General features: G+C 47.9%; 1 pseudogene; it reads left to right on the top strand.

Annotated features, from left to right (window-relative positions):
* The first annotated feature begins 16,727 nt into the window (after nucleotides 1-16,727).
* On the top strand, nucleotides 16,728-113,300 carry LOC138246704 (oocyte zinc finger protein XlCOF6-like; annotated as a pseudogene).
* Nucleotides 113,301-144,179: the final 30,879 nt, after the last annotated feature.

Consider the following 144,179-nt stretch of genomic DNA (forward strand, 5'->3'; position numbering starts at 1 on the left):
GCAGGTGCAACAAGACCTTTAATTCTGAGTGCATCTGATTTAATTGCAAAACACCCGCTTAAACAAATGCTCTTGTTTGCATGATTTTCTTTGTAAATGCATACCTAAATAAACTATTTCCATTGCAGTGATGGAAGCACGATTTAAGTGTGTGTTTTGAGTGCAGTCACAATTAAAAATGTTTCACAGGCAAATCGAGGTACAAATGTACACAATGATCTGTTAGTGCTTTCAAAACACCCACTTACACCGTCTTACGTCTCTGGTTTCAGACGTGCACTCACACAGAGCCTCCTACATGCTCCCACTTCAGATCGGAGATGACCCTACTGTAAGCATAAGAAGAAGGCGCATCACACCGAAGAACCCCTAAACCCTCCAAAGGTGCTTACCTTTGAGCCTGAAGACATAATCAATCCCAGGTCCACCCTTTGGACCACACAAGCCGAAGTGGCAGATTATATTGAATCCCATATTTGCCATGGGTTCAAGAAGGAGGTAACATTTCATCTGAGATCTGAATGCCCCAGGTCAGATTTTCCATCTTAGGTAACTGAGACCCCGGAAATTGACCATACCCTGGTCTTGTATTTGAAGACATTTTCCAAGGACCCTAGTAAGAGCATTGATCGTGCTTGGCACAGATGCCAGGACAAACTCCTAGATATTGCTGGACCCATAACAAAAATCCTGGAGCTGAGTTTTCAGGCTAAAGAATTCAGTGAATCCCATCGACCCCGAAGTCCTTGTGGGTTGGGCTCAAAGAGCCCTCTGTTTCCTAGGGAATGCCAATTGTGCAATTTCTAGTGAGCACCTTCGCCCCATCCTCAAAAATGGACCCCAAACTTGCGGACCTTGCCTCCTCAGAATCAGGGCCACTGGCTCAAGGTTTACTCTTTGGTTCTCCTTTCCTCAAGGAGCTTTCCAAATATGCGGCTACCTATGCCAATCTGGACAACGCCCAAGGCTCTGTTAAGAAATTACTTTGCCAACTTTTTAGATGGCCCAGACTCTATAGAGGGCGAACCTTAGGCCACAACTGAAGCTAAGGTCCTCAGCAAGGTTTTTATCACTATAGCAGACGGGTTTACCAGGACTCCGGTTCCTTCTCATCTACCTTCTATCCCTCCCATCCATGAGTGGGCTGTTTCAGATTCCGGAGAGGAAAGTCCAGAGGGAGCCAAGCCTCATATCAAGCCTCGGGTCTGCAGGTTAGCCCAATTTCCATTTTAAATGCTGTTTTGGGGGGCAGGACTGTGTCTTTCCTACAGAATTGGCACCAGATAACTCAAGACTCTTGGGTTTTAGAAACTGTACAGGTTTACAAGCTGAAATGTTACAGCTGCCCCTCACAACTCACCCTTCCTTCTGCGATGCATTTTTCCCTTCAAGATCAGGAAGCATCTCCGCAGAGGTTTCCGCTCTCTTACTCAAGGGTGCCATAGTCAAGACTTTTCCCCATCCTCTTGGTTTTCTCAGCCCAATTTTTCTGGTAGACAAAAAGGGCGGCGGCTCTCGCTTAGGCCTGAACCTAAAAAGAAGTCAATGGATGGATCATTTACCACCACTTCAAGATGGAGGGCACTCACTTACTAAGAGACATCTTTCAAGAAAGGGACTGGTTGGTTTGTTTAAACTTGAAAGATGCCTATTTGACCATCCCTGTCTTTCCTCCTCATCATCGATTTCTTTAGTTTCTCCGGAAAGGGCAATGTTATGAGTACAAAGTCCTTCCCTTTGGCCTGTCATCAGCTTCTTGGTGCTTTACAAAAGTGATGCGCCCAGTAGCAGACTGCCTCCGAGCCAGGGATGTTCGTCTGATAATTTACCTCAACGACATCCTCATTATGGCTCAATGTCCCCATCCAGTTCTCACCCACCTGGAGTGGGCGATGCCTCTCCTCGAGGATCTGGGCTCCATTGTGAACAACCAGAAGTTGGTCTTGATTCAAGCTCAACGACTAGAGTTCCTGTGCTTTCAGGTGGACTCCTTACTGTTCAATTAATTCTTCCACCTCAAAAAATGTGCCACATCAAGAGGGAATTGAAGTCAATGTTGTGCAGACAGACTGTATCATTGAGGGTGATTGCCTGTGCGGCGGGCCTGTTGTCTTCCTCAACCCACACTATCTTCCCGGGGCCCCTTCACTACAGGGCTCTGAAGCGTCTGAAGATCTCTCACCTCGAGAAGGGTCTCAGCTACTCCGATCAGATCCCCCTTTGTGGGGAGGCATGGACGGAGATGCAATGGTGGCTGAAACATACGGAAGCCTGGAATGGCATCGCGATATTCAGATCCTCCCAGAAGATTGTTATAGAGTCGTATGCCAGGCTTTCGGGGTGGGGAGCTCATTGTGGCCCAATTTCCACTGGGGGCCGTTGGTCTAAGACAGAGCTGGACCTTCATATCAATTGCTTGGAGCTCCTTGCAGGCTCTTTTGCAATCCAAAGTCTCTCACCGATCAAGACAGATTGTTGCATCCTTCTTCAGATGGACAACGTCTCTGCAGTGAGGTATGTCAACAAGCTGGGTGGGATGAAATCCTGTATTCTGACGGAGATAGTCAAATATTTTTGGCATTTTTGCCTTCAACATTAGATATCGGCGGTGGCAGAGTATCTCCTGGGTCAAAGCAACTCGGTGACAGATTTGCAATCTCACCATATTCGGGACTACATCGTCTGGAGATTGCATTCAAAGGTCTTTCAGGCTCTCCAGGAGCAGTGGGGCCCCCTCTCCATAGATCTCTTTACCTTTCTCCTCAATCACTAACTGGAAAGGTTTTTCAGTTGGCGCCCAGATCCAGAGGCGACGATGACCAATGCTTTCCTCCAGGACTGGTCCTTGTTTTGGGGTTATGCCTTCACTCCCTTTATGCAGATTCCCAGGGTCTTGACTCAGACCCTTCGTCTGCAGGCAGATCTGGTTCTGGTGACCCCCCCTTTGGAGACCCCAAGCTTGGTTCCCGGTGGCACTGGAGATGAGCTTTGCTCCACCAGATCCTGATCCCTCACATGCGAAACCTCCTTCTGGATCCTATGGGCCTACCTCATCCTATGATCTTATCGGAACGCCTCTCCCTTGTGGCATGGAAAATTTCAGGGAAAGATGGAGCCTCCCAGGTCTTTCGCAGGAATCTAACGATTTAATCTCCACAACCTGGTCTTCCTGGCACCCATAAACACTAACGCTTCACCTTGGACTCGCTGGTGCTCTTGGTGTACAGAACACAGATCCCTCTTCAGCAGAGTGTAGTTAGGTCCTGAACTTCTTGTCTTCCTTGGCGTCTTCGGGTTTAGCCATAGGTCAGCCATCTCAGCAGGACATTTACTGGTAGAGGGTAAACCCTTGGGTAAGCTTCCCATTGTTTTTAAGCTGCTGAAGGGCATCTGATTGTCCATTCCCCCATGTCCTCAATATTCTACTCTATGGGATGTAAATGTGGTTTTACGATTCCTTGAATCCTGACCTGTGAACAGATACCTGTCTAGAAAGCAACTTTTAGCTAAACTCACCATGCTTTTGTGTTTGATTTCGTGCAAACGTGTGTCAGACCTTAACGCTCTGGACCTCGTGGGTAGGGTTTTCTCCCCTGAAGGAGTGACATTCTCCATCTCTTGCTACACAAAATGCTACTCCAGGTCTGTTTCTTTTCCTAGTTTTGCTGATAATCCTAAACTTTGTTGGTGCAGTGCTTGGAGGCTTACGAGGTGAGTACAGCAAAGTTTCGTACTGATACGCTCCACCGGGATCCAAGGCCAGGCCCTGGATTGGATCGCCTCCTTCCTCGCAAACCGTTCCCAAAGAGTTTACCTCCCTCCGTTTCGCTCAGAACCCACCGAGATCATCTGCGGCGTACCTCAAGGCTCATCGCTCAGCCCGACACTCTTCAATGTCTACATGAGCCCCCTCGCCGACATCGTACGCAAGCACGACATCATCATCACCTCCTACGCCGACGACACCCAACTTATACTCTCCCTCACCAAGGACCCCGCCAGCGCCAAGACCAACCTACAAGAGGGTATGAAGGATGTCGCAGATTGGATGAGACTCAGCCGCCTAAAGCTGAACTCTGAAAAAACGGAAGTCCTCATCCTCGGCAACACCCCGTCCGCCTGGGACGACTCCTGGTGGCCCACGGCCCTCGGCACCGCACCGACCCCCACAGACCACGCCCGCAACCTCGGCTTCATCTTGGACCCTCTTCTCACCATGACCAAGCAAGTCAACGCCGTGTCCTCCGCCTGCTTCCTCACCCTCCGCATGCTCCGCAAGATCTTCCGTTGGATCCCCGCCGACACCAGAAAAAGCATGACCCACGCCCTCGTCAGGAGCCGCCTGGACTACAGCAACACCCTCTACGCCGGGACCACAGCCAAACTCCAAAATCGCCTGCAACGCATTCAAAACGCCTCGGCCCGCCTCATCCTCGACGTACCCCGCAACAGCCACATCTCCGCACACCTGAGACACCTGCATTGGCTCCCAGTCAGCAAAAGGATCACCTTCCGTCTTCTCACCCACGCACACAAAGCCCTCCACAACAAGGGACCGGAATACCTCAACAGACGCCTCAGCTTCTACGTCCCCACCCGCCTCCTCCGCTCCGCTGGCCTTGCACTCGCTGCCGTCCCTCGCATCCGCCGCTCCACAGCGGGTGGGAGATCTTTCTCCTTCCTGGCGGCCAAGACCTGGAACTCCCTCCCCACCAGCCTCAGGACCACCCAGGACCACTCCGCTTTCCAGAAACTCCTAAAGACTTGGCTGTTCGAGCAGCGATAACCCCCCCTTTCTCCCCTAGCGACTTGAGACCCGCACGGGTGAGTAGCGCGCTTTATAAATGTCAATGATTTGATTTGATTTGATTTGATACTGGGGGCCAGTTGTTAATCTCACTTGTGAGACCGTACCGCCTGGTTACTTCAGCGACTCTGTCTAGATGGGTGCAATGATTCTTGAACGAGGCAAGCATTGACATTTCTAAATTTGGTGCTCACTTTGTTGCTCACTCTACAAGAAGGGCCATGGTGTCTAAGTCCTTTTACTTAGGTTCCCGTTTAGAGGACATATTAAAAGTGGCTGACTGCTCGTCTGAATCTACGTTTAAATCATTTGACTGCAAACCTATTGTTGACATTGCTTCAGTTATGGTGAGTCAGCTTTAAACAACCATAATTAGAGCACCCAGTCCTGACATAGAATAAAACATTTTTTAGCATTTGTGTCAAGAACTTTCAATTCTATTAAGGACACGGAGGCAAGGATTATCCCACCCGCACATTGATTGATGTGTTTTTCCAAAAAGATTTTTTGTTCTTATTTGATTATCATGTGATATTAATGTGTTTGATATTTCCTTCTATGGTGCTTTCCCTCCCTGATGTTTGAGTATGAATATGCTTTAGTGGTTTTGGATCAGTTTTAATGCCTCAACCTTTGTTTCCCTCGCTTAGGAAACGATGATAAATTATCCTGTCCCTCAAAGTGGACTGAGGCATTCAAGAATTTACCTCCTGTGTTCGAGCTCATCAGCACCTTCTGTTCTTCGAGGCTGGGCTGTCCCCATTGGGGGCCATTTTCTGGATTTGTAGTTTTGGGACGTGCAAGCTCATTGTTAATTGGTTATCACCACTCCTTTGGATGGTATCTGTTACTTTTGGCTTCGTGCAAAGAAAGAGGAGTTGATACTGGGCCTAGCATGTTAAATAGGGTATATGCTCTATGGTTGAACACATGGGGGGTTATTACAACTTTGGAGGAGGTGTTAATCCGGCCCAAAAGTGATGGATATACCACCAGCCGTATTACGAGTTCCATAGGATATAATGGACTCGTAATATGGCTGGTGGTATATCTGTCACTTTACCGTCACTTTTGGGCCGGATTAACACCTCCTCCAAAGTTGTAATAACCCCCATGATATGTTGATTCATGGGATTTGTAGTATTTTGTCTATCTTACTTCTAATTGGCTGCTGGAATAAATAAAGTGAAAAAAGATAAGCATAATCCTCGCCTCCGTGTCTCTAATAGAATCTGGGCCACATACACGGTTCACATGATGTGTCTTGCATCCATATTCACTAATGGTTAATGTTTACAAGCTATCACTTTTTGTTGAGTGCTTCTCAGTGCAGTGCTATAATTATGATGAATAAAAAATGTTCTAGCTTTGGCGTCAAGAATTGTCAATTGTATTAAGGACACAGAGGCAAGGATGAGGCTTCTCTTTCTTTACTTCAAAATTTATAGCAGCCAATCAGGTAAATTAAAGTAAAAAACTACATTACCCATGTCCCCCAGTACATCTCATATCACATGCTCCAATAGTATGCAAGCATTCCACATAAATACAGATGCCTCCATTTTGTGTCCTCTTTCTTTATAGGAAAAAAACATAAGTACTGCATACTTCAAGAGAAACAGGGTAATAGCCACCAAGTCTATATTGATCCAAACGTGGATTCCATAACTTGCAAACGATCCAACCGGGATGTTGCACAATCAACAAGGCTGATGACCAACTTCCACACCAGAGTCTCGATTATGAAATAGGCAACAAGCTCCTCAGAACTATGCTCCAATGGAAATCCTGACCCAGATGAGCTGAATCTGTTCAAGCACTCTTTTGTTCATTTCCTTAAATACAAGAAAAATTCACATCCTCCTATAGAATCTTCTTACAGTTTATTGCAATTACAGGGAGGGAAGAAATCATCAACATGTACATTAAATTTGAATATAACATTCTAAATATATACACATAATATCATTGAGTACAACTCTTATAAATAGTGGGTGGGATAATCCTCGTCTCCGTGTCCTTAATAGAATTGAAAATTCTTGACGTGAAAGCTAGAATTCTTTTTATTCTATGACAGGACCGGAGGCTCCGATTATGCTAGTTTAATGCTGCATCACCACCAAAGACGCTACAACTGTAATAGGCTTATAGTAAAACTTTCGAAATGTAGATTCTGATGACCAGTCTGCAGCCCTCATAATGTCCTCAATGTAGGAGCCTAAAACAAATGACTTAGACCCCATAGCTCCTCTGGCTGAATGAGCACCAAAGACAGAGATGTCAATACCGGCTTCAGCCAGCAGCCATCTTACCCACCTGGCTAAAGTCGCTGAAGACACTGGTCTAAATGGTTTTTGCAATGCAATGAGTAACTGTCCACCAGACTCCTGCCTCAGGTCACAAGTAACGGCTTCATAGTCTTTTAGACATTGAACTACACAAGTTGAGAATTATCTGGAAAACTTGGGTATGTTACCAACCTGGAATTAGATTTTATCCATCGAGTGATAGTGAATGAAATCCCTTCTGGGGACAAAACTCTGCCTGCTGTGTTAAGGGCCTGAACATCAGACACCCTTTTACATGATATCAGGCATAGCAAGAGGGTCAGCTTAGAGGAAATTTGTTTACGCAAAAGGTACCTGTTTGTATTCACATCCCAAAAGGATGCATATTTGGGCCTCGGAGGATTGGACATATGAATACCTCTCATCAATTTGCATATTAGTGGATGCTCACCTATTGGTTTACCCTCCACCTGGACATGTCCTGCTGAGATTGCAGATCTTAAGTTATTCACTGTTCTATAGGCTAAACCAGAGGATGCCAAATCCAAAAGGAAATGTATTACTATACAAGATTCTGCCCTCACTGGATCAACAGCCCGTCTGTTGCACCAAGCACACCATCTCCTCAAAGCTGAGGAATAACGCTAATGGGTGCTATCAGACCAAGCTTGTCTGATGAAGTCAGCAGCTTGTTGCGAAATGCCTGGGATATACCATCTTTCCCTGAAACCATCCAGGCCATCAATCTGAGCTGATCTGACAGGACTAGCGGGTGAGGGCATCCCTTTGGGTCCAACAAGAGATCCGGGAGTATAGGAAGTCGTACTGGAAGAGCACTCGCTAGAGACAGGGCTACTGGGAACCAAGGTTGAGCTCTCCAAAGGGAGTCACAAGAATGATCTCTGATTTCTGACATCTGAGCTGAGTCAGGACCCTGGGGATCATTAGGAACGGAGGAAAAGCATACCCCCGTGACTGAGACCAGTCTTGGAGAAAAGCGTCCGTGGCTTGAGCTTCCGGGTTCGGGCACCAACTGAAAAAATGGGGAAGTTGTCGATTGAGCTGACATGCGAACAGGTCCACATTGCAAGGACCCCATCTCTTGTGAAGATGGTTGAATATTAAGGGATTGACAACATCAGGGCAGTGCGCTCCTCGGGCGACTAAAATGCAAAAACCCAGCCTTTATGCAAGAGCATAATTCATGCACTGTGTTTATATGCAGTATGTTAACCTTTTGCATTGCAGACTTTAACCTTGAAAAACACTATTAATGATGTTTGCCATAACTGTTCATTTGCAAGGTATTGCTGCAGGCTTACTGAGTTTGTTAGGGTGTGGTCCCTTTCTAGGACCTTCTAGAAGCTTTCTCTGCAGCATGACTGGGTTTGGTTTGTGGGCTGGGCCAGACTCTATATAAGGGAGCTAGCCCAGCTCCATGTTCTCACTATTCAGAGGTCCCGGTGCAGAGCAGCAGCATTTTCCTGAGCTCCTGTTCCGGAGGCCTACCTTGGCGTTCCAGGCCTGCCCCGCATTCTTTTGGTGATCCTTGATCAGGGTGGTAAAGCGGAGGTCGGGCTGGGCCCCCGACCCCGTTCTAAGAGACTCTTGAGTTTTGGGGCTTACTTGTGAAACTTTCAGAGTACGCAAATCAGTACTCTGATTCAGATCTTGGTGTTTGGATCGGCAAGGGCTTGCGCAATCATTTCATGGCATTTGCATATTCCTGTTGAGATCAGCAGTGTGCGCGATTCATTCCCGCATTTAAAACCTTGATGTTCAGGCCGCTTACAGAGTGCGTGATCATTTCATGGTGTTTGCATATTCTTGTTGAGATTGGCAGTGTGCGCGATTCATTCCTGCATTTAAACCTTGATGTTCAGATCGCTTACAGAGTGTGCGATCATTTCATGGTGTTTGCATATTCTTGTTGAGATTGGCAGTGTGCGCAATTCATTCCTGCATTTAAACCTTGATGTTCAGATCGCTTACAGAGTGCGCGATCATTTCATGGTGTTTGCATATTCTTGTTGAGATCGGCAGTGTGCGTGATTCATTCCCGCATTTAAACCTTGATGTTCAGATCGCTTACAGAGTGCGCAATCATTTTTTGGCATTTGCATATACTTGTTAGAATCGGCAGTGTGCGCAATTAATTTCCCGCATTTAAATCTTTGTGTTCAGATCGCTTACAGTGTGCACGATCATTTCATGCCATTTGCATGTACTTGTTGGAATCGGCAGTGTGCGCGATTCATTTCCCGCATTTAAACCTTGATGTTCAGATCGCTTACAGTGTGCGCAATCATTTCATGGCAATTAAAACTTTGATGTGTAGTGTTTCCTGAAGTGCACACGATTATCCAGGGCCTTTTGAATTTTCTGCAAAGGTGTTAAATTGAAGATGTTACATTCCTATGTGCATGTTAAGTCCTTAGTACAATTCCTATTGTTTTCCAGGGAATGTTCAGATTACTTTTTGTCCTCATGTAAAGAGGCAATGTTTGTGCTGAAACATAATTCTAGAAGGTTCTTATATTCCTAGACAGTATGTGACATTTCATGAAAAGTTTCATTGAGAAGTTGTATTAATCATTCTTGATTCCTTCCCAGGTTCCCAGACGTCTTGAGGCCTAGTTATTAGTCCTTTCTTAAGTTATCCATGGTTACAGTATGGCAATGCTTAGAATCATAGTCTAGTGAAAAATCAATGTGATATAATCTTGATATTGTGTGGTTTAACTGTTTGCTTCCTAAAGGTCTCCTTCCCAGTTGTTCCCCATCCTAATCCCCTTTTCCCCCGCTTGGACTCTCTCAGGCTATGTGATATTTCTATCAGAGTTTTGGAGCTGTCTAGTGGTGGACATGTTAGGAGCGTACGCAGGCCCCGAGGTTCTAGTCTCCCTGACAGGGATTCAATTTCCAGTCACTGAAGTCCCGTAGATGTCGGGATTGCCAATCTGCTCTCAGATTGTTCTTGCCTGGGAAATATTCTGCTGTGAGGGAAATACGGTGATTGAAGCAATAATGCCAGAAATCCTTGGCAATCTCCACCAAGAGCCTGGATTTCGTAACCCCCAACTTGTTGACATAGCGTAACGCTGAGATATTGTCCATCTTCAGCAAAATACAACAATCTGTCTTGACAGGGGGGAGACTCTTGATGGCGAAAGAGCCTGCCAGGAGTTTGAGGCAGTTGATATGGAGACCCCTCTCCTTCTCCGACCAACGACGCCTTGTTGTCAGTGTTCCTCATCTCGCCCCCCAGCCCCAAAGGCTGGCATCCGATTTGACCACTACTGCTGGGGCTGTGGCGAAAATGGCTCTGCCATTCCAAGACTCCATGTGGTCCAACCACCATTTCAGTTCCAACCTGGCTTCTTCTGAAAGGAGGACTTGATCCGAGTAGGTCTGGCCCTTCCGAAGATGTTGGATTTTCAATCTCTGAAGAACCCTGTAATGAAGGGGCCCAGGAAATATGGCTTGGTTCGAGGAAGCCAAGAGACCCACAATCCTGTCTTTCAATCTCAATGACACAGTCTGTCTGCACAGTGCAAACCTCAATTCCTTCTTGATATTGCAAATCTTCTGCAGGGGCAAGACCAATTGTGTTTGGATCAAATCTATCTAGACTTCCAAAAATTCCATCTGTTTGGTCGGTGTTAAGATTGACTTCTGCAAGGTGATTAAAAACCCTAGACTCTGCAAGAGTTGAATGGTCCAAAATAAATGAGTCCTGATTGTCAAAGGATCTAGGGCCATCAACAGGAGATTATCCAGATATACAATTAGATGGACCACCCGAGCTCTCAGAGACTCCACCACCGGTCTCATCAGCTTGGAGAAGCACCAAGGAGCTGATGATAGGCCGAAGGGAAGGGACATGAATTCTAGCCATTGCCCTCGCCAGAGGAATTGAAGGAATTGTCTGTGAGGCGGAAAAATGGGGACTAACAGATTGGCGTCCTTCAACTCTAAGTGGACCATCCAGTCGCCTTCCTGGAGAATAGCTCTTAGTAAATGACAGCTTTCCATTTTGAAATGTCTGTATAAAATCCAGACGTTGAACTCCTTGAGATTTAACACCAGTAGTAAACCCCCTCCTTTCTTTTCAACCAGAAATATGGAGCTTATGAACCTCCTGGGATGGGGAGTTGTTGCGGTATTGCTCCCTTGTCCAATAGTGTTTGAATTTCGGAGCCTATAAAAGACTGCTCTATTTGGGAAAATACATTTGTTTTGGATGGGCCGACTGGACTGGTGAGTGTTGTAAAACTCTAGTTTGAATCCCAAGATGGTGTCTAAGACTCATGGGTCCCTGGAGATTTGTCCCCACTTGTCTGGGAACAAGCCCACTCCTCCCCCAAGAGTACCTTGGCAAAAGGAATGATGCTTACAAGAATATCCTGTGTTCTGGGATGTTCCCTGTTGTCCGCGTCGCCCGCCGCAACGGTATCGGAACCGACCACCTCTGTCATGTGTAGGGTAGAACGTGGGCTCCGAATGTTCTCCATACCAACCCCCTCTGCCCCAGGGGGAATATCCATATTGAGAGACTTGGGTATTTCCTCGGCCTGACGTCCGCCCTCCATGGCGTCTGGCCCTGCCAAAAAGGCCCATCTGCAACACTTTTATGAGTGACATTTGGGCCTTGTTGATTGTGGCATAAGTGGAGCAGAACATGGAGAGTCCCTTAACAAAGGGACCTCTGAAAAGCGAGCCTCCCGCCCCTGGGCCGGCCTCCAGGTGGTTAAGTCATTAAGTTAAGGGTCTATCCTCATCAGAATAGACCTCCGACATTCCATCGAAATGGCACAGTTGGTGTTGCCCAACCAACAAATGTCTCTCTGTGCCCAATCAATTAGGTCCTCTAGGTCTACTGGAGAGTTGGACTCTTTGGCATGGAATGTTAGCTCCAGTATTTTAGTCAGTGGTCCTGCCATGTCCAGGAGCTTGTCCTGGCAGTTTCGCCATGCTCTGTCAAGGCCCATTCTTGGCATATTTCTTCATAAAGATGACAATAGTCGGGTCTACCTCTGGCGTATCTGCCACTTTGCCTGCCAAATCTGGTCTAGGGCATTCATTGCGCATACGCGCACGCACGTCTTTATCAAAGTTCTGTCAGAGATGGGATTGAACATACTCTGCCACCTCAGTAGGAGGTGTCCAATTGGATGATCTGGGGTGGATGACATCCACCGGGTCAAAAGTTAGTACCTGAGGGGTTTTGGACTGTTCCCTTATCTTTTTGCTAGGGCCTGGGATATTCTGTTCATTGCTATCCTCACCATGTGAGGAGGAGTCCGACTCCTGAGAGTCCACAACTGTTGAAGTGCGTGAAGGAGGAGGTCCTCCCTGGGAGGGCCGACTATAATCATGCTCCGAGTCAACTGTGCAAGTGCATCAGCATGTATGTTAGGCTGGGCCTTAGATTTTGCTTTTCCCTTTTTTGAAGGGATAGTATTGTTGCCAATTGGAGGGAGCATAGATTGCCAGCCTTGTTGGCATGCAAAATCATGTAAATGCCCTGTAAAAGGGCCCAAAGCTCCAGCCAGTGCCTTATTTACAGATTGCTGAACACTACAATGCAGACACCCCCCCCCAAGCCCAGTTCATACTGGTTTCCAACTTCTTCTGGGTAGTATTCTACCTCTGCCCTGTAAAGCTCCTGTTGCACCTGGCCCTTTTTGCAGCATCATCCCAAATCTTTTTGCCTCCTCCCTCCCAGTTTTTGTTGGCTTTAGGACTCTGGGCACCTTCCACTGCTAATCAGTACTAAAGTGCAAATGCTTTCTGTGTAAATTGTATTGTTGATTGTTTTATTCCTTATTGGTATATCTGATTTACTAGTAAGTCCCTAGTAAATTGCACTAGAGGTGCCCAGGGCCTGTAAATCAAATGCTACTAGTGGGCCTGCAGCACTGGTTGTGCCAGCCACATTAGTAGCCCTGTAAACACGGCTCAGACCTGCCACTGCAGTGTCTGTGTGTGCAGTTTTAAACTGCCAATTCGACCTAGCAAGCGTATCCACTTGCCAGGCCCAAACCTTCCCTTTTGGTACATGTAAGGCACCCCTAAGGTAGGCCCTAGGTAGCCCCATGGGCAGGGTGCAGTGTATTTAAAATATAGGACATGTACTATTGTGTGTTACATGTCCTAGCAGTGAAATACTGCCAAATTCGTGTTTCACTGTTGCAAGGCCTTTCTCTCTCATAGGTTAACATGGGGGCTGCCTTTAAATAACTTTAAAGGGCAGATTCCCTTTGAGGGCAGATAGAAATATGGAGTTTGGGGACTCAGAACTCACAATTTAAAAATACATCTTTTAGTGAAGTTTTTCAGATTGTGAGTTTGACAATGTCACTTTTAGAAAGTAGGCATTTTTTTGCTTAAACAATTCTGTGACTGACTGTTTGTGGATTCCTCGTCTGGGTCAGTTTGACAGTTGGGCTATTCACACCTCTCCTCTAGACAGTGACACCAAGGGAGCTGGGGTGTAGCCTGCATATCCTGATAAGCCAACTGGGCTAGAGAGGAGGGAGGAGTGGTCACTTACACCTGAAAGGACTGTGCCTGCCCTCACACAATGCAGTCTCCAACCCCCTGGTGTGCGTCTGGGGCCTGGCCTGGACAAGGAAGGATCTTGCAAACATGTGAGACTTTTCTTTGAAGTTTGCCAACTTCAAAGGCAGAACAGTGTATAAGAAGAAGACTCGAAACCCCAGACTTTTAGAATCTTTCTGGAATCAAGAGGAACCTCTGCCAAGAAGAAGAGCTGAAGAGCTGGAGGGGGAGTATTGTCCCTTTGCTGTGTTGCTTGCTGGACTGGACTGCAGTTACTGCTTCTGCCTGAAAAAAGTGCACAGGGTGAATTTTGCTGTGTGTCCTGCTTGAGAAAGTTCTCCAGGGGCTTGGAGTAGAGCTTGCCTCCTGTTGAAAGTCTCAGGGACACCAAAGTCTCCAGTTTCCTCGACCTGCAGCACTGGGAACTGCGTGTTATGTGCTGTTCAAGAGGAAAAATCACTGTGACACCTCCAATGAAGCCATTGGCCTGCACCGTGACCAGCCGACGCCGCATGGAGTCACATTGCCCCGCTTCGCACCGTGACCCTGGTCTCACAGACGCCATCAACGGACGACTTCACCGAGCTGCTGCTCGCACCGCGACCTGTGGGCCCTGCACTCTGGCATCGCCTGCTCACACCGCAGCCTGGGCAGCCCCGCCACTCCTGCTGACACCAGCGCCGCTGCCCGCACCGTGGCAAGTGGACACCACTTGTGAGGAGCACTAAGCACTGTCCCGTCCCGCACCGCAGCCCCGGTCCACCGACGCCAGCATCATCGACTTCAGTGTCATCCCCAGGCATCCTGCCCGCACCGTGGCCTGTGGACACCACTTGTGAGGGTCACAAAGCACCGTCTCGTACCGCTGGCTTGGGCCTACCGGCGACAGCAATTCAGCAACAATGACGACGCTGCCTGCACCTTGACCTGATGACACCGCACGTCTCACCCCCCCACTTCACACTGCAGCCCTGGTCTCACTGACGCAGCTGGACGCCATCACCGAGCCATTGCCTGCATGGTGGCCTGTGGGCAGTGCATGTCGCATCGTCCCGCTTCGCACCGCAGCCCTGACGTCATCCACACCAGCGCTCCTGACTTCATCAGCCCGGAGTTCGATTCGTAACGCGTGTGACATCAAGGGCCTGACGACCCACGCACCGACTCTGGAACCGGCACTGCGATGCCAGCGACGCCGCTCCCTGGAGCTCACTGCGAGGATCATGACGCCATGCAAATCCAAGGTTCTGTTTGCGGGTCTTCCAGACACCGTAACTTGCCCGAGACCGGCCTGAATAGTTGGTTTTGTTGATCACGATATCGTGATAGCCCCAGGTGGAGCTATTGACTTCAAGGAACTGTATTTTTGAGTAAATCTTGCAGAATTCATATATCTATTACTGTATGGTGGATTTTTATCGTATTTGGTCTTGTCTTATATAGATAAATATTGGCTATTTTTCTAAAACTGGTGTGGTGTCCTTTTGTAGTGTTTTCATTTATTTCTGTGTGCTAAGTGCAAATGCTTTACTCATTGCTACTGAGATAAGCCTGACTGCTTGTGCCAAGCTACCAAGGGGGTGAGCAGGGGTTATCTGAGTGGGTATCTCCCTTATCCTTACTAGAGTAAGGGTCCCTACTAGAACAGGGTGCAAACCGACTGCCAACTAGAGACCCCATTTCTAACAGCTCCCATTTTGTCATTTTCTTATTGTTAATATCTTTGATAGTCCAATCAAGAGAAAAAAGGGGGAGTGGGATGCCTGCCAGGCTATTATATACTGCCTCAATTAAAACGTGGAGGGAGCTGCCTGGAAACACTCTAGGCCAAGCCTTTTGTCAATTTTAAAACCCTGTAATCATCGGACAGGGTGTGAGGGGAGTAATACTTGAATGACTTGTCACCATGGCAAAAGTAGGGGCTGAGCCGTGTGCAGACAAATTGCTGTGCGGTTCTTTAGTCAATTTCAGTGCTCGTCAGTAACTCTGCACCTGCGATGAGTGGTGCTTTCAATTGTCCTAGAAATAGGACTGCATGCGTCAGGAAGACGTGCATAATCTGCTCCCTGCACCCGCTCCACAGGGGCCAGAACGTCGTAACCCGACCGCCCTAATTACCGGCATTAGCGTAGTCTTGTGTGTCAATTACGACATTGTGGCAAGCGCCAATCAGATTACTTAATCCCCGTGATCATAAGGGGAAGAGAAAACAATAATACCTGTACAATATAACAATGCCTTAAATAAGGGAAAAAAGTACTCATCTGGCTGCGAAGCAGCAAAGAAAGAGGACACAAAATGGAGGCATCTATATTTATGTGGAATGCTTACATACTATTGGAGCATGTGATATGAGGTGCTGGGAACATGGGTAATGTAGTTTTTTACTTTACTTAATGTGATTGGCTTCTATACATTTGGTATTAAAGAAAGAGAAGCATAGTCGGAGCCTCCGGTCCTGACAAAGAATTAATGCCAAAGGTTGCACTTGTAAAGAAATGCACTTTATTGGATCTCTAAGAATCTTTATCACATTTTACGTGATGTTGGGTATTGAGTTTTACTAACATTTCCAGGTCTGGGCTCGTTCCGCGGCTCTTAAGGTGAGCCTCACCCTTGGCTCGGTTCTGGCTCATCTCTTTCTCTGCCTATGGCAAGGAGATGCCATCTTTGAACAGCTTAAGTGTGGTCAGTATTTGCACATCTGCGCATGCTCCAGGGGAGCCGCTCTTCCACGCATGCGCAGTACATGGGTACCGGTTATTCTGCGCATGCTTACTATCTGGAGCACTTGTCTTCCCTGGCTGATCAAGAGCCTTTCCCAGTGCTATGGGGAATGTTTTTTGTGCGCATACTCAGTACAGTAGAAAGCGTGTCTCGAGCTTCCACGCATGCCTAGTACGGTGGCGAGAATAAAACATTTCTGCGCATGCTCAAGATGTCGCAAGATAGTGCCATTCTTGTACACACGCTCAGGGCGGCGGAGGATGGGTCTGTTGCGCACTCTCAGTTCGTCGGGTCGGGTACGCACGCATACTCTGTTGTCCCGCGCGTTGTCCCTCGTGCGCATGCTCAGTGCGTCTGCTGTTCCGCGCGTCGGTTCTCGTACGCATGCTCAGTGCGTCTGTCCTTCCCGTCCGTTGGTTCTCCTGCGCATGCTCAGTGCGTCTGTTCTTCCTGGCCGTTGGTTCTCGTGCGCATGCTCAGTACGTCTGGTCTTCCGTGCGCATGCTCAGTCGCAGGGTCGCGTCCGTCCTGAGCCCGGGGCAGGCTCCGCCGCTGAAGGTCCCCTTCTGTCGGTCCCCTTCTGTCGGTCCCGGTGTCCTCCCGCGGGGCCTCTGACTGACCCACTCCGACCCGAGGACTGCAGCGGGGGCGGAGAGATGTCCGGCCCGGAGCCTGGCGGGGTGAGTGGGCGGGGACGGGGGCGCCCTCACCGGCCTGTGGCCGAGGCACAGAGGGAGTTTGTTTTACCGTTTGTATAGTTTGGAGTCCACCCAGGGGTATTGGAGCGGTTTACGTGAGCAGCAATTACTGTACCGAGGGTCACAGGCACCGGGGGGCTGAGTGATGTACGCAGGGTCTCAGTCCCTGAGTGATGTGCCCAGGGTCTCAGTCGGTGAGTGATGTGATCAGCTCACAGTCTTTGTTCACAGGCACCGGGAGGTTGAGTGGTGTGCCCAGGGTCCCAGTTGGTGAGTGATGTGATCAGGGTCTCAGTTGGTGAGTGATGTGATCAGGGTCACAGTCGGTGAGTGGTGTGCCCAGGGTCTCAGTCGTTGAGTGGTGTGCCCAGGGTCCCAGTCGGTGAGTGATGTACCTAGGGTCTCAGTTGGTGAGTGATGTGATCAGGGTCACAGTCGGTGAGTGATGTGCCCAGGGTCACAGTCGGTGAGTGGTGTGCCCAGGGTCTCAGTCGTTGAGTGGTGTGCCCAGGGTCTCAGTCGTTGAGTGATGTGCCCAGGGTCTCAGTTGGTGAGTGATGTGCCCAGGGTCACAGTCGGTGAGTGATGTGCCCAGGGTCTCAGTCGTGTTACATCTGTAAGAACAAAGGCCACAGGGCAGGTGACAGCACCTGTCTAAGAAAGGCACCAAGGCCCCTAGCACTTCTATTAACGCTCCTGCCTCTAGTGCCCCTAGCAATAGCAGTGATAGTGGTGACACTAATAGTAGTAGTCAGTCCAAAAGTGTAGCTAGGCCCACCTTGGGGACTGTAGTGGACTTTGGGCTAGCAAGGGAGAGCCCTGAGGCTGTGTTGGTCTCTGATGGGGGGCATGGACTTTGCCACCCTAGCTGCCTGTCCTGTTAATAGGACAAGTACAGAAAGCATCCCAGTGGTGTTGAGGCGGATGCCTCCAGAGACACAGGTGCCAATGTCACTATGGGGACATAAAAACTGGTGTCACCCGAGCAACACCTACTTGGTCATACGCACCAAGTGACTGATGCTTACAGTAACACTTTGTGCCACCCCATGGCAGTTATTAACTTCAGCTGCGGGGGAGGGAGAGGTTAGTGGCCCTAAAAAGGTTGTAGTGTCCTCTGATCCTCCTGTAGAATGTCTGCTAGGTAATGGCTTGGAGACTTCAGCTTGGGCTGAAGTAGAGTTGTAGGCCTATGCAGCACTGCTGGGCAGCCCTTGGCATATCTTTGCCCTAAACAGAGCACAGGCCAAAGAGAATAGGAAGCCCAGGAGTCTGGAAGGCTGGAGAGCCCAGGAGGCTCCTCAAAAGAAGAGCAAACGGGATAAAAAGTTACCCCTTGCTCTAGCTTCCAGTGATGATTCTACTCCTGAGGAAGAGGAATCTACTCCTTGGGTGAAACCTACACCAGAGGAGCTCCAAGCTGGCACTGCTGAGCTCCTGTGTGCAGGGGGGCCCACCAGGGAGGAGCTCAGTACGGAACAGAAAACCTGTCTCACACTGGAAATCTTAAAGTAGCAAGCTGCAGCACAAGAGGCAGGGGATGTCAGTGGCACCCAGAAAGTGTACTGGGATAACAGCCTCTTTTACTCAGAAGCAAGGGACCCTAAACCTGGTGCCACCAGGAGATGGTCATTCCTCTGAGGTTCAGGGAGTTTCTGTTAACTCTGGCACATGACATTTCCCTTGAAGGTCACTTGGGGCAAAGCAAGACTGTGGTGTAACTTATAAGTTTACCACCCGTTACCATCCACAAACAATGGGTTAGTTGAAAGGGTTAACAAAACACTCAAAGGCATGATCATGGGACTCTCAGAAACTCAAAGGGAGGTGGGATATCCTTTTACCATGCCTCATCTTTGCCTATAGAGAGATTCCTCTAAAGGGAATGGGCCATAGCCACTTTTTAACTTTCTTTTGGACACCCTGTTAGGGGTCCCCTTGCTCTTGTGAAAGAAGGTTGGGCGCAACCTCTCAAGCCTCCAAAACAGGACATTGTGGACTAAGTATTAGGCCTTAGATCCAGGATGGCTGAATACATGAAGAAGGCTTCCAAAAATCTTCAGGCCAGCCAAGAATTGCAAAATCAGTGACATCAGAAGGCTGTGCTGACTGTGTATCAGCCAGGACAAAAGTTGTGGGCCATGAAGCCTGTGGCTCCCAGGGCACTCCAAGACAAATGGAGTGTGGTCCACACACCAGTGTGGAGAGAAAGGGTGAGGTCACCTATGTGGTTGACCTAGGCACTCCTAGAAGCCCCCACAGGGTGCTTCATGTGAACTGCCTGAAGCCCCATTATGTTAGAGCTGACATGACCTTGCTCATGGCAACTGATGAAGGACAGTAAGAAGAGGGACCCTCTCCCTGACCTCTTCTCCCACAGTACAAGGGATGGCTCAATAGAATGGATTGTACTTGCAGACTGCCCCTCTGAGTCACAAAAAAATGATTGCAGAAATCTCCTAGGCCAGTTTCCTGAACTGTTCTCTCACCCCTGGTCAAACTGCATTGTGTGAACACACCATTGACAGGTGTTAGACTGCTTGTCAAAAGTAAAATTTACAGGCAGTCAGATCATGACAGAAAGTGCATCAACACTGAGGTGCAAAAGATGCTAGACCTGGGAGTTATTGAGTCGTCAGAAAGCCCTTGGGCTAATCATGTAGCCCTGGTCCCAAAACCTCACTCTCAGAATGGTAAAAGAGAGGTGGGGTTCTGCATGGACTATAGAGGCCTCAAAACTGTAACTAAAACAAATGTTCATCCTATCCATAGGGTAGATGAGCTAATAGATACACTGGCTTCTGCCAAGTATCTGAGCACCTTTGACCTGACTGCTGGCCACTGGCAGATGAAGTAGTTAGAGGATGCCAAACCAAAAACAGCATTCTCCACTGCTAGTGGGCACTATCACTTTACAGTGATGCCCTTTGAAATGAAGAATGCCCCTGCAACATTCCAAAGGCTGGTGAATAAAGTTCTCCAAGGCCTAGAAAGCTTCAGTGCAGCTTATCTTGACGCTATAGCTGTCTTTAGCTCAACCTGGGATGATCACCTGGTCCACCTTGGGAGTTTACTGGAGGCCCTGCAAAAGGCAGGTCTCACTCTCAAGGCCTAAATGTGCCAAATAAAGCAGGGAAAGGTGGTTTATCTGGGCCACCTGGTAGGTGGAGGCCACATTCAACCACTACAGGGCAAAATCCAGACCATTCTGGATTGGAATTCCCCTACCTCTCAGATCCAAGTCAGAGCCTTCCTAGGCCTGACAGGGTACTATAGAAGGTACATTAAAAACTAGGGATCCACTGTAGCCCCTTTTAAATGACCTCACATCCAAAACGATGCCCAAGAAAGTTTTATGGACAGCTAGAGGCCAAAAAGCTTTTGATGACCTCAAACAGGCCATGTGCTCTGCTCCTATACTAAGAAGCCCTGATTACTTCAAGCAGTTTATTGTGCAGACAGATGCTTCTAAAGTAGGATAGGGGCAGTACTGTCTCAACTGAATTAAGAGAGCCAGGACCAACCTGTAGCTTTCATTAGCAGAAGGGTGACCCCCAGGAAAAAGCCATAGAGAGGGAGGCCTTTGCCCTTTGGTCTGGGCCTTGAAGAAGCTGAGACCATACTTGTTTGGCACCCACTTCCTTGTTCAAACAGACCACAAGCCCCTCCTATGGTTGAAGAAGAAAGTTGAAAATCCCAAACATTTGATGAGGTCCATACCCCTAAAGGGAATGGACTATACAGTGGAACATAGATCTGGGAGTAGCCACTCCAATGTAACACCCTCTCACTTGGAAATAGGTATTACATAGCTCGGGACGGGTAGCCTCCCCAAAGCACCGGTATGCTTTGAAGGGCACATTGGTGCCCTCCTTGCATAAACCGGTTTGCACCAGTCCAGGGACCCCCACTCCCTGCTCTGGTATGAAACTGGACAAAGGAAAGGGGAGTGACCACTCCCTATCCATCACCACCCAAGGGGTGGTGCACAGAGCTCCTCCAGGTGGCCACTTGATTCTGCCATCTTGAATCCAAGGCTAGCAGAGGCCTGGAAGCACCTGAGTGGCCAGGTCAGGTAGGTGACGTCACAGCCCTCTTCTGATATGTGGTTACCCTGCTAGGTGACCAATCCCCCCTTCCTGGGCTATTAGGGTCTCCCTCTCATCTTCAGATTCGATGTGCAAGATTCCAGCAGGGCTCTTCTGCATCATTTACTTCATCTTCCGGCTACTGGGACTGCAACTGGATGCTCCAAGAACCGACAATCTGCAACTTCAGCGACGACTCCACTCTGTAAAATTGTTTCCCCTGCTCCTTCCAGCAGCTGCAACATTTCCCTGGCTGTGCATCCTCTGAGGGTGGGGCATCTTCAGCCTGCACAAAAAGTAAGAAGGAATCTCCCTTGGAGTGAAGGAGTCACCCCCTTGCATCTGCAGGCACCAGCTGCAATGGCGTCTCCTCTGGAACTGCGTTGATCCTGCATCAAAGGTGCTGGTCTGGAGTGGTCCCCTTTGCTCTTTTATTTTGTTTTTTATATGTATTTAAGTAATCAAGGGGAACTGTGATTTCCATGATTCTGTTATATATTTTATTCTTGCTTCACTGTTCTCAAAATAGTATATTTTACACTAATTGCAATTAAACTTACCCTATCTTAGCTGCCTGCCTATTAAGGGAGAGTGTCTTAAGCTGTTGGTTTGTGGTTACCTGCAAACGACCCACTTCGGCAAAGTCAAACTTATTTGTGTGTTTAGGCAATGTAGAAAATACAAGCTATGATGGATTTTTAATAGTGTTTACAATTTTTCTTTCGTCAGATCAAATGTGGCTAACACAGAAGGTAATGGGAAGTATATGTCCAACTTTCCAAAATGTCTTCATTGTGTATTTTCTTTCTCTGCAGTGCAGCTTATGAACACGCCATTAATCAATGTTATTTACAACCTGTTCTTCCAGGCTCCAGTTACGTTCCAGGATTTTGCTGCTGGTTTCTCTGTTGAGGAGTGGACGCTTTTACACACGTGGCAGAATGAGCTGTACAGAAACCTAATGAAGGAAATACAGCAGGCCTTCACCTTGCTGGGTTAAGTGACACTGATTTTCATTCTTAAAACTTACTTTATATGTAAAATCCCCTTCCTGTTTCCATGTTTTTGGTGCTCGGATTTAGTTTTGATTTGTGTCTTTAAACTCTAATGAATTCTGTTACTGGATCACTCTCAAGAGGCAGCTTACTGTTATGCAGGTGAAACCTTGCAGACCTACAAAAAGAGAAGCGAAATAAGACAGGGCCCTTGTGGAAATCCATGCATCTAGACTCACTTGTTTGCATTGGTGAGTAGTGACAATCTAAGACCAGTGCACCAAGCTGGAATACTTGCATCCTTGAGTTTGTGTTCTTACAGTTCTGCTTAGTTACCGGTGCATCACAAAGTTGTAACCAGTGTCTACGGCTCACCTGCAGAGGTTTGTTAAAGCCATATCAGGATGTTGGTCTTGTGGCCTGGAGATCATGTTGGTCTTAGAGTAGGGGATGCTACAGCTGATGGGGATGCTCCCTCCATAACTTATCTGCATCCTTTAGCCATCTGATCCATGGATTTTTGGCCCAGTCTTAGTCTGCCTGCTGAGGTCTTGCTGTGGACCCAGTGTAGCACCCTGCTGGAAGAATCCCTGCTGTGAATAACGCTATGTTCTCAAAATGTACTATGGTTTGATAGTGTTGTGATTCCAATTTAACCAGTTGGCAGATAGCTCCTTCCTTGGTTAGTACCCCTTTTGTTTCAACCTGCTCCATTTCATTGGTGATGAGCAGTTACCTAAGGATTAAAGGCCTCGTAGATTGACAGAACGATCTGTGGAAAGGTCCGCAACCATTTTGGAGAAATAAGGTTTGTGTGGGACTGCTCCTTTAACTGAAGAAATATATGTTGTAGGTGAGGGACAAAGGTACTCAGGCGCCTACAATATTTAGAGATTTCTTGTGTAATGCTTTCTAAAAGTAAGTCTGCGACATAGGCACAAGCTGACCAGTGGGGTAAGGACCTCATAAAGCGTCTGTGGATCACGCAGTTGAAGAGGTGTGGCCTTACTTGCCACTGCTGGGATTGCTCCCCCACTTGGTGACTACTAGTATGTGTCATCGTATGCATGTGCGCTGCCTTTAGATCTGAATGGGGCAAAAGACAACATAGTTCCCATTATTATAGATACTGTTAGAAATGGGGTCTCTACCTGGCAGTCGGTTTGCACCCTGTTCAAGTAGGGACCCTCACTATAGTCAGGATAAGGGAGCTACCCGCTCAGATAACCCCTGCTCACCCCCTTGATAGCTTGGCATGAGCAGTCAGCATTTGACAGAACACACAGTAACTCAGTGAAAACACTACATAAGGGCACCACCCCAGTTTTAGAAAAATATCCAATATTTATCTATTTAAAACAAGACCAAAAACGATAAAAGTCCAACATACAGTAATAAAAATATTAATTCTGCAAGGTTTACTCAGGAAATACAGTTCCTTGAAGTCAGTAGCCCCACCTAGGTCTATCACGGCGTTGTGATCAACAAAACCAACAGTTCAAGCCGGCCCCAGTGTCGCCGGCCAGCTATGGTGTTGGGAAGACCAGCGAACAGTGGATTTGTAGGGCATCGTGATCCTTGAAGTGAGCTCCGGAGAGTGACGTCGCAGTGTCGGTTCCAGAGTCAGTGCAGGGGTCGTCGGGCCCTTGAAGTCACACGCATTGCAAATAGAACTGTGGGCTGATGAAGTCAGGAGCGCTGGTCTTGATGGCGTCGGGGCTGCGGTGCGAAGCAGGATGATGCGACGTGCGGTGCCCACAGGTCACGGTGCAGGTAGCGGCTCAGTGATGGCGTCCAATGGCGTCAGTGAGACTAGGGCTGCAGTGTGAAGCATGGCGGGGCAATATGCGGTGTCCACAGGTCACAGTGCAGGCATCACGGTGCAGTCGTCATTGCGGAAGCGCTGTCGTTGGTAGGCCCAAGCCAGCGGTGCAGGATGGGATGGTGCTTTGTGACCCTCATAAGCGATGTCCATAGGCCACGGTGCAGGCAGGGATGCCTGGTGACGACACTGGAGTTGATGGTGCTGGCATCGGTAGACCGGGGCTGCAGTGCGGGACGGTGCTTTGCGCTCCTCACAAGCGGTGTCCACAGGCCATGGTGGAGGCAGGGATGCCTGGTGACGACACTGGAGTCGATGATGCTGGTGTCGACGGGCCGGGATGCGGTGCGGGACAGGACGGTGCTTCGTGCTCCACACAAGCGGTGTCCACAGGCCACTGTGCAGGCAGCAGTGCTGGTGTCAGCAGGAGCGTCGTCGTCGGGGAGGCCCGGGCTGCGGTGTGAGCAGGCGGTGTCGGAGTGCGGGGCCCACAGGTCGCGGTGCGACAAGCGGCTCAGTGAAGTCGTCTTCTGACGGTGTCAGTGAGACCAGGGTCGCGGTGCGAAGCGGAGCAATGTGACTCTGTGCAGCGTCAGCGGGTCACAGTGCGGCCAGCAGCTTCGTTAGCGGCGTCGCAGAGGCTTCTCCACTTGAGCAGCTAAAAACACACAGTTCCCAGTGCTGCAGGTCGAGGAAACTGAAGTCTTTGGTGTCCCTGAGACTTCCAACAGGAGGCAAGCTCTACTCCAAGCCCTTGGAGAACTCTCTCAAGCAGGACACACAGCAAAGTTCACCCTTTGCACTCTTTATTATATTAGTACCGGAATATAGTGCGCAGTCAGTTTCCATTGAAATGTGAGTTTTTAAATGCCAGTGAAATAAGCCGCATTAAGCCTTCTGTTTATAACCTGTAAGACAGTGGGTTGTTTGATGGAGAAGCACGGTACTCCAAGACCACGTGACGCCTGCTGAAGGCTGTGACTTGAGAGAGAAAGTATGTAAAACAAGAATATGCAAATGTGTTAGGTTTCACCTTGTCTAATCTTATCCCCAGAGGTCGAGGAGTGAGGGGTGAAGACATCTGTATCTGATAGAGACTTCTAGCTGCAGCTTCCTTACCTTAGAATTCCCTGGCGCCAGCTTCGAACCCGGAGTTTTTTCTGAGCAGTACCCTGCGCGCACGCCGTCAGGCGTCGTCGTTCGGATCCTCGTGCGTCGACCAGCTCCGCGTGCGTCGTCAGCGTCGTTGGAGCCGTCTATGACGTCATGGTTGTCTATAGAGATGCCGTCTCGGCATGCGTACGTCAGTTCTTCTCCTTCCGTGCCGGTTAAGCGCAGTTTTGGAAAGAGCTACCCTGCTTCGACGGTTTCTCAACGCTTTTGTGACTGTTTGGAGTCATGTCTTCAAGAAAGACAGGATTCAAGCCGTGTGGTGCGTGTCATTGCACCATGTCGGTGACGGATCCGCACCGAGTTTGTCTTTGGTGCCTAGAGAAGGACCACGTTTCCACCTCGTGCTCCGACTGTCGGCCATGGCGCCGAAGGCCTTGAGGGAGAGATCCCTTAAGCTTCTTGTGGCCCGACGTTCGTCTTCAGTCGGCGCGACTCAGCAGAGGTCACGGTCCCGCAGTAGGAGGAGGTCGCAGCACCGCTCCCGGAGCCCCAAGTCCTCTTCCTCGCATTCGAGGTCTTTCGAAGGTAAGAGGAACAAGAAGAAGAAGAAGTCCAAGTGGACTTCGTCTTCGCCACGCCCGTTGGCCGACGAGGCATCTAGGGAATGTCGACGTTCCGAGCACGGTTCTGCGGAGCCGTTGCCAGGGTCGACTCTGCGTCTTCCCCCCTTTCCGGGGACCGGATCGACCCCCGCTCAGATAAAAGAATTCTACGAGGCCATGCGTCACGTTTTTGAGCGGGATGCACCGTCGGGTGGGTCTTCGGGGCCCGCGGGGGTCAGCAGGGGCCCCTTCAGATTTGACACCGGCGGCTTCGGCCTCGGCGCCGTTGGGGACCCCAGGATCCGATACCGGATCCGGACCGGCGCAGGTCTCTCACAGTCGGCCTCCTTCGGCGCTGGGTCCGACGTCGACGATTCCACCGCCGGCACCCACCGGTGGCAGCCCCATCCTTATTACGGATGATCCAGAGCTGGAGCGACGTCGACTCCGACTTAGATGGAGCCAATTTGGCCCAGATCATTGTCTGAGCATTATTTGGAACAGCCAGACGCAGGAGAGGAATGGGAGGGGTCTGAGGACCCTTTAGAATCTGGATTGCAACCGGACTGGTATGAGGATCTAGGGGAGGCCAGAAGATCTAGGGGAGGCAAGTGGACTGGACACGTCTCCAGGTACTGGTATGCTCTCTCCTCCTAATGTGGCTACTGAGGAGGGTGCTTCTTTCGCTATGGTGGTGCGTAGGGCAGCTGAGGTCTTGGACCTAGATTTGCCTTCAGTGCCAGTCAGGACGAATATCCTGACAGAAGTGCTTCAGCTGGGGGTGTCAACACCGGAGCCGTTGTTGCCCTTCAATGAGGCTCTTACAGACGTCCTTCTGGGTACGTGGTCCAAACCCAGCACAGGGGCTCCTTTGAATAGGACGGTGGGCCGCCATAGACCTGCTCCCAGCGACCCTAGTTTCCTGACTCAACACCCCACTCCTGAGAGCTTGGTTGTAGGAAGTTGGCTCTGTATGTACTATTTCAAAGTAAGAAATAGCATGCACAGAGTCCAAGGGTTCCCCTTAGAGGTAAGATAGTGGCAAAAAGAGATAATTCTAATGCTCTATTTTGTGGTAGTGTGGTCGAGCAGAAGGCTTATCAGAGGGTAGTGTTTGCATTTGTTGTACACACAGGCAATAAATGGGGAACACACACTCAAAGACAATTCCAGGCCAATAGGTTTTTATTATATAGAAAAATATCTTTTCTTAGTTTATTTTAACAACCACAGATTCAAGATTTACAAACAATATTTTAAATGAAAGGTACGTCACTTAGGAACTTTAGGAACTTTGAAATAGCATAAACAGTTTTCACACAAATGGCAATAAGCTATTTTAAATCTGGACACAGTGCAATTTTCAACAGTTCCTGGGGAGGTGAGTGTTTGTTAGTTTTGCAGGTAAGTAAACCACCTACGGGGTTCAAAGTTGGGTCCAAGGTAGCCGACCGTTGGGGGTTCAGGGCAACCCCAAAGTTACCACACCAGCAGCTCAGGGCTGGTCAGGTGCAGAGGTCAAAGTCGTGCCCAAAACGTATAGGCTTCAATGGAGAAGGCGGTGCCCCGGTTCCAGTCTGCCAGCAGGTAGGTACCCGCGTCTTCGGAGGGCAGACCAGGGGGATTTTGTAGGGCACCGGGGGAGACACAAGTCCACACAGAAAGTACACCCTCAGCGGCACGGGGGGCGGCCGGGTGCAGTGTGCAAACAAGCGTTGGGTTCGCAATAGAAATCAATGGGAGACCAAGGGTTCTCTTCAGCGAGGCAGGCAAGAGGGGGGGGCTCCTCGGGGTAGCCACCACCTTGGCAAGGGAGAGGGCCGCCTGGGGGTCGCTCCTGCACTGGAGGTCGGATCCTTCAGTTCCTGGGGGCTGCGGGTGCAGTGTCCTTATCAGGCGTTGGGTCTTTGAAGCAGACAGTTGCGGTCAGGGGGAGCCTCTGGATTCCCTCTGCAGGCGTCGCTGTGGGGGATCAGGGGGGTCAACTCTGGCTACTCACGGGCTCACAGTCGCCGGGGAGTCCTCCATGTAGTGTTTGTTCTCCACAAGTCGAGCCGGGGGCGTCGGTTGCAGAGTGCAAAGTCTCACGCTTCCGGTGGGAAACGTGTGTTCTTTCAAAGTTGCTTCTTTGTTGCAAAGATGCTTCTTTCTTGGAGCAGAGCCGCTGTCCTCGGGAGTTCTTGGTCCTTTTAGATGCAGGGTAGTCCTCTGAGGCTTCAGAGGTTGCTGGACCCTGTGGAACGCGTCGCTGGAGCAGTTCTTTTGAAGTGGGGAGACAGGCCGGTAGAGCTGGGGCCAAAGCAGTTGGTGTCTCCGTCTTCTCTGCAGGTTTTTCAGCTCAGCAGTCCTTCTTCGTCTTAGGTTGCAGGAATCTATCTTGCTGGTTTCTGGGAGCCCCTAAATACTCGATTTAGGGGTGTGTTTAGGTCTGGGGTGTTAGTAGCCAGTGGCTACTAGCCCTGAGGGTGTCAGTCACCTCAGCTCAGGACACCTTAGGGGCTGTCCTGACTGGCCAGTGACTCCTCCTTGTTTTTCTCATCTCCTCCGGCCTTGCCGCCAAAAGTGGGGCCGTGACTAGAGGGGGCGGGCAACTCCGCTAGCTGGAGTGCCCTGGGGTGCTGTAACAAAGGGGGTGAGCCTTTGAGGCTCACCGCCAGGTGTTACAGTTCCTGCAGGGGGAGGTGAGAAGCACCTCCACCCAGCACAGGCTTTGTTACTAGCCACAGAGTGACAAAGGCACTCTCCCCATGTGGCCAGCAACATGTCTGGTGTGTGGCAGGCTGCTAAAACTAGTCAGCCCACACTGGAAGTCCATAAGATTTCAGGGGGCATCTCTAAGATGCCCTCTGGGGTGTATTTTACAATAACATGTACACTGGCATCAGTGTGCATTTATTGTGCTGAGAAGTTTGATACCAAACTTCCCAGTTTTCAGTGTAGCCATTATGGTGCTGTGGAGTTCGTGCATGACAGACTCCCAGACCATATACTCTTATGGCTACCCTGCACTTACAATGTCTAAGGTTTTGCTTAGACACTGTAGGGGCATAGTGCTCATGCACTTACACCCTCACCTATGGTATAGTGCACCCTGCCTTAGGGCTGTAAGACCTGCTAGAAGGGTGACTTATCTATACCTATAGGCAGTGTGAGGTTGGCATGGCACCCTGAGAGGAGTGCCATGTCAACTTAGTCATTTTATCCCCACTAACACACACAAGCTGGCAAGCAGTATGTCTGTGCTGAGTGAGGGGTCCCCAGGGTGGCATAAGATATGCTGCAGCCCTTAGAGACCTTCCCTGGCATCAGGGCCCTTGGTACCAGGGGTACCAGTTACAAGGGACTTACCTGGATGCCAGGGCGTGCCAATTGTGGAAACAAAAGTACAGGTTAGGGAAAGAACACTGGTGCTGGGGCCTGGTTAGCAGGCCTCAGCACACTTTCAAATCATAACTTGGCATCAGCAAAGGCAAAAATTCAGGGGGGTAACTATGCCAAGGAGGCATTTCCTTACATTGGTTGTCCAAGCCTCTACTTCCCGTGGTGCCTTCCCTTCCGCTCCCCGGGATAGGGAATCCAAGAGGTTGGATCAGCTTGGGAAGAAGATGTTTTCTTCCACCAGTCTGGCATTGAGCTCCGTAAACATCTCTTGCCTATTGGGCCAGTATTCCCATACTTTGTGGAATACGGTGGCGCAAGTGCTGCCCCAGGTCCCAGAGGGCGTATGAGACACTCTCACCCAGGCTGTCAAGGATGGGAGAGATGCAGCCAAGTTTACGATCCGGTGCGGCTTGGACACAACCGACTCGCTGGGCAGAGCGATTTCATCGTCAGTGGCCCTACGTGGGCACGCCTGGCTACGTCCTACTGGTTTTTCAGGGGATGTCCAGTCTAGCTTGATGGACATACCCTTTGATGACTCTCACCTTTTTGGCGAAAAGGCAGACTCCACGCTTGAGAGGTTCAAGGATTCTCGAGCCACGGCCAGATCCTTGGGTCTTTCAGCGCTGGCACGACAGCAGTCTGCCTTTCGCACCTTACGAGGCTTGGGAAGGGGTGTGGTACCACGCCAGCCACAGTTTAGCCACCGTCCTCAGGCTTCACAGCATCCCGGAAGAGGACGTGTTACCATCAGACCCAGAGGGTCTGGCCAGAGTTCGGACGCCACACAGCCCCCCTCCACTGGATGAGGATTTGTTTTCATCTCCCTCAATGGCTTTCCATCACCGCGGACAAGTGGGTCCTGCAGATCATACGGAAGGGCTACTCCCTTCCAGTCTTTCCCTCCTTCTATCCCTCCGACAAAGGAATGGCTAATGGAGGACCATCTAGCTTTGCTCTGCGAGGAAGTTATAGCTCTCTTGGCCAAGGGAGCCATAGAAAGAGTCTGGATATCAGAAGTAGGCAGTGGTTGTTATTCACGCTACTTTCTGATTCCCAAAAAGAACAAAGGCCTTCGCCCTATCTTGGATTTAAGGGACGTCAATCTCTTCCTCAAGAAGGAGAAATTCAAGATGCTCACTCTTGCTCAGGTTTTGTCTGCCCTAGACCAAGGAGACTGGATGGTAGCGTTGGATTTGCAGGATGCATATTTCCATATTCCTATCCTGCCAGCCCACAGGCGTTACCTGCGGTTCTAGGTGGGCCACGAGCACTTTGTTTACCGTGCTTCCTTTCGGTCTCACCAGTGCCCCTCGGGTGTTCACAAAGGTGACGGCGGTGGTGGCAGCTCATTTGCACAGGTCAGGGATCTCAGTCTTCCCCTACCTAGACGATTGGCTGTTGAAGGCTCCTACGCCCCAGGCTCTCATCACCCACCTCCAGACGACGGGGGACCTCTTGCATTCGCTGAGGTTCACTATAAATGTGCCGAAGTCACACCTGACTCCCTCTCAGAAGCTCACTTGCATTGGAGCTGTTCTGGACACAGTGGAGTATCGGGCTTATCCTCCCGATCAGCGGGTTCAGGATATTCAGGTTATGATTCCGATGTTTCGGCCTCTATCCTGGATCTCGGTGAGACAGACTCTGAGGCTGCTGGGACTCATGGCTTCCTGCATCCTGTTGGTCAAGCATGCCAGATGGCGCATGAGGGCTCTGCAGTAGGACCTGAAGTTCCAGTGGGCACAGCATCAGGGAAATCTTACCGACGTGGTTCAGATCTCGGAGGGGACTGCAAAAGATCTGCAGTGGTGGTTAATGAACTGCGAGTGGGTCAAGGGCAGACCCCTCTCCCTTCCCCAACAAGATCTAATGGTAGTGACAGATGCGTCACTTCTGGGATGAAGCGCCCATCTGGGGGAGGTGGAGATCAGAGGTCACTGGTCTCCGGCGGAATCTGGGCTCCACATCAACTTTTTGGAGCTTCGGGCGATCCGGCTAGCATTAAAAGCATTTCTTCCTGTTGTGAAAGGGAAGGTGGTGCAGGTGTTCACAGACAATACTACTGCAATGTGGTACTGCAACAAGCAGGGCGGTGTGGAGTCGTGGACCCTTTGTCAAGAGGCTGTACGTCGCTGGACATGGCTGGAACAGCAGGGCATGACCCTGGTGGTTCAACACCTGACAGGTTCTCTGAACGCCAGAGAAGACGAACTCAGACGAAAATGCTTAGAGGATCACGAATTGTGTCTCCATCCGGAGGTGGCGCAAGGACTCTTTCAGCAGTGGGATCTTAATTTGGTTCTTACCTTCCTTATGTGTGCTCCCTTCGAGCCCTTGTATAACTGTCCTCTTCGGCTGCTTACTATTAAGACAGCTTTTTTTGGTGCCAATTACATCTGCCAGAAGAGTTAGTGAGCTACAGGCTTTGTCATCAAAACCGCCGTATCTCACAATCTTTCCTGAAAAAGTGGTTCTCAGAACTCGTGCCTCTTTCCTCCCCAAGTTGGTGACCCCTTTCCATCTGGGTCAAAATATCACCCTACCCACCTTCTTTGCACCACCGCATCCCTCTAAGGAAGAGGAGCGTCTCCATCGGCTGGACCCAAAAAGAGCGTTATCGTTCTACCTTGACCGCACTAAATAGTTCAGGGTGGACGACCAACTCTTTGTGGGGTACGTTGGTGCAAAGTAGTGTCGGGCAGTGCAGAAACGATCCATTTCGCACTGGGTCGTTCTCTGTATAAAAATATGCTACTCTTTGGCGAAGAAGCAGCCTCCTGAGGGCTTGAAAGCTCATTCTACTAGGGGGAAAGCTGCTACCACTGCGTTAGCACGTGGCATACCGGTGGTGGACATTTGTCAGGCTGCAACGTGGGCTTCTTTGCACACGTTCGCAAAACACTACTGCCTGGATAGCCAGTTGAGGAGAGAGGGGCATTTTGCCCAGTCTGTTTTGCAAGACTTTCTTGTGTAAAAATCTCCTGCACACCCACCGCCAGTGGTTATAGCTTGGGTATCTAATAGCTTGGGTATCTATTCTAAGGTAAGGAAGCTGCAGCTAGAAGTCTCTATCAGATGAACAAGTTACTTACCTTCGGTAACGAGGTATCTGGTAGAGACTCTATCTAGCTGCAGATTCCTTCCACCCGCCCAAGCCTCCCCGCTCTGGGGAAGTTTTCCTCATGTAGATATGCATATATTTGTATATATGTATTTATGTGTACATACGTATATTTTTGATCTTGGCATCTATTTGCTTTTCTTAAAGGCATGAAAGTATTTTTTACTCCAAACAGTTAAAGAGGTGAAATACATGATAGCTGGTTCTTCCATGACTCTGTGCTTCTGGCGTGGGAAGTTGTGGAAAAGAACTGACGTACGCGACGGCGTCTATATAGACAACCGTGACATAGACGGATCCGAACGACGGCACGCGCATAGTACTGCTCAGAAAAAACTCTGGATTCGAAGCTGACGCCAGGGAATTCTAAGGTAAAGAATCTGCAGCTAGATAGTCTCTACCAGATACCTCGTTACCGAAGGTAAGTAACTTCTTCCTCAGGTCTAGAGTTTAGCTGTACATGTACACTAAGACACCTGTATCCAAAGGGATACCATAAAAGCCTGTTTACCATGGCTACCCACAATATGCCAGGGATTAGCAGCATTTTGCTAGATATTACCCCTGCTGTGCCAGGGCTAACAGGAATTACTGTTAGAAATGTAAAACTCTAGAGGAGCTCATGAACTGGCCTCAGTCTATGTTGAAACATGGAGGTACAATGTGGATCCACCTCTTCCAGTATCTTGTCTGCTCTCTGCTCTGTTGATCCCAGTCTTTGAGATAATTGGTGACAAGGGACTAGATAAATGTTGTCTCCCCTTTATTCAATGTGCTGGTTGAAGGAAATAAACTCCCCATTTAATGTTTTGAACTCTCTCTCAAGAGTAAACCATAGTTCTGCATTACATTGTTAATTGATAGCTTCTTATATATAAGGAACAGACCTTTAAATTGACTGCTTTTAATATGGGGAATTGACATTCTTTCTAATGTAAGCAACTTTATTACACCTGCAAACAAATATACTACAGTGTTCTAAACTTTACTGACTGAATTGATCCCAGTATTACCTCTTACTGAAATCTGTTCCTGGTAAATTGAGAAACCGCTAACACTTTGAGTTGCTACCAGTTACCTTTGCCTTTCTCAGAGCTCCCCTGGCTGTCATTTTTACTATTAAAAGCTTCTTTGCAAATACAGTACCTCATGCCTGAGGTACTGTGCTTCAGTGTGTAACTCACTGTAGAAAGGCGTAGCTGTTACTGTAAACACCATATGCCGACTTCACTTATACGTACCTTTACAGTTCCCCATCGCAGTTACTTCACTCACGATAATACGGCCCTGAAACTGGAGAGGCAGCCATTAACTGCAAACACGCTTGTGAACTGTGAGACTCTGCAGTTTACCAGTACAAGTTACTACACAAATAGTGTGAAAACACACACATTTCATTCCAGAGAACACTAGGCCTCTGTTGCCTGTAAATGTGTTTAACAGAGTACTTCACAGACACACTAAAGGAACCGTGCAAGACCAGAGCCCAGCTTCTTAGGGAACTGCGAGGGTCAGATGTATAGGGGATGGCACGTGACCAGTCCAGGCGCGTGGAGGGGGCTGGTTGTGCATGTTTGGGCATGCAGGGAGGATGAGGTTGCATGTCTTGCGTTTAGAGTGAGTTGGGATGGTGTATGGTGTTTATATGTAGGTTTTCAAGCAGATGTGGTAATTTCCTTGTAGTGTGCCATATGACTTTTGACATGAGAACAAACCTCAGTCAATGAACTGTAGCTCACTTGCGTACCTTTTCTCTTTCACTTCAGGCCCTGCGATCGCAGCCTCTGTGTTTTCATTAAGAGATGAAGTAAAGAGAGGTCTAAGTCAGGGGGATTATCAGGACACGGACAGAAGAAACCCCAACAACCCCCCACAGAGTGAGTGAAAGCTTGGAAGTGTTTCATCTTCGGTCAGGAGGTCACTATATCATGGTGGGAGATGGGTCTTTGGAGGTCATGGTGCCAGTGTTTCCTAACATATTAGACAGTTCTGTACGCACCTTTCTTTTTATACTTCTTTTTGAGTAATGGAAGGTGATATGGCCTTGGTGGTATTTCTCACATATATGCACACATGTGTACAGTTGTAAACGGATGGTTACATAAGTATGATATTTTATCGATTTTTAATAGGAAGTTCTTATTCCTATGTCCTGATGAGGCCAATAAGTTTAAATGGCCGAAAGGCGCCGACCAACACATTGAGGTGTTTGTGGACTAAATGAATGGGACATTTGAAAAGGGATTGAACCATATTGAACAAATATGAATACGGGACATTTCCATCTGCGGTTCCAACTACCTCAGTTCTACGTTGACTGTTATAGCCACTTGCATAAATAACGCAGGAGCATAGGAGTACGGTGGTTACTCCACCAGCTTGTTATGTTGGTTTTGTGTGAAAAATGTAATTTATGTGTATATGGTTAAGGGTGGGATTGTATGAGATAAACATAAATTGCATAGAGTTCTAGGTAGAAGGAATTATCACTTTCCAGTGATTAATTTAGGTTTTCACTGATGTGATAATTTACATATTTTCCATATTATTTGCCACTTCAAATGCAGTTTGTCAGAGGTCCAGGCTTAGTGGGGTTAAGAGGCTTTATCCCGGTATGGTGAAGTCAGTCTGATGGATGTAGGGCAGGGTATGCTATGCACAGACACAAACATGCATCACTGCTGTGCTCTCTGCCCTTCCTGGCAGAGTGAAAATGGGGACATGGTTAAGATCATCATCTTCTCTCGTGCTCTGTGAGCTGTCATTGAGGGAAACATCAGCCATAAATGTGCGAATGCATCAATAGAAGTATGAACAATATATACATATTAATTCTAATCTTGCCTTTAGTGGCAAACAGTCAGCTTTCACAAATCTAGACTGCAGTGCTGTACACTGTCACCTAAAAAGTGTGCACTGTAAGGAGTTGGGTCTGTTGTCCAGTGGCCAAAACAAACAAGAAAATGTGTTGTCCTTGACCACAAACAATATGTCTAGGGCATCGGTTGGTGGTAGTTTCACACCCCTGAGATTGTCCTGCTGCTTCACTTTGTGAAGATCAGAGTGTCCTCCTGTTGTACCATGTGAAGGTCAGTGTGTCCTCCTGTTGTACCATGTGAAGGTCAGTGTGTCCTCCTGCTTCACCATGTGAAGGTCAGTGTGTCCTCCTGTTGTACCATGTGAAGGTCAGTGTGTCCTCCTGCTTCACCATGTGAAGATCAGTGTGTCCTCCTGCTTCACCACTTCACCATGTCAAGATCAGTGTGTCCTCCTGCTTCACCATGTCAAGATCAGTGTGTCTCCCTGCTTCACCATGTAGAGATCAGTGTGTCGTCCTGCTTCACCATGTGAAGTTCAGTGTGTCGTCCTGCTTCACCATGTGAAGGTCAGTGTGTCCTCCTGTTGTACCATGTGAAGGTCAGTGTGTCCTCCTGTTGTACCATGTGAAGGTCAGTGTGTCCTCCTGCTTCACCATGTGAAGGTCAGTGTGTCCTCCTGCTTCACCATGTGAAGGTCAGTGTGTCCTCCTGCTTCACCATGTGAAGGTCAGTGTGTCCTCCTGCTTCACCATGTAAAGGTCAGTGTGTCCTTCTGCTTCACCATGTCAAGATCAGTGTGTCCTTCTGCTTCACCATGTCAAGATCAGTGTGTCCTCCTGCTTCACCATGTCAAGATCAGTGTGTCCTCCTGTTTCACCATGTGACAATCATCAGTGTGTCTTCCTGTTTCACCATGTGAGGATCAGTGTGTCTTCCTGTTTCACCATGTGAAGATCAGTGTGTTTTCCTGTTTCACCATGTGAAGATCAGTGTGCCCTCCTGTTTCACCATGTGAAGATCAGTGTGCCCTCCTGTTTCACCATGTGAAGATCAGTGTGTCCTCCTGTTTTACCATGTGAAGGTCAGTGTGTCCTCCTGCTTCACCATGTGAAGGTCAGTGTGTCCTCCTGCTACACCATGTGAAGGTCAGTGTGTCCTCCTGCTTCACCATGTGAAGGTCAGTGTGTCCTCCTGCTTCACCATGTCAAGATCAGTGTGTCCTTTTGCTTCACCACGTCAAGATCAGTGTGTCCTCCTGCTTCACCATGTCAAGATCAGTGTGTCTTCCTGTTTCACCATGTGAAGATCAGTGTGTTTTCCTGTTTCACCATGTGAAGATCAGTGTGTCCTCCTGTTGTACCATGTGAAGGTCAGTGTGTCCTCTGTTGTACCATGTGAAGGTCAGTGTGTCCTCCTGCTTCACCATGTGAAGATCAGTGTGTCCTCCTGCTTCACCTTGTCAAGATCAGTGTGTCCTCCTGCTTCACCATGTCAAGATCAGTGTGTCCTCCTGCTTCACCATGTCAAGATCAGTGTGTCTCCCTGTTTCACCATGTAGAGATCAGTGTGTCCTCCTGCTTCACCATGTGAAGATCAGTGTGTTTTCCTGTTTCACCATGTGAAGATCAGTGTGCCCTCCTGTTTCACCATGTGAAGATCAGTGTGCCCTCCTGTTTCACCATGTGAAGATCAGTGTGTCCTCCTGTTTTACCATGTGAAGGTCAGTGTGTCCTCCTGCTTCACCATGTGAAGGTCAGTGTGTCCTCCTGCTACACCATGTGAAGGTCAGTGTGTCCTCCTGCTTCACCATGTGAAGGTCAGTGTGTCCTCCTGCTTCACCATGTCAAGATCAGTGTGTCCTTTTGCTTCACCACGTCAAGATCAGTGTGTCCTCCTGCTTCACCATGTCAAGATCAGTGTGTCTTCCTGTTTCACCATGTGAAGATCAGTGTGTTTTCCTGTTTCACCATGTGAAGATCAGTGTGTCCTCCTGTTGTACCATGTGAAGGTCAGTGTGTCCTCTGTTGTACCATGTGAAGGTCAGTGTGTCCTCCTGCTTCACCATGTGAAGATCAGTGTGTCCTCCTGCTTCACCTTGTCAAGATCAGTGTGTCCTCCTGCTTCACCATGTCAAGATCAGTGTGTCCTCCTGCTTCACCATGTCAAGATCAGTGTGTCTCCCTGTTTCACCATGTAGAGATCAGTGTGTCCTCCTGCTTCACCATGTCAAGATCAGTGTGTCCTCCTGTTTCACCATGTCCAGATCAGTGTGCCCTCCTGTTTCATAATGTGACAATCATCAGTGTGTCTTCCTGTTTCACCATGTGAGGATCAGTGTGTCTTCCTGTTTCACCATGTGAAGATCAGTGTGTCTTCCTGTTTCACCATGTGAAGATCAGTGTGTCCTCCTGTTTTACCATGTGAAGATCAGTGTGTCCTCCTGTTTTACCATGTGAAGATCAGTGTCCTCCTGTTTCACCATGAAAATCAGAGTGCCCTCCTGTTTCACATAGTGGAGACCAGCGTGTCCTCTGCTTTACCGTGTGAGGATCGATGTGTCCTCTTGCTCAGACCCTGAGGTTCGGTGTCTCTCCCCTTGCTCACCTCTGCCCAGTCTATGCGTGCTTGAATAAAGGGGCCAGTTATGCTTAATGATTTCCGTAGCTTCTGTAACTTGTCCAGTATATCAAAGGGGTTGTACTAGGCTTACGCTCCTTGTGACATTTTATGTCCTGTTAGATTTGTGTTTTTGTAGCAGCACTCCTTCCATCCAACAACCCTCAGTTCACCCCGCCCTATGCACACTCTGTGTGAACATTTGAATTTGCGAGCTACCAACTTGACGCGCAAATAGGTAACGTTCTGCTCTTTCCCTCCAAGAAGGAAATATTTTTATTGAGTTCTCTGCGTCCCAAAAGTTCATACCCATTTTGCAAGCGTCATAGATTACTATTCTTTAAGAAAATATCGAGCACACAATTATAGTACTTGATGGTATGTTTTTCTCTGCATTTTCTCAGCACTGTCCCCTCTCTTCCGTTTTTGTCCTTTGTTCTTTCCTTACCCTCACACCATCTTGCGCACTTGAAGAAACGTGGCCCTTTCATGCCTTGCATGCAGAGGTGAAAGCTGTTCTAGCTCTGCCCCTGACACCACTGGAAAGAGGGAAGCTGCATGAGCAGACGGAAGTGTCCGCAGTGGGAGATACAGACCCTTTATGTGGCTTTTATTATCCTCCGTCGACTGTGTTACCATTCAACAGCAATTCACTAGCCTTCACCTTGCCTGCTTTCTGTTGAAATATTTGCATTTATAGAAAAATACTTGGAATGTGACATTGAGATTTAAAATGTAAAATAAATCATGCTTTTTTAATTGTAGGTTGGAGTTCTGCGAATCTTGACCTTATTTCAGGGCATGAGTCAGATGAAGGTTTGAAGGCTGACCATTACCAGGTCGGAGGAGAGCGCCCCGCCAGCCCCTCCCCAGGTGAGTGGGGCCTGCCACAGAGTGGACAAGTGTCTGTTACAGCGTGTGTAGCTCTGTTTAATTGTGTGGCAGCATTAAGTATTCCTTGCTTTGACCTCTCTTTATGCACTGCAAACTTTTAAACTCTCCGCGCGCTTGCACTCGGCGGGAACGCGTGATCTGACTCTTAAAAAGGGTCCGAAGCACTGTGAGGTACTGAGTATGGACCTTCCTTCTCGTCTCCCTGTTCTGCACTCCTGGTAACGAGCGGCTGTACATTTTACCTCTCACCCCAGAGGCGTTGGTGTACCTTACCGGCTTCTGCAGAAATGTCTCTCACCCTGTTCACCTGGCCCCTGAATTCCTTGAAAGTTTTTAGTAACAGACAGCTGCAGTTCCCCTGTTTCCTTTACTTATTGGGTGATTTCAACATATGCCGACAGACTGCAGTGAGAATATTTTTTTAATCTCTGTTTAAATTTACAACAAAAGAAGAATCAAGTGCCACTTTCCCCAAGACATCTGACAGGTTACCAGTTCACCTTACAGTGGACTTGATCATCACCTTGCAGTGCTGATCAGTCTTCATCATTCTCTTTTAGTTCTCATCTCGTTCTCTCTCCCCAATCAGTGAATTTTTGTTTCAATAGTTATGCCCCAGCACTTCGGTTTCTATATTGTTACCAGAGTATTCAGACTTTTTCCCATTGCTTTGTACCATCGCTCCACTCTTAGACGTCTTTCTCAGTGGGCATACACCAATCCATGTCTTCCTTCGGGGTTTCAGTGTCCGGAGGGTTCTCTTCCCAACTCCTTGCCATATTTATTTTCGCAACCATCAATCCTAGGGCCATATTTCTTTGTGCAACCATGAATCATAGGACCACCAGCAACCTGACACGTTTTGTCGGACTATCCGTCCCCTGTATTTTGAGCACCATTGTTTTGCCATCAGGCCTGTGCATTGTGGAATTCGAATCTGGTACTCACGCAGTTGGCGAAATCGCCTTTCGAACAAACGCAGGAAGTGTGGCTCAAATATTTAACACTTAAGATGGCCTTTTTCATAACCATCACGTCCTTACAGTGAGTGAGCGAACTACAAGCTCTTAATATACAAGAACCTTACTTATATATACAAAGGACACAAAGTAGATGGCAGTAAACCCACCATTTCTACCCCCTAAAAAATCACATTTCCATGTAAATTAAGCTGTAAAGCTACCAGTGTTTTTCCAATACCCAAAGTTGTGAGCAGAAAGGACCCTGCGCATGCCGGATATCAGCAGAAGCGTGATTAACTACTCAGGGGAAACAAACCCGTGCAGGGATGGCGATCCAGCCTTTGCTTCCTTCGCAGCAGCAAGCAAAGGCCCATCAGGAATGAAAGTTACTATTGCAAGATGGATCGTACTGTGATCACACTCCGCAGGGATGGGAGAAGCGACACCAGCCTTCTTCGCAGTGTTTCACTAAATGACGTTTTCAGGCAGCCACATGGTCGTCCATGCACATACTCACTAAACGCTACAGGGAAGCGCGGATGAGACAACAAGTACTTAAACACCTGTTAACAAGTACACACTCAACATCCGAAAGGAGGTAAAACAAAGCTACAGAAATCTATGGAAAGCATTTGAATCCAAAAACGATTCGCACTGCAAAATTAAATAGTCACTTTACCTGTAGGGGGTAGTTTTCCTCTCAAAGCATTTTCTGGGTCCACATGTGACTCTCCCACATCTGAGAAATGTGTTGATTTCGGACTGGAAGGGAAGGGAGTAGAGAATGATCTAGGGAAGCCAAACAGCACTAAGCAGTCACCAAGAAGAAAACATAATCTGAAGGTGGTGGCCGCACGCAGGGGCTTCCGCAGCATACGGCTGACATTATTGGAAGGACATAGTACCAAATATTGGTCAACGCAGTGCCCACTCTCACAAAACAATTAGAAAGACAAGTTCAGACCCAGCTACTAAATTGGTGGAATAATGCATATCATGTGAATCCATAAATTCTTCAGGGTTCCTACTGGGAAGTAACTATTGTGTTGTTCCACCTTTCCTTGAATAACTTCTGGTCTCCAATCCCTAAAAAGGATAACCTTGTTGAACCAGTGTGTACTGTGTTATTATGTTGGCTTTGTATCATGAACCAAGAACTGTCTCTGGTACTAAAACATTATGGTGCAGTGTTGTGATGTCACACGGTAAGCTGCTTGTAAAGCATTGTAAATCCTCTCTGGTGCGCAACCTAGAACTGTTCAATAAACAAGAGTCTCGACTGAGCCTGACACCCTGTGGGTCAGTCCTCATGGAGTCCCACAGGAAAGAAAGAGTAAATAAGCTGGAAAATGGTTAATTGCACAATAGATATTGCGTAGTGTACCACTTGTGAGGGCGTGCACACCCCAATCTCCAGCTTCCATGGCTGATGTCCTGTCAGATTGAAAAGTTGGTTTGTTTTCTTTGCTTTGCAGAGAGTTTACTTATTTTTGCCTGTATATATTTATTCAGGATGTAGGCCGGACGCAGAAGTGGTAACAGGCATCATTAAAGAAGCGGACGAGTCCTGTCCCATGGTTTATCAGGACCCCGAGGAGACACAATCCCTCCAATGTTCCACAGGTGAATGTTTTTTTTCTACGTGATGCCAGATGGACCCCAATGTTCTGCTCACATCACACATAATGTACTGCTGCTTCCACTAGAACCACTGACCTCCAGCTGTCTCTCTTCTCCGTCACTGGACCATGATGTCGCCCCAATGTTCCAGTTTAGAAATATACCGTCTGTGCTGCCTCCACCTTGGTGTTGCCCCAGTCTTCCACTTTAATAACATCTGCACAGCTCCAGCTGCCTGGCTTTCCCGTCACTGCACATCAGTGCTGTCCCCTCTGCACCACTACAGTTGTCTCTGCCTTTGCTTTCATTGGACCTTGCTGTTCTTCCCAAACTTCCACATAAACATTCTAACCTCTGCACAGCTCCAGGTGGCTGTCTTTGCTCCCGCTGTATGTCTGTGTTGTTTCCGGTCTTCACGTGAACAGTCTAGCTTCTGCACAGTTGTCTTTACCTAGGTGTCGTCCCCAGTCTTCCACTTTTATGATCTAATGTAAGCATCTGCCGACCAGAAGGTGAACCCTTTCATCACAGATTGCTAAAAGTGAGGTTTTGAGCAAGATTGCCAGCTCATCCAAAGACCTAGGTGTTATAGCCTGGCTTCAGCTACCCAATCAGTTTGTCAAAAAAAGGCTGGGCTCTAGCCAGCAGATTAGAAGAGATCTTCCCCGATTTGATCCACCCGGACCAGTCTGGGTTTATTAAAGGCCACCAGACTCATGACAACTTTTGGAGGGTGATCCACTTGATAGAAGAGGTCACCCAGAAAAACATACTGACAGTGTTATTAGCGCTAGATGCTGATTTTCAGTCAGGGGGAATGGCCCTTCTTAGTAGCTACGCTCTGAAAATTTGTCTTTGGAGAACGTTTCATTACAATGGTCATGAGTAATTATTCTTGCCCCTGGTCATGGGTAGTCGTCAGTGGCATGACCTCAGCTCTCTTTGACTTGACGAGAGGGACCAGAGAGGGATAACCCCTCTTCCCTTTACTCTTTGCCCTCAGTATCGAACCCTTAGTGGCAAGGGATAGAAATAATCCTGAAATCAGTGGTATCCCCTTTGGGGCGGTCTAGCACAAAATCTCGCTATTCGCAGATGGCGTCCTGCTGGCACTTGCCCCACACTCCAAACCTTCAGAGATCATATCTGCTCAATTTAACAGTCCCCCCAAAGGGATATAGAGGACATCTATGCCAACTTCCCCTTTCAGTGGGGCAAAAAACAAATAACCTACGTAGGAATAAAACCGACACTCAGAATTCCCAATTTATTCAAGGCAAACTATATCCCTTTCCTCTGACAGATCCGGGCCGTTTTTTATTTTTAAAAACATTTTTAGAACTCTATTTTATTGAGTTTATAATATAGAACAACAAAAAGATAAAAACAGTGCAGTGCACATCATAGCGAGATACCACAATATCTGTTTATCCCCTGAATGGTGGGAGATGACATATACAGACAGAAATGTGGACCCAATCCAATCATTGCAATTGTAGATTCCCCCTGCCTCCCCTACCCAAGGACCTCCCATGTAACCAGTTTGTTCATAAACCATGGTTACCAGCGTTACAACATCACCAGAGTTGGTTGTCACCTTTTATGAACAGCATAACATTCCATTCGTCAACAATCATCATCAGTGCTCCAGTCAGAGCTGCACTCCTCTACCCCTCTGATGCGTTCTAATAGTGTAGCCCAACACATTATGTCCGTCAGTGCCCCCTCCTCCCTACGTGTCATCCTCATGTATTGCTCTTCAGCAACACCCCATTCCAGTAGATCACGGACCCAGTAAGGAATGGATGGGCTTCGTGTACTCATCCAGCCTAAAGCCACCCTACGCTTAGCCAGCACCAGAGCGAGCTGTGCAAATCTATATGGGACGCGCCTTCCCCGTGGTCTCCGTTGTACACCTAAGAAAGTCAAAGGTTTCGCTTCGAGCCCCAAACCGGTGACCCTATCTATCTTTTGAACCATCACCCACCAAAATCGCTGCACCTCCCTACAAGACCAAGCCTGGAAAGGAGGCCCCTATCTCCCACACATCTAAGACACCTGGTGTAGGAAGTTGGCTCTGTATAAACTATTGCAAAGTAAGAAATAGTGTGCACAGAGTCCAAGGGTTCCTCTTAGAGGTAAGATAGTGGCAAAAGTAGATAATTCTAATGCTCTGTTTTGTGGTAGTGTGGTCGAGCAGTAGGCTTATCAGAGGGTAGTGTTAAGCATTTGTTGTACACACACAGGCAATAAATGAGGAACACACACTCAAAGACTTACTCCAGGCCAATAGGTTTTTATATTGAAAAATGAATTTTCTTAGCTACTTTAGGAACTTTGAATGAAAACAATATCATGTACAGTCTTTGTAAAAATGGCAATAAGCTATTTTCAAAGTGGACACAGTGCAAAAATTAACAGTTCCTGGGGGGAGGTAAGTAAAGGTTAGATTAGGAGGTAAGTAAAACACTTACAAGTCTCAGTCCTGGGGCATAGGCAGCCCACCGTTGGGGGTTCAAGGCCACCCCAAAGTTACCACACCAGCAGATCAGGGCCGGTCAGGTGCAGAGGTCAAAGAGGTGCTCAAAACACATAGCCGCCTATGGAGAACAGGGGTGCTCTGGTTCCAGTCTGCCAGCAGGTAAGTACCTGTGTCCTCGGGGGGCAGACCAGGGGGGTTTTGTAGAGCACTGGAGGGGACACAAGTAGGCACACAAAACACACCCTCAGCAGCACAGGGGCGGCCAGGTGCAGTGTGCAAAGCAGGCATCGGGTTTTGTATAGGTTTCAATGGAGGGACCCGGGGGGCACTCTAGCGGTGCAGGGGGGGCTTCTCGTGACAGCCACCACATGGGCAAGGCAGAGGGTCGCCTGGGGGGTCATTCCTGCAGCGAGGTTCGGTTCCTTCAGGTCCTGGGGGCTGCGGGTGCAGTGCTGGTTCCATGTGTCGGGTCCCTTGTTACAGGCAGTCGCGGTCACGGAGAGCCTCTGGATTCTCTCTGCAGGTGTCGCTGTGGGGGCTCAGTGGGGGCGTCTTCTCTGGTTACTCACGGGCTTGCAGTCGCCGGGGAGTCCTCCCTGAGGTGTTGGTTTTCCGCAGGTCGAGCCGGGGGTGTCGGGTGCAGAGTGTAGAGTCTCATGCTTCCGGCGGGAAACGTGAAGTCTTTGGAAGTTGCTTCTTTGTTGCAAAGAAGTAGCTGGTTTTGAGCAGGGCCACTGTTCACAGGAGTTTCTTGGTCCTGTAGTCCAGGGCAGTCCTCTGAGGCTTCAGAGCTCGCTGGTCCCTGTCAGATGTGTCGCTGGAGCAGGTTTTCGAAGTTGGACCCAGGCCGGTAGGGCTGGGGCCAAATCAGTTGTCGTCTTCCTCCTTCTCTGCAGGCTTGTAGGTCAGCAGTCCTTCTTCTTTCTTCAGGTTGCAGGAATCTGATTTCCTGGGATCTGGCGAGCCCCTAAATACTGAATTTAGGGGTGTGTTTAGGTCTGGGAGGGCAGTAGCCAATGGCTACTTGTGAGAAAGTAGCCTCTTTCTAGCCTTGTTACCCCCACTTTTGGCCTGTTTGTGAGTGTATGTCAGGGTGTTTTTCACTGTCTCACTGGGATCCTGCTAGCCAGGCCCCAGTGCTCATAGTGAAAACCCTATGTTTTCAGTATGTTTGTTATGTGTCACTGGGACCCTGCTAGTCAGGACCCCAGTGCTCATAAGTTTGTGGCCTATATGTATGTGTCACTGGGACCCTGCCACACAGGGCCCCAGTGCTCATAAGTGTGCATGTATGTGTTCCCTGTGTAGTGACTAACAGTCTCACTGAGGCTCTGCTAACCAGAACCTCAGTGGTTATGCTCTCTCATTTCTTTCAAATTGTCACTAACAGGCTAGTGACCAATTTTACCAATTTACATTGGCTTACTGGAACACCCTTATAATTCCCTAGTATATGGTACTGAGGTACCCAGGGTATTGGGGTTCCAGGAGATCCCTATGGGCTGCAGCATTTCTTTTGCCACCCATAGGGAGCTCTGACAATTCTTACACAGGCCTGCCACTGCAGCCTGAGTGAAATAATGCCCACATTATTTCACAGCTATTTTCACTGCACTTAAGTAACTTATAAGTCACCTATATGTCTATCCTTTACCTGGTAAAGGTTAGGTGCAAAGTTACTTAGTGTGTGGGCACCCTGGCACTAGCCAAGGTGCCCCCACATTGTTCAGGGCAAATTCCCCGACTTTGTGAGTGCGGGGACACCATTACATGCGTGTACTACACATAGGTCACTACCTATGTGTAGCTTCACAATGGTAACTCCGAATATGGCCATGTAACATGTCTAAGATCATGGAATTGCCCCCTCTATGCCATCCTGGCATAGTTGGCACAATTCCATGCTCCCAGTGGTCTGTAGCACAGACCCTGGAACTGCCAAACTGCCTTTTCAGGGGTTACACTGCAGCTGCTGCTGCTGCCAACCCCACAGACAGGCTTCTGCCCTCCTGGGGTCCAGCCAGGCCTGGCCCAGGATGGCAGAACAAAGGACTTCCTCAGAGAAGGGGTGTTACACCCTCTCCCTTTGGAAAATGGTGTGAAGGCAGGGGAGGAGTAGCCTCCCCCAGCCTCTGGAAATGCTTTCTTGGGCACAGATGTGCCCAATTCTGCATAAGCCAGTTTACACCGGTTCAGGGACCCCTCAGCCCTGCTTAGGCGCGAAACTGGACAAAGGAAAGGGGAGTGACCACTCCCCTGACCTGCACCTCCCCTGGGAGGTGCCCAGAGCTCCTCCAGTGTGCTCCAGACCTCTGCCATCTTGGAAACAGAGGTGCTGCTGGCACACTGGACTGCTCTGAGTGGCCAGTGCCAGCAGCTGACGTCAGAGACTCCTGATAGGCTCCTTCAGGTGTTGCTAGCCTATCCTCTCTCCTAAGTAGCCAAACCCTCTTTTCTGGCTATTTAGAGTCTCTGTCTTTGGGGATTCCTCAGATAACGAATGCAAGAGCTCATCAGAGTTCCTCTGCATCTCTCTCTTCACCTTCTGCCAAGAAATCGACTGCTGACCGAGCTGGAAGCCTGCAAAACTGCAACAAAGTAGCTAAGACGACTACTGCAACCTTGTAACGCCGCTCCTGCTGCCTTCTCGACTGTTTTTCTTGGTGGTGCATCCTGTGGGGGTAGTCTGCCTCCTCTCTGCATCAGAAGCTGCGAAGAAATCTCCCGTGGGTCGACGGAATCTTCCCCCTGCAACCGCAGGCACCAAAAAGCTGCATCACCGGTCCCTTGGGTCTCCTCTCATGACGACGAGCGAGGTCCCTCGAATCCAGCAAGACTGTCCAAGTGACCCCCACGGTCCAGTGACTCTTCAGTCCAAGTTTGGTGGAGGTAAGTCCTTGCCTCCCCACGCCAGACTGCATTGTTGGTAACCGCGACTTTTGCAACTTCTCCGGCTCCCGTGCACTTCCGGCGGAAATCCTTTGTGCACAGCCAAGCCTGGGTCCACGGCACTCTAACCTGCATTGCACGACTTTCTAAGTTGGTCTCCGGCGACGTGGGACTCCTTTGTGTAACTTCAGGCGAGCACCGTTTCACTTTTCTTCGTAGTGCCTGTTCTGGCACTTCTGCGGGTGCTGCCTGCTTCTGAGAGGGCTCCTTGTCTTGCTCGGCGTCCCCTCTGTCCCCTGATGAAATTGGCGACATCCTGGTCCATCCTGGGCCACAGCAGCATCCAAAAACGCTAACCGCACGACTTGCAGCTAGCAAGGCTTGTTGGCGTCCATCCGGCGGGAAAACACTTCTGCACGACTCTCCACGGCATGGGGGATCCATCCTCCAAAGGGGAAGTCTCTAGCCCTTGTCGTTCCTGCAGAATCCTCAGCTTCTTCAGTCCAGTAGAAGCTTCTTTGCACCAACAGCTGGCATTTCTTGGGCATCTGCCCATCTCCGACTTGCTTGTGACTTTTGGACTTGGTCCCCTTGTTCCACAGGTACCCTCGACTGGAAATCCATTGTTGTTGCATTGCTGAGTTGTGTTTTCCTTGCATTATTCCTCTATCACGACTTCTGTGTCTTTGGGGGAACTTTAGTGCACTTTGCACTCACTTTTCAGGGTCTTGGGGTGGGGTATTTTTCTAACCCTTACTATTTTCTAATAGTCCCAGCGACCCTCTACAAGGTCACATAGGTTTGGGGTCCATTCGTGGTTCGCATTCCACTTTTGGAGTATATGGTTTGTGTTGCCCCTATCCCTATGTGCTTCCATTGCATCCTATTGTAATTCTACACTGTTTGCACTGTTTTCTAAGACTATACTGCATATTTTTGGTATTGTGTACATATATCTTGTGTATATTTCTTATCCTCATACTGAGGGTACTCACTGAGATACTTTTGGCATATTGTCATAAAAATAAAGTACCTTTAATTTTAGTATAACTATGTATTGTGTTTTCTTATGATATTGTGCATATGGCATTTGTGGTACTGTAGTAGCTTCACACGTCTCCTAGTTCAGCCTAAGCTGCTCTGCTAAGCTACCATTATCTATCAGCCTAAGCTGCTAGACACCCTATACACTAATAAGGGATGCCTGGTGAAAGGTGTAAGTACCCCTTGGTACTCACTACAAGCCAATCCAGCCTCCTACACTACTGCCCTTGAGGGTGGCTACACACCCTCTTTGTGCCTCCTCCCTGTGCTGAGGGGGGCACATCCCTAATCCTATTGGGGGAATCCTCCAAACTCAAGATGGAGGATTTCTCAAGGCAGGGGTCACCTCAGCTCAGGGCACCTAAAGGGCTGTCCTGACTGGTGGGTGACTCCTCCTTGTTTTTCTCATTATCTCCTCCAGCCTTGCCGCCAAAAGTGGGGGCAGTGGCCAGAGGGGCGGGCATCTCCCCTAGCTGGGATGCCCTGGGGCGCTGTAACAAAAGGGGTGAGCTTTTGAGGCTCACCGCCAGGTGTTACAGTTCCTGCAGGGGGAGGTGAGAAGCACCTCCACCCAGTACAGGCTTTGTTCCTGGCCACAGAGTGACAAAGGCACTCTCCCCATGTGGCCAGCAACATGTCTGGTGTGTGGCAGGCTGGCAGAAACTGGTCAGCCTACACTAGAAGTCGGGTCAGGGGGAATCTCTACGATGCCCTCTGGGTGTATGTTACAATAAATTGCACACTGCCACCAGTTTTCAGTGTAGCCATTATGGAACTGTGATGGAACTGTGGAGTTTGTGTTTAACAGACTCCCAGACCATATACTCTTTATGGCTACCCTGCACTTACAATGTCTAAGGATTTGCTTAGATACTGTAGGAGCATAGTGCTCATGCACATATGCCCTCACCTGTGGTATAGTGCACCCTGCCTTAGGGCTGTAAGGCCTACTAGAGGGGTGACTTACCTATGCCACAGGGAGAGTTTTGTGTGCATGGCATCCTGAGGGGGATGCCATGTCGACTTTGCCTTTTTCTCCCCACCAACACCCACAATTTGCAATGGCAGTGTGCATGTGTTAGGTGAGGGGTCCCTTAGGGTGGCACAACATATGCTGCAGCCCTTAGGGACCTTCCCTGGTCACAGGGCCCTTGGTACCACTGGTACCTTTTACAAGGGACTTATCTGTGTGCCAGGGTTGTAAAGAGAGCAGAGCCAGGTGTCTCCAAAGTTATCCTATTGCCCTGACTGGATATTTTCCTGGTTGCCTTCGTTAATCTATTGTCACAGTGGAAATTCCCCTAAATCCTAGCTTTAATTGTTCACTCTGTACTGCTGAACCATAATCTATTCAGTAGAACTGCTGAAAAATGCGGTCAGGCTCTCACTGCACAGAGGCAGTAACCTGTGAAAGCTCAGCTGGTCAGTGCAGTTATTGCAGGGATCTCTACACTGAGGACTCGTCCATGACAGGCTGTGTCAAGGAACTAAAACATTGATATTCTGTCTTCTATGCCCTACTTGAGATGGCACCACACAGATTTGGTCACTTTAAGTCACGGCCGTCTTGGAGAGTATGTAGTCCATTTGTGATGGGTGAGCACTTTTGTCTTTTACGTGGGAAGCACTCTGAATACTCAGGTGGGGCTGCTGCCCTTAGCTTTCTAATGGGGGGTGCTCTGAACTCGCATCTCAGCCCCCCCCCCACTGCTCCTATGGATTCAGAGGCCTCACAAGTGGTGTGACTACAGTACATGGCTAGTCACCGTTCAGTTTACTGGAAACCATGTGGTATTGGTCGTATGATGAAGGGGTCCTATCCATCACACCCCTTTCTAAGTGGGGGCCTGCAAATGTGGTTTTGATACAGGGACCAGGAGCAGTGGATGAGTGTTACTGCCGAGGCCTGGAGGCTGCTCCTGAATATGTGTGAGAGAGAGTAACTGCACACAGGCCCAGGTCTGGCATGATGGATGGATCAGCCCTTGGCTGAGGGGTGTGCATCGCTGGCATTATGGCACCCCGACAACTTAATAGTGGAGTTTAGAGGCATTTGCAGTTGATCCTTTTTATGTAGAATCGGTGCATGTGTAGAAGTGCGCGGGGGAGAACTTGATAACAACGATACGCTTATGTTTTAGTGACCAAAAAAAAGCAAAAACTGAAATGTACCATCCCACCCTTTTGTTTCTTGAAAGTGATACCTATTTGGGAGAATTTAGTTTATCCAAAATTAAGAACATGTATGTGAAGGCTAAATATGATGTTTGAATGCTTGGGCCTGGTGTATAATTCCCAATTGCAAGCCAGGGATGTGCAGTTTGCACTGTTACTGGTTTGGAAATTGCATAGTTGTCGGAGTCACAAAACGAACTGCCTCATGAGTATCAATCAGTTTGCGACCCCTTGTGATTAGCTGCTCTGGAATGTAAACCTCTGGCTCTCATTCTCTTCCCAGAGGAAAACCTTTTTAAAGTAGTGTAGGAAGGTATCCTCTTTCTAGCCTTGTTACCCCCACTTTTTGCCTGTTTGTGAGCATACGTCCAGGTGTTTTTACTGTCTCACTGGGATCCTGCTAGCCAGGGCCCAGTGCTCATAGTGAAAACCCTATGTTGTCAGTGTGTTTGTTATGTGTCACTGGGATCCTGCTAGGCAGGACCCCAGTGCTCATAGTATGTGCCCTGTATGTGTTCGCTGTGTGGTGCCTAACTGTATCACTGAGGCTCTGCTAACCAGAACCTCAGTGTTTATGCTCTCTCTGCTTTCTAAATTTGTCACTGCAGGCTAGTGACTAAATTTACCCATTCTCATTGGCACACTGGTACACCCATATAATTCCCTTGAAAATGGTACTTAGGTACCCAGGGTATTGGGGTTCCAGGAGATCCCTATGGGCTGCAGCATTTCTTTTGCCACCCATAGGGAGCTCTGACAATTCTTACACAGGCCTGCCACTGCAGCCTGAGTGAAATAACGTCCATGTTATTTCACAGCCATTTTTCACTGCACATAAGTAACTTATAAGTCACCTATATGTCTAACCTTCACCTGGTAAAGGTTGGGTGCCAAGTTACTTAGTGTGCGGGCACCCTGGCACTAGCCAAGGTGCCCCCACACCGTTCAGGGCAAATTCCCCGGACTTTGTGAGTGCTGGGACACCATTACACGTGTGCACTATACATAGGTCACTGACCAGTACCTCCCAGGGGAGGTGCCCAGTGCTCCTCCAGTGTGTCCCAGACCTCTGCCATATTGGATTCAGAGGTGTTTGGGGCACACTGGACTGCTCTGAGTGTGGGTACCCACTATAAACCAGGCCAGCCTCCTACAAGTAGCCCACATCCACTAAAGGAACAAATGCTGCTTTAAAAAAATACAACTTTTGGGAACATATCCTGGGGAGTGCCTTGCCTACTCCTCCGTGGGTACCTGAACAATTGCCTAAAGAGTCTGTCCCATGGGGGTACTGCCCTTCTGCAAATTAGGTTTCAGTGAAGCCATTATGTAACTGGGTAACTCGTAATGACCAGCACATACCTTGAGATGGCTTCCCTGTTTACTTGCAATATCTAGTAATCAAACTTAAATCACAGGGGCATATCTGTTCATGCTGACATGCCCTCACATATATTATAATGCACCCTACCATAGGGCTCTAAGGCCTGCTGTTGCAGTGACTTACATATAATACATCCAATGCCTTTGGAATGGCACGCAGTGTGTATGCCATGTTGTGTTTCGACCCATGGCTTTCACATTGACACTCAGGCCCTCATTCTGACTTTGGCCGGCGGCGGTCGCCGCCGGCCTGTCGGGGGCCGCCAGAATACCGCTGCGCGGTCAAAAGACCGCCGCGGTAATTCTGACTTTCCTGCTGGGCTGGCGGGCGGCCGCCTTCAGGCCGCCCGCCAGCCCAGCGGGAAAGATGCTTCCACGATGAAGCCGGCTCGGAATCGAGCCGGCGGAGTGGAAGCTGTGCGACGGGTGCAGTTGCACCCGTCGCGTATTTCACTGTCTGCGAAGCAGACAGTGAAATACATGTAGGGGCCCTCTTACGGGGGCCCCTGCAATGCCCATGCCAGTGGCATGGGCACTGCAGGGGCCCCCAGGGACCCCGCGACCCCCCCTACCGCCATCCGATTCCCGGCGGTCGTACCGCCGGGGACTGGATGGCGGTAGGGGGGGTCGGAATCCCCTCGGCGGCGCAGCTAGCTGCGCCGCCTTGGAGGATTCAATGGGGCGGCGGTACACTGGCGGGAGACCGCCAGTGGTGCCGGTCCGACCGCGGCTTTACCGCCGCGGTCGGAATCCCCATTGGAGCACCGCCGGCCTGTCGGCGGTGCTCCCGCGGTCCTCCGCCCTGGCGGTCATTGACCGCCAGGGTCAGAATGACCCCCTCAGTCTGCAAAGGTAGGCTGTGTGTAATTTGTGTGTGGGTACCTTAGGGTGGCATAAGATATGCTGCAGCCCGGAGGGAGCCTCTTTAGTACCCAGGCCCTAGGTACCAGGGGTACCATTTACTAGGGACTTGCAGGGATGCTAAAGTCCTCTGCCAAGTGTAAAGCAATCATACCTTGTTTTAAAGGAACGAGCACTGGCACTGAGGTCTGGTTGGCAGGCCTCAGTGCCCTCTGAGCGTCGAAAACCAGCATCTTGTAGGTAACAAGGGGAGAAAAAAAGTGGTGGGGGAGGCATGCAACAAAAACCCAGTTTCCTACATTACAATCCTGTCTCTGCCCCACCCATGCGTGGGAGTGGTCAGGATTCTTTTCAAACTCCTTTTAGTTACAATGGTTTCTTAATGTTCTTCGTAGGAATGTCAGAAGAAGAATCATTTCTTTTATCGAACATCAAACAGGAGGGCGAGGCCTCTTCCGTGGACCATCATGGCCTTGAGATAAAAGGAGGCATTGACGATTGTATGGGTGAGTGAATCACTAGCCTCCTGTTCTTGATCTCTCGTGCAAACATCCTGATAGGAGTCCTAATGTTTACTGACTGTGACCATCTGTGTGTCATTAGCTTCCTCTAGTCTCAGGTTTGCGATTCCACAAACCTCACTGTTTTTATTTGTTGATTCACCTCTGTACTCTATTCATTCTAGTGGATTAATCTCAAGAAACTGTTTGTGGTGTTAACATTCACAATTCCTCTTTTTTTCATGCCTCAGAACATCATTACTCACGCAGCTGTATTCAAATATATATGTTAGACAGGTCCTTTGTGAACTAGCTTGTGGTTCAGATCACAGGACTTTATAAACGCAGTGATGCTAAAGATTAAATGAGGGCCAAAGAACGATTACAGTGGTCTTTGCCAAGTCTTCATTTGTTTCACCTTTTTACTTTTGCACTTAAGTGTTAGCGCCACAAAACTTTATGATATTAGATGAACACTCTGACTTTGAATCATTGTACGCCAACTATTGTTAATAAGGCGTCTTTGGTAAAGTCACCTGGCGCCTGCCCTCTAGCAGACGTGGCGTCTTTGGTAAAGTCACCTGGCCCTTTATCAGACGTGGCTTCTTTGGTAAAGTCACCTGGCACCTGGCCCTCTAGCAGACGTGGCATCTTTGGTAAAGTCACCTGGCGCCTGCCCTCTAGCAGACGTGGCGTCTTTGGTAAAGTCACCTGGCCCTTTATCAGACGTGGCATCTTTGGTAAAGTCACCTGGCGCCTGGCCCTCTAGCAGACGTGGCATCTTTGGTAAAGTCACCTGGCGCCTGGCCCTCTAGCAGACGTGGCATCTTTGGTAAAGTCACCTGGCGCCTGCCCTCTAGCAGACGTGGTGTCTTTGGTAAAGTCACCTGGCACCCGTCTCTCTCGCAAATGTTGTGTCTTTGGTAAAGTCACTTGGCCCTCTAGCACACGTGGTGTCTTTGGTAAAGTCACCTGGTGCCCATCCCTCTCGCAGACGTGGCATCATTGGTAAAGTCACCTGGCACCTAGCCCTCTCGCAGACGTTGCTTCTTTGGTAAAGTCACATGGCGCCTGCCCTCTCGCAGATGTGGGTCTTTGGTAAAGTCATCTGGCAGCCGGCCCTCTCGCAGATGTGGGTCTTTGGTAAAGTCATCTGGCAGCCGGCCCTCTCACAGATGTGGGTCTTTGGTAAAGTCATCTGGCAGCCGGCCCTCTAGCAGACGTGGCATCTTTGGTAAAGTCATCTAGCGCCCGGTCCTCGTGCAGACGTGGCATCTTTGGTAAAGTCACCTGGAGCCCAGCCCTCTAGCAGACGTGGCGTCTTTGGTAAAGTCACCTGGCCCTGTCGCAGACGTGGCATCTTTGGTAAAGTCACCTGGTGCCTGGCCCTCTTGCACACTTGGCGTCTTTGATAAAGTCACCTGGCGCCTGGACCTCTAGCAGATGTGGCCTAGATGTAATATAAAATACACTCTGGTGACAGGAGGATTATCCTCCGGTGGAGCTAGGTTTCACAAGTCCCTTGTATAAGGACATCTTGCAGAAAGCCCTGGTCAAGCCTTGTACCTTGTTCCCCCTCTAATTTCCTTCAGCCTCGGAGCTTTCAAGAATACCACTGCATGTGGGCCATAACCTTTGCCTTTCCCATCTTTGTAGGTTTTGTGGCATAGCTACTGTCACTGTATTCATCACATTAGTTCCTCTTTAATCTTCCTTTAGGGGGTCTCATTGGAGTTTATAGATACATGGCACTCATGATTGTATGGCAGCTGAGAACTGCCCCCTTTTTGGCCTGTTTGCTGTTGCCAGCAATGTGCCAGGGCAGTTCTCAGTTATCCCAGACCTTTTTCACCTGGCTTTTCGGAGGATGAGGATAGCCTGGACAGCTAACAGTTGTGTTGGTACCCAGTGGGTGACTGCGGACAGGGCATGGGGTTGGTGCTGCATTTCCAACGCCCATAATGTGCGCGGCCCCAGGCAGAGTGCAATGGATCTGTTGCCAGCTGTCATAGATATGTTTTGGGAGAGTACAGGTGCTCTGGTGCCAGTCTGTTGTCCATTTTGCATACGCGAACAGACACCTCAGCTTCTGTGTCTGACTTCGTGCATTGCAGCATCTGATCATGTGGATTGGGTGTCCAATGACATACTCTGGAATGTAAGGCTGTGCGTGTGGCATGTGATTGTGTGTTTGCGCCTAGGCATTTGAGAGGAGTGTGGGCTTTTGAAGCTGGGTATCATGTTGGGTACGAGTCGCAACTCAGGGTGATAGGATACACATTCAAAGTAAGATACAGCCCAGAGCTTGTCTTGAGGAAGGGAGTGAAGATAAGAGAAGGCTGAGGTGAAAAAGCAAGTTTCCTGGTAGAAGTAGGTGCTTGAGAAGTAGTCGTAAAGTCAATTGACGGACAGGGCACTTCCAGTGTTGTGATCTTGGGTCCTCAGCTTGCCTCACTGCTGCCTGGCCCGGCTGCTTTTTCAGTCGTCTATGGACCTGCCTGTTTAAGTCTGCACCTGTCTGTCTGTGCGCCTGCTGAACACGCTGACATTTGGTTGTTGTCGTTGTATATCACTATATTGAGGTCAACACTATCAACTGACAAAAATGTTGCATCCCCTGTTTGATGAAGGTATTATGTATTTACCATTTCTAAGTCCACTTTAACTTACTTTGAAGATGTAGAGTTCGTGGTTCCAGGTTAATACTTTCGACACATTCATTACAGGGAGTGCAGAATTATTAGGCAAATTAGTAGTTTGACCACATCATCGTCTTTATGCATGTTGTCTTACTCCAAGCTGTATAGGCTCGAAAGCCTACTACCAATTAAGCATATTAGGTGATGTGCATCTCTGTAATGAGAAGGGGTGTGGTCTAATGACCCTATATCAGGTGTGCATAATTATTAGGCAACTTCCTTTCCTTTGGCAAAATGGGTCAAAAGAAGGACTTGACAGGCTCAGAAAAGTCAAAAATAGTGAGATATCTTGCAGAGGGATGCAGCACTCTTAAAATTGCAAAGCTTCTGAAGCGTGATCATCGAACAATCAAGCGTTTCATTCAAAATAGTCAACAGGGTCGCAAGAAGCGTGTGGAAAAACCAAGGCGCAAAATAACTGCCCATGAACTGAGAAAAGTCAAGCGTGCAGCTGCCATGATGCCACTTGCCACCAGTTTGGCCATATTTCAGAGCTGCAACATCACTGGAGTGCCCAAAAGCACAAGGTGTGCAATACTCAGAGACATGGCCAAGGTAAGAAAGGCTGAAAGACGACCACCACTGAACAAGACACACAAGCTGAAACGTCAAGACTGGGCCAAGAAATATCTCAAGACTGATTTTTCTAAGGTTTTATGGACTGATGAAATGAGAGTGAGTCTTGATGGGCCAGATGGATGGGCCCGTGGCTGGATTGGTAAAGGGCAGAGAGCTCCAGTCCGACTCAGACGCCAGCAAGGTGGAGGTGGAGTACTGGTTTGGGCTGGTATCATCAAAGATGAGCTTGTGGGGCCTTTTTGGGTTGAGGATGGAGTCAAGCTCAACTCCCAGTCCTACTGCCAGTTCCTGGAAGACACCTTCTTCAAGCAGTGGTACAGGAAGAAGTCTGCATCCTTCAAGAAAAACATGATTTTCATGCAGGACAATGATCCATCACACGCGTCCAAGTACTCCACAGCGTGGCTGGCAAGAAAGGGCATAAAAGAAGGAAATCTAATGACATGGCCTCCTTGTTCACCTGATCTGAACCCCATTGAGAACCTTGTGGTCCATCATCAAATGTGAGATTTACAAGGAGGGAAAACAGTACACCTCTCTGAACAGTGTCTGGGAGGCTGTGGTTGCTGCTGCACGCAATGTTGATGGTGAACAGATCAAAACACTGACAGAATCCATGGATGGCAGGCTTTTGAGTGTCCTTGCAAAGAAAGGTGGCTATATTGGTCACTGATTTGTTTTTGTTTTGTTTTTGAATGTCAGAAATGTATATTTGTGAATGTTGAGATGTTATATTGGTTTCACTGGTAATAATAAATAATTGAAATGGGTATGTATTTGTTTTTTGTTAAGTTGCCTAATAATTATGCACACCTGATATAGGGTGTTGATGTCATTAGACCACACCCCTTCTCATTACAGAGATTCACATCACCTAATATGCTTAATTGGTAGTAGGCTTTCGTGCCTATACAGCTTGGAGTAAGACAACATGCATAAAGAGGATGATGTGGTCAAAATACTCATTTGCCTAATAATTCTGCACTCCCTGTATTCTGGCATTTATTTCAGTAGATTAATTACAATATCGCTTTTTCATTCAAAGTATCAAACTATGGCTGCATTTTGGACGCAAGTGGAACTGTCTGAACAGACATTTCAAGCAAAACCTACCTACTATTCTAAAGCCATAAGTCGAATGTCCAACTTCGCTGTGCATTGTTTCAGATTGTAAGAGATCTGACAGTGCCTCTGTGATACCTTGTCCACACTTTTTTCTTAAAAAAGATCAAGCTGATGTAACAGTTTCAAGAGGAACTATTTGTCTGGACACTGTGAAGCTAGGATTTAGAAGATGAGCGACACTTGTGTTGGGAAGGCTGTGTCTGACGTCCTGATATAGCCTCTAGTAAGATCTGTACCTGTTATTACTGTGGAGGAAGCCAGCTCCTCGTCATCGTTAAATGAAGTCGGCTCTCCTAACTCCATTTGCCCTCTAGCTGCCTTGAAGGCATTGGTTTTGAAATGCTGGTCCTGATTGGGATAGCAATTCTGGAGTGGTTTTGCAGGTTTGAAAAGAGGAGCATACTTTCAAACTCCTCCTAAAGAAAGCCTACCTGGATCTCCAGATGGAATCCACCTATTGCCCTGTCACATCATAAGACCGCGTGCAGCCAAAATACCAGAAATGGATCTTATAGGATGACAAATACTTTAGAGAGCAGCACCTTAGCTTACTCATACGAGAGTTTTATCCTGGAACGGGACTTGAAACCACATGATTGATATTATATTGATATGTGTCCTGATTGATATTAGGCTTAGTTTTGACTCTGGCAGGGCTTCTGCCTTGTTTTCCTTCATTTCACTGCTGCTTTTGACACAGTGAACTATTCCATTCCTATCCACCTTTTTAATGGAGTTCACGTGAGCACCTTTCACTGGATTCGTCTCTTTTTTATGTATCTGGGGGGAGCTGCGTCATAGCTTTGCTTTCATCCGAGTCGGAGGCCTATTTCTTGTGATGTTCTCAATCTACGTGTGCGCACTTGTGGGCTGAAGAAGGTCTTGTAGTGCAGACTCCATCCCTTGTGCTCCTAGTTGTGTGTTAGTCCCGCACAACCTGCTGGCATCTCCCCTTGGTACTCTGGGTGAGCCGCGCTGTTGTTCCATGCGACCCTTGCAACATGGAGGAGCTTCAGAGCCACCGTTTCTCCCTTGGGCTCTAAGACCGCGCGATTGTGGACGAGGAACAATCTGTAACCGACTGCAAACTGTTCCGAAGGGAGCAGACTCCACCTCTTCACTGACCTCTCTACAGATGTTGAGTGGCCGACTCTTCAAGGAGTTCTGCATATTTTCTGTTGCTTCCATGTGTGCCTTTCACTGTACTGTGTACCGCATTTTCCTTTCCAGTTCAGTTAATTTTCACTGCATGTTAGTCTGTGTTTCAGTACATTTCATTTGTCTGTGCTGTCTCTTGTGATCTTTTCAGTCATTATACGTGGAATCTAGACCTGTCTTTGTGTTCTGAAACACTCAGCCTGAGGCACCGAGTTCATTGTTATTGATTGGCTTTGTAATTGTAAGTATGTTCATAAAGCACAAATATTTCCCTGCTCAGGGGTATCTTAGCACAGACACTAGTTGTAAACAGAAACCCAAGGTGTGTTACATAAGTGATGCGCCATTGAATGTGAGGAAACAGCCTTAAGTGGCTTCCTGAATTTAAGAAGATGTGGTCACCCCAGAGTTAGTCCGGAGGCTGAACTCAGAGTGCGGAAGAAGGTACTGTATGAAGCGAGAGCTAAGAGGTGAGTAGACCGTCTCATGAACCAAACAGAGAGATTTTAACACAACTCTTTCCTGCACTGATAGCCAGTGATGGACTCCACAGACTAACCTAACGGGGAAGTTCTGAATTAATTGTGGTAACCTCTTATGATGCACAGGAGGTTGTAGCATTCTGTTATGATGCACAGGAGATTGTAGTATTCTGTTATCATGCAGAGGAGGTTGTAGCATTCTGTTATCATGCACAGGAGATTGTAGTATTCTGTTATCATGCACAGGAGGTTGTAGCATTCTGTTATCATGCACAGGAGATTGTAGTATTCTGTTATCATGCACAGGAGATTGTAGTATTCGGTTATCATGCACAGGAGATTGTAGTATTCTGTTATCATGCACAGGAGATTGTAGTATTCTGTTATCATGCACAGGAGATTGTAGTAGTCTCTTATCATGCACAGGAGATTGTAGCATTCTCTTATCATGCACAGGAGATTGTAGCATTCTCTTATCATGCACAGGAGGTTGTAGCATTCTGTTATGCAGAGGAGATTGTAGCATTCTGTTATCATGCACAGGAGATTATAGTATTCTGTTATCATGCACAGGAGATTGCAGTATTCTGTTATCATGCACAGGAGATTGTAGTATTCTGTTATCATGCACAGGAGATTGTAGTATTCTGTTATCATGCACAGGAGATTGTAGCATTCTGTTATCATGCACAGATTGTAGCATTCTGTTATCATGCACAGGAGGTTGTAGTATTCTGTTATCATGCACAGGAGGTTGTAGCATTCTGTTATCATGCACAGGGGATTGTAGTATTCTGTTATCATGCACAGGAGATTGTAGCATTCTGTTATCATGCACAGGAGATTGTAGCATTCTGTTATCATGCACAGATTGTAGCATTCTGTTATCATGCACAGGAGATTGTAGTATTATGTTATCATGCACAGGAGGTTGTAGTATTCTGTTATCATGCACAGGAGGTTGTAGTATTCTGTTATCATGCACAGGAGGTTGTAGTATTCTGTTATCATGCACAGGAGGTTGTAGTATTCTGTTATCATGCACAGGAGATTGTAGCATTCTGTTATCATGCACAGGAGATTGTAGTATTCTGTTATCATGCACAGGAGATTGTAGTATTCTGTTATCATGCACAGGAGATTGTAGTATTATGTTATCATGCACAGGAGGTTGTAGTATTCTGTTATCATGCACAGGAGGTTGTAGTTTTCTGTTATCATGCAGAGGAGAGCCCAAATAGATGGTATTACAGGAGCCTAAACGCAGTGAAATAAATGCAGGAATAAACAGGTGAATAACATGTCTCGGAGTGTAACTGGAATTAGTCAAATTTGACCACCACTGATACTTGGTCGGCCAATGATAAAGACGTCACAATCTTCATTCTGAGATTTTTGACCTCTGGATCCAACATGGAGTTAGGGATAAGGCTTGGAAGGGCTAAGCATCTTGTTTTTGGAATCATTCACTTTGAGATGGGTCGATTCATCAAACATACACGACCTTGTTAACTTTGTCCTTAAGTCTGACAATAATTTCAGTGTTGTATGCATAAAGAATGCAGCTGACTCCAGTGAATTCAAGCAGGTGAACCAGAAGATTTAAATACAGATTAAAAAGAAGCTTTCAGTGAATTGATCCCTCAGGGAGATCTATGAGCCAGGATGAGGTTGCATCTCGAATTCTAAGATTCGCAAGCCTAGTAAGAAGGCTTGTGTAGTTGAATGTGTCAAAAGCCATAGTTAAATCCTAAAGGATCAGTGCTGTTGGAGTATCTGAATCTGTGGATCATCTCAGATCAGATCGTCCAATAGAGGGACAAATGTGAGTTTGGTACTGTGACCTGGGCGAAAGCCCATTCGCAGCCGATGAAAGTGAGGTTGTTATTAGTAGCAGAACAAGGCGGCTGCGGAAACACCACGTTCTGCTACAGTTTGCTGAGGGAGTGACTGGAAGACATCAATAATTGGACAGCACGTCAATCATCCAGGTGTACTTCGTTCTTGCTATCCAGCTTTTGCTGCTCCGGTGCTATGTTGACTTTGACCCAGTATGCACAAAACCACAATGGGCTGCACAACTTGCTCACAGCTGTCTGTATGCCAACCTGTATTTGTAGCAAATGTAGGCTGCAGATACACACGCTGTGCTTACTCCTGCCTTCAAGTGCTGGGTTCAGACCTTACAACTTGTTTTTCTGGAAGAAGTCTTTTTATTGCTGACGTGACATCGGGTCTCCTCCTCTTCAAGAGAATGGTCATGTTTAACTGCTATGGTGTTAGATTGATTCCCCCCCTTGCCAGTCTGGTTTGGACAGATTGCGCCAGAGCTGTGTGCATCTTTAGCGCTTCATAGTCCACGGAAGCACAACAGACTTGATGCAAGTTCTTCTTGAAGAATCCAACTCTGCCTCGTCATCATCAGCCCTCGGATTTAAGTTTACAGCACCCTTTCCATTCAGGTTGGCTTCAACACAAGGGCTACTTTCCAAGTTATGCCGAGAATGTTTGGCTCCGGGTGATGGAAGGTAAAAACAGAGACTCAACAGGAAGCGCCCCCGATGTCGGGCAAAATCTGCACACTGTGACCAGCCTGACGTCCGCAACCTCTGCTTGTCGCCAGAGCACAGTGGGCAGGGCTGTGCTGTGCTGCTTGTAGCCTGTTCACGAATAAGAAAACCCTGTGCTCCATACACAACCGACACCTAGCTTGTACCATGGAGTTGGAGGCAGAAAACTCTGCAGTTGAAGAGTGGCAGCTAGAGATAGGCAAGAAAGAGGAAGAAGATAGTCCTGTAGAGGGTGGTGTCATATTGGGCTGTCCGCACTATATCACTTCTGACTCCAGTCAGCACGAGGAGGGAGATCGCAACATGTCGCGATGCCAGCTATAGAGCCTATGGAAGATCAGACCGCATCAGGGCCTAGGACAAAGACATTTCCAAGGGGCTTGAGTACCCAAGATCCCCAGACCACCATACATAACCAAAGACTACCCCTAGAGACCTTCCACAGTCGCCTTGGTGCCCCACAGTTTTCAGGTTCTAGCTGATACCCAGAGCGTGCTTTGGAGCCGAGACTGCGCTCGATCGGGCACAGGGACAGACATAGAGGGGACACACAGCCCTCGCAGCTGCAGCAGCGCTTGGCACCGACAGAGCCATCGATGCCTGCACAGCCTTTGACACTGACAAAACCTTCCACGCCTTCCATCGGCATCAACAAGCATACCTCCTCGGTGCCAGGCCATACTTCAAAGAAACCATCGGAGCACAAGCATACGTCGACACAGAAGAAAACGTCAGCATCGACATCCCACGCTCTAGTAGAGCACAGGGCGAAAAAAAAAACCTGATAAGGCCTTGGTGCCTAAAAAAACAGTATAACAGCCCTGATGCTATGGAGGGAAATATCTTTGAAAACTTTCAAGAACTAATGGTTACAATAACGTTATTTGGAGGAGGAACATTGATTTAGAGGTCCCACAAATGGAAAAGGATGGACATTGGCTTACCACAGCCTCTCCCAAGAAAGAAGTGAATGGAGCATAAAGTCCCTAGTCCTATGCCACTTGACATTTCACCAGCTCCACAATCAGTGTCACCTTCATCCACACATTCAGACGATGAGGACACAGGGAGCCCTAGTTATTTCAGTCATGTCCCAGACTCACAGTGAGCCCCTCCCCAAAGCCCAGACAGCTGTGATGTTTATGATGTAGTACTAGCGGGCCCAGACATTGAGGTGCCAGTCCCAGCTAAAGCATCACCGTCTGACAATACTTCCGCCTACCTATTAATACAGCATGCCGCTGAATGCCATGCAGTCCAAGTGCAAACTACGGAGGAAGAAACCAACTTCTCAGTCGAGACATTCTGTAAGACAGAATGCTCCATTCAGTACCTTCTAATGATAGTCAATGCTTAAAATTTCCACAGAGATAAAGTCAAGGGTATTAACACCACGCATTGAATAGAAATACAAGCCATCCCCTACTGACCCACTTTGTATCAGGGGACGCTCAACAGCTAACTCCCTGGCTGGAACAACTGCAAGAAAGAGGGCTTCCTCAGAGAGTTCTGGAAATGCACCGCCTACTGATAAGGAAAGCAAACGCATAGATGCAGCAGGGAAACAGGTTGCAGTGGGCCATGCAAATCATTGGCGCATAGCCAATCCAGTGGGTTTGCTATAACGATTTAACAGGGCCACTTGGGATGACATTGAAGCACTGCTACAGCATATCCCAGTACAGTACAAAAAGAGAGGAGAGGAGTTGGACATTGAAGGTAGGCCAAAACTGTCATGCACCTGTACACTGCACAGTAGACAGTGTAGACACTGCAGCAAAGGGGATGAACTCCTCAATCCTTTTGAACAGGCATGTCTGGCTACACATCCGATGGCCTGGAGGCAGACTCCAAGTTCGAGAAAATTAAAAAAAGATATGGAAACTGTGAAATCCATGAGGGTACTCCATGTCAACAGTCCTTTCGCAGACATCTGGGCAGAGGGGCCTCCAAGACCACCCCCTCTGGCAACCAGACAGCAATCGGCAGCAAACATATAATCAGCAAGGTGGTAAAAGTTATTACAGAGGGATTTCAAGGGGGGGGGGTAATCGGAGAGGCAGAGGTAGGGGACCTCTGGGGATGTGACTCACTACACATCCCCCCAAACATAAAACACCTGTTGGCGGAGGCTGCAGCAGTTTTACCATCTGGCCAGAGATAACATTAGTCCAGTGGGGACTGTCCATCGTCCACAACGGATACTGCCTGGAACTAACTTCCTCCCCCGAAACTACCCCACCCACCCAGACAGACCCTCAACTCTCAGCATTTTCACTTCTCAAAGAGGACAAAAGCTCTCCTCTTAGGAGGTGCAGCAGAGCCCATTTCGCACAGACACCATGGCAATATATGGCATTACTTTTTAATGGCCACAAAAGATGGGACGCTCGGGCCGATACTGAACCTACGCCGTCTGTTGTTACATTCTGTAAGAGCACTACGCTACGGCTGATAATGGACCTACCCCCTCTCAGTCGTTACATTGTGTAAGAACACTACGCTCAGGCCAAGACTGAACCTACGCCCTCTTAGTCGTTACATTCTGTCACAGCAGTTCCACATCGTGACGCTACAGGATGTAATACTGCTGCTGCAAGAAGGGGACTTCATGACAGCGCTCAAACTGAAGGCCATATACTTCGATATATGAGTCACCCAGCACGTCACTGGTACCTCAGGTTTGTGGTAAGTGGACTTCATTATCGGTTCAGAGTTCTGCCGTTTCGTGTGATGACAGCCAAAGAGTGCTTACCAAATGGCTAGCAGTAGTGACAGTCTTTTTGAGAAGACACAACATTCATGTCTTCCCGTATCTCAACGACTGGCTGATCAAGAGTGCAGCAAGGCAGAGGTGCCTGCAGGATACACAGGCCACCTTCACTCTAATACACAAATTGTGGTTCACCATAAGTGCCACCAAATGACATTTACAGCCTCTTCATATATGGCCATATCTGGGAGCAATCCTAAATTTGGCCTCAGCCACAGCACACCCCAATGCCGAGAGAGTTCTCAGTGTCCAGAACAAACTGGCTATTTTTGAGCCACATCGTCGTCTGCCAGTCAGAACAGTGATGCGCCGTTTGGACATGATGGTTTCCTGTATAGCAATAGTTCCTCATGCCAGACTACACATGCGACCTTTACAGGAGTTTCAGCATCCCAGTCGTCACAGGTGGGGAGGGCAGTTTAGAGGATCTAGTGTTGGTTCTGCCCAGGGCCATCGGTCGTTGTACTGGTGGGACGCAGAGAATCTCCTCAAGGGGAGACATTTTGTGGACCTGATCCCACAAGTGACTATTACCACAGATTACCATCACTCATAGGGTGGGCTACGCATATGGAGGACATGACTGTTCAGGGTCCTTGGCCTGATCATCAGCAAACCCTACACATCAATGTGCTGTGTGATTCAGATGACTCTAAAAGCCTTCATCCCCAATATTACTGGAAAGACCGTTCTGAAGGAATAAAATGACTGCAATGTATTGTATTCAGAAACAAGGATAACACAGCCATCTCAGCTGGCACAGGGCTATCCACAATCACATCTATCTCTTGGCAGAGTATCTCCTGGGATTGGACAGTTCGATGGATGACCTGCTAAGCAGGGTGCAGCAACAAGTACACAAGTGACAACTGCACCCGACTCCTCCACCGATACGTCCAGCAGTGGGGGACACTGGACGTGGATCTGTCTGCCACCGTACAAAACACTCAACCTGGCAATCTGGCTCCTGAGTTTGGATACTTAAAATCGCCTCCTGAGAGTATGGACGTTCTACAAGAGGCAAGACGACCCACCACAAGAGCTTGTTATGCTGCTGAGTGGAAACACTGTATAACCCAGCACATAAACCCTTTTGCTCCTGCTGTACAACCGATAGAATGCTACTTGTTACAACTACAGAAGTCACATGCTCTTCCATACAACTGCACCTTGCAGCAATTGTGGCTCAAGCCTTAGTCATATTTGCGAATACCTGTCATCAAGGCTTTTATGGAGGATTGAACAAATGAATTCTATCACATGCACCACCAGTACCCTTTTGGAATGTGACCGCAGTTCCTATATGGTTGATGGGCACACCTCTTGAACCGCTGCATAATTGCCCACTACAGTTGCTCTCTTGGAAGGTTACTTTTCTGGGAGCTATCACCGCCCTTGGAGGAGTTATTGAACGTCATGCTCTTAGCATAGAAGAACCTCATTTTCAGGTTTATCAAGATAGAGAATGTTTGCAGACAAATCCCAAACTTCTTCTGAAGGCCATCTCTCCTTTCCTTTTAAACCAATTTCATAACCTGTTAACTTCCCTAGGCCAGAAACCGTGGCAGAGAGAGCACTTCCTCCACTTGGGCCCTCATTATGACCCTTTCGGTCCAAAGACCGCCAGGGCCACGGTGGCGAGCTCACCGTCGACGGTGAAGACCGCCACATTATAAGTGTGGCGGGTTGGCCTCTGCCAACCCGCCACATCTGCGCTTGTACCGCCAGGGTGGTTGGACAGCCGGGCCAGAGATCAGCATCTCCGACTCCGCTGTCCACTGAAGGCTGCTGGCGGTATCACAAGTCGGCTTTCCGCCAGGGTGTCCGCGGCGGTAGCCCGGCCACTTAAACCCTGGCGGAAAGGCTACCGGTGACAGTCTTCTGGTAGTTTGAGATGGGGCTCAGACAGCTGGATATGTCAATGAGGAAATGGCCAGTCCAAGGCATTCTCCCTCTACTCTATATTACAAGGCTAAACATTATTAAATACTGTACACATCTGTAGCTAAAATACATGTATACATAATATACATCTGCACTGTTACTATTCTGTAGTGCTTTCCTACCCCTCGCAGTGGCCTCAGAGTACTCCCAGACTGTCAGGAGAGGTGTTTCAAGTTCTGAAGTGCATGGATGCGAGAAGAGAAGTATTGCACTTAGAGCATCTCATTTCCATTAGTGGAAAATTTAGTGAATTATTGTGCTTGACTTTTAATACCCCAAAAAACTATAGAAGGCCAGGAGATTTGAAATAAGGTGGTGTGAGCAATTGGGTTATTGGTTGTGGTGGCTGTGGGTACTTCACAAGTAATAGGCCCACAGTTGCTTCTTTTCTGGGATCCAAGTACCCCATTCTAGCACGTGACTCCATCAGGGTAGTGAAGTTGAGGAGTCCAAGGCCTACTCGGGGGAGTGGTGTGGGCTAGCAAACTCAATGTGCTGGCACACAACAACACCACTAAATAAGTTAATGCCTGGTACGAGTTTTTTCTTTATAAAAGGAAGAGTACACGTATCACACACACTTCTAAATACTATGCATTTAATTATAAATATGTATATCTGTAGATGGAAATACTGATGGAGGAACCCTTACATCACCTTTCATTCCTAGTGGATCCTGAACCCTATAAGCACCCCCCACCCACTCCCACCCCCTTTCCTCCCAGCACCTTTACCAGATGCAACATCACAATAAGGGGGGGTCATCTTAAATAAGGCAGCCTTTATCAAGGCATCAATATAATAGGCAGACCTATTGTCCTTGCCAGGGTTCCACCTTAACATCAGTAGCCATATGTCAAAGTTAAACATTAAAGCCAATGAAATCAATAATCACATTCAAATCTATTCATAATCATTCTATGCATTTCAGTGTTCATGAATAATCATTGTAATAAAGTACTTTACATTAAGCAGTTCAAGTCAATTTGAGTCTTTGATTAAAGTTTTCAGGCAACATAATGCATCCATAAGACCAACCACAATAGGTCCCCACACTTCAGAGCCTGTGAGCAAAACCTCAAGACCCAAAGAGTGTTTAAAACTAATGAAAGCTGCTGCCCAGGTCAGAGATACAATTCCCCAACCTACATGGTGTTAATTGTACATGAATCATTCTTTGGGGGCTGCTGCAACTCCCCACAGCCCCTCACAATGCGCTGGATGAACCGTGGTACTGCCCCTGCCCCTCCTTGGGCCCCACAAAGAAGTAAAATGTGCAAATAGGTAACTTCCATGACAGTAAGGAATTCCTGCCGCTTTCTTCTGCGATTTTGCGTTGCGTAACAATGCCTTTGGAGGCCCTGGTCCCACTGGCAGCCGTACGTGGGGGCCCTAAGGTCCCTCGCAACCCCAGCCAGCTTCTCACTTGCATGTGCAGTCCTCCTGACTACGTGCAGGAGCTGGCAGCTGTGTGCTCCCCACGGTGTGAGCAACCGTATCCTCCCACTCCTGCGCGTCTGGAGCCGGGCATATTACTCTCCCCACGCGAGGAGTGGGCGAGCAGCAATCAATTTGCCATGGTTAGGCCTGCCCCCCAGACATTGGCTCTGGGACAGGCAGTACAACAGTTTAGCTTTTTGCACGGCCGGGAATGGTCCAATTTTATTCCATCTGAACCTGGGGATTCTGGGGACAAACTAGAGATGGGGGAAAGGGCCCACACATGCCTGCTCCCCAGGCAATTAGTGAATTAATTCTGTGCTGGGCCCTCGCCCACCCCAGGGGTAGTATCTCAGGATATGGCACCGTGCCACACACTTGCTTCTCTGAACTTTAAAGGTCAAGTTTTCATTTTGGCAGAACTCTAGCCCACGTAGGCCGATTTGGAAGATCTTTGGCTCGTTCTGCTACCGGTTGCCAAGGCTGGCCACCAGGGGCAGTTTCAAAAGGCACTCTGGAGGGAGCTGAATTTACTGACTCCCGTGCCAAAGGTCTTCCCTGCCTGGGGGGCTTACGGCATAATGGGGCAGTGCCACTGGCCAAGTAGAAGACCCATCCTGGGGGGAAGCTGGTGCCCACTTCCTTAGTCCACCTTTCAGGGCATCAGGTGGCTCTTTTTTTCCAGTTCGCCATTCTTCTGCTGTCACCACTACCACAGTTCAGGATCTTCTTCCTTGTCTCTGCCTTATACAGGGGGCATAAAGGGGAGATGGAAAGTTATCAATGCCAGGCATTCCTGGCCAATCCTAGGATGCCACATAACCCCTTCTGTTCTGTCCTGACAATCCAAAATGGTGCATTTAAGATTTTTCAGAACAGAGGTGTTCTAAGAACTCCAGCTCCATTCCTAGCTGACATCAGTGCCTCAACCCTTCCCTCCAAAAGTTCAAAGACGAGGGCCTCCTATGCTGTTGGCTCCAGTGCTCTGGGCTTCCTTGTTGCTCAGTTGGCTTGGCCTGTCCCAGCCCAGTTGCAGTGTGACAAGCTAATTATCAGATGCCTCTTTCCCCTCCCAGGAACGGTGCCAATCACAGATAATTGATTCCTTGCATGGGGCATCCTTTGAGGGCACGAAGGCTCCCCCCCCCCTTTACTGGGGAGCAGAGTAATTAACTTGGCCCAGGCTTGGGGAGGGGGGCAGAGGGGGGAGAGATGGGGCAATTGCTTGGAATCTGATTATGAGTTGAGCCAGAGAAATAGGACAGTTGCTGAAGTCCCCAAGGTGTAGATGTATGTTGTTGAAAACAGCAAAATCAAGCTCTGCCTGTATGGCTTACCCCAGTTTAACATTTCACTGGACTGTGTGGGCCGAGGTGGAGTTTAGGGCATATTTCACCTATTCATACAATGCCATGAAGTACTGCAGATTCTCCAGTAAACCCTGTTGACCTGTCTATGAATGGCCACTAAGAGCCATCCTTGTAGAGTCTCTTCTGCACCAGCCTGCATGGGTGCAGTTACCGGGCGGCACACAGTGGTTGTCGCACACACTTGCGCACACCGGTTCACTTGGAACCAGCCTGGTGTCCCTTAAGCTAGCTGCACCCCAACAGCCTTATATGAAAAGGCAGGCACTGGTGGTAAGCACGCTCAGTCCTATTATCGTGAATTTACAGTCCGTGAGACTCATCCACGGTAACGCTCCTAAAACCAAGTCATCAAAAGCAAAAACATGCCAGTGGACTAAGTGGCCAGAACCAGTTTGCAACTGGGGAAAATTCCTTAGACCACTACATTAAAGAGAAAAAAAAGATTCCACGATCTGAAATGTACAGCACATCAGCAGGCCTGGTTTTGCAGATTGTGTTAGAAAATTAGATCTCTAGCATTGGATGTTTCCTATTTTCAAATGCTTACATCAGTCCCCAGTCATTGGGCTGACAGGGACTGATTTAAGCAGGTAAATATATTAAAGTTACCAACGCTGGAGAACTGGAGTTACAGATAAGTAACTCATTTCTCTTCACGGAGGGGCTGGGAAGGACCAATAGTGATAGATGAAGGAGCTGAGCAGGAACATTTCTGCAATCTGAGGACCTCGTTATGGGAGAGGTGGGTGTGTTGCAAATGCTATTAGACTGCTTTGCCGTTAATGTTGTACCTCTAAACACATACAGTCTCTGATAATAGCATGGAACTTGACCACATTTTTCTGATACAGACTCTTACCCCTGATTACTCAGCTTAGAATACTTCCCCGGTGTCACGCCTGATTGGGAAAATCTTGAGCAGTATCTCTGCCTGTAAGTGGTGTTGAGAGGTTCTGCACACATCAGTGTCATTCACATTGTAAGTGACGTGCACTATGTCGGCCACCTCGGACACTTACTTCAGATCCTTTTTTCCGCACTAATAGTATGAATCCGGAGAGTAACTGCAGTCGTTTTCTGACCACTTTTTTGACCTCTTGTTGAGTCTTGAGCTTTTCTCCAACGGTGTAAGGGATATGTCCTTCAGCAAACCGTGTGAGGAATTTTATAGATGGATATCTGTCTCTGACCCACACTTGCTCTAATTGTGGTTGAACCCTGACCCCAAGGCCTGCACCAACTGCAAGTCGATGTATCCGAAGGCAATTCGCAAGTGGGCGATGAAGATCCTGACAGCGTGGCAGAAGAATGCCATGCAAACGATTGTTATCCGACTCCGTTATCGAAGTCTGTTAGGTCAAAGAAGCACATGCAGGAGAAGTCTAAGCACTCTTCAGTTACCCCCAGCAAGCGCTGTGCTTCTACTCCGGCAGTCCACCCGCGAAGACTGCAGCAGGGTCCGCTCTAACCTTCTCAGAGTTCCCAGGAGCTTGAGTGACCCCTGCCTATCTCAAAAGAGTTCTCCATCTTCGGGCCAACTGCTACCTCTGGAACTCCTTTGGGCTCCAAGGATGCAAGAGGTACCCCTGCTGGGTTACTGTCAGCAGGTCCTCAATGCCTGGCAGGCCCTCAGGAGCCGGACTGATGCTGACACTGCACCAATACCTTTGGTTCTCCCACTTCCCTTGACACCGTTGTCATTACTAGAAGAGGAACCTACCCTCCTCTATGACTAAGACTCCCACCCTCACCCCTCCAACTTTCCGCTGCTGACTGATAAACCTTCCGAGAAGGGGGTAATATTGAAAAGGGCCATGGCTTCCTAGAAGATAATCCCTACCAGAAGAAAAACTGATACAAGGAGCTGGGCGCTTCTGTGGTCTGGCCACACTTCCTCAGACTCTGGCTTGGTTTCTTCTTTGGGCCCTACCATGGAGAGAGAAGCATCTGTAAATGTTGTAATATGTGAAGGGGAACGGTGGTCCTTGACCTACAGCTACCCTACGTCAAGGTCAAGCTCAACATCTTGACTATGGTGCTCCATCGGGAGGAGGGGGGGGGCAAGCTCTGCAAAGCCCATGCTCCCCTGTGATGAAGGATTCACTGATTTTCTTCTGGGGGCCTTGGCTTTACACTGCAGGGGGTCTCATGCACAGGATGGTTGCCTCTCTCAGCATCCCTCTCCCGAGAGACTAGTGGTGTAGGCCTTGACGTCCGAACTAACCTGGGTACATTACCTAGCACACCACTGGGGAGGAAATCCAATGCGCTGTACATCTTTGGAAAGAGAATCTTTTCTTACACCAGCATGGCATTGTAGTTGGTGAACACTGCATGTCTCTTGGACTGATACACTCATGTGGGACTCGACTGCGCAGCTTCTGCCCATGCTTCCCAAAGAGGTTCAGGCCATCTCGAACAAGGCATTGTTAGATGGCCAGGACACAGCAAGCTCCACATTCGTGCGGACTGGACCCCACAGATTTAGTATACAGCACCGTGGCCTCAACAGTGACACTCTGTCACAATGCCTAGCTGAGATCGAGGTTTTACGGGGATGTCCAAGCTTCAATGATCAGTGCATTGCTGCTGGGGTGGGGGGCACTTTGAGGAGGTGGAGATTAGAGGACTCTGGCCTTCGGCGGAGAAGATGCTCCACTTAAATCATCTGGAGGTGCAAGCAGTTCACATGGCGTTAAAGGCCTTCCTCCCATCCATCAAGGGAAGGAAGGTTGCACGACCAGGAAGATGTCCTGGTGCTTCAGCCCAGTCCAGAGGAGGAGAACCTCCTGACTCGGGGACCACAACCAGACCCAGTCCTGAATGCAGCAGTTACCCACAGTGGTAGTGTTGTCAATAATACGTGTAGAAGCCTTCCTCCCATCCATCAAGGGAAGGAAGGCTGCACGACCAGGAAGATGTCCTGGTGCATCAGCCCAGTCCAGAGGAGAACCGCCTCCTGACACAGGGACCAGGGATCCATCAGCCTTCCCTTGGGAACGGGAGGAAGGCTGCTACACATATTATTGACAACACTACCACCATGTGGTAACTGCTGCATTCAGGACTGGGTCTGGTCGTGGTCCCCGAGTCAGGAGGTTCTTCTCCTCTGGACTGGGCCGATGGACCAGGACATCTTACTGTGCACCTGGCAGGATCTCTGAGCTCCAGGGAGGAAGAACTCAGTCGTTGATGACTTGTGGCACGTGAATGACACATACCTGCTGAAGTGGCACAAGGTGTTTTCCAAGAGCGCGCAATGTCAGCACTTCTGTGCTTTGTAGTTTCCAAATTGGCTCCAACTCAGAGATGCATTCCACTTATACTGAAACCTGGGTCTCCTGTATGCCTTTCTACCAATACCACTCCTGTCCCGAGTTCTCACGAAGATAAGGACCGACCGGGCCCAAGTCATCCTGGTAGCTTCACAATGGGCACAGACTTTGGTGTTCCAAACTCATGAGCATCTGTCCTCTGATCAGACTACCCCTTCTGGAGGACCTCCTGTCGCAGCAACAGAGCAGGGTTCTGCACACGCTCCACCTTATGTGTGAAGATGTTGCATCAAAGTTAAATGATTTTAATCCTACTCCCATGATTTGTGATGTCATCTTGGCAGCCAGACGCCCCCAACAAAAACTGTTACACCTGCTATTGGGACAAATTTGTGACTTGGTGCTCCTTCTAGCATGTTAATCCACTTTCTGCCTCCTTGTTAAAGGTGCTGTGTTTGTGCTGTCAGCCCGGCACGATTTTGGCTTGGGCACTGTTAAAGGTTATCTTCTGGCCATCTCTGCCATTCTGTGGTTGCCAGAACAGCCCAAGTCACTGGTTGTGACACATTTTCTCAAGGGCTTTCAACATTTGTTCCTTCGTACCCTTTTCGTTATGCCCCAATGGGATCTTAATTTGGTTCTGACCTTATGTGTTCCACATTTGAGCCCCTTCACAGCTGCCCTCTAAGACGTCTGACTCTTAAAACCATATTCTTAGTGGCCATTACATTAACCATGAGGGTCAGTGAGTTTCAAGCTCTTTCAGTTATTCCTCCATATACCAGCTTCTACTCGGGCAAACTGGTTCTTCAGACTTATGCCTCTTCTCCACCAAAGGTGGTGTCCCTTTCCCCACTGATCACAACACCTTGCGGTCCACGTTCTGAGCTCCATCCCTTCCTTCTAAGAAAAAGGAGAGGCTTCATTGTCTGGAACCAAAAAGAGCTTGTTCCTGACTCTGACCAGATAGGTCAAAACGTCTTGCTGTCCATGTATTTAGCTTCACCCCATCCTTCTAAGAAAAAGGAGAGGTTTCATTGTCTGGATCCGAAAAGATTGTGGCCCTTTTACATTGATCTTACCTAGGACAACTGTATGGACGATTCTTTATCCGTTTCAAGGCAGCGTAAAAAGGCAGGGCTGCGCATAGGAGAATCATCTCTCAATTAATTGTACTTTGTATCAAGCTCTGCTATGCACTAGCTAAGAAGTAGCCTCCTGAGGGCTTGTGGGCCCATTCCACCATGGCCTATACTACTACGTTAGCATGAGGGGTGTTTTTCCTGGACATCTGACAAGCTGCTACATGGGTGTCGCTCCACACGCTCACAAAGCACTACTGCTTGGACAATCGGGCCCATCATCACAGCCATTTTGCCCATTTGGTGCTCCAGGATAGGCAGGTTTGAACCAGTTTGCAGACTGCCCCATGGGAGGTATTGCTTGGTTTTGTAGTCTAAGGCTTGAAATCTCTATCAGAAGAACAAGTTCCTTACTTTGGTAACACTTTTTCCGGTAAAGACTTTCTAAACGCAGATTCCTCGCCGACTGTCCCATCTTCCCTGATTTGTAAAAGGGACTCTTCAACCTAACAATAGTGTTAGATTCTGCACAATGGTCACACATCATTCAGTCACGGCTCTGCAGTTTTGACACAGAAATATTCACAAAAGAAACTGATGTTAGCACGCCGGGGTAATGCCTCACCACGCACATCACTTCCGACGTGGATAACATTTATGCAGAGCCGCTTAATAGAATCTACTGACACTGTGATACTGCTCAAAAGTTTCCATATCCACTCTGATGCCCTGGGGGATATTCAAAGTTGAAGAATCTGCAGTTAGAGTCTCTACCAGAAGAAGCGTTACCCGTAAGTAAGTTCTTCCTGTCCAACAATGAAGTCTGGGTAATTTCTCATTAGTGGGCTAAGTGACAGCTCTTCATGTTAGGGGACTGTCGATATTTGTGTATTAACAGAAAGTGTTTTAAAACATCTAACATCTTCATGCAATGAGACCGTGACCCTTTGACATGTATTGTCAGAACTCTATGCTTATTTCTGTTTTAAACCATTTCTAAGGTATACTCTTACATTCCTGTTTCATTCTCTAGCATACCAATCAGAGGTAGGCATAATGAATGAGAAAGAGTCCTGTACATGCCTCGAGCCCAAGAAGAATTCAGCTCACAAGTTCACCTCAAAAAAATGCCAGCAAACCCACAAGTTGAAAGGAACCTTTGCCTGCACTCAGTGTGAGAAGAGATTTATCAGTAAGGCACTTCTGGCAAAGCATCAAAGGATTCACACTGGATTGAGACAGTATCCCTGCACCAAATGTGAGAAGAACTTGAATCAAAAGACCTCTCCTACTGTGCACCAGAAATCGCATGCTGGAGTGAAGCCCTTCCAGTGCACAAAGTGTGAGATGAGTTTCTCTCAGAAGTCCACCCTTCTGATTCATCAAAGAATACACGCAAGAGTGAAAACTTATCACTGCACCGACTGTGAGAAAAGCTTTGGAAAAAATCAAATCTTATATATCACCAAAGAACACACACTGAAGTTAGGCCCTTTCACTGCAGCAAGTGTGAGAAAAGATTTACTCGTAAGCAACATCTTCTGCAGCACCAGAGAATACACATGGAAGAGAGGCCCTTTCACTGCACGGAGTGTGAGAAGAGCTTCATTCGAAAGTCCACTCTTTTGATTCATCAAAGAATACACACAGGAGTGAGGCCTTATCAATGTACTGATTGCAACAAAAGTTTTACACAAAAGTCAAATCTTCTGTACCACGAAAGGACACACACAGAAATAAAGCCCTTTCATTGCACGCATTGTGAAAAGAGCTTCTCTCGAAAGTCTGTTCTTTTGAATCATCAAAGAACACACACCGGAGAGAGGCCTTATCGCTGCACTGATTGTGACAGAAGTTTTACACAAAAGTCAAATCTTCTGTACCACGAAAGGACACACACAGAAATTAAGCCCTTTCATTGCACAGATTGTGAAAAGAGCTTCTCTCGAAAGGCTGTTCTTTTGGTTCATCAAAGAACACACTCAGGAGTGAGGCCTTATCACTGCCCTGATTGTGAGAAAAGCTTTACACAGAAGTCACACCTTCTGTATCACCAAAGAACACATGCAGAAATGAGGCCCTTTCACTGCAAGCAGTGCGAGAAAAGATTTACTCGTAAGCAACATCTCCAACAGCACCAAAGAATACACAATATCCTTTCACAAAGCTGAGTATGACAAATGTTTTTGATTATGGGTCACAGCTTCGGAATCATGAAAGGATGTATATAACTGTGGCCATTTCATTGCACAAAGCGTGACAAGAACTCTACTGTAAAACCAGCTCTTGTCAGTCATCAAAGAATGCACACATGCCTGAGGCCTTATCCATGCATGGAGTGTGAGGAGAGCTTTACTCAAATACTCTATCACCATATAGCACACAAGAAGGCATTTTTGATGCACTCAGTGTGAGCAAAGATTTGCTCAAATGTTGGACAAAAGTGAGTCCTGTTCACTGCACAGAGTGTAGGAGAGTTTATCTCATAAATCTTATCCTCTGTGGCACTGGAGCATTCCCACAGGATGGGCCAGCCTTCATGCACTACATTCTGTAGCAGCCTTTGCCTTTACTAAATAAGAGTAACTGTGTGATGGAAGAGACTTATTTTGAAATAAACATGAATAATCCGTCTTGGGGTCTTTTCTTTACATGAAGACAAGTGATCTACAGCAGAACTTATTATATATCATGTAATAGTTTTGAATGTATTTTATTACAGTTTGTACCATGCTTTGAGTTTGAATTAGCACTAATAATCTCACCCGTGTGCAAATCGGATTTTAAATAAAAGCACTATTTTATTCTCACAAAATATACTGGGCTTGACGAGAGGAAAAACACTTAACGATTTAGAAAACGGATTTCTGATTTTTCATGAGTGTAATTTTCACCCTAATCAGCCACTTAAGATGCCAATCAGATTATGCAAATCTGTGCCAAGTCGTCCCCTGTTAGCGAGTGTAGCAATCTGGGAGTAGCCGAAGCACATCGTTTCAGCACTGCCTTAAATATAGTTTGAAATATCTTGCATCAGTGAAGAATGATTTATATCATATTTGTATTGTCTTACCCTTTTTCCAGAATACATTTATGTTTTATTTTCTTTGTTCTGTAATTATTTAACCTTTGCCTAAATCTTCTCATTTTTAATATATTTTGATATCAACACACTATAATCTGCATTCCTGCAGTTGCAGTGAAGCTCAGTGGTGCACTAAAGAGTGCTTGTGTGAAGCTCAGTGGTGCACTAAAGAGTGCTTGTGTGAAGCTCAGAGGTGCACTAAAGAGTGCTTGTGTTGCAGTAAATCTCTGCCCATATGTAATAAAAGAAGCACAGTAGTGACTCTGTTCCCGTAGTTTTCAGTGCTAGAGTATGGACTCTGTTCCCACATTTAATAATGGGTTTGAGTAATGAATCTATTCATGCGCTTCTCAGAGACTGAGTAGTAGATGTATGTCTGAGGCATGTGTGGCTGTAGATACCCATGTTCAGCATAATCCCGCCATCTAGTGTCGGGCTTGGCAGTGTACAAGTTGTTTTTTTTCGAAGAAAGTATTTCAAGCCAAGTGGTAGAGTCGTCTTGCTGGTAATGCTCATGGGCATCAATCCCATAGTTTGATTGTTTTCTCCCTCATTGGGTTTGGACGGGTGCTCCTCTGCTCCACTTCAACACCCTTGCCGGTTACATTCCTAAACACCGTCAGTATTGTTTAGATCGCTGATCTTTCTCTTTAAGGTAGTTGACTGCTTCGTCGTTAAATTCATCCTGGTGACTCAGGTCTGCTGCAGGCCTGTTGGACCTTTGCCTTAGGAGGCGGGATTCTTCTTCGCCGTTCGCTACAAGAGATGTCCGGTCAAATGGAATGTCCTTGTTGCCATGCCAAGTTTCTATGCACCGATCTCCATTAGGTGTTTAACTTGTGTCTTTCTCCCGAGCACAAGGAAGCAATCTGTGAGACCTGCAGGTCTTTCCGTTCAAAGAAAAGGCTTAGAGATCAAAGAGCTTGCCACTTAGAGATGTCTCGATGCAGTGGCAAGGAAACACCAGATCTCTTTGGCTCAAAAGAATCAGAACAGGCGGTAAAGGCCCATCCATCTGCAGCTGACAAAAGGAACTTTCTCTCCTGAAGACAGCTCCGGTTCCAACACGGGGATGTAAGATATCCCTCCAGAGCAACCCATGAGTATTGTTGTTGTTCTCCCCATCCCGAACACAGCGTGTCCTACAAAGAGACACCAGCCTACCCTGATTGACGAAACACTAGTGTTTGGCCACTACAGCCTTCGGCCATTGGTGGCACCAACCAGCTGTTTCAGATACGCCCAGCCTAGGCTCAGTGGCAGAAACACAGCATATGCTACATGTCACCAACCAGAAGCCAACTCCTTCGGACTTCAACAGACCCTCGGATGTGAAAACTTTGGCATTGAAACACCGGTCGACTTTGACATCCAAGAAGTCGGCCTCAGTGCCAAAACCATCTGCACCAAAAATGTTGGTGTCAAAAATCTATGTCCTAGCTGAAAACGTACACCTTTGCTAAGCGTTCTTTGGAGCCGGTGAAACTGTGTTTGAAAAACCCCCAGCACGCGTTGGACTCATTCCAAGCGCACATAATGTTACACTTGGACACTGTCCGTATCTTTGCATTGTGGAACCTCTTTATTCAGGGGTATAGCGGGCAAAGGGACAACTATCTTATAAGGAAGCTTTAGAGGTTTCCATTCCTACAAAGAAAAAGGAGCACAAGGCCACCCGTTCACTGCTAATCAGCCCCCCCACAATGCCTACTGCGCACCAGACTCCCTCACCACCCCTTTTGCCTGTTCATGCCACAGCAGACTCGCCTCAAAATTCTCTACATTGATACACAGGGAGGGGGAGGAACGATGATCAATATTATGTCCCACTGCAGGATGATCTGTTGGATTCGTATGACGCAGATCTACAAGAATATACAGACCCAGATCTCTATCCAGCCAAACCCTTCCCCCCACTACAATACCACCTACCATGATCTCAGAGGTAAGGCAGCTGCATTCCACAAGGTCCCTCCACATACAGAGCCTTTAGCGGATATATATATATTTTTTTAACCCTCTTCTCTACTAGGTGTATCGGCCAGTGTTAAAAGGAATGCTCAGACACACAAGATATATCAAAGGGCAGCTGATACCTGATTCCCTAGTTGTGGCCACAGCCCATAAGACGGCTAACTCTCGAACATCTGGTGATGCACCGCTTCCTCCCCTACACCCAAAGGAGAGCATGAAAATAGACGCAGCAGGTAAAAGGGTTGCCTCACAATCTGCCAACCAGTGGAGCATTGTAAACTCTATTTGACTCTTGTCACTTTATGGCAAGGCCCACTGGGACGAGATGGAGAAGATCCTCCAACATCTCCCAGAAGAAAGCACAAAAAGCATATCAGATTGACTCTGAGAGAAAGGTCCTATCTGTAGGAAGCTACCATGGTGTGTGGTGGACACCTACGGTGGTGGACCTACCAGGTCTAGAAAAGTGAATGAAGACAGTGTCTAGGAAGCCAGGACTCTCTATTGGTAGCTGTGGACAAGTAGCCAAGACTTATCTAGGAGCAGTTTAAACTGTCCTGCAAGGAGAGGCAAGAGCTCACAGTCTCCCAAAATGGACAGAGGGCAGAGAGGACCAAGGGGACCACGCTGGACACCACCTGTGTTGCAGGATCCACGCAGATCCAGAGTAGAGCAGATCCACGCAGCCAGACATCGTTGCCTTAGGTGCCTGCAGGTGCAGGGGAGTGACTCCTTCACTCCAAGGGAGATTCCTTCTTGCATCTTGGTGCAGCTGAAGTCTTGCCAACCCCAGAGGTTGCACAGCCGTGGAAATGTTGCAGTTGTTGGAAGAAGGGGGGGGAAACAATGGTGGAAGGCAAAGTTGTCTCAGGAGTTGCAGTCTTGTTCGGTTCCTGAAGTGTACAGTTGCGGTTCTGGTGGTTAGGAGCAGAAGAGGTTGATGCAGAGAAGTCCTGGTGGTATCTTCCACGCTGAATCTGGGGATCCACTCGCAAGGGAGTCCCTAAATTTCCCTAAAAGAGAGTTTGGTCACCTTGCACAGTGACCACCTATCAGGAGGGGTCTCTGACGTCACCTGCCTGACCTAACCACTCGGATGCTCCCAGGGGCCTCTGCACATCTTGGTTTCAAGATGGCAAAATCGAGTGGCCACCTGGAGGAGCTCTGGGCACCACCCCAGGGGTGGTGATGGACAGGGGAGTGGTCGCTCCCCTGTCCTTTGTCCAGTTTCACACCAGAGCAGGGACTGGGGATCCCTGAGGTGGTGCAAAACAGTTCATGCAAGGAGGGCACCAAATGTGCCCCTCAAAGCAAACCAGTGGCTTGGGGAGGCTATCCCTCTCAAGCCTTCCAAGGGAGAGAGTGTTTGCCTCCCTCTCCTACCGGAAATCGTTTGTTCTGCCTTCCTATGCCTGAGCTGGTCAAGCAGCAGGAGGGCAGAAATCTGTCTGAAGGGCTGCAGCATCTCGGGCTGCCCGCAAACCCTGAAAGACTGGTAGGAGCAATACTGGGGGATCGTCTAAGGAGCCCCCAGAATGCAGGGAATCATACAACCAATACTGGCATCAGTATTGGGGTATGATTTTGACATGTTTGATACCAAACATGCTCAGGTCCAGAGTTACCATTATGTAGCTGGACATAGGTAGTGACCTGTGTCCAGTACATGGGTAAAATGTCTTCCCCGCACTTACGAAGTCCAGTGCATTGGAAGTGGAGTTCATATGGGCATCTCTGCTCATGCAGGGGTGTCCTCACAAACACAAACCTGCACCCAACCTTTTGGGCTAGGAGGGCCTACCTTAGGGCTGACTTACAGTAGCCTGGTGCAATGACCAGTAGTGAAAGGGTGCATGCACCGTTTCACGCATGCTGCGATGGCAGGCCTGCAGACACATGGGTAGTACAATACATGCTGCAGCCCGTGGGGGACCCCTGGTGTACCAATGCCCTGGGTACTTAAGTACCACATACTAGGGATTTACATGGGTTCACCAGTATGCCAGTTGTGGGGTGTAAAGAGTACCAATGCAACCAAATTTGGAGGAAAGAGCACAATCACTGGGGTCCTGGTCAGCAGGATCCCAGTGAAGACAGTCTAAGCACCCTGATAGACAGGCAAAAAAGTGGAGGCAAAAAGAGTGGCTTCCCTACTGTATCCAATACCATGATTCGCTGCACTCTGTATGCTGTTGGCCCCCAGCTAGAGGGGTAAATACCAGTGTCCTCCTAAAAAGACATGCCTGGCTAAGGGTGTCGGGTTTTAAACCTGAGGTTGAGCAGAAACTCCTAGATCTTTCCTTTAAGGGGGAACCCCTTTTTGGTCCCCAGGTCGACTCTCGAGGAAAAGGTTAGAAAGGATAATGAGACAGCTACGGTCATGGGGGCGTTGCAGACTCCATCGCAGTTTGGCTCCTTCTGTTGTTTCTCTTTTGCAGAGGATCCAAAAACACTTCCCCAGAAACCTCCACCTCCTACTAACTTCCAGGCACAGATCACCTCACCTAGGGGATTACGCAGAGGCTTTTTTAGGAGAAACTATTCCAAGGGAAAGGGCAAGAGTGGTTTCACAAAACCCTCTGCCACCACCACTAAACCATGACTTGCAGTCATCCTCCCTGCCCGACCTCACAACACCTGTCGGGGGTTACTACAAGGGTTCTTCCCTTTCTGGCAGAACGTCACTTCCCACCAGTGAGTGTTGGATGTTATCCAGCATGGTTACTGTCTGGAGCTCACTTCCACACCTCCAAACATTCCACCTCACAAACACAAACTCTTGCTTACGGAGGCAGTTCAGGCACTTCTGGAAAAAAAGGGGCCATAGAACCAATGCCAACACTCAGCAAGGCATAGGAGTCTATTCACTTTACTTCGTTATTCCCAAAAAGGACAGGTCCTTGAAACCAATCTTGGACTTCAGACCACTAAACCGATATATTTACTCTGAGCACTTTCACATGGTCACTCTTATAAGTTGTCATCTCATTAGTACAACAAGGTGACTTCGTGGCAGCACTTGACCTGAAGGATGCCAATGTCCAAATTCCTATACACCTGGTGCATCGCTGATCCCTCAGTTTCATAATAAACAACTACCAATTCCATTTGAAAGTGCTCCCATTTGGTGTCACAACCATCCCCAGGGTTTTCACTGGCACAAGCAAAACATACACATTATTCCTTATTTAGTCAATTGACTCAACAAAAGCACTACTCTTGAAAAGTGCTTTCAACACACTCAGGCCACCATAAACTTATTTATCATCTAGGATTTAATAATGCAGTCAAATCCTATCTCTAGCCTCTCCAAATACAGTCCTACCCAGGGGCTGTGGTCGAATCACAAAGAGGGATAGCCTACCCCAATGCTGTATGGATTCAATCTTTACACAGCCGTATTTCTCTGTCCCAGCCTCTTCAGCAGGTAACAGTGAGGACAGTCGTGTTTCTCCCTGGTATGACGGCTTTGTGCATAGAGATAGTACCTCATGCCAGTTGCAACATGCGACTGTTGCAAGAGTGCTTAACACGGCAGTGGTGTCAAGCGGAGGGTCAGTTGGAGGATCTAGTGTTGGTCGGCCGTCAAGCTTGCCACTCTCTGTAATGGTGGAACACCGATAATCTCCTAAAAGGACGGCTTTTCCTGGACTCAGTTCCTCAGGGAACCACAACAACGAACGCCTCCCTTACTGGCTGGGAACGCATTCATAAGATCTCACTTTCCAGACACGCCAGACACTCAGCCAGAAACATCTTCATAACAATCACCTGGAGTTGCTAGCTCTTCATTTAGCGCACAAAGCACCAGGTCACCTCCGCTCTCACCTAGCCCAGACCATTTGGAATTGGGCTTTCCAATACAACATTCACCTTTTAGAAGAGTACCTGCTGGGATGGACAGCAACTTCGCAGCTCTCCTTAGCAGGATGCTCCAGCAAGTCCACGAATGGGAGTTCCACCCACAAGTCCTCCTCCCATTATTTTGGCGTTGGGGTCACCCAGACATAGAACTTTTCACCACAGCAGAAAACGAATATTGCCCAAACTTTGCCTCTAGGTTCCCACACCCACGGTCCAAAGAAAATGCATTGTGGATGAGTTGGTCAAGGACGTTTGCTTAAGCTTGTCCACCTCTTCCACTGCTTTCATTTGCAGTTCATAAACTTCAGCAGGCATCTCAAGTTCTCATGCTAGTATCTCCCACATGGGCATGTCACCCGTGGTTCACCACACTCCAAGATCTCTCAGTAGTTCCCCACGAAGTACTGCCAAGCAGGCAGGATCTTCTCATGCAGTGCCATGAAGAAATCAGACACCCAGACCCCTGATCCCTCAACCTTGTGATCTGGCTCCCGATGTTCTAGTGTTTGGTTATTTGAACCTACCACCGCTCTCTATGGATAGCCTCAAAGAAGGTTGCAGACCAATAACTCTGGCTTGTTATGCTGCAAAGTGATAACAATCTTGTACACTACTGTCATTCAAAACAAATTGACCCTTTAAACCGCAATGTACAAGACATTGGTGGTCATTCTGACCCTGGCGGTCTTTGACCGCCAGGGCGGAGGACCGCAGGAGCACCGCCGACAGGCCGGCGGTGCTCCAATGGGGATTCCGACCGCGGCGGTAAAGCCGCGGTGGGACCGGCACCACTGGCGGGCTCCCGCCAGTGTACCGCCGCCCCGTAGAATCCTCCACGGCGGCGCAGCTTGCTGCACCGCCGCGGGGATTCTGACCCCCCCTACCGCCATCCAGATCCCGGCGGTCCGACCGCCGGGATCCGGATGGCGGTAGGGGGGGTCGTGGGGCCCCTGCAGTGCCCATGCCACTGGCATGGGCATTGCAGGGGCCCCCGTAAGAGGGCCCCTACATGTATTTCACTGTCTGCCGCGCAGACAGTGAAATACGCGACGGGTGCAACTGCACCCGTCGCACAGCTTCCACTCCGCCGGCTCGATTCCGAGCCGGCTTCATCGTGGAAGCCTCTTTCCCGCTGGGCTGGCGGGCGGTCTGAAGGCGACCGCCCGCCAGCCCAGCGGGAAAGTCAGAATTACCGCCGCGGTCTTTCGACCGTGGAACGGTAATCTGACGGCGGGACTTTGGCGGGCGGCCTCCGCCGCCCGCCAAGGTCAGAATGAGGGCCATTGTCTGTTACCTATACATTTTACATACTTCTAATTGAAAGCATTTTCCCCCAACCTAAATCTTTTGCGGAAAGGGCTCTACACACCCTAGATGTAAAACAGGCCCTTATGTAATATATTGAAAGAACCAAGTCATTTAGGAAAACACAACTCTTTGTTGCGTTTTCAAACCCACACAAAGGGAAGGCCCTTTCTAAAATGGGCATGGCACGTTGGATTGTCAAATGCATTGAAACATGCTATGCTAAAGCTAAAAGAACTTCACCTTTATCCCTCCTAGAACTCACCCCATTTGTAAAAATGGAGTCTCACTGGCCTTCCTAGGGAATATTCCTGTAGCTGACATATGTAAGGGGGTTACATGGTCTATACCACGTAGATTTACCAAACCTTACCCTGTAGATGTGCTGGCCCATCAACAAGCCAGCGTTGGCCAGGCAGTTCTACGTACACAATTTCAAGCACCTGTAACCCGCACACATTAGCTACCACTTATTGAGGAAGATGGCTGTCCACTCTATGCTAAGCATGTGTATCTACAGCCACAAATGCCTCAAACAGAACATGTTACTTACCCAGTAAGCATCTGCTATTGGCATGTAGTGCTGTAGATTCACATAGGCACACTCTCCACCCCGAACACCTGTGTGTATTACACTTCCTTTTATAAATGATCACACATTAATTTAGCCTGGGCATCTTTCTATGCTGCGATGTGCTTCACGTTACATCCTGCCCTGCCTTGCAGGAAAACAATCTAATAATAGAATTGATTCCCATGCACATTATCAGCAAGAGGAGGAGTCACTCTACCGCATGACTCGAGAGACACTATTAGAAGAGAAACAACTTGCACGTTTCCGGGCCCAACACTAGATGGCAGGATTGTGCTAGGCATGTGAATCTACAGCACTCCATGCCACGAACAGATGCTTACAAAGTAACATTTTTCTTCTATATCTATCAATATTAAAGAGTAAAGAGTCTTTTCCTATACCTATTAATGTTACAGATTAGTGAATCTGTTATTGTTAGAGAAGTGAACATATTCCCATACTTATATTGTTACTGAGTAGTGACTCTATTCCAAACCTGTTAATGTAACACAGCAGTGAATCTTTCCTCATACTTATTTATGTGACAATGTAGTGAACCTATTCACAGATGTATTATTCCAGCGCAATGATGAATCTCTTCCCAGACTTACTGATCTTAGAGTAGTCAGTCATTGCTCAAATTTAATGTTATTACAGAGAAGTGGATCTGTACCTACTAATGCATCATAGTAAATATCTTTTTTTTTTTTTTTTTTACAGAGTAGTGAATCTATTGTCTAATTTAATAATATTAGAGTAGTGAATCCATCGCTGTACTTATAACCTAATACTGAATATATTGCCATATTTAACTTTTTTGTGAAGTAGTGAATATATTTCCACACTTAATAAATATCATTACAGAGTAGTGACTCTTTCGGTGCTGATTAATGGGGTTGAGTCTGTTACATACTTATTGTATTTGACAGAGCAATTAGTCTGTTCCCAAGCTTACTAATGAGGCAGAGTTGTTCATCTATTTCCATATGTATCAAGGTTGCAGAGTAATTATCTTTTGTTTAATTTAGTAATGTGACAGTGTAAATAACCTACTCGCGTACTAATCATTTTAACTAAGTAGTGAATCTATTTACATAATTATCAGTGTTAGAGTAGTGACTCCATTCACAAACATATCAAGGATACAGAGTATTGAATAGATTCCCATATTTATTAATGTTAAGTTAGTGAATATGTCCCCACACTTACTAATGTTAGAGTAGTGAATATACTGTATTCCCATACTTAACATTCTCACAGAGGTGGCTCTGATCCCACACTGAATAATAAATCTAGTCACATACTTAATACACTAGCACAGTAGTGAAGTTATTCCCCTACATATTAATGTAGCACTGCAGTGGATATATTACACTTGTTAGAAATGTGGTCTCTAGTTGGCAGAGGTATACCCCCTCGCCTAAGTATGCACCACAGTCCTAGCCAGGGCAAGTCACACAATCCAAATTATCCTGTTCCAAACCTCTGGTAGCTTGGCTCTGAGCAGTCAGGCTTAACTTAGAAGGTAATGTGTAAAGTATTTGTTTAATAAATCATGCAATAACACTGTGAGTACACTACAAAAAGACACTACACAGGTTTTGAAAAGATATTTAACTGATTAAATTAAGGTCAAAACGATCAAGATTTGATAGTCACAAGTTGAAATATCACTTTTGTAATGATAAGAGTCTTTTGTTTTTAAAAGCAACAATTGTCCTTTGCAAGCACAATGTACCTGGTTTGCGTCAAAATTACACGCACAAAGACCACAGAGAAGGAGATGTGTGGAAAAGGTAGGTGTGCGTCGGTTGCCGGGCACACACAGACGATGTGTTGATTCTTTTTCACGCGGCAAGGGCTTTGCATCAAATTCAGGCACTCAGGCTTGAATCCTCTTTGCGATGTGGGGTCTTTTGACGCCAGAGGCGATGCATGGAAATCCTGGGTGTGCAGGACAAAGTCACAGCTGTTGCGTCGATCCGGTGGGTGATGCAGCGGAATTTCTGCTGCAAGCCTTTTGCTGCGTCGATTCCTCTTGCAGGGAGTCGGACTGCATTGTTCCGGCTCGGCGATGCATCGATCAGGGGGGCTGTGCGTCCAAGTTCTGGTCGCAACATTGGCATGCGTTGATCTCCACTCGGGAGCTGGGCTGCGTCATTGATGTTTGGTGATGCAGTGATTTTCTCACCGCCGGATAGGCTGTGTGTAGGAAGTTGGCTCTGTATGTGCTATTTCAAAGTAAGGAATAGCATGCACAGAGTCCAAGGGTTCCCCTTAGAGGTAAGATAGTGGCAAAAAGAGATAATACTAATGCTCTATTTTGTGGTAGTGTGGTCGAGCAGTAGGCTTATCAGAGGAGTAGTGTTAAGCATTTGTTGTACATACACACAGGCAATAAATGAGGAACACACACTCAGAGACAAATCCAGCCAATAGGTTTTGTTATAGAAAAATATATTTTCTTAGTTTATTGTAAGAACAACAGGTTCAAATTCTACATGTAATATCTCATTTGAAAGGTATTGCAGGTAAGTACTCTAGGAACTTTGAATAATCACAATAGCATATATACTTTTTACATAAAACACATTTAGCTGTTTTAAAAGTGGACACAGTGCAATTTTCACAGTTCCTGGGGGAGGTAAAGTAATGTTAGTTCTTGCAGGTAAGTAAACCACCTACGGGGTTCAAATTGGGGTCCAAGGTAGCCCACCGTTGGGGGTTCAGAGCAACCCCAAAGTCACCACACCAGCAGCTCAGGGCCGGTCCGATGCAGAGGTCAAAGAGGTGCCCAAAACACATAGGCTTCAATGGAGAAGGGGGTGCCCCGGTTCCAGTCTGCCAGCAGGTAAGTACCTGCGTCTTCGGAGGGCAGACCAGGGGTTTTTTGTAGGGCACCGGGGGGGACACAAGTCAGCACAAAAAGTACACCCTCAGCAGCGCGGGGCGGCCGGGTGCAGTGTGCAAACACGCGTTGGGTTTCCAATGGTTTTCAATGAGAGACCAAGGGGTCTCTTCAGCGGTGCAGGCAGGCAAGGGGGGGGCTCCTCGGGGTAGCCACCACCTGGGCAAGGGAGAGGGCCTCCTTGGGGGTCACTCCTGCACTGGAGTTCCGATCCTTCAGGTCCTGGGGGCTGCGGGTGCAGGGTCTTTTCCAGGCATCGGAATTTCAGAGTCAGGCAGTCGCGGTCAGGGGGAGCCTCGGGATTCCCTCTGCAGGCGTCGCTGTGGGGGCTCAGGGGGGACAACTTTGGTTACTCACAGTCTTGGAGTCGCCGGAGGGTCCTCCCGGTAGCATTGTTCCTTCACCAGTCGAGTCGGGGTCGCCGGGTGCAGTGTTGCAAGTCTCACACTTCTTGCGGGGATTGCAGGGGTCTTTAAATCTGCTCCTCTGGATACAAAGTTGCAGTCCTTGTTGAACAGGGCCGCTGTTCTCTGGAGTTTCTTGGTCTCTTAGAAGCAGGGCAGTCCTCTGAGGATTCAGGGGTCGTTGGTCCTGGGGAAAGCGTCGCTGGAGCAGTTTTCTTTCTGAAGGCAGGAGACAGGCCGGTAGGACTGGGGCCAAAGCAGTTGGTGTCTTCTTTCTTCTTATGCAGGGGTTTTTCAGCTCAGCAGTCCTCTTCTTCTTTAAGTTGCAGGAATCTAAATTCTTAGGTTCAGGGAAGCCCTTAAATACTAAATTTAAGGGCGTGTTTAGGTCTGGGGGTTTAGTAGCCAATGGCTACTAGCCCTGAGGGTGGGTACACCCTCTTTGTGCATCCTCCCAAGGGGAGGGGGTCACATTCCTATCCCTATTGGGGGAATCCTCCATCTGCAAGATGGAGGATTTCTAAAAGTTAGAGTCACTTCAGCTCAGGACACCTTAGGGGCTGTCCTGACTGGCCAGTGACTCCTCCATGTTATTCTCATTATTTCCTCCGACCTTGCCGCCAAAAGTGGGGCAGTGACCGGAGGGGGCGGGCAACTCCACTAGCTGGAGTGCCCTGTGGTGCTGGAACAAAGGGGGTGAGCCTTTGAGGCTCACCGTGAGGTGTTACAGCTCCTGCCTGGGGGAGGTGTTAGCATCTCCACCCAGTGCAGGCTTTGTTACTGGCCTCAGAGTGACAAAGGCACTCTCCCCATGGGGCCAGCAACATGTCTCGAGTGTGGCAGGCTGCTAGAACCAGTCAGCCTACACAGGTAGTTGGTTAAGGTTTCAGGGGGCACCTCTAAGGTGCCCTCTGGGGTGTATTTTACAATAAAATGTACACTGGCATCAGTGTGCATTTATTGTGCTGAGAAGTTTGATACCAAACTTCCCAGTTTTCAGTGTAGCCATTATGGTGCTGTGGAGTTCGTGTTTGACAGACTCCCAGACCATTTACTCTTATGGCTACCCTGCACTTACAATGTCTAAGGTTTGGCTTAGGCACTGTAGGGGCACAGTGCTCATGCACTGGTGCGCTCACCTATGGTATAGTGCACCCTGCCTTAGGGCTGTAAGGCCTGCTAGAGGGGTGTCTTATCTATACTGCATAGGCAGTGTGAGGTTGGCATGGCACCCTGAGGGGAGTGCCATGTCGACTTACTCGTTTTGTCCTCACCAGCACACACAAGCTGGCAAGCAGTGTGTCTGTGCTGAGTGAGGGGTCCCCAGGGTGGCATAAGATATGCTGCAGCCCTTAGAGACCTTCCCTGGCATCAGGGCCCGTGGTACCAGGGGTACCAGTTACAAGGGACTTACCTGGATGCCAGGGTGTGCCAATTGTGGATACAAAAGTACAGGTTAGAGAAAGAACACTGGTGCTGGGGCCTGGTTAGCAGGCCTCAGCACACTTTCAATTCAAAACATAGCATCAGCAAAGGCAAAAAGTCAGGGGGTAACCATGCCAAGGAGGCATTTCCTTACACTGTGCGTCGATTTTCACCGCACAAGGATTTTCCTTGCAGCGATGAAGTCTTTTTGGCCCTGAGACTTCAGGAACAGGAGGCAAGCTCAATCCAAGTCCTTGGAGAGCACTTCTCATCAGAGCCAGAGGCCAGCAAGGCAGCAGTCCTTTACCGCAAAGCAGTCCAGGTGAGGCCTTTGGGCAGCAAGGCAGCTTGTCTTGGCAGGTTGCAGGTTCTGGTGCAGTGTCTGTTCCAAGAACAGAACTGTCTTGGTAGGGTCAGGGATTCAGTGTATATACCCAAAAGTGCATTTGAAGTGGGGAGACTTCAAAGAGTGGTTTTGAAGTGCACAAGATCCCCTTTCAGTACAACCCTGTCTGTCAGGGTCCCAGTAGGGGGTTTGGCCACTGTCTTTTGAAATGTAAGTATAAGAATCCGGCCCTCCACCCTTCCAGCCCAGGAAGACCCATTCAGTATGCAGATCTGTGCAGGTGTGACTGAGCATCCTTTGTTTGTGGTTGTCTGGGTGAAATGCACAAGGGAGCTGTCAACCAGCCCAGGCCAGAGACGGGCTGTAAGGCACAGATGAATTTAAGTGCAGAGAAATGCTCACTTTCTAAAAGTAGCATTTCTAAAACAGTAATATAAAATCTAACCTCACCAATCTCTTCTATTACCATTCTGATCATCCTAAATATGACCTGTTTACCCCTTTCTCATCAGAATCTACCACTCAAACAGTGTATGAGGGTAGTCCTAATGTTAGCCTATGAAAGGAGCAGGCCTTGCAGGACTGAAAAACGAATTTTGGAGTTGTACACTACCAGGACATACAAAACACACAGATATATGTCCTGCCTTTTATCTACGCAGCACCCAGCCCTCTGGGTTACCTAGGGCCTACCTTAGGGGTGACTTATATGTAGAAAAAAGGGAGTTTAAGGCTTGGCAAGTCAAAGTGGCAGTGAAACTGCACACACAGGCCCTTCAGTGGCAGGCCTGAGACATGGTTAAGGGGCCACTTATGTGGGTGGCACAACCATTGCTGCAGGCCCACTAGTAGCATTTAATTTACAGGCCCTGGACACATGTAGTGCACTTTACTAGAGACTTACAAGTAGATCAAATATGCCAATTGGGTATAAGCCAATGTTACCATGTGTAGGGGAGAGAGCACATGCACTTTAGCACTGGTTAGCAGTGGTAAAGTGTGCAGAGTCCTAAAACCAGCAAAACCTGTGTCAAAAAGTGGAGAGGCAGGCACAAAGTTGGGGATGACCACTCTAAGGCTGTCCGGTCTAACAACACCTTACTTAATGTTGTTAGAGAAGTGACTGTTCTTGTACTTGTTAATGGTTCATATTATAATCAATATTAGAGAGTAGTGAAATTATTGATATACTTATTAATGTTTCAGATTATTTAATATATTGCCATATTTATTCATGTTAGGGTAGTAAATCTATTTCTACACTTACTAACGTTAGAGTAGTGAATCTATTCACAACCTTAATTAACATTACTGCAGAGTAGTGAGACTATCCCATTCGTATCACAGTTACAGAATAGTAAATGTATTCACATGCTTGCGAATCTAGCGCAGTAAGGAGTCAATATATATCCATGTAAGGGTAGTGAATCTATTCCCACTCTTATTAATGTTAGAGCAGAGAATATTTTCCCTTAATTACCATTACTAGAGTAGTGACTGTTCCCATGCGTATTACAGTTACAGAATAGTAAACCCATCCACATGCTTATGAATCAAGCACATTAGTGAATCTATTCTTGTACTTATCAGTGTAGTACAGTGGATATATTATACCTTGATGTTGTTAGTGACTATATTCCTGTATTTGTTAATGGGATTGAGAGTTAATTAAAACTATTCCATCCTTATGTGACCAAGTAATTTACCTATTTCCACACTTATTAATGAGGCCAAGTGTAGGAAGATGGCTCTTTATGTGTTATATCAAAATGAGATGTATTGCGCAGAGTCCAGGGATTCCCTTACTAGTGGACAGGAGCTTGCTCTAGCAATCCAAGGTGCGCTTTAGGTGGTAGTGTCGTCAAGCAGCCTTAGGCTTATCAGAGAGGAGTGTGAGACATCTGCAAATATACACACAGTCAATAAACGAGACTCACAACTCAAGAAGGAGATCCACACCAAATTATAAAAATAATTATGTTTTTACATATGTAGGCACCACAATCTATACGATCAGGTGTATGTTTTGCAAGAAAAATATTTGTAGATTTCAATTGTCGACTGTGCAATTTTCAGAAGCAGCAATGTAATCCATGGAGAGAAGAACAATTACTTCATTCAGGTACAATACTACGACTCCTAAGCCAATCTCCTGGGCTTAAGGTAAGTGTAGGTCAAGGCTACAACAACAGGTCACGCCGGGCGGCACTGGGGCAGCCAAGTGCAGAAGTGTAGTACGGCATCTAGTACCCAATGTTACTCATTAGAGATTGGACCAGTTGAACAGATGCTGCAGGTTAGGATTGGGAATCCAGTCGGGAGGAACCAGCAGGTGGGTTCCAATCTTGAGATGCTTGGAGACACCTCGGGTACTCTTCTCTACGGGCCATGGGTGACAGGTGCAGAGGTGTTTTGAGGCGTCTGGTTTTCTCCTTCGGAGCACTCGTGGTTGAGGGGGCCTGCGTGCAGAAGCTGCGGGCGACAGTCAGAGGGTCCACTGTGGGCAAATTCAAAGTGAACTTTGTCGCTGGAGAGCCGGGGGACCACACTGGTACCGTTGGTCAACTTGAACTCAGGCTGTGCGGCACAGGTGCAGTGGTGCTTTCAGGTGTCAAGTTTTCAGCGGTCTGGAGTCCTCACAGTTCTCTTGAGGTGCCTGCAGGATGCAGGGAAGCAGCTCCACTGGAGATTTGGCTGCTTGTTGAAGGCAGGCAGCCCTCCCAGGCTTTTGGAGGCACAACAGCTGGAGGATGAGATGACTTTGGCGCAAATCGGCGGGAATAGCAGACAGGTCGGCAGAGCTGGGGTAAAGTCAGGTGCTTCTTCCTTTGGCTTTGTTTTCACGACTCCTGCGTCCTTCATCATAGGTCAGCAGGAATCTTCTGTTCTGGTGCCAGGGTCTCCTCTAAATACTAAATGTTAGGGGCATTTCGGGCAGTGTAGTGTAGTAGCCAATTTGCTACTGATCCCGGAGTCACTACTCTCCCTTTATGACCACTTCTTGTGGGAAGTGGGCATAACCCTGTCCCAGAGTTCCTAAATCTGCCAACACCAAGATGGCAGATTTATAAATGTGATGTCCTCATCAGGCAGCTCACCTTAGGGGTGGGACTGACCTGAGGGGTATACACGTCTCTCTGACTACTAATTTATTTTCTTGCCTGTCCAGGTACTAAATGGGCCGTGGGGCAGAGGGTTCGGTATCTCTCCGTTGAGTGAAGCCAGATCTGCATACCAAGGGCAGTAGGCTTCTTTGAAGGCCCCTGCCTTGGAATGCAGATATGCAGGTCATCCTGTTGTGTGAGGTATGTAAACACCTCTCCCATATCAGGCTTTGTTTCTGATCGCTCAAGAGCAAAGGCTTTCAACCTTGGGGGTCAGAATCATGTCTGGTGGCAGCAGGATGGCTAAAACTAGTCATTCTGCACACTGGTAGTTTGTAGCTTTTCAGGGGGCACCTCTAAGGTGCCCTCTGGGTGCATATATTAATAAATCCATCACGGGCATCAGTGAGGATTTATCAATATGAGATGTTTGATACCAACCATCCCTATTTTCAGTGAATCCATCATATACCTGGGGACCTTGTAGTGACCAGTGTGGAGCACATGTACTTAAATTGGTTTTCATGTTCACTCACTATGTCTAAGAATCAGCAAAGACATAGAAGGGGCAAATCTCCCTGTGCAGATGTGTGCTCACGTGTAATGTAACGCACTCTGCCTTAGGGCTGGAAGGGCTGCCATACGGGTCACTTACATGTACCGCACACAGTGTTCATGTCTTGTTTTCACTTTTGGCTGTTTTTTCGCTGCACCAAGACACGCAGCCTGCAACGACAGTCGGCATGAGCTATGTGAGAGGTCCCTGGGGATGGCACAGTACATGCTGCAGCTCTTGAGGGACCCTCTTCGGTACCCATGCCCTAGGTACCATGGGTAGCATTTACTAGAGACTTACGGGGGCCAAAGCTAGTGCCAATTGGGGAACGACTGTACAGTTTTCGGGAAGGAGATCAGGCACTGGGGGCCTGGTTAGCAGAAACCCGGTGCCCTTTAAATTGCATCAGCTACCAGGTGTGAGAAAGTAGCCTCTTTCTAGCCTTGTTACCCCCACTTTTGGCCTGTTTGTGAGTATATGTCAGGTGTTTTCACTGTCTCACTGGGATCCTGCTAGCCAGGGCCCAGTGCTCATAGTGAAAACCCTATGTTTTCAGTATGTTTGTTATGTGTCACTGGGACCCTGCTAGTCAGGACCCCAGTGCTCATAAGTTTGTGACCTATATGTATGTGTTCCCTGTATGATGCCTAACTGTCTCACTGAGGCTCTGCTAACCAGAACCTCAGTGGTTATGCTCTCTCTTTACAAATTGTCACTAACAGGCTAGTGAACAATTTCACCAATTCATATTGGCATACTGGAACACCCTTATAATTCCCTAGTATATGGTACAGAGGTACCCAGGGTATTGGGGTTCCAGGAGATCCCTATGGGCTGCAGCATTTCTTTTGCCACCCATAGGGAGCTCTGACAATTCTTACACAGGCCTGCCACTGCAGCCTGAGTGAAATAACGTCCACGTTATTTCACAGCCATTTACCACTGCACTTAAGTAACTTATAAGTCACCTATATGTCTAACCTTTACCTGGTAAAGGTTGGGTGCCAAGTTACTTGGTGTGTGGGCACCCTGGCACTAGCCAAGGTGCCCCCACATTGTTCAGGGCGAATTCCCCGGACTTTGTGAGTGCGGGGACACCATTACACGCGTGCACTGTACATAGGTCACTACCTATGTACAGCGTCACAATGGTAACCCCGAACATGGCCATGTAACATGTCTAAGATCATGGAATTGTCACCCCAATGCCATTCTGGTATTGGGGAGACAATTCCATGATCCCCCGAGTCTCTAGCACAGACCCGGGTACTGCCAAACTACCTTTCCCGGGGTTTCACTGCAGCTGCTGCTGCTGCCAACCCCTCAGACGGGTTTCTGCCCTCCTGGGGTCCAGCCAGGCTTGGCCCAGGAAGGCAGAACAAAGGACTTCCTCAGAGAGAGGGTGTTACACCCTCTCCCTTTGGAAAAAGGTGGCAGGGCTGGGGAGGAGTAGCCTCCCCCAGCCTCTGGAAATGCTTTGATGGGCACAGATGGTGCCCATCTCTGCATAAGCCAGTCTACACCGGTTCAGGGATCCCCCAGCCCTGCTCTGGCGTGAAACTGGACAAAGGAAAGGGGAGTGACCACTCCCCTGACCTGCACCTCCCCTGGGAGGTGCTCAGAGCTCCTCCAGTGTGCTCCAGACCTCTGCCATCTTGGAAACAGAGGTGCTGCTGGCACACTGCTCTGAGTGGCCAGTGCCAGCAGGTGACGTCATAGACTCCTTCTGATAGGCTCTTACCTGTGTTGCTAGCCTATCCTCCTTCCTGAGTAGCCAAACCTCCTTTTCTGGCTATTTAGGGTCTCTGCTTTTGGTAATTCTTTAGATAACGAATGCAAGAGCTCATCAGATTTCCTCTGCATCTCTCTCTTCACCTTCTGCCAATGAATCGACCGCTGACTGCTCTGGACGCCTGCAAAACCGCAACAAAGTAGCTAAGACGACTACTACAACCTTGTATCGCTGATCCTGCCGCCTTCTCGACTGTTTTCCTGGTGGTGCATGCTGTGGGGGTAGTCTGCCTCCTCTCTGCACTAGAAGCTCCAAAGAAATCTCCCGTGGGTCGATGGAATCTTCCCCCTGCAACCGCAGGCACCAAAAGACTGCATCACCGGTCCTCTGGGTCCTGTCTCAGCACGACAAGCGTGGTCCCTGGAACTCAGCAACTCTGTCCAAGTGACTCCCACAGTCCAGTGAGACTTCAGTCTAAGTTTGGTGGAGGTAAGTCCTTGCCTCACCAGGCTAGACTGCATTGCTGGGTACCGCGTGATTTGCAGCTGCTCCGGCTCCTGTGCACTCTTCCAGGATTTCCTTTGTGCACAGCCAAGCCTGGGTCCCCGACACTCTAACCTGCAGTGCATGACCTCCTGAGTTGTCCTCCGGCGTCGTGGGACCTTCTTTTGTGACTTCGGGTGAGCTCCGGTTCACTCTTCTTCGTAGTGCCTGTTCCGGCACTTCTGCGGGTGCTGCCTGCTTCTAAGAGGGTTCCTTGTCTTGCTGGGCGCCCCCTCTGTCTCCTCACGCAGTTGGCGATATCCTGGTCCCTCCTGGGCCACAGCAGCATCCAAAAACCCTAACTGCGACCCTTGCAGCTAGCAAGGCTTGTTTGCGGTTTTTCTGCGTGGGAACACCTCTGCAAGCTTCTTCACGACGTGGGACATCCATCCTCTAAAGGGGAAGTTCCTAGTCCTCTTCGTTCTTGCAGAATCCACAGCTTCTACCATCCGGTGGCAGCTTCTTTGCACCCTCAGCTGGTATTTCCTGGGCATCTGCCCAAATCTCGACTTTGGCGCGATACTTGGACTTGGTCCCCTTGTTCCACGGGTACTCTCGTCCAGAAATCCACCTTTGTTGCATTGCTGGTGTTGGTCTTCCTTGCAGAATTCCCCTATTACGACTTCTGTGCTCTCTGGGGAACTTAGGTGCACTTTACACCTACTTTTCAGGGCCTTGGGGTGGGCTATTTTTCTAACCCTCACTGTTTTCTTACAGTCCCAGCAACCCTCTACAAGCTCACATAGGTTTGGGGTCCATTCGTGGTTCGCATTCCACTTTTGGAGTATATGGTTTGTGTTTCCCCTATACCTATGTGCTCTCATTACAATCTATTTTGACTGTACATTGCTTGCATTGCTTTCTAGTGCTATTACTGCATATTTTTGGTATTGTGTACATATATCTTGTGTATATTTGCTATCCTCATACTGAGGGTACTCACTGAGATACTTTTGGCATATTGTCATAAAAATAAAGTACCTTTATTTTTAGTATATCTGTGTATTGTGTTTTCTTATGATATTGTGCATATGACACCAGTGGTATAGTAGGAGCTTTGCATGTCTCCTAGTTCAGCCTAAGCTGCTCTCCATAGCTACCTTCTATCAGCCTAAGCTGCTAGACACCTCTTCTACACTAATAAGGGATACCTGGACCTGGTGCAGAGTGTAAGTACCCCTTGGTACTCACTACAAACCAGGCCAGCCTCCTACACCAGGCAAAAAGTAGGGGTGACCATGTCAAAAAGGGCACTTTCCTACCCCACGAATTTGATGTATTCCCATAAGTAATGAATTGTTTAGTAATGCGGCAGTGCAGTGAATCTATTTACATATCTCTCAATGCTGTATTGTAGGGATCCTTGCTAGCGATGCACAGTATAGACCCTATCTGCGACTTAATGCACACGGTTATCAAGGGCAGAGGGTTTTTAACCTATTCCCATACGTATTAATGTTAGAATAGTGACTCCATTCCAGAACTTCATAGTGTTATACATTGGTGACTCTGTTCCCATACTTAATAATGTAGCACAATAGTGAAGCTATTGCCATACTTATTGATACTAAGTATAGAGTAGTGAATCCATTCCTGTACCTGTATTGCCGCACTTACCAACGCGGCTGAGTAGATAATCTATTTCCATAGGTTTCAGATCAATTAACCTATTCCCATATTTAATAATTGTCAAAATATCCAGTGTATTCCCACATTTAATGTTGTTACAGATCAGGGACTCTAGCCCCATACTTGAGGCAGAGAAAGGGAGGGAGGTTATTTCTTTTCTCTTTTCCTCTCCAGTTACTTTACTCTGATGTGGTCTTGTGCCCTTACCAGCATTGAAGGGCACTGCTTCTATGTATGTGCCAGTGGGTGTGAATGATCATACCCTCCCTTCCTGTTTTAGATTTTTTTAACATTTTATTTAGAGGTTCAGGATAACAGCCATTCAGTTTGCTCTTCATTACGTATCCCTGACACTTTGGCTCATATGTTGAAAGCTGTCTCTCTGTATAGTGCACTAAAATGAAGTACACTGTGCAGAGCCCAGTGGATCCCCAAAGATGTACAGAGGCAGAAATAGATAGGTCTAGAGCTTTTTGTGGTTGTGTGGGCGAGCTGTTAGGCTTATCAAGGAGTCGTGTTAAGCATTTGTTGTACTCACAGACGCAATAAATGAGACAAACACTCAAAGATTAAATCCGAGCCCAATTTAGAAAAATAACAGTTGTTTTTAAATGCTTTGAACCAAAGAACTTCGTTATAAGGTAAGCAGTTTTTAAATTAAAAATACTTTGCTGTTTCCAAAATCGAAAGTACAATTTTCAGAGTCTTCAATGTTAACCTATGGGAGGAAAACAAGGATGCAGTTTCTCAGGTAAGTACACGGTTTACAATCTCAGTCTTCAGGGTTTTAGACTAGCACTAGGCAAGGTTCAAGTTGATGCCAAGAGTGCACCCCCAGCGGCACGAGGGTGGCAGGATGCAGAGGTCAGAGTCAGTGCCCAGTGTTAATAATTGAGACTGGGGGTGAAGAAGCGCTGCTCCCAGGTTAGTACAAGCGTTGTCATAGGTTGGTCTCAGGGGTAGAAGGGAAGCACCAAGAGGGGCCACAAGGCAGCACCAAACTTACACCCTCAGCGGCACAGGGGCAGCCAGGTGCAGTGCGCCAGTACTGCATTGGGTGCCCAATGCTATCCAATGGAGACTGGGGTTATCTGCTGAAGCGCTGCTTACAGGTGAGTAAAGTGGGGTCAAGGGTCGATCTCCTGGAGTTGAGGTAAGTACAGGAGGGGGGAAGGCACAAGGCAGCACCAAACTCACACCCTCAGAGGCACAGCGGCGGCCGGGTGCAGCGTGCCAACACAGGGTTGGGCACCCAATGTTATTCAGTGGAGGAGATGACTTTCAGAAACGGGCTGCAGGCTCAACCCACAGCTGCCCAGGTAAGTTGAGATGCCAAGGGTTCTAGGGACACCAATGGTTTAGCTCCTCAAGGCCCAGGGACTCCGGGGGCAGGGGTGTTTTTTGGCATCAGAGACAGCTTACTGGGCATGTCACAGTCGGGGGGAATCCTCGGATTGAGGCTGCAGATATCGCTGGGAAGTCTGGCAGGGGTCAGCCCACGGTGGACTCTTGGTCAGAAGTGCTTGGGAACCTTCACTAGAGGGGTGGACCACTTTCACTCAGGCAAGGGGCTTCAGGTGCAGTGGTCACTTCTGGTGTCTGGTTTCGCGGTTCCTCAAACAGGCTTTCTCTTCTTTAAGGATGGTTTCTTCTGGACAGGTCCACTGTCAATGTGTGTTCCTGGTCTTTATTCAAGGCTGGCAGTCCTCCCAAGGCTTTGGAGGTTGCTGGGCTGCAGTACAGTAGTCTTCCAGGTGCAGGTTTCCTTGAAGGCTGCAGACAGGTCGTATGGCGGGGGCCAAGTAAGTTGGTGTCTTCAGTCTTCTCTGCTGCCGACGTGTCTGGTTCTTCTTAGGTTGCATGAATCTGATTCTGTGGTTCAGAGGTGCCACCTAAATACTGAATTTAGGGGTGTTACAGGGAGTGCCAGGTAATAGACAATGGACTACTCACTTTAGGGTGACTAAATCCTTCCAGTGACCAGTTCCTTTGGTAAGTGAGGATGGCCCTAACCCTATTGGCCTAATTCCTTCCCTACAAGATGAAGGAATTAAAAAAGTAGTGTCCCCTTCACCTCATCCACCCTACGAGTGGGACTGGCAAGCAGTGGGCACTCCTCCTAATTTTCCCACCAGTCCTCCCACCAAACGTGGGGTCAGGAACTGGGGGTCGGCCTCCTCCACCATTTGGAGAGGGCTGGGTCACATTTCAAAGGTGGCAAGGCCTTTGAAGCCCATCACCCGGGAACGTCCATCCTGCATGGGAGAGATCACACCTCTGCCCAAAGCACGCCTTTGTTCTGAGCCTGCGAGAGCACTGTCTCTCACTTCAGGGGGCCAAAACTCTGTCTTAAGGTGTCTGTACTGGTTTTTATCAGTCAGTGCCCACTCTAGGAATTGGTAGGTTTTTCAGGGGGCACCTCAAAGGTGCCCTCTGGGTGCATGTATTAATAAATCCCACACTGGATTCAGTGAGGGTTTAATAATATGAGATGTTTGACACCAAACATCCCTGTTGTCAGTCAAGTCATCTTGTAGCTGCGGAATTCGTAATCACCAGTATCCAGTACATGTATTTAAATGGCTTCCTGTTCACTTACTATGTCTGGGAATCGACAGACGCAGCAGGGGCATATCTGCTCAATCAACTGTGCCCTCACATGTAATATAATGCACCCTGCCTTTAGTGCTGGAAGGCCTGCTAGAGGGGTGACTTTCGTATATTGCATGCAGTGCAAAGGGGACAGGGCACACAAGCTGTGTGCCATGTTGTGTTGTCATTCTGGTTCCGCATTAAGACATGCAGCCTGTGAAAGCAGCACTGTGTGCACTTAGTGAGGTGGTCCCTGAGGGTGGCACAATTTGTGTTGTAGTCCACAAGGACCTTCCTTTAGGACCCCATGCCCTAGGTACCAGGGGTACATTTACTAGGGACTTATAGTGGAAGCTAAAGTTTTGCCAATTGGAAAAACCAACTATGCAGTTTTAGGGAAAGAGATCTGGCACTGTGGTCCTGTTTAGCATGGACCCAGTGCACTTTTAGATGAGATTGCACCAGAAATCAGGCAAATAGTCGGGCAGTGGCCATGTCAAAAGAGGCACATTCCTACACCACACATGTTAATTACCCTTCTTAAACTTAAAGCTGTGCTATATTTACTGTTTCTTCGAATAAAGAAACTCAACAATCTGTGCACCCTGTCAATGACACTAAAGTCAACCGTTCAGGGCGATCTTGGACGGGGTCTCAGCCCGGCTGTGCCCTCTTCAGCATCACTCATCTTCAGAAATGGTTGCAGCATCATGGAAAGACACTGTCCACAGTGCCACTCCAAATATTCCTGGACAGCTCAGCACACAGTCTGCAGTTTGAGTCTCTCCCCAGAGCAAAGGTCGTGCTGTTCCTGCTTACCTTGCCCTCAGATCCATGAAAACCATTTGTAATTGTCTGGACGGACGCCTTGCACAGCTCACCATTGAACAACAAAAAGATGAGGCAATCCCTGATATTTTCAAGTAGGACCTCGAAGAGAACATAGACACAAGACAACTCACAGCCTTCATTCCAGAACGGAATCACTGACAGAGTTAAAGGATCTGCATCCACAACTGCCTTCAACATGACATACATGCAGTGAGTACCTCTTCTCAACATGGCACTCACCACTTTTCTGGGGACAGTGTTTTGAGCCTGCATTACGGGTCCAAGAGGCCACCACTGTTTTCCAGCCATGGCTGGTACCGATTAACAGCACCAGAGCCGACTTCAGATTCCATTCTGGAACAGAGTCAGCATTACAAAACCAAGCTTTCCTTCACATCCACCAGTGGGTTGGCATTGAGACACTGTTCGCAGCCAAAACAAATGTTGGCATTGAAAACTGCTTTGGGATTCAAGCACGGCTTCATGTCAAAAGGCACTTCGATGTCAAAAACAACATCTGAGCCAAAAGCCGCTTCAATGGGGAAAACACATTCGGAGCCAAAACAGGCATCTGCATCTAAAGTGACTTAGAGGCCAAAACAGCCAACACCCCTCAGTTGCCCATCTGCAGCAGACTCTGATGTTCAACAGCCTAACCAGGAATGCCATCAGCAGGAGCTGGACTCTCACCAGCAACGCATATGCACCTATCCCCAGACAGGCATAATCCTCTCCAATACCTCTATTAGATGTGCCCTTGGCGCGGCGGACACTGGCACTAGGGCTCGGGATGTGAACTTGAGTATCCTTATCAGGAAACATGCCTAGTTACAGATATCTGGCTTCTAGCCAGAAGTTCAACAGTATCTGATCAACATGGAGCACGATGGAGACCATCTATTCGGCCCTCAAGTTGATCAGATGCTAGAAAAAGTCAAAGAAGATACTGATAATGCGAAAGCCATGGGAACTTTAGAATCTCCATCTCTTGGGCGAATTTTCATTGCACTCAGTTTCCAAAAACACCTCGACAGAAGCGCACACCCTTATCAGAGGCACCAACAGCATACGCAACCTACTTGGTGATATATAGGGTTCCTACAGAGGGAACAACTAGAGGTGGAGAGACTAAATCAGTGACTCCCTCCCACCCCAAACCACACAACACCCATCGGGGGAAGACTACATTGGTTCCCACCAAAATGGTGAAACATTACTTTAAACCAATGGTTCCTAGCTATTGTGGGACATGGATACTGCTTGGAGCTCACTTACACATCACCAAAGATTCCACCACGACCAGGCTCCCTTTTCTGTCAACGTCAGCAGCATACTGCAAGAGGAAGTGAAGGGAGCCCTAGAGCTGGTGCTGCACTCCCAGTAAAACATGGGAGTCTACTCACTGTATTTTATAATTCCCATAAAGGCTGGCTCACTCAGGCCCAACCTAGACCTACGCCCCTTAAACAAGTTAATCAGATCAGAACATTTCCATATGGTTATATTGCAAGATGTCATACCACTTCTACTGCAAGGCGGCTTCGTGGCAGCCCTAGACTTGAAAGACGCCTACTTTCACATCCCAATTCACCCAGCGCATTGGTGTTACCTCTGATTTGTAGTAAGTGGTCAACATTATCAATTGAAAGTGTTACCCTTTAGGGTCATAACCGGACCCAGGGTTTTAACAAAATGTCTGGCTGTGAGAGCAACTCATTTACGAAGGAGCAACATCCACGTCTTCCCTTATCTAGACGATTGGCTGATAAAGAACAACATCACTGTCTTGCTCACACGGAGCTCACTTTGGATTCACTACACAACCCAGGCTTTACCATAAACTTGATAAAATCCCATCTGCAGCCTCTACAGATTCAACCTGTTCTAGGGGCTGTCCTGAACTCCATTACAGGGGAAACTTATCCCAGTTCCACTCAAGTCCGAGCCTTTCAGTCCCTGCTGCCTCTTTTTCAGCCAAAACATCAGATAACTGTTCATACAGTCATGTGATTGGTATGATGGCCTCTTGTATCTCCAAAGTACCACACGCATAACTGAACAGCTGTCCACTACAAGTGTGGTTAGTAGAGCGGGTCAGTCTGAAGATCTAGTGTTGATCTGCAGTGGTGAAACAGTAAAAATTTGCAACAGGGCAGGCCTTTTCTGGACCCTATTCTGCATGTGACCAAAAACCACCGACACATCTCTCACGGGTTGGGGAGCTCACCTCCAGACTGCCATTGTTCAAGGTCTGTGGACTCCCCTACAACAAATTTATCACATAAACTACCTAGAGTTGCTAACGATTCAGTTGGCACTCAAGGCCGCCTTTTGTCACATTCAGAAGGGGCACCCACTCGCCCCAACTGTCCACCATAGGGCAAAACATTTGGCTGTAGTTGATACACCTCAAGGTTCACAACGGAAGAAAATGCAAAATGCCAAAGCTTCGCCTCCAGGTTCTCACACCCACATTTCAAGGAAAATGCACTATAAATGAATTAGTCAGGAATACTTGTGTGTGCTTTTCTGCCTTTCCTGCTGTTATAAGTGATGAGAAAACTATGGCTGGATTCTCACACTTCCCACGTGAACCAGACACCTTAATTCACTAACCTCCTCGAGCTCGCACTGGTTTCCCTACCAGAAGCTCCCCAACGGGTTGAACCTTCGCACATAGTACCAGGGAACCTTAAGAAATCCCAAACCCAAACAATTCAGCCTAGTGATTTGGCTCCTGAAATCCTAGAGTTTGGATGCCTAAATGTAGCCTCTTGAGAGAGGCTCTTAGACCCACCTCTAGGGCCTGTTATGCTGCAAAGTAGAAGGGGGCTATCCACTACTGTATTTCCAAACGTGTCAGTCCCCTAAAGCCAACGGTGCAGGATATGGTGTGCTACCTGCTTTACTTGCAACACTCGGGATTAGCGTACCAATCTATTCACCCTCACTTAGCTGTAGTAGCAGTATACTTGCAAAACTGGTAAGGCTCCTCACTCTTCAGAGTCCCTGTAATTAAAGCCTTCATAGAGGGGCTTGACTCATCTCTCCCAAACTACCTCGATTACAACCCTGGATTCTTCATGTAGGCCTCACAGAACTAATGGGGGCCCCCCTTTGAGCTCTTCCATTTTTGCCATATGCAATTTCTGTCCTGGGAAATTGCTTTCTTGGTTGCCATTATGTCACTTAGACGTGTAAGTGAAATGCAAGCGTTAACATTAGAGGAACTTTTTTCAAAGTTGGCAGGGTTGTCTTCGAACGAATCCAGAATTCCTACCCAAGGTCATATGTTTCTTTCACTTTAACCAAACCATAGAACTGCCTGTTTATTACCAGTAGTGGAGCGGACCCTATTTATTACATTGACAGAAAACAACCATTTTGCAAGTCACAACAAACATTTTTGTCCTCTTCCAAACTATGTAGCAAATCCACGACTTAAAAACAAGGAATCACATGTTGGCTACTTACGTGTATTCAGACCTGCAATGCCAAAGCTAAAAGGCGGCTCCTAACACCACAAAGGCCACATTCTACTTTTTAAAAAGCTGCTTCAATGGCTTTTAATGAAACATTCCAGTTCCTGGCATTTGTAAAGCTGCTACCTGGTCCATGCCTCACACTTTTTCTAAACATTATTGTGTGGACGTTCACGCGAGACAGTAAACCCAGTTGGGTCAAGCTGTTTGATGTATACTTTTCCAGTGTTCTGCAATGACCACAGGCTAGCCACTAACTTAGAGGGACAACTTCTTTTCCGTCTTTGCACAGCATGTGCATCTACAGCTTCACGTCATGAGCTGAAAATGTTATTTGTGCCTGGCATGTAGTGCTGTAGATTCACATGCACACCCCTCCTCCCCGTAAGCCTTTGCTTGTTGCGGATAGCTTACTTTTCTTTATCTACTATCCTTTCTTATTTTATAAACATCTTTATGTTTTGCTTTACTATGTCTCCTACACCTGCTGGGGCAAAAACAATCTAACTATGGGGTCAATGTTCATGTGCAGTGCTACCCAAGGAGGGAGTCACTATAGAAAGACTTCTTCAGACAAAAACAAGTAGTACACATCCAAGCCCAACACTAGATGGAAAGAGTATGCACCACATGTGAATCTACATCAATACGTGCCACAAACTAATGTCTACAGGGTAACATTTCTATTCACATGCTAGTCCTTATTTCATTTTAGTTTTGAGGTTTTGATTACCAGATGTGATGCAGTTTTCAGAGTTATGGTGCTGCAGCGAATGGCCTGAAAATGTATAAAATAAATACATGTGTTTTAAGAGTTACAGGATGTGTGTGTGTCAGCAGGAGGAGTCTAAATCCACTAAGATATAACAGCAGATGCTCTTGACCAGCACGCTTAGCTTGTTAGGCAGCAATGTTTCAAGGACAGCTTGACGGACGTGGGTTTCAGTTTGGTTGTAGTCCAGTTCATACTCGTTAGGTTAGAACGTCATTCTAAACCTCACATTAATACGGATTTGAGTTTATTCAGATTGAGGCCATCTTTTTGCATAGTGTGTCCCTCCCCCCCCTCCCGATTTTTGCCTTCTTTAGCTGAACCCATTGGTGTTTGCATTAAGGCTGTCAGCACTCCACCCCTGCTAACTAGTGATAAACTGCATCTGTCCTGCCCTTTAAACATTGTAAAATTGGCATGTACACGGTTGCCACATTTAATTCATGTATAAATCCCCAGTATAAGATACTGCCAATACCAAAGGCCTGTAAAGTAAATGCCAGCACTAGACTGCAGTACTCGCTGTGCCTCCCACTAAAGTAGATTCCTGAAACATGTCCCAGGCCTGCCATTGCAGACTTTAGGGCAGTTTTAAACTGCCATTTCGGCTTGGGAAAATAACCCCTTTGCCAACTCTACAATTTCTTTTTTATACTTGTAAGTTACCCCTAAGGTAGGCTGTAAATGCTGATAGGGCAGGGTGCGTGGTTACCAAATTGAGGCAAGTATATTCCATGATTTACATGTCCTGGCAGTGAGAAACCTCCAAAGTCGTTTTTCACTGTCTCAAGCCTGGCTGCTAGAGAAACGCTTCTTCCACTCGCTTTACTTGTAATTAAAAATCCTCTCTAAAATGAAAGTTGGATTTTAAATTATTATTTTGGAAACGTTTAAAAAGTTGCCATTTTCATCCCTAAAGATTCTGGGGCTTTTCTCTGACTGGCCAGACCCCTTGGACTGTTGATGGCTCCCCTAAATGAAAATGTGTATTGGATCCAGACACTGGGCAAAGGGCCTTGGTGTGGAGGGGATTGGTTCTTCTTGCCAGGAGGGATGGGGAGGAACCATCCAGTGCCCTGATTACACTTCAAAGGGACCTGCCCCAACACACGCCTGCCTTTTGTATTCTAACCAAGTTGGAGCCAAACCCAGGGAAGGGGGGAAATCTAACTCTAACTAGTTTTGGGGGTAGACAAAGGATTGTCTCCCACCCACAGACTGGAGTTAGACATAAAAGGGGCAACCCCAGAACCTGAAATCTGAACACTTCTGAGCCTCTGAAGACTCTGAGGAGGACAGCACTGCTGTCCGAAGCCTGAAGGAAGACTGGACCTGTATATCTTGAACCCAGGAACCCAGAAATGATTCCAAGGATAGGTTGACCTACCTCCTGTGTGAGCTACACGGACACAAGAAGCTTCTTGAGGCCATCTCCTGCAACTCTCCAGCTTTTTGTACTTGCTGACCAGTTCCAACAGGAATGGCCCTAGAGCATGTTACATACCAGTGCTGGAGGGAGTCCTAATACCCAAAAGGATCCCTACAAGTCCTGGACTCTTGGTTGGTGTTGAAGTGTAGGGCTTCTGTCCAAGAACTGCAAACCAGCCATTTGAATAGTATTTCTGAACTTTTTTCTAAAATAACTTGTTGCGGCCACCAGACCGCCGACGATGTCAAGTTGCCAGTCAGATGCAACTTGCTGGTTTGCCCTGCTGGAGGAACCTCAACTGCTAGAAAACACTAAAGTCCCAACAGAGAGGATATCATGGAAACCATTGTCAAGCAGCAACCTGCCGTAGACAATGCCTTCCGAGGCCCGGACTTCAAACTTCACCTGCTCGACACTTTCATTGCATCGAGAGCTGGAGCCGAGGCACTTACCGAGGTCCAGCTCTTCGGCCGGCCGATGGTCAACTTTGCACTAGGACGGATCTTGTCCCTGTATCCGACCTGTGCTCCATCACGGTCAGCCTTAAATTCTGATTGTGATCTGGTGTAGTGTGACCAGATAACTGTGGTTGGTACGTTGCACTTTTTGGTGCCATTTTAAATTAAAACTTCAAAATTCATGTCTCTGTTTCTACTTATTAGATTGTATGAGGTTTTGCTGTAATTTTATTTCATAACATATTCTCAGTTTCGAAACTGGTTTGGCATGTTAACTGTGTTGTGTTTCCCCTTTATTACTGTTTGAGTGTTGTGAACTTACTGCACACATTGCCTCCAAATTAAGCCTAATTGCTTTGTACCAGGCTACCCGAGGGGCAAAGGGGTCACCCTGACGGGGATTGTGTTTGTTTCTTGAAGCAGGCTCTCACCCGCCCAGTGTCTTACAAGGTGGAACCCCATCCCCAGCATTAATCCCAATTCAGGCACAAACACTGTGCGCACTAGATTAAAAAGTAAAACTTGCACAAACTGCACACCCTGCATGTTTTTGCCGTACAAGTTGGTGCACTTAGGATTGGGGAAAACATGCTCAATTAGTGTGTATTCCGCCTTTCTGTCCTTCAAAATTCAGATTGATGCATTGAATGCGCATCCTGCAAACACACTGCAGTAGTGCGGTTTATCGAGTGCAGAATTACCTTCCAGAGTTATGAGGCGAGTGGCACGAAGCAGTAAGCTGGCTAACAGTTACTTCTACCGACATAACTATTAAACTGCAACTCTGCAGGACCAAATGGGTTGTGAAACACAAAATGTAGTTGTGGGTACGCCCACACTGCAAAGGGGCATGTGTGTTTCACGTGGGTGTTGTTACAACTCCACACTGCTGTTATGCTACGGCTGAGACCACCACCACTGCTGCTGATATCTGCTTCTTGTTGCAGTATGCTGTTACCTACCTTCACTGGATCACAGATTCACTGGACGATTGGCATCTCCAGCTTTTTTCTTCTCCAATTAAGTCCTGCCACCATGTGGCCCAGGCACAGATGGTAATGCTGCAAAGATCCCACATGCTGCAGAACTCTTTTCTAGGTCACGCATGAGTAGCGCACCCAGTCCAGGTCTTTTCTTGCATTCTAGAACTTGTAGTCTTGATTTTATAACCAAATAGACCCCACAAAGCAAAGAAGAACCCTGGGCTGGATAAGCTGGATCTGCATGGACTTGAGGGCTGCGTTGAATTACATGCGAGGTGCACGCACCTGCAGCGTGCATTGTGCCCGTTTCACTGAGCAGCACGGATGTTGTTGGGAAGACTTTGTATCCTGCATGACCTTGGAACCTTTTTTTTCAACCAGTGTCCAGGTCAGTGTGAGGTCTTTGGCTGCACCCTTCATCTGTTGTCACGTGATGACACGTGTGAGACCTAAGTGTCATACTGCCCACATTTTGGTTGTGAACCTTCCCCTCTCATGAATTGCTGCACAAGCTCCATATAGTGCTGCAGATGCCAGCCTCAGTTTGAGTTACCACTACTGTCCACGACAGCTGAGGCGCTAGAGATCACATATGCAACGTATGCCTAACAATAGTTGAGTCCTAAACAGGCCGATGAACGCCGTCTTATTCAAACAAAGGCGGTTGGCTCTATAGTGGGATTATCACTGCTAACAAATTTGTTGATACCTAATATTAGATACAACACACAGCAAAGTGGCAGGCTAATGAAGATACTGATTTAGATTAAGTTTAAGACATACCACTGCATGCCTGGTTATTAATTGGGAGTAATACTTGTGCTTTCTGAAATAAACATTTTTTTATTTATTTATTTGCTTTTTGTTCCAACACAGCCAAAAAAAAGCAAGCAGGGCTGGCAGAAAGCATGGTGCCTCCTTGAGCACATCCAAGACGTTGGGCCAGGTGATCAGAAGGGATTCAGGAGGGACGCAAACGGGGAAAGAGCGTGACAGGAAAGGCCCAATGTCAGCATCCATTCTCAGTCCAGCCCGTTGTCTGATTCACTGGAGGATCATCCGCTCCTAGTCCATAGTACGACCTCCAATGGCCCCCAGATTTTCGTACATTTTTTAGGACATCATCTGGCCACATGCATCTCTTTTTCTGCCTCCATGCACGTCCATCCCTGCTATCCATAGGTCTTCAGTGGGCAGTGTTCATACTGCCCCATAGCTGTGTAGGTCTCTCTTAGCGACTATCAGTTTCATGCAGGGTAAATCAGTGTCCCTAAGGATCCCTAGGAGGGAGGATAAAATGTGAGTTTACGGGATCCTTTTCTCCAGTATGTTCCCTAGGTCCCCTAGGAGGATGTTCCAGTATGCACGGATGCTAAGGCATTCTCAGATCACACTGAAAAAGGACCTTATAGGGGTCCCACATCGTAGACAGTTCACACCAGGAATTTTCCCATTTTATGTAGTCTGTCTCTAGCTAGATTCAGTTGTATCACAACTGGGCCATGATTGCCACCAGCAAGGATGCGTCAGGTCCGCATCCCACTTGGTGTGCTCCATAACACCCATGTCGCGCTCCCTGGTGTTCCTAAGGTTACTCAGATTGTCGGGATATTGTTCGTGAAAACCCTATTAGTGGTGGAGACTGCTGCCCCTATGTGGTGACAGGGCCTGCTTGGAGCCTCCATTTTAAATTGTCATCTCTTTCTGTTGTTGACTTTTAACGTGGTTTTACACTTGTGCGATAATGTTCTTAGAAGATACTGTACATGCATCCTCTTCCTTGTAAGCGCTGCTGCCACGCAGACTGTACTGCCTGTCCAAGGCTAGGCACAAAGAACGCAGTCTCCTTGTCTCAGGAATGCCTGTTGGAGACCGCTCCGAAATTGCCAGCGCATCAGCTCTGCACCTGACTCAACTCGATCGGAAAAGTGCTTTTATTATAAAACAAACTGCCTCAGTGCTACATTCGTCAGAGGAGCACTTCTGCTGGGATTATCCTGGAAAGCGGTGCCCTGTGACCGAGATGCAGCCCTGCTGACTCTGACCTTCATACTAAAAGAGGCAATAGCCTGCACTATACAAGACTGTCTCCCTGGCACATCTTACCCAAGTATGATGGGTTAGGCTATCCCAGTTGATCTGGCAGAGAGGGTACTCCCACTATGCTCTCAATATTGTGGATATTAGGGTTAAAGAGCGTGAAACCAGGTGGGAGTCAAAGGAACTCTTCTTGTTTGTATGAGTTCCTGGGCGAGAGATTTGCAGGAAAATGTTGCTGGTGTGCTTTTTATTCTTTTTGCTATTCTTGTTTTGTTTATAGATTGTGTTTTCAGTAATTTAACGAACATTTTAACAATTTTTGCTTTCTTGAACATTCCCTCGTTCCTCTTAAGCAGAGATGTCACATAGTAGACAATTTCTTTCATGAACTTTCCTGCTTTGCTTTTGTTTTTTAAGGAGAAATGTCACACAGTGGTCCATTATCCAGTTTTTCCTATTATCTAACAACCCCATTCCTAATTGGGCACCCTGTAACAAAGTAATATACAAAAACAAGTGTTCTGTCATAAAACTCCTCAAGTGGATGTAATCTCACTGGTAATGGGATTCACAAAAAAGCAAAATTTAGCTAAATTTTGCCTCCAAATTATTGAGCATGACAAAAAGACACATCTATAGATGATTGAACAAAGTATGTTTTTTTGATAATTTGTATTTTTTGACTTGTTTGTGTAAAGAGACTGAGACTGATCTGTCAAGAAAAATGGTGCTCCAAAGTGACAACACAGTGAGTAGTTAAAACAAATGTGCCAGAACAAAAGAAAGTGTGAAAATATAGATATATATGTACAGAAAGAAGCAGGTCAATGCCCATATATGGAACCCCTTGAAAGTGATTCAGAAAAGACCATATATCATTCCAATGTTCAATAATAAATCAACAGGGATTGACCATGTATGTGTACAAGTTTCGACCCCTAATAGAGTAACTTGTCCAGGGTCTTCATCAGGACAAAATAAAAACAAGAAGGCACCCGACCCAATCTTAGTCGCAATAAAACAGTTCCTACAAAGTCTTGAACTATGTCTGATGTGTCTTAATTATATCTTGGAGGAAGGGCTACTGTATGCTCAGTGTATCAGTATCCACAGCATCCTGATTTGATCATGGACATATATAGGTTTCCAGGCAGTTGAAGGCTGTCACATTTCTGTCTGCACAGTGGTGGCTTGTTTTCTGTACCCTAGAACCTCTTCCTCTGACATCTACGTCACGTGGAAGATATAATTACAGATTTCCTTTCTGCCCTTTATCTCACAGGCACAAGGGAATCAGACTGACTCTAGGCAACGTTTGTCTGCTAATGAAAAGCTTTTTTTTTTTTTTTTAGCTTATCAAGCCTTTTCATGCAATGAAACCAAATCAATTTGACATGTAATTTCACAACTCTGTGCCTAAATATTTTGAAGTTGATTCTAAGAAATAATCCTCCTCTTGTTTCATTCTGCAGCACATCGATCAGAAGACACAATAAGGAATGATAAAGATCCCGAAACATGCTTTGAACCTGTGAAGAAATTAACCCGCAAACTCAGAAAAAACAAAAAATACCTGCAAATCCACAACAGGAACGTAACTTTCACCTGCACTGAGTGTGAAAGGAAGTTTCTCAATATGGCAGTTTTGGTGGAGCATCAAAGAATTCACGCTGGAAGAAGACCATATACCTGCACTGTGTGTGACAAGAGCTTCACCAAAAAGCCACGCCTGATGTGGCACAAAATAACGCACACACTATTGGCACCATCCCAGTGTACTGCAAGTGAGAAAAGCTTTGCTCAAAATACTGCCTTTCAAACTCCTGAAGAAATATATGGAGGAGTGAGACTCAGTCACCGTACTGAGCGTGAAAAGGATTTTACTCAAGAGGCAAATCTCCTTCCTCACCAAAGAATGAACACAGGAGAAAAGTTATTTCAGTGCACTGAGTGTGGGAAAAGCTTTGCTTCCAGGAATACTCTTCGAATTCACAGAAGAATACACACAGGAGTGAGGCTTCATCACTGCACTGATTGTGGAAAGAGCTTTCCTCGAAAGTGGAGTCTTCTAAATCACCAGAGAATACACACAGGAGTGAGGCCCTTTCAGTGCATTGAATGTGAGAAGAGCTTTACGCTAAAGGTTACTCTTCTATCTCACCAGAGAATACACACAGGAGTGAGGCCGTTTCAGTGCACTGAATGTGACAAGAGCTTCACGGAAAAGAAAAATCTTTTATCCCACCAGGGAATACACACAGGGGTGAGGCCATTTCAGTGCACTGAATGTGAGAAGAGCTATACGCAAAAGGTTAATCTTCTATCTCACCAGGGAATACACACAGGAGTGAGGCCGTTTCAATGCACTGAATGTGAGAAGAGCTTCACGCAAAAGAAAACTCTTTTATCCCACCAGGGAATACACACAGGGGTGAGGCCGTTTCAGTGCACTGAATGTGACGAGCTTCATGCAAAAGAAAACTCTTTTATCCCACCAGGGAATACACACAGGGGTGAGGCCATTTCAGTGCACTGAATGTGAGAAGAGCTTTACGCAAAAGGAGAATCTTCTATCTCACCAGAGAGTACACACAGGAGTGAGGCCGTTTCAGTGCACTGAATGTGAGAAGAGCTTTGCTCGAAAGGGAAATCTTCTATCTCACCTAAGAAGACACAGGGGAGAGAGGCCGTTTAAGTGCACTAATTGTGAAAAGAGCTTTAGTGACAAGTACACATTTCAAATGCACCAGAGAATACACACAGGATTGAGGCCTTTTCAGTGCACTCTGTGTGAGAAGAGCTTTACTCAAAAGAGGCATCTTGTAAATCACCAGAGAATACACACAAGAGTGAGGCCCCATCACTTCACTGAGTCTGAGCACGGCTTTGCTGACAAGCAAGCTCTCTAATGTCTCCCAGGAATACACACAGGAGTGAAGACTTTTCACTGCACTAAGTGTGGGGCCTTTTAAATGCATCAATATTGAGAAAAACTTTACTCAAAAGAGAAACCTCAAGAAGAAAGACACAGAGGAGTAAGGCCTGGTCACCATGCAAAGTATGAGAAGTGGTGTACTGACAAGCAAACTCCCAAAGCACAAGAAAACACATACACACAAGAGGCAGGCCTTTTTTCACTGCAGTGAGCGCAAGAATAACTTTAAAGACAGGTGCATCATCTAAAATACCACAGAATATGCACAGGCAAGGGGCTGTAGCAGTACACTGAGTATGAGAAGAGCTTTAGTGACAAGCGCACCAGAGAATACACATTGGGGTGAGGCCTTTTCAGTACACTGATTGTAAGAAGAACTTTACTCAGAAGGGGAATCGTCTATTTCACCATAGAATACACAAAGAATTGAGTCCTTGATTGTGAGAAGAGTCTTACTTAAAATGGGCATCTCATAAATCACCAGAAAATACACACAGGAGAGAGGCCGCATCGCTGCACTGAGGGTGAGAAGTGCTTTAGTGCCAAGCAGACTGTCCCAAGGCACAAGAGAACACACACAGGAGGGAGGCCATGTCATTGCAGTAAGTGCAAGAAAAACTTTACTAATAAGGCGCATCTTGTGACTCACCAGAGAACACACAAAGGAGAGAGAGCTCCTCGCTGTACTGTTTGGGGGTGAACATTTATTGAAAAACCAAGACTTCTGTTTCACCAAAGAACACAGAGCAAGCTAGGCATTTCAAAGCATTCACTGAGAAAAAAAGGTTTTCTTACACATCCAGTGAGGCAATAATCAGAGTTGGAAATCCTTTCTCCACGTAAACAAGAAGCCACATCATATAGCTGCACAGTGGCCCACTGCATCATTTCTTTTAGAATAAATACTTTGGAAATTAGTTTTTGCTCACTCTGCGCATAGGATTAATAAATGCACTATTTCACTCATAGAACATATGTTGGTCTCGTCAAGAGGAAACACACTTATGTAGTGGTTCCCAAACTTCTTAGTACCACAATCCACTTTTTTACAACAGCGAACTTTTAATGGACATGAGACTGACGGTTCTTTAATACACCAAAAACACCATGTAGTAGCATATTGCCTTTCGAACTGCACATTTTCCTTTGAACTGGCCCTAAATTCTCACAGCCATACAACTTTACAGATAAAACTATATAGTGCACAAATGATGATGTGTGGAAATCAGATTTCTGTGAATAGTTATCATTCGAGCATAACCAAGTAAAGTGTTTTGATTTCTTTTGATATTAATAAATTCTCTGTCTCCAACACACTTAAGAATTACAAAAAACGTGCTTACGTTTTGTTTTCCTAACTGCTGAAGGTATACAGTTCATGTACAGGTATTTACATTGTGTTTAAGTTGAAGAAAGGGCATCCTACAGCCTTTCCTTTCACACCCCCTGTAGTCCAGCAAGAGTGTCACATAATTCACTTTAAAAACTAATCTTACTTTGCTGTCAGAGAATGAAAATGAAATATTAATCCCCATGTTGGAAGGCTAAAGCAGCCTGACATTTAATGTCACAAGATAAACACAGAATTTAAAAGGCATTTTTATTTGTTGCTCAGTCTTTCCCAGCCCCCCAAAAATCAGAGTCCAACCCTCAGTTTGGGAAACGAGGCACCAGAAAGCAGTATTATTAGTTTAATGGGTGGCATATTTAACCCTAACCCACAATTGGGACCCTTGATAGTTTGGGCAAATTTGTATTGATTCCACTGTCTGTAATGTGCAGAAGACACATGTACAGGCACAATATCACACTTCTGTTTACTTGAAGTATGGCCAAGAACCCTCTCCCAGCCCGTGTAAGAACTTATTCTCCATCAGGAAAAATATATCCATAAGTAAGCCGAGAATGCCCCAGGTTTCTTTCTACTATTGGCTGCTTGTGCTAAGTATGGATGCCTATGGTTTTAATGTTGAACTTTGTAAAGTAGATGATTCCTGGAGAGTCTCGGTTCTCCCATTGGTCTTCCTTCTTGCTTGTAGCGCGATCATGCAAGCCTGGCTATTCGATAGTTACGGTTCCTGGTGGCCTTTACTCCATCCCATCACTTGTGCTAAGGTTAGCTTGAAGGGGATGTTGAAGGCATCACTTCCCACTAATAAATACATTGTGTTGACAGTAGATGGGCCCAGGGGCTTTGAGTAGAGGGAGTCTGTGTCTTTGTTGTGTTTGGGGTTATTAGCTCTTCCACAGCCGGTCATGTCTTTTGCCCTGCTAGCGAGCTTCAAAGGGCTTACTGCCCTTGAAACACAACCCCCAAGCCTGCTGCTAGCAGCAGATGGCCGCCCCCATTGCAAATCCCCACTTTTGGAGGGAGTAGTGGTGGGAAACCAGGCAAAGGACAGGAGGGGAGTGGTAAGTCCTAGCTTGCACCACCCCTAAGGTGTTGCATGTGAGATGACCCCTCCATTTAATTTTCCTCCATCTTGCAAAGAAGGACAATGGCCAGTCAGATGGAGGGAGTTGACCTCCGCTCATAGGAAGTGGTCACTTGGTGGGTGTAGCCACCCTAAGGTAGATGACCCATTGGTCACTACTAGGAACCCCCTAAAACGCCCACTAAATACAGTATTTAGTGGCATCCTTAAACCAAGAAATCAGATTTTAAGGACACAAGAAGACCAGCAACAAAGAAGACACAAGGCACGGGAACTGAAGACCTGCTGCACAAAGAAAAGGTACCAAAGCCTGCCTGCTGCAACTAGGACTGTACAATTGCTACTGAGGGGTTGCTCGACATCGGATGGACTCTGCAAATCCCCAAGGACCTCGACACTTCTAAAAATCACCTAAGATCTCCCTCCAGGGTGAATGCATCACTCTCACGCAACAGGAACCAACAAGCCAGTGAGGTCCTCTTCAATGACTGGCTGCTGACAAAGGAACCAAGTGCTGCAGCCAGACCAAAATCCACCCGATGGGCTGAGAGGACAAACCCTGCAAGTGTGCCAAGTTTGGTGACACTACTTTTTCTAGCGGCCGAACCACGCCCCAAAGAATTCAGTTAGGTGGCAAGTCAAGCCAGAAAATAAAATGTTTGATGGCATGTGTGGCTGTAGATGGACATGCTGTGTATATTCTTGTCATCTAGTGTTTGTCTGGTAGTGTGCAAGTTGTTTTTCTTCTAAAAGTCTTTCGAGTCATGAGGTATAGTGACCCCTTCTCTTGCTGGTAAAGCGCATGGGCATTTACTCCATTGTTAGAGTTTTTTCTTCTGCCATTGGGTCCGGTCGTGTATCAACAATCTCCAGGTCAAGACTGTGTTTCAGACTCTTTCTGTTCACGATTCACTCATTTTTAGTCTGTATGGTTTTCAAATGTGCTTTCCCGTTTCAGGACCAAGAAGACATTGCTCATCAGATCGACGCACTCGATCAGAGGTCCTTTGGGCAGACCATATTTCTCAATTCTTTAGGAAGAAATATGACCTGCTGATGGAAGTGGGATGCAAAGTTCCCACAGACCAACCAACATCAGGTCTGCGTACTCTGTTTGTTTCCTGACCACAGAGAAGAGGAATGTGAGGCCTGTTAGTCCTTTCAATCTTTAAAGACTCTACGGGACTGAAGAGCATACCTCAGGGAAATGCAGAGACAAGAGGTTGAAGATACACCTGTAATGTTCCAACAGCAGGATATCTAACAGGAGGAACTCCAAGAGGCCTCTGCAGCTAAAGAGGAGGACCTTTCCATTGAGGGTTCTGCTCTGAGGTAGTGATTGAACTCAAAATGCAAGACCTCCCACCAGCCCAGCATACTGCAAGTACAAATAACCCGGTCCTGCTGAAAAAACATCCAAGTCCCCCCAACATCAAGGGTACCAGGCCATCTCTGTCAACAGGCCATCATCGGCTGCGAAAAACAGATTTGGATGCCTCGGGCTCAGCACCGAAATACAAGCCTCAGCTGACCACCTCTGGATCAACTCGACAAGCTCAACCTTCGGTGCCGACCACTTCTGCTCAGCAGTTGGCACTGACCACTTTGATCGAAAAATTGCATTGCATCCAGTTTTGGCATCAACCATTTTGGTACCCTATTACAAATCTGCTTTGGCTTATAAGTATACTTAGTCCGGCCATGAAATCAGACTCAAGTGCATCGTTGAACCAGTACTTCACAAAATGAAAGAAAAACTCAATGCCAAATAAAAGCAAATTCATATACAGCCTCAAACTGGCCGTATTTTGGCAAAGACTTACCACCACACCTTCTTCATCAAAAAGGAAGCTTTCTTCTGACGAGGACATCGATTTGCCAGTGCCCGCTACTAAGAGGAAGAGGACTGATAAAGACTCTGGCACTTTACATCCTCCTCTACCAGCCTCTCCTCCAATACCACCTCCACCGCCTTCATCCTCGCCTCCTCATTCACAGGGAGACCCACTTGATATCGCCCCTGGGGAATGACACCTTAGACATACCATAACCCTCTGATCCTTGGTCAGCTTATGATGTTGATCCTCAACCTGACACTGACTCAGACCTATACAATGCTTGGCTGTTTCCTCCAGATGACACCACATCTTTCCAAGAGCTTATTGGTAGAGCAGCCACATGCCACCAAGTACCGTCAGATAAGGAGCCCATTGAGTATGATTTTTTTATTTGAAACAGTTTCTACCTAACATAGGGCAACGCATACCTCCCTATGCTCACAGGAATATTGAGGCACGCAGGTGATATTTTCAAAGATTCTGCATTTGCCTGTATTATTACACCAAGGGTGGACAAAAATATAAAGCTTCACCCTCCAACCCAATTTTTATCAGAGAGCAGAGTCCTCCTGATTCATTAGCGGTATCCAATGCCTGTAAGAGGGCAAAATCCTGAGCTGCCAATGAGGCTCCACCTCCTGACTAGGAGACCAAGCTTATTGATGCCTCTGGCAAGCGTGTTGCAGCTCAGGCTGCCAATCACTGGCATATAGCCAACACTATGGGGATGTTGGTGAGGTATGGTCGTGCCTATTGGGATGAGATGGAGGAGCTCCTCCGATACCTCCTGGAGGAACATAGCAAGAGAGGGCAAGAAATATTACTCAGGGGAAGCTCATCTCTAATAACTATTTTAGATGTGCCTAAGACTCTGCAGACACAGCGGCCAGGGGAATCAACACAAGTGTCCTGCTATGTTGTCATGCTTGGTTATGCATATCAGGCTTTAAGTCACAGGTGCAGCAAATCATCCTGAATGTTCCTTTTGATAAGGAACACCTTTTTGGCCCTCAAGTTGACCAAGCACTTGAAAAAATGAGACAGGACACAGGTTGCAAAGTCCATGGGTGCACTGCAAAACCCTAGTACCTGAAATTTGACGTCCCTCTTACAAGCCAGGCTTCAAAACAACATCTGACCTCTCATCCTCATATGAAAGAGGACAAAGTCATTAGTTCTCCTGTGGAGGTTTCTATAGAGGCTTGTACAGGGGAAGTAATTCAAAAAGAAGGGGCCAGGGTGCTTCACCACAGGGCAAAGTTTCTGCCACAAAACAGTGGCTCCCTTCTCCTTCCCCCGACTCTTCCACAGCTGTCAGGGGACGATTACAACTCTTCCTCCCTTTCTGGCAAAATATAATATCGGGTCAGTAGGTGATGGATATTATCCAACATGAATACTGCCAGGAGCTCATTTCCACACCTCCAAACATTCCACCTTACACTGACAAACTTACCATGGAACATCTAACCCTGCTCAAACAGGAGCCTCTAGCTCTCAAAGGAGCTATTGAACCCGTTCCTACAAAACATCAAGGATTGGGTGTATACTCCCTACACTTCCTAATCTCCAAAAAGGACATATCTTTACGGACAATACGAGATGTACAGCCATTAAACCACTACATCCTGTCAGAGCATTTTCACATGGTCACACTCCAGGATGTGATCCCACTTCAATAACAGGGCGATTTCCTCTCGGCACTAGACTTAAAGGATGCCTGTTTTCATATCCCCATTTACCCAGCACATCGCAAATACCTCAGATTTGTGATAGAAGGTAACCACTGTCAGTTCAAAGTTTTCCCATTCGGAGTCAGTACTGCGCCTCTTGTTTTCACGATTGTGTCGGTGTCCGTAGTAGCAGCACTATTGCACAGACAAAACATTCATGTCTTTCCAAATCTGGACAACTGGCTCATCAAAGCCAGCACTCTCCCACTTTGTTCCTATCACACCCAAACTACCATAAATGTGTTACATCAACTAGGCATCACCATAAATTTTCAAAAATCTCACTGTAAGGAAATGCCTCCTTGGCATGGTTGCCCCCTGACTTTTTGCCTTTGCTGATGCTATGTTTACAATTGAAAGTGTGCTGAGGCCTGCTAACCAGGCCCCAGCACCAGTGTTCTTTCCCTAACCTGTACTTTTGTATCCACAATTGGCAGACCCTGGCATCCAGATAAGTCCCTTGTAACTGGTACTTCTAGTACCAAGGGCCCTGATGCCAAGGAAGGTCTCTAAGGGCTGCAGCATGTCTTATGCCACCCTGGAGACCTCTCACTCAGCACAGACACACTGCTTGCCAGCTTGTGTGTGCTAGTGAGAACAAAACGAGTAAGTCGACATGGCACTCCCCTCAGGGTGCCATGCCAGCCTCTCACTGCCTATGCAGTATAGGTAAGACACCCCTCTAGCAGGCCTTACAGCCCTAAGGCAGGGTGCACTATACCATAGGTGAGGGTACCAGTGCATGAGCATGGTACCCCTACAGTGTCTAAACAAAACCTTAGACATTGTAAGTGCAGGGTAGCCATAAGAGTATATGGTCTGGGAGTCTGTCAAACACGAACTCCACAGCACCATAATGGCTACACTGAAAACTGGGAAGTTTGGTATCAAACTTCTCAGCACAATAAATGCACACTGATGCCAGTGTACATTTTATTGTAAAATACACCCCAGAGGGCACCTTAGAGGTGCCCCCTGAAACTTAACCGACTGTCTGTGTAGGCTGACTAGTTCCAGCAGCCTGCCACACCAGAGACATGTTGCTGGCCCCATGGGGAGAGTGCCTTTGTCACTCTGAGGCCAGTAACAAAGCCTGCACTGGGTGGAGATGCTAACACCTCCCCCAGGCAGGAGCTGTAACACCTGGCGGTGAGCCTCAAAGGCTCACCCCTTTGTCACAGCCCAGCAGGGCACTCCAGCTTGCTGGAGTTGCCCGCCCCCTCCGGCCACGGCCCCCACTTTTGGCGGCAAGGCTGGAGGGAACAAAGAAAACAACAAGGAGGAGTCACTGGCCAGTCAGGACAGCCCCTAAGGTGTCCTGAGCTGAGGTGACTCTGACTTTTAGAAATCCTCCATCTTGCAGATGGAGGATTCCCCCAATAGGGTTAGGATTGTGACCCCCTCCCCTTGGGAGGAGGCACAAAGAGGGTGTACCCACCCTCAGGGCTAGTAGCCATTGGCTACTAACCCCCCAGACCTAAACACGCCCTTAAATTTAGTATTTAAGGGCTACCCTGAACCCTAGAAAATTAGATTCCTGCAACTACAAGAAGAAGGACTGCCTAGCTGAAACCCCTGCAGAGGAAGACCAGAAGACGACAACTGCCTTGGCTCCAGAAACTCACCGGCCTGTCTCCTGCCTTCCAAAGATCCTGCTCCAGCGACGCCTTCCAAAGGGACCAGCGACCTCGACATCCTCTGAGGACTGCCCCTGCTTCGAAAAGACAAGAAACTCCCGAGGACAGCGGACCTGCTCCAAGAAAAGCTGCAACTTTGTTTCCAGCAGCTTTAAAGAACCCTGCAAGCTCCCCGCAAGAAGCGTGAGACTTGCAACACTGCACCCGGCGACCCCGACTCGGCTGGTGGCGATCCAACACCTCAGGAGGGACCCCAGGACTACTCTGATACTGTGAGTACCAAAGCCTGTCCCCCCTGAGCCCCCACAGCGCCGCCTGCAGAGGGAATCCCGAGGCTTCCCCTGACCGCGACTCTTTGAATCCTAAGTCCCGACACCTGGGAGAGACCCTGCACCCGCAGCCCCCAGGACCTGAAGGACCGGACTTTCACTGGAGAAGTGACCCCCAGGAGTCCCTCTCCCTTGCCCAAGTGGAGGTTTCCACGAGGAACCCCCCCCTTGCCTGCCTGCAGCGCTGAAGAGATCCCGAGATCCCTCATAGACTAACATTGAAAACCCGACGCTTGTGTCGACACTGCACCCGGCCGCCCCCGCGCTGCTGAGGGTGAAATTTCTGTGTGGGCTTGTGTCCCCCCCCGGTGCCCTACAAAACCCCCCTGGTCTGCCCTCCGAAGACGCGGGCACTTACCTGCAAGCAGACCGGAACCGGGGCACCCCCTTCTCTCCATTCTAGCCTATGCGTTTTGGGCACCACTTTGAACTCTGCACCTGACCGGCCCTGAGCTGCTGGTGTGGTGACTTTGGGGTTGCTCTGAACCCCCAACGGTGGGCTACCTTGGACCAAGAACTAAGCCCTGTAAGTGTCTTACTTACCTGGTTAACCTAACAAATACTTACCTCCCCTAGGAACTGTGAAAATTGCACTAAGTGTCCACTTTTCAAACAGCTATTTGTGAATAACTTGAAAAGTATACATGCAATTTTGATGATTTGAAGTTCCTAAAGTACTTACCTGCAATACCTTTCGAATGAGATATTACATGTAGAATTTGAACCTGTGGTTCTTAAAATAAACTAAGAAAAGATATTTTTCTATATAAAAACCTATTGGCTGGATTTGTCTCTAAGTGTGTGTACCTCATTTATTGTCTATGTGTATGTACAACAAATGCTTAACACTACTCCTTGGATAAGCCTACTGCTCGACCACACTACCACAAAATAGAGCATTAGTATTATCTATTTTTACCACTATTTTACCTCTAAGGGGAACCCTTGGACTCTGTGCATGCTATTCCTTACTTTGAAATAGCACATACAGAGCCAACTTCCTACATTGGTGGATCAGCGGTGGGGTACAAGACTTTGCATTTGCTGGACTACTCAGCCAATACCTGATCACACGACAAATTCCAAAATTGTCATTAGAAAATCATTTTTGCAATTTGAAAAGTTTTCTAAATTCTTAAAAGTCCTGCTAGGGCCTTGTGTGTTAAGTCCCTGTTTAGCATTGTCTTTTAGAGTTTAAAAGTTTGTTAAAAGTTTGAAATTAGATTCTAGAAACAGTTTTAGATTCTTTAAAAAGTCTTCCAACTTTTAGCAAAATAATGTCTGATACAGAGATGAATGTGGTGGAACTCGACACCACACCTTACCTCCATCTTAAGATGAGGGAGCTAAGGTCTCTCTGTAATATCAAAAAAATAACCATTGGCTCCAGACCTACCAAAATTCAGCTCCAGGAGCTGTTGGCAGAGTTTGAAAAAGCCAACCCCTCTGATGATGACATCACAGAGGAAGAAATTAGTGACTTGGAGGCCAATGTCCCTCCTCCAGTCCTAAATAGGGAGAACAGGACCCCTCAAGTCCTGTCTCCAACTGTGTTAGTCAGAAATAGTGAGTCCCTCACAGGAGGGTCCCACATTTCTGAAATCACTGAGGATGCACTCAGTGAAGATGACCTCCTGTTAGCCAGGATGGCCAAAAGATTGGCTTTAGAGAGACAGCTCCTAGCCATAGAAAGGGAAAGACGAGAGATGGGCCTAGGACCCATCAATGGTGGCAGCAATATAAATAGGGTCAGAGATTCTCCTGACATGTTAAAAATCCCCAAAGGGATTGTGACAAAATATGAAGATGGTGATGACATCACCAAGTGGTTCACAGCTTTTGAGAGGGCTTGTGTAACCAGAAAAGTGAACAGATCTCACTGGGGTGCTCTCCTTTGGGAAATGTTCACTGGAAAGTGTAGGGATAGACTCCTCACACTCTCTGGAAAAGATGCAGAATCTTATGACCTCATGAAGGGTACCCTGATTGAGGGCTTTGGATTCTCCACTGAGGAGTACAGGATTAGGTTCAGGGGGGCTCAAAAATCCTCGAGCCAGACCTGGGTTGACTTTGTTGACTACTCAGTGAAAACACTAGATGGTTGGATTCAAGGCAGTGGTGTAAGTAATTATGATGGGCTGTACAATTTATTTGTGAAAGAACACCTGTTAAGTAATTGTTTCAATGATAAACTGCATCAGCATCTGGTAGACCTAGGACCAATTTCTCCCCAAGAATTGGGAAAGAAGGCGGACCATTGGGTCAAGACAAGGGTGTCCAAGACTTCCACAGGGGGTGACCAAAAGAAAGGGGTCACAAAGACTCCCCAAGGGAAGGGTGATGAGACAACCAAAAATAAAAATAGTAAAGAGTCTTCTACAGGCCCCCAAAAACCTGCACAGGAGGGTGGGCCCAGAGCCTCTTCACAAAACAATGGGTACAAGGGTAAAAACTTTGATCCCAAAAAGGCCTGGTGTCATAGCTGTAAACAGCATGGACACCAAACTGGAGACAAGGCCTGTCCCAAGAAAGGTTCCACTCCAAACTCCCATCCAGGTAACACTGGTATGGCTAGTCTCCAAGTGGGATCAACAGTGTGCCCAGAGCAAATCAGGGTCCACACTGAAGCTACTCTAGTTTCTGAGGGTGGGGTGGATTTAGCCACACTAGCTGTCTGGCCGCCTAACATGCAAAAATACAGACAGCAACTCTTAATTAATGGGACTAGAATAGAGGGCCTGAGGGATACAGGTGCCAGTGTCACCATGGTGACAGAGAAACTGGTTTCCCCTGGCCAATACCTGACTGGAAAAACTTACACAGTCACCAACGCGGACAATGAGAGAAAAGTACATCCCACGGCAATGGTTACTTTAGAATGGGGAGGGGTCAATGGCCTGAAACAGGTGGTGGTCTCCTCAAATATCCCAGTGGACTGTCTGCTTGGAAATGACCTGGAGTCCTCAGCATGGGCTGAGGTAGAGCTAAAAACCCATGCAGCAATGCTGGGTATCCCTGAACTGGTGTGTGTGAAAACAAGAGCACAATGCAAGGCACAGGGTGAACAAGTAGAGCTGGAGTCTGGAAGAATGGCCCAGCCTACCAAGAGGAAAGGAAAGTCAGTTGGGAAACCAACTGCAACACAGCAAAAGAAAGGGAACCTCTCTTCTCAGGAAGAAGTTCTGCCCTCTGAGGGAACTGAGCCTTTGGAGCTTGAACCTTATCAGGTCGAGCTCTTAGGCCCAGGGGGACCCTCAAGGGAGGAGCTGTGTAAGGGACAAGAAACCTGTCCCTCTCTTGAAGGCCTTAGGCAGCAAGCTGCTGACGAGTCCAAAGGCAAGAAAAATGGAACGCATAGGGTCTATTGGGAAGATGGACTCCTGTACACTGAGGCCAGAGACCCCAAACCTGGTGCCACTAGGAGAGTGGTAGTGCCTCAGCTGTTCAGAGAGTTCATCCTAACATTGGCCCATGACATTCCCCTTGCTGGACATTTGGGACAAACCAAGACGTGGGAGAGGTTAGTCAACCACTTCTACTGGCCCAATATGTCCAACATGGTTAAGGAGTTTTGCCTCTCCTGCCCCACCTGTCAAGCCAGTGGTAAGACAGGTGGGCATCCAAAGGCCCCCCTCATTCCACTTCCAGTGGTGGGGGTTCCCTTTGAAAGAGTGGGTGTGGACATAGTTGGTCCACTAGAACCTCCCACAGCCTCAGGAAATATGTATATCCTGGTAGTAGTGGATCATGCTACCAGGTATCCTGAAGCTATTCCCCTTAGGTCGACTACTGCCCCTGCAGTAGCCAAGGCCCTCATTGGTATCTTTACCAGAGTGGGTTTCCCTAAGGAGGTGGTGTCTGACAGAGGTACCAACTTCATGTCAGCATACCTGAAACACATGTGGAATGAGTGTGGAGTGACTTATAAATTCACTACACCCTACCATCCACAAACTAATGGCTTAGTTGAGAGATTCAACAAGACATTAAAGGGCATGATCATGGGGCTCCCAGAAAAACTCAAAAGGAGATGGGATGTCCTCCTGCCATGTCTGCTTTTCGCTTACAGGGAGGTACCACAGAAGGGAGTAGGATTCTCACCCTTTGAACTTCTGTTTGGTCATCCTGTAAGGGGACCACTTGCCCTTGTTAAAGAAGGCTGGGAGAGACCTCTCCATGAGCCTAAACAGGACATAGTGGACTATGTACTTGGCCTTCGCTCTAGAATGGCAGAGTACATGGAAAAGGCAACCAAAAACCTTGAGGCCAGCCAACAACTCCAGAAGTTTTGGTATGACCAAAAGGCTGCACTGGTTGAGTTCCAACCAGGGCAGAAAGTCTGGGTTCTGGAGCCTGTGGCTCCCAGGGCACTCCAGGACAGATGGAGTGGCCCTTACCCAGTGCTAGAGAGGAAGAGTCAGGTCACCTACCTGGTGGACCTGGGCACAAGCAGGAGCCCCAAGAGGGTGATCCATGTGAACCGCCTTAAGCTCTTCCACGACAGGGCTGATGTGAATCTGTTGATGGTAACAGATGAGGATCAGGAGGCAGAGAGTGAACCTCTCCCTGATCTTCTGTCATCAGACCCAAAAGATGGCACAGTAGATGGAGTGATCTACTCAGACACCCTCTCTGGCCAACAGCAAGCTGATTGTAGGAGAGTCCTACAACAGTTTCCTGAACTCTTCTCCTTAACCCCTGGTCAGACACACCTGTGTACCCATGATGTGGACACAGGAGACAGCATGCCTGTCAAAAACAAAATCTTTAGACAGTCTGACCATGTTAAGGAAAGCATCAAGATGGAAGTCCACAAGATGCTGGAATTGGGAGTGATTGAGCGCTCTGACAGCCCCTGGGCTAGCCCAGTGGTCTTAGTCCCCAAACCTCACACCAAAGATGGGAAGAAAGAAATGAGGTTTTGTGTGGACTACAGAGGGCTCAACTCTGTCACCAAGACAGATGCCCATCCAATTCCAAGAGCTGATGAGCTCATTGATAAATTAGGTGCTGCCAAATTCCTAAGTACCTTTGACTTGACAGCAGGGTACTGGCAAATAAAAATGGCACCTGGAGCAAAAGAAAAGACAGCATTCTCCACACCTGATGGGCATTATCAGTTTACTGTTATGCCCTTTGGTTTAAAGAATGCCCCTGCCACCTTCCAAAGGTTGGTGAATCAAGTCCTTGCTGGCTTGGAGTCCTGTAGCACAGCTTATCTTGATGATATTGCTGTCTTCAGCTCCACCTGGCAGGATCACCTGGTCCACCTGAAGAAGGTTTTGAAGGCTCTGCAATCTGCAGGCCTCTCTATCAAGGCATCCAAATGCCAGATAGGGCAGGGAACTGTGGTTTACTTGGGTCACCTTGTAGGTGGAGGCCAAGTTCAGCCACTCCAACCCAAGATCCAGACTATTCTGGACTGGGTAGCTCCAAAAACCCAGACTCAAGTCAGGGCATTCCTTGGCTTGACTGGGTATTACAGGAGGTTTGTGAAGGGATATGGATCCATTGTGACAGCCCTCACTGAACTCACCTCCAAGAAAATGCCCAAGAAAGTGAACTGGACTGTGGAATGCCAACAGGCCTTTGACACCCTGAAACAGGCAATGTGCTCAGCACCAGTTCTAAAAGCTCCAGATTATTCTAAGCAGTTCATTGTGCAGACTGATGCCTCTGAACATGGGATAGGGGCAGTTTTGTCCCAAACAAATGATGATGGCCTTGACCAGCCTGTTGCTTTCATTAGCAGGAGGTTACTCCCCAGGGAGCAGCGTTGGAGTGCCATTGAGAGGGAGGCCTTTGCTGTGGTTTGGTCCCTGAAGAAGCTGAGACCATACCTCTTTGGGACTCACTTCCTAGTTCAAACTGACCACAGACCTCTCAAATGGCTGATGCAAATGAAAGGTGAAAATCCTAAACTGTTGAGGTGGTCCATCTCCCTACAGGGAATGGACTTTATAGTGGAACACAGACCTGGGACTGCCCATGCCAATGCAGATGGCCTTTCCAGGTTCTTCCACTTAGAAAATGAAGACTCTCTTGGGAAAGGTTAGTCTCATCCTCTTTCGTTTGGGGGGGGTTGTGTAAGGAAATGCCTCCTTGGCATGGTTGCCCCCTGACTTTTTGCCTTTGCTGATGCTATGTTTACAATTGAAAGTGTGCTGAGGCCTGCTAACCAGGCCCCAGCACCAGTGTTCTTTCCCTAACCTGTACTTTTGTATCCACAATTGGCAGACCCTGGCATCCAGATAAGTCCCTTGTAACTGGTACTTCTAGTACCAAGGGCCCTGATGCCAAGGAAGGTCTCTAAGGGCTGCAGCATGTCTTATGCCACCCTGGAGACCTCTCACTCAGCACAGACACACTGCTTGCCAGCTTGTGTGTGCTAGTGAGAACAAAACGAGTAAGTCGACATGGCACTCCCCTCAGGGTGCCATGCCAGCCTCTCACTGCCTATGCAGTATAGGTAAGACACCCCTCTAGCAGGCCTTACAGCCCTAAGGCAGGGTGCACTATACCATAGGTGAGGGTACCAGTGCATGAGCATGGTACCCCTACAGTGTCTAAACAAAACCTTAGACATTGTAAGTGCAGGGTAGCCATAAGAGTATATGGTCTGGGAGTCTGTCAAACACGAACTCCACAGCACCATAATGGCTACACTGAAAACTGGGAAGTTTGGTATCAAACTTCTCAGCACAATAAATGCACACTGATGCCAGTGTACATTTTATTGTAAAATACACCCCAGAGGGCACCTTAGAGGTGCCCCCTGAAACTTAACCGACTGTCTGTGTAGGCTGACTAGTTCCAGCAGCCTGCCACACCAGAGACATGTTGCTGGCCCCATGGGGAGAGTGCCTTTGTCACTCTGAGGCCAGTAACAAAGCCTGCACTGGGTGGAGATGCTAACACCTCCCCCAGGCAGGAGCTGTAACACCTGGCGGTGAGCCTCAAAGGCTCACCCCTTTGTCACAGCCCAGCAGGGCACTCCAGCTTGCTGGAGTTGCCCGCCCCCTCCGGCCACGGCCCCCACTTTTGGCGGCAAGGCTGGAGGGAACAAAGAAAACAACAAGGAGGAGTCACTGGCCAGTCAGGACAGCCCCTAAGGTGTCCTGAGCTGAGGTGACTCTGACTTTTAGAAATCCTCCATCTTGCAGATGGAGGATTCCCCCAATAGGGTTAGGATTGTGACCCCCTCCCCTTGGGAGGAGGCACAAAGAGGGTGTACCCACCCTCAGGGCTAGTAGCCATTGGCTACTAACCCCCCAGACCTAAACACGCCCTTAAATTTAGTATTTAAGGGCTACCCTGAACCCTAGAAAATTAGATTCCTGCAACTACAAGAAGAAGGACTGCCTAGCTGAAACCCCTGCAGAGGAAGACCAGAAGACGACAACTGCCTTGGCTCCAGAAACTCACCGGCCTGTCTCCTGCCTTCCAAAGATCCTGCTCCAGCGACGCCTTCCAAAGGGACCAGCGACCTCGACATCCTCTGAGGACTGCCCCTGCTTCGAAAAGACAAGAAACTCCCGAGGACAGCGGACCTGCTCCAAGAAAAGCTGCAACTTTGTTTCCAGCAGCTTTAAAGAACCCTGCAAGCTCCCCGCAAGAAGCGTGAGACTTGCAACACTGCACCCGGCGACCCCGACTCGGCTGGTGGCGATCCAACACCTCAGGAGGGACCCCAGGACTACTCTGATACTGTGAGTACCAAAGCCTGTCCCCCCTGAGCCCCCACAGCGCCGCCTGCAGAGGGAATCCCGAGGCTTCCCCTGACCGCGACTCTTTGAATCCTAAGTCCCGACACCTGGGAGAGACCCTGCACCCGCAGCCCCCAGGACCTGAAGGACCGGACTTTCACTGGAGAAGTGACCCCCAGGAGTCCCTCTCCCTTGCCCAAGTGGAGGTTTCCACGAGGAACCCCCCCCTTGCCTGCCTGCAGCGCTGAAGAGATCCCGAGATCCCTCATAGACTAACATTGAAAACCCGACGCTTGTGTCGACACTGCACCCGGCCGCCCCCGCGCTGCTGAGGGTGAAATTTCTGTGTGGGCTTGTGTCCCCCCCCGGTGCCCTACAAAACCCCCCTGGTCTGCCCTCCGAAGACGCGGGCACTTACCTGCAAGCAGACCGGAACCGGGGCACCCCCTTCTCTCCATTCTAGCCTATGCGTTTTGGGCACCACTTTGAACTCTGCACCTGACCGGCCCTGAGCTGCTGGTGTGGTGACTTTGGGGTTGCTCTGAACCCCCAACGGTGGGCTACCTTGGACCAAGAACTAAGCCCTGTAAGTGTCTTACTTACCTGGTTAACCTAACAAATACTTACCTCCCCTAGGAACTGTGAAAATTGCACTAAGTGTCCACTTTTAAAACAGCTATTTGTGAATAACTTGAAAAGTATACATGCAATTTTGATGATTTGAAGTTCCTAAAGTACTTACCTGCAATACCTTTCGAATGAGATATTACATGTAGAATTTGAACCTGTGGTTCTTAAAATAAACTAAGAAAAGATATTTTTCTATATAAAAACCTATTGGCTGGATTTGTCTCTGAGTGTGTGTACCTCATTTATTGTCTATGTGTATGTACAACAAATGCTTAACACTACTCCTTGGATAAGCCTACTGCTCGACCACACTACCACAAAATAGAGCATTAGTATTATCTATTTTTACCACTATTTTACCTCTAAGGGGAACCCTTGGACTCTGTGCATGCTATTCCTTACTTTGAAATAGCACATACAGAGCCAACTTCCTACATTGGTGGATCAGCGGTGGGGTACAAGACTTTGCATTTGCTGGACTACTCAGCCAATACCTGATCACACGACAAATTCCAAAATTGTCATTAGAAAATCATTTTTGCAATTTGAAAAGTTTTCTAAATTCTTAAAAGTCCTGCTAGGGCCTTGTGTGTTAAGTCCCTGTTTAGCATTGTCTTTTAGAGTTTAAAAGTTTGTTAAAAGTTTGAAATTAGATTCTAGAAACAGTTTTAGATTCTTTAAAAAGTCTTCCAACTTTTAGCAAAATAATGTCTGATACAGAGATGAATGTGGTGGAACTCGACACCACACCTTACCTCCATCTTAAGATGAGGGAGCTAAGGTCTCTCTGTAATATCAAAAAAATAACCATTGGCTCCAGACCTACCAAAATTCAGCTCCAGGAGCTGTTGGCAGAGTTTGAAAAAGCCAACCCCTCTGATGATGACATCACAGAGGAAGAAATTAGTGACTTGGAGGCCAATGTCCCTCCTCCAGTCCTAAATAGGGAGAACAGGACCCCTCAAGTCCTGTCTCCAACTGTGTTAGTCAGAAATAGTGAGTCCCTCACAGGAGGGTCCCACATTTCTGAAATCACTGAGGATGCACTCAGTGAAGATGACCTCCTGTTAGCCAGGATGGCCAAAAGATTGGCTTTAGAGAGACAGCTCCTAGCCATAGAAAGGGAAAGACAAGAGATGGGCCTAGGACCCATCAATGGTGGCAGCAATATAAATAGGGTCAGAGATTCTCCTGACATGTTAAAAATCCCCAAAGGGATTGTGACAAAATATGAAGATGGTGATGACATCACCAAGTGGTTCACAGCTTTTGAGAGGGCTTGTGTAACCAGAAAAGTGAACAGATCTCACTGGGGTGCTCTCCTTTGGGAAATGTTCACTGGAAAGTGTAGGGATAGACTCCTCACACTCTCTGGAAAAGATGCAGAATCTTATGACCTCATGAAGGGTACCCTGATTGAGGGCTTTGGATTCTCCACTGAGGAGTACAGGATTAGGTTCAGGGGGGCTCAAAAATCCTCGAGCCAGACCTGGGTTGACTTTGTTGACTACTCAGTGAAAACACTAGATGGTTGGATTCAAGGCAGTGGTGTAAGTAATTATGATGGGCTGTACAATTTATTTGTGAAAGAACACCTGTTAAGTAATTGTTTCAATGATAAACTGCATCAGCATCTGGTAGACCTAGGACCAATTTCTCCCCAAGAATTGGGAAAGAAGGCGGACCATTGGGTCAAGACAAGGGTGTCCAAGACTTCCACAGGGGGTGACCAAAAGAAAGGGGTCACAAAGACTCCCCAAGGGAAGGGTGATGAGACAACCAAAAATAAAAATAGTAAAGAGTCTTCTACAGGCCCCCAAAAACCTGCACAGGAGGGTGGGCCCAGAGCCTCTTCACAAAACAATGGGTACAAGGGTAAAAACTTTGATCCCAAAAAGGCCTGGTGTCATAGCTGTAAACAGCATGGACACCAAACTGGAGACAAGGCCTGTCCCAAGAAAGGTTCCACTCCAAACTCCCATCCAGGTAACACTGGTATGGCTAGTCTCCAAGTGGGATCAACAGTGTGCCCAGAGCAAATCAGGGTCCACACTGAAGCTACTCTAGTTTCTGAGGGTGGGGTGGATTTAGCCACACTAGCTGTCTGGCCGCCTAACATGCAAAAATACAGACAGCAACTCTTAATTAATGGGACTAGAATAGAGGGCCTGAGGGATACAGGTGCCAGTGTCACCATGGTGACAGAGAAACTGGTTTCCCCTGGCCAATACCTGACTGGAAAAACTTACACAGTCACCAACGCGGACAATGAGAGAAAAGTACATCCCACGGCAATGGTTACTTTAGAATGGGGAGGGGTCAATGGCCTGAAACAGGTGGTGGTCTCCTCAAATATCCCAGTGGACTGTCTGCTTGGAAATGACCTGGAGTCCTCAGCATGGGCTGAGGTAGAGCTAAAAACCCATGCAGCAATGCTGGGTATCCCTGAACTGGTGTGTGTGAAAACAAGAGCACAATGCAAGGCACAGGGTGAACAAGTAGAGCTGGAGTCTGGAAGAATGGCCCAGCCTACCAAGAGGAAAGGAAAGTCAGTTGGGAAACCAACTGCAACACAGCAAAAGAAAGGGAACCTCTCTTCTCAGGAAGAAGTTCTGCCCTCTGAGGGAACTGAGCCTTTGGAGCTTGAACCTTATCAGGTCGAGCTCTTAGGCCCAGGGGGACCCTCAAGGGAGGAGCTGTGTAAGGGACAAGAAACCTGTCCCTCTCTTGAAGGCCTTAGGCAGCAAGCTGCTGACGAGTCCAAAGGCAAGAAAAATGGAACGCATAGGGTCTATTGGGAAGATGGACTCCTGTACACTGAGGCCAGAGACCCCAAACCTGGTGCCACTAGGAGAGTGGTAGTGCCTCAGCTGTTCAGAGAGTTCATCCTAACATTGGCCCATGACATTCCCCTTGCTGGACATTTGGGACAAACCAAGACGTGGGAGAGGTTAGTCAACCACTTCTACTGGCCCAATATGTCCAACATGGTTAAGGAGTTTTGCCTCTCCTGCCCCACCTGTCAAGCCAGTGGTAAGACAGGTGGGCATCCAAAGGCCCCCCTCATTCCACTTCCAGTGGTGGGGGTTCCCTTTGAAAGAGTGGGTGTGGACATAGTTGGTCCACTAGAACCTCCCACAGCCTCAGGAAATATGTATATCCTGGTAGTAGTGGATCATGCTACCAGGTATCCTGAAGCTATTCCCCTTAGGTCGACTACTGCCCCTGCAGTAGCCAAGGCCCTCATTGGTATCTTTACCAGAGTGGGTTTCCCTAAGGAGGTGGTGTCTGACAGAGGTACCAACTTCATGTCAGCATACCTGAAACACATGTGGAATGAGTGTGGAGTGACTTATAAATTCACTACACCCTACCATCCACAAACTAATGGCTTAGTTGAGAGATTCAACAAGACATTAAAGGGCATGATCATGGGGCTCCCAGAAAAACTCAAAAGGAGATGGGATGTCCTCCTGCCATGTCTGCTTTTCGCTTACAGGGAGGTACCACAGAAGGGAGTAGGATTCTCACCCTTTGAACTTCTGTTTGGTCATCCTGTAAGGGGACCACTTGCCCTTGTTAAAGAAGGCTGGGAGAGACCTCTCCATGAGCCTAAACAGGACATAGTGGACTATGTACTTGGCCTTCGCTCTAGAATGGCAGAGTACATGGAAAAGGCAACCAAAAACCTTGAGGCCAGCCAACAACTCCAGAAGTTTTGGTATGACCAAAAGGCTGCACTGGTTGAGTTCCAACCAGGGCAGAAAGTCTGGGTTCTGGAGCCTGTGGCTCCCAGGGCACTCCAGGACAGATGGAGTGGCCCTTACCCAGTGCTAGAGAGGAAGAGTCAGGTCACCTACCTGGTGGACCTGGGCACAAGCAGGAGCCCCAAGAGGGTGATCCATGTGAACCGCCTTAAGCTCTTCCACGACAGGGCTGATGTGAATCTGTTGATGGTAACAGATGAGGATCAGGAGGCAGAGAGTGAACCTCTCCCTGATCTTCTGTCATCAGACCCAAAAGATGGCACAGTAGATGGAGTGATCTACTCAGACACCCTCTCTGGCCAACAGCAAGCTGATTGTAGGAGAGTCCTACAACAGTTTCCTGAACTCTTCTCCTTAACCCCTGGTCAGACACACCTGTGTACCCATGATGTGGACACAGGAGACAGCATGCCTGTCAAAAACAAAATCTTTAGACAGTCTGACCATGTTAAGGAAAGCATCAAGATGGAAGTCCACAAGATGCTGGAATTGGGAGTGATTGAGCGCTCTGACAGCCCCTGGGCTAGCCCAGTGGTCTTAGTCCCCAAACCTCACACCAAAGATGGGAAGAAAGAAATGAGGTTTTGTGTGGACTACAGAGGGCTCAACTCTGTCACCAAGACAGATGCCCATCCAATTCCAAGAGCTGATGAGCTCATTGATAAATTAGGTGCTGCCAAATTCCTAAGTACCTTTGACTTGACAGCAGGGTACTGGCAAATAAAAATGGCACCTGGAGCAAAAGAAAAGACAGCATTCTCCACACCTGATGGGCATTATCAGTTTACTGTTATGCCCTTTGGTTTAAAGAATGCCCCTGCCACCTTCCAAAGGTTGGTGAATCAAGTCCTTGCTGGCTTGGAGTCCTGTAGCACAGCTTATCTTGATATTGCTGTCTTCAGCTCCACCTGGCAGGATCACCTGGTCCACCTGAAGAAGGTTTTGAAGGCTCTGCAATCTGCAGGCCTCTCTATCAAGGCATCCAAATGCCAGATAGGGCAGGGAACTGTGGTTTACTTGGGTCACCTTGTAGGTGGAGGCCAAGTTCAGCCACTCCAACCCAAGATCCAGACTATTCTGGACTGGGTAGCTCCAAAAACCCAGACTCAAGTCAGGGCATTCCTTGGCTTGACTGGGTATTACAGGAGGTTTGTGAAGGGATATGGATCCATTGTGACAGCCCTCACTGAACTCACCTCCAAGAAAATGCCCAAGAAAGTGAACTGGACTGTGGAATGCCAACAGGCCTTTGACACCCTGAAACAGGCAATGTGCTCAGCACCAGTTCTAAAAGCTCCAGATTATTCTAAGCAGTTCATTGTGCAGACTGATGCCTCTGAACATGGGATAGGGGCAGTTTTGTCCCAAACAAATGATGATGGCCTTGACCAGCCTGTTGCTTTCATTAGCAGGAGGTTACTCCCCAGGGAGCAGCGTTGGAGTGCCATTGAGAGGGAGGCCTTTGCTGTGGTTTGGTCCCTGAAGAAGCTGAGACCATACCTCTTTGGGACTCACTTCCTAGTTCAAACTGACCACAGACCTCTCAAATGGCTGATGCAAATGAAAGGTGAAAATCCTAAACTGTTGAGGTGGTCCATCTCCCTACAGGGAATGGACTTTATAGTGGAACACAGACCTGGGACTGCCCATGCCAATGCAGATGGCCTTTCCAGGTTCTTCCACTTAGAAAATGAAGACTCTCTTGGGAAAGGTTAGTCTCATCCTCTTTCGTTTGGGGGGGGTTGTGTAAGGAAATGCCTCCTTGGCATGGTTGCCCCCTGACTTTTTGCCTTTGCTGATGCTATGTTTACAATTGAAAGTGTGCTGAGGCCTGCTAACCAGGCCCCAGCACCAGTGTTCTTTCCCTAACCTGTACTTTTGTATCCACAATTGGCAGACCCTGGCATCCAGATAAGTCCCTTGTAACTGGTACTTCTAGTACCAAGGGCCCTGATGCCAAGGAAGGTCTCTAAGGGCTGCAGCATGTCTTATGCCACCCTGGAGACCTCTCACTCAGCACAGACACACTGCTTGCCAGCTTGTGTGTGCTAGTGAGAACAAAACGAGTAAGTCGACATGGCACTCCCCTCAGGGTGCCATGCCAGCCTCTCACTGCCTATGCAGTATAGGTAAGACACCCCTCTAGCAGGCCTTACAGCCCTAAGGCAGGGTGCACTATACCATAGGTGAGGGTACCAGTGCATGAGCATGGTACCCCTACAGTGTCTAAACAAAACCTTAGACATTGTAAGTGCAGGGTAGCCATAAGAGTATATGGTCTGGGAGTCTGTCAAACACGAACTCCACAGCACCATAATGGCTACACTGAAAACTGGGAAGTTTGGTATCAAACTTCTCAGCACAATAAATGCACACTGATGCCAGTGTACATTTTATTGTAAAATACACCCCAGAGGGCACCTTAGAGGTGCCCCCTGAAACTTAACCGACTGTCTGTGTAGGCTGACTAGTTCCAGCAGCCTGCCACACCAGAGACATGTTGCTGGCCCCATGGGGAGAGTGCCTTTGTCACTCTGAGGCCAGTAACAAAGCCTGCACTGGGTGGAGATGCTAACACCTCCCCCAGGCAGGAGCTGTAACACCTGGCGGTGAGCCTCAAAGGCTCACCCCTTTGTCACAGCCCAGCAGGGCACTCCAGCTTGCTGGAGTTGCCCGCCCCCTCCGGCCACGGCCCCCACTTTTGGCGGCAAGGCTGGAGGGAACAAAGAAAACAACAAGGAGGAGTCACTGGCCAGTCAGGACAGCCCCTAAGGTGTCCTGAGCTGAGGTGACTCTGACTTTTAGAAATCCTCCATCTTGCAGATGGAGGATTCCCCCAATAGGGTTAGGATTGTGACCCCCTCCCCTTGGGAGGAGGCACAAAGAGGGTGTACCCACCCTCAGGGCTAGTAGCCATTGGCTACTAACCCCCCAGACCTAAACACGCCCTTAAATTTAGTATTTAAGGGCTACCCTGAACCCTAGAAAATTAGATTCCTGCAACTACAAGAAGAAGGACTGCCTAGCTGAAACCCCTGCAGAGGAAGACCAGAAGACGACAACTGCCTTGGCTCCAGAAACTCACCGGCCTGTCTCCTGCCTTCCAAAGATCCTGCTCCAGCGACGCCTTCCAAAGGGACCAGCGACCTCGACATCCTCTGAGGACTGCCCCTGCTTCGAAAAGACAAGAAACTCCCGAGGACAGCGGACCTGCTCCAAGAAAAGCTGCAACTTTGTTTCCAGCAGCTTTAAAGAACCCTGCAAGCTCCCCGCAAGAAGCGTGAGACTTGCAACACTGCACCCGGCGACCCCGACTCGGCTGGTGGCGATCCAACACCTCAGGAGGGACCCCAGGACTACTCTGATACTGTGAGTACCAAAGCCTGTCCCCCCTGAGCCCCCACAGCGCCGCCTGCAGAGGGAATCCCGAGGCTTCCCCTGACCGCGACTCTTTGAATCCTAAGTCCCGACACCTGGGAGAGACCCTGCACCCGCAGCCCCCAGGACCTGAAGGACCGGACTTTCACTGGAGAAGTGACCCCCAGGAGTCCCTCTCCCTTGCCCAAGTGGAGGTTTCCACGAGGAACCCCCCCCTTGCCTGCCTGCAGCGCTGAAGAGATCCCGAGATCCCTCATAGACTAACATTGAAAACCCGACGCTTGTGTCGACACTGCACCCGGCCGCCCCCGCGCTGCTGAGGGTGAAATTTCTGTGTGGGCTTGTGTCCCCCCCCGGTGCCCTACAAAACCCCCCTGGTCTGCCCTCCGAAGACGCGGGCACTTACCTGCAAGCAGACCGGAACCGGGGCACCCCCTTCTCTCCATTCTAGCCTATGCGTTTTGGGCACCACTTTGAACTCTGCACCTGACCGGCCCTGAGCTGCTGGTGTGGTGACTTTGGGGTTGCTCTGAACCCCCAACGGTGGGCTACCTTGGACCAAGAACTAAGCCCTGTAAGTGTCTTACTTACCTGGTTAACCTAACAAATACTTACCTCCCCTAGGAACTGTGAAAATTGCACTAAGTGTCCACTTTTAAAACAGCTATTTGTGAATAACTTGAAAAGTATACATGCAATTTTGATGATTTGAAGTTCCTAAAGTACTTACCTGCAATACCTTTCGAATGAGATATTACATGTAGAATTTGAACCTGTGGTTCTTAAAATAAACTAAGAAAAGATATTTTTCTATATAAAAACCTATTGGCTGGATTTGTCTCTGAGTGTGTGTACCTCATTTATTGTCTATGTGTATGTACAACAAATGCTTAACACTACTCCTTGGATAAGCCTACTGCTCGACCACACTACCACAAAATAGAGCATTAGTATTATCTATTTTTACCACTATTTTACCTCTAAGGGGAACCCTTGGACTCTGTGCATGCTATTCCTTACTTTGAAATAGCACATACAGAGCCAACTTCCTACATTGGTGGATCAGCGGTGGGGTACAAGACTTTGCATTTGCTGGACTACTCAGCCAATACCTGATCACACGACAAATTCCAAAATTGTCATTAGAAAATCATTTTTGCAATTTGAAAAGTTTTCTAAATTCTTAAAAGTCCTGCTAGGGCCTTGTGTGTTAAGTCCCTGTTTAGCATTGTCTTTTAGAGTTTAAAAGTTTGTTAAAAGTTTGAAATTAGATTCTAGAAACAGTTTTAGATTCTTTAAAAAGTCTTCCAACTTTTAGCAAAATAATGTCTGATACAGAGATGAATGTGGTGGAACTCGACACCACACCTTACCTCCATCTTAAGATGAGGGAGCTAAGGTCTCTCTGTAATATCAAAAAAATAACCATTGGCTCCAGACCTACCAAAATTCAGCTCCAGGAGCTGTTGGCAGAGTTTGAAAAAGCCAACCCCTCTGATGATGACATCACAGAGGAAGAAATTAGTGACTTGGAGGCCAATGTCCCTCCTCCAGTCCTAAATAGGGAGAACAGGACCCCTCAAGTCCTGTCTCCAACTGTGTTAGTCAGAAATAGTGAGTCCCTCACAGGAGGGTCCCACATTTCTGAAATCACTGAGGATGCACTCAGTGAAGATGACCTCCTGTTAGCCAGGATGGCCAAAAGATTGGCTTTAGAGAGACAGCTCCTAGCCATAGAAAGGGAAAGACAAGAGATGGGCCTAGGACCCATCAATGGTGGCAGCAATATAAATAGGGTCAGAGATTCTCCTGACATGTTAAAAATCCCCAAAGGGATTGTGACAAAATATGAAGATGGTGATGACATCACCAAGTGGTTCACAGCTTTTGAGAGGGCTTGTGTAACCAGAAAAGTGAACAGATCTCACTGGGGTGCTCTCCTTTGGGAAATGTTCACTGGAAAGTGTAGGGATAGACTCCTCACACTCTCTGGAAAAGATGCAGAATCTTATGACCTCATGAAGGGTACCCTGATTGAGGGCTTTGGATTCTCCACTGAGGAGTACAGGATTAGGTTCAGGGGGGCTCAAAAATCCTCGAGCCAGACCTGGGTTGACTTTGTTGACTACTCAGTGAAAACACTAGATGGTTGGATTCAAGGCAGTGGTGTAAGTAATTATGATGGGCTGTACAATTTATTTGTGAAAGAACACCTGTTAAGTAATTGTTTCAATGATAAACTGCATCAGCATCTGGTAGACCTAGGACCAATTTCTCCCCAAGAATTGGGAAAGAAGGCGGACCATTGGGTCAAGACAAGGGTGTCCAAGACTTCCACAGGGGGTGACCAAAAGAAAGGGGTCACAAAGACTCCCCAAGGGAAGGGTGATGAGACAACCAAAAATAAAAATAGTAAAGAGTCTTCTACAGGCCCCCAAAAACCTGCACAGGAGGGTGGGCCCAGAGCCTCTTCACAAAACAATGGGTACAAGGGTAAAAACTTTGATCCCAAAAAGGCCTGGTGTCATAGCTGTAAACAGCATGGACACCAAACTGGAGACAAGGCCTGTCCCAAGAAAGGTTCCACTCCAAACTCCCATCCAGGTAACACTGGTATGGCTAGTCTCCAAGTGGGATCAACAGTGTGCCCAGAGCAAATCAGGGTCCACACTGAAGCTACTCTAGTTTCTGAGGGTGGGGTGGATTTAGCCACACTAGCTGTCTGGCCGCCTAACATGCAAAAATACAGACAGCAACTCTTAATTAATGGGACTAGAATAGAGGGCCTGAGGGATACAGGTGCCAGTGTCACCATGGTGACAGAGAAACTGGTTTCCCCTGGCCAATACCTGACTGGAAAAACTTACACAGTCACCAACGCGGACAATGAGAGAAAAGTACATCCCACGGCAATGGTTACTTTAGAATGGGGAGGGGTCAATGGCCTGAAACAGGTGGTGGTCTCCTCAAATATCCCAGTGGACTGTCTGCTTGGAAATGACCTGGAGTCCTCAGCATGGGCTGAGGTAGAGCTAAAAACCCATGCAGCAATGCTGGGTATCCCTGAACTGGTGTGTGTGAAAACAAGAGCACAATGCAAGGCACAGGGTGAACAAGTAGAGCTGGAGTCTGGAAGAATGGCCCAGCCTACCAAGAGGAAAGGAAAGTCAGTTGGGAAACCAACTGCAACACAGCAAAAGAAAGGGAACCTCTCTTCTCAGGAAGAAGTTCTGCCCTCTGAGGGAACTGAGCCTTTGGAGCTTGAACCTTATCAGGTCGAGCTCTTAGGCCCAGGGGGACCCTCAAGGGAGGAGCTGTGTAAGGGACAAGAAACCTGTCCCTCTCTTGAAGGCCTTAGGCAGCAAGCTGCTGACGAGTCCAAAGGCAAGAAAAATGGAACGCATAGGGTCTATTGGGAAGATGGACTCCTGTACACTGAGGCCAGAGACCCCAAACCTGGTGCCACTAGGAGAGTGGTAGTGCCTCAGCTGTTCAGAGAGTTCATCCTAACATTGGCCCATGACATTCCCCTTGCTGGACATTTGGGACAAACCAAGACGTGGGAGAGGTTAGTCAACCACTTCTACTGGCCCAATATGTCCAACATGGTTAAGGAGTTTTGCCTCTCCTGCCCCACCTGTCAAGCCAGTGGTAAGACAGGTGGGCATCCAAAGGCCCCCCTCATTCCACTTCCAGTGGTGGGGGTTCCCTTTGAAAGAGTGGGTGTGGACATAGTTGGTCCACTAGAACCTCCCACAGCCTCAGGAAATATGTATATCCTGGTAGTAGTGGATCATGCTACCAGGTATCCTGAAGCTATTCCCCTTAGGTCGACTACTGCCCCTGCAGTAGCCAAGGCCCTCATTGGTATCTTTACCAGAGTGGGTTTCCCTAAGGAGGTGGTGTCTGACAGAGGTACCAACTTCATGTCAGCATACCTGAAACACATGTGGAATGAGTGTGGAGTGACTTATAAATTCACTACACCCTACCATCCACAAACTAATGGCTTAGTTGAGAGATTCAACAAGACATTAAAGGGCATGATCATGGGGCTCCCAGAAAAACTCAAAAGGAGATGGGATGTCCTCCTGCCATGTCTGCTTTTCGCTTACAGGGAGGTACCACAGAAGGGAGTAGGATTCTCACCCTTTGAACTTCTGTTTGGTCATCCTGTAAGGGGACCACTTGCCCTTGTTAAAGAAGGCTGGGAGAGACCTCTCCATGAGCCTAAACAGGACATAGTGGACTATGTACTTGGCCTTCGCTCTAGAATGGCAGAGTACATGGAAAAGGCAACCAAAAACCTTGAGGCCAGCCAACAACTCCAGAAGTTTTGGTATGACCAAAAGGCTGCACTGGTTGAGTTCCAACCAGGGCAGAAAGTCTGGGTTCTGGAGCCTGTGGCTCCCAGGGCACTCCAGGACAGATGGAGTGGCCCTTACCCAGTGCTAGAGAGGAAGAGTCAGGTCACCTACCTGGTGGACCTGGGCACAAGCAGGAGCCCCAAGAGGGTGATCCATGTGAACCGCCTTAAGCTCTTCCACGACAGGGCTGATGTGAATCTGTTGATGGTAACAGATGAGGATCAGGAGGCAGAGAGTGAACCTCTCCCTGATCTTCTGTCATCAGACCCAAAAGATGGCACAGTAGATGGAGTGATCTACTCAGACACCCTCTCTGGCCAACAGCAAGCTGATTGTAGGAGAGTCCTACAACAGTTTCCTGAACTCTTCTCCTTAACCCCTGGTCAGACACACCTGTGTACCCATGATGTGGACACAGGAGACAGCATGCCTGTCAAAAACAAAATCTTTAGACAGTCTGACCATGTTAAGGAAAGCATCAAGATGGAAGTCCACAAGATGCTGGAATTGGGAGTGATTGAGCGCTCTGACAGCCCCTGGGCTAGCCCAGTGGTCTTAGTCCCCAAACCTCACACCAAAGATGGGAAGAAAGAAATGAGGTTTTGTGTGGACTACAGAGGGCTCAACTCTGTCACCAAGACAGATGCCCATCCAATTCCAAGAGCTGATGAGCTCATTGATAAATTAGGTGCTGCCAAATTCCTAAGTACCTTTGACTTGACAGCAGGGTACTGGCAAATAAAAATGGCACCTGGAGCAAAAGAAAAGACAGCATTCTCCACACCTGATGGGCATTATCAGTTTACTGTTATGCCCTTTGGTTTAAAGAATGCCCCTGCCACCTTCCAAAGGTTGGTGAATCAAGTCCTTGCTGGCTTGGAGTCCTGTAGCACAGCTTATCTTGATGATATTGCTGTCTTCAGCTCCACCTGGCAGGATCACCTGGTCCACCTGAAGAAGGTTTTGAAGGCTCTGCAATCTGCAGGCCTCTCTATCAAGGCATCCAAATGCCAGATAGGGCAGGGAACTGTGGTTTACTTGGGTCACCTTGTAGGTGGAGGCCAAGTTCAGCCACTCCAACCCAAGATCCAGACTATTCTGGACTGGGTAGCTCCAAAAACCCAGACTCAAGTCAGGGCATTCCTTGGCTTGACTGGGTATTACAGGAGGTTTGTGAAGGGATATGGATCCATTGTGACAGCCCTCACTGAACTCACCTCCAAGAAAATGCCCAAGAAAGTGAACTGGACTGTGGAATGCCAACAGGCCTTTGACACCCTGAAACAGGCAATGTGCTCAGCACCAGTTCTAAAAGCTCCAGATTATTCTAAGCAGTTCATTGTGCAGACTGATGCCTCTGAACATGGGATAGGGGCAGTTTTGTCCCAAACAAATGATGATGGCCTTGACCAGCCTGTTGCTTTCATTAGCAGGAGGTTACTCCCCAGGGAGCAGCGTTGGAGTGCCATTGAGAGGGAGGCCTTTGCTGTGGTTTGGTCCCTGAAGAAGCTGAGACCATACCTCTTTGGGACTCACTTCCTAGTTCAAACTGACCACAGACCTCTCAAATGGCTGATGCAAATGAAAGGTGAAAATCCTAAACTGTTGAGGTGGTCCATCTCCCTACAGGGAATGGACTTTATAGTGGAACACAGACCTGGGACTGCCCATGCCAATGCAGATGGCCTTTCCAGGTTCTTCCACTTAGAAAATGAAGACTCTCTTGGGAAAGGTTAGTCTCATCCTCTTTCGTTTGGGGGGGGTTGTGTAAGGAAATGCCTCCTTGGCATGGTTGCCCCCTGACTTTTTGCCTTTGCTGATGCTATGTTTACAATTGAAAGTGTGCTGAGGCCTGCTAACCAGGCCCCAGCACCAGTGTTCTTTCCCTAACCTGTACTTTTGTATCCACAATTGGCAGACCCTGGCATCCAGATAAGTCCCTTGTAACTGGTACTTCTAGTACCAAGGGCCCTGATGCCAAGGAAGGTCTCTAAGGGCTGCAGCATGTCTTATGCCACCCTGGAGACCTCTCACTCAGCACAGACACACTGCTTGCCAGCTTGTGTGTGCTAGTGAGAACAAAACGAGTAAGTCGACATGGCACTCCCCTCAGGGTGCCATGCCAGCCTCTCACTGCCTATGCAGTATAGGTAAGACACCCCTCTAGCAGGCCTTACAGCCCTAAGGCAGGGTGCACTATACCATAGGTGAGGGTACCAGTGCATGAGCATGGTACCCCTACAGTGTCTAAACAAAACCTTAGACATTGTAAGTGCAGGGTAGCCATAAGAGTATATGGTCTGGGAGTCTGTCAAACACGAACTCCACAGCACCATAATGGCTACACTGAAAACTGGGAAGTTTGGTATCAAACTTCTCAGCACAATAAATGCACACTGATGCCAGTGTACATTTTATTGTAAAATACACCCCAGAGGGCACCTTAGAGGTGCCCCCTGAAACTTAACCGACTGTCTGTGTAGGCTGACTAGTTCCAGCAGCCTGCCACACCAGAGACATGTTGCTGGCCCCATGGGGAGAGTGCCTTTGTCACTCTGAGGCCAGTAACAAAGCCTGCACTGGGTGGAGATGCTAACACCTCCCCCAGGCAGGAGCTGTAACACCTGGCGGTGAGCCTCAAAGGCTCACCCCTTTGTCACAGCCCAGCAGGGCACTCCAGCTTGCTGGAGTTGCCCGCCCCCTCCGGCCACGGCCCCCACTTTTGGCGGCAAGGCTGGAGGGAACAAAGAAAACAACAAGGAGGAGTCACTGGCCAGTCAGGACAGCCCCTAAGGTGTCCTGAGCTGAGGTGACTCTGACTTTTAGAAATCCTCCATCTTGCAGATGGAGGATTCCCCCAATAGGGTTAGGATTGTGACCCCCTCCCCTTGGGAGGAGGCACAAAGAGGGTGTACCCACCCTCAGGGCTAGTAGCCATTGGCTACTAACCCCCCAGACCTAAACACGCCCTTAAATTTAGTATTTAAGGGCTACCCTGAACCCTAGAAAATTAGATTCCTGCAACTACAAGAAGAAGGACTGCCTAGCTGAAACCCCTGCAGAGGAAGACCAGAAGACGACAACTGCCTTGGCTCCAGAAACTCACCGGCCTGTCTCCTGCCTTCCAAAGATCCTGCTCCAGCGACGCCTTCCAAAGGGACCAGCGACCTCGACATCCTCTGAGGACTGCCCCTGCTTCGAAAAGACAAGAAACTCCCGAGGACAGCGGACCTGCTCCAAGAAAAGCTGCAACTTTGTTTCCAGCAGCTTTAAAGAACCCTGCAAGCTCCCCGCAAGAAGCGTGAGACTTGCAACACTGCACCCGGCGACCCCGACTCGGCTGGTGGCGATCCAACACCTCAGGAGGGACCCCAGGACTACTCTGATACTGTGAGTACCAAAGCCTGTCCCCCCTGAGCCCCCACAGCGCCGCCTGCAGAGGGAATCCCGAGGCTTCCCCTGACCGCGACTCTTTGAATCCTAAGTCCCGACACCTGGTAGAGACCCTGCACCCGCAGCCCCCAGGACCTGAAGGACCGGACTTTCACTGGAGAAGTGACCCCCAGGAGTCCCTCTCCCTTGCCCAAGTGGAGGTTTCCACGAGGAACCCCCCCCTTGCCTGCCTGCAGCGCTGAAGAGATCCCGAGATCCCTCATAGACTAACATTGAAAACCCGACGCTTGTGTCGACACTGCACCCGGCCGCCCCCGCGCTGCTGAGGGTGAAATTTCTGTGTGGGCTTGTGTCCCCCCCCGGTGCCCTACAAAACCCCCCTGGTCTGCCCTCCGAAGACGCGGGCACTTACCTGCAAGCAGACCGGAACCGGGGCACCCCCTTCTCTCCATTCTAGCCTATGCGTTTTGGGCACCACTTTGAACTCTGCACCTGACCGGCCCTGAGCTGCTGGTGTGGTGACTTTGGGGTTGCTCTGAACCCCCAACGGTGGGCTACCTTGGACCAAGAACTAAGCCCTGTAAGTGTCTTACTTACCTGGTTAACCTAACAAATACTTACCTCCCCTAGGAACTGTGAAAATTGCACTAAGTGTCCACTTTTAAAACAGCTATTTGTGAATAACTTGAAAAGTATACATGCAATTTTGATGATTTGAAGTTCCTAAAGTACTTACCTGCAATACCTTTCGAATGAGATATTACATGTAGAATTTGAACCTGTGGTTCTTAAAATAAACTAAGAAAAGATATTTTTCTATATAAAAACCTATTGGCTGGATTTGTCTCTGAGTGTGTGTACCTCATTTATTGTCTATGTGTATGTACAACAAATGCTTAACACTACTCCTTGGATAAGCCTACTGCTCGACCACACTACCACAAAATAGAGCATTAGTATTATCTATTTTTACCACTATTTTACCTCTAAGGGGAACCCTTGGACTCTGTGCATGCTATTCCTTACTTTGAAATAGCACATACA

Source organism: Pleurodeles waltl, chromosome 7 (assembly GCF_031143425.1).
Source record: "Pleurodeles waltl isolate 20211129_DDA chromosome 7, aPleWal1.hap1.20221129, whole genome shotgun sequence".
In the NCBI taxonomy this organism is placed as follows: domain Eukaryota; kingdom Metazoa; phylum Chordata; class Amphibia; order Caudata; family Salamandridae; genus Pleurodeles; species Pleurodeles waltl.